The sequence below is a fragment of the Enhydra lutris genome, unplaced genomic scaffold (assembly GCF_002288905.1).
Source record: "Enhydra lutris kenyoni isolate GAN:26980312 unplaced genomic scaffold, ASM228890v2 scaffoldscaffold2, whole genome shotgun sequence".
NCBI lineage: Eukaryota > Metazoa > Chordata > Mammalia > Carnivora > Mustelidae > Enhydra > Enhydra lutris.
This window is the reverse complement of record NW_019154086.1, coordinates 24,291,311-24,435,489: the sequence shown is the minus strand read 5'-3', so window position 1 is coordinate 24,435,489 and position 144,179 is coordinate 24,291,311. Positions and strand designations below refer to the sequence as shown.

The 144,179-nt window shown below is 35.1% G+C and overlaps 1 protein-coding gene across 1 annotated transcript; it reads right to left on the bottom strand.

Moving 5' to 3' along the window:
* Positions 1-29,242: 29,242 nt before the first annotated feature.
* Positions 29,243-91,257, bottom strand: LOC111150537 (butyrylcholinesterase). The gene is made up of 4 exons (XM_022508035.1): positions 91,120-91,257; positions 83,714-85,238; positions 36,417-36,583; positions 29,243-29,867 (listed from the first exon to the last, which is right to left on the bottom strand). The coding sequence occupies exons 1-4, from the start codon at positions 91,232-91,234 to the stop codon at positions 29,743-29,745; spliced, it is 1,932 nt and encodes a 643-aa protein (XP_022363743.1). The 5' UTR covers positions 91,235-91,257; the 3' UTR covers positions 29,243-29,742.
* Positions 91,258-144,179: the final 52,922 nt, after the last annotated feature.

Genomic DNA, 144,179 nt, shown 5'->3' with positions numbered 1-144,179 from the left:
CAGCATATTTTTTGTCAGATACTATGCAATATACCAGGGACAAAAAGATATTAAAATATAGTTTTGTCTTGATTCTAGTAGTTCTGATCTATAGCACATGCTAAGTATACATTTCTTGACTGTCTGTTACTATGCATCAAATGAATACTTTTTGAATGAATTTTAATTTGTTTGCTTTTTAATACTTAAAGTTTAATTTTAAGTAGATATAACTTTTCTCCCAGACAAAAATTTATTAGATATCTTTCCTATCAAAAAATATCACTATCTATAATAGTAGAATTTAGTGCCCATCACCTTCGCCCCTAGTGTCCTACTAACACTATGTTACATTACATGGCTAAAGAGACTTTGCAGATGTAATGAAGGTTACTAATCAGTTGATTTTAAGATAAAAAGATGGTCTTGGATTATCTAGGTAGGCACAGTACAGTCAATCACATGAGACCTTCAAAGCAGAAGAGGAAGTCAGAGGGATGCAGATAAAGGATAAATCAGGGAGATTTGAAGCATAGAAGGCCTCCGTCTGCTGTTGCTGGCTTGAATATGGAGGGGACCATGTGGAAAGCATAAGGAAATGAAGTCTGCCAATAGCTAGTCATCTTGGAAAAGGACCCGAAGCCCTAGGTTGAATTGCAGACCTGCTGACACTCTAATTTCAGCCTCGTGATATACTGAACAGAGAACCCACCTATGGCATGCCCGACTTTTGGCCTACCAACACTGTCAAGTAACAAATGAATTAGTCATAAGCCGCTATATTTCTAATTTGTTGTGTAGTGATAGAACTCTAACACACTGAGTCAATGTTCATTACTATTGTGGTTTTAGTTACTAAAACTACACTTCAATGTTAAGAGATTTACCGACATAGAAAAATGATACATTTAATTAAATAAATTTAACTGTATGCTTAATTTAAAGAATTATAATAATGACACTGTATTTATGATTAGTGGAAACATAATCAATATAAGGGTGGTATGCAATTTGCATCAGTTTCTAAAGAGGTTTTGTGTTAAAATAAGAAAGCATGGGAACAGCAACCAAAGCAGCTGACTTCAAGTCCAATGCTAGCCATGTGACTGTGAGCAAATCTGTTCTGTTGTTTCCTCTGCATGCTATGCTTCTCTTATTTCGAAGGGGTGTCATACTAGCTCTTGTCTCCTCTCAAAGGGCTGTGAAATTCTAATGAGATAACAGGTATAAATGCACTTTATAAACTATAAAACATAATGTAAATGTGATACAATTATTATTAGATTGCTCCTAAATGAAATATTAATGTTTATATTTTCTCAGTTAATTCTGAATAGTTTCCATAATTCCACAGTAATTAGGTTTCATAAGTCATGTAGCTTCCTCAAAAAGGAGAATAATGGATTGATGGATGTGTAGGTGGTTAGGTAGTTAAAGAGCTATGTATTCAGATTTTTTAAAAAAATGGTTGTTCTAAGGAAGATTTAAAATGTATTTAGAAAATCCCTTTTTCCATATAAATGTTTTTTGAGGGTTGATATCATTGCTCAACTCATTAAATACCACTGTGTAATTTATATACATTTTAAAAGCAAAGTTGCTCGAGCAGCAAATTCAAAGTGACAAGACTCCTTATATCATATATGTGGCATTATTAATTTTGCTGCATCTCCAGAAGATGCTAAAAATAGTATGTCATTAAATTACAGATGTACACAGAGTTCTCTAAGGTCTAGGTACTCACAAGTAAAAGATGAAGGTATTAAAAAGCTCATTAATATAAATAATAGTGTGAGCAAAACAGATACTGCCTTAGGCAGTATAATTACTGGTCAATAACTCCTTATCGGTTGTCTGTTATCATCTCTTTATTTTTAGTACTTCAGTTCTTATCCTTTGATCTGGTAATTCTTATTTTACACCTCGGGCCCTTTTGTTATTTTCTGGCAAGCAAACTGACCTAGTAAAGATTCAACATAATCAATCTACATTTAAGAGTTTTCACTAAATCTTTATTAATACTGAATATGGAAGGTTCAAGATGATTTGTTTTTTTCTTTTTCAGTGATTGTCAAGATCTGACTGTGATGTGCATTGGTATGCTTTTCTATATTCTCTTTGGACTTATTGAACTTTTATCTGTGGGTTCAGAGTTTTCATCAAAGTAGGATATTCCTTGGCCATTATGCCTTCAAACATTTTTTCTTCCCCTTTCAAACCATATGCTCTTTGTGCTTCATTCTGTTTCCATGTCTTCAAGCACACTGATCTTTTCTTTTGCAGTATCTAACCGGCTGTTAATACCATCCACTATATGGTTTGTTTGAAATATTGCTTTATACCTCTAAAAGTTCTATGGTCTTAATTTTTTTTTTACAAGTTTTTGTCCCATTGCTATTTTCTAGTCCATTCCTCATTATATTTGTATTATTGTTTATAGTCTTAGGTATTTGGGGTATATATATTGCAGCTATTTTAAGATACTTGTCTGGTAATTCTCTTATTTCTGTCATTTCTGTATCCCTTTCATTTGATTTATTTTTCTGCTGCTAATAGACCATATTCTTGCATACCTAATAATTTTGTACTGGACCTGGACCCTATACCTTTTACATTGTTGTGTGATGCATTTTGTCTTATTTCACTCAAGAGGTTTGGACTTCTATGTGGCATACAGTTACTGGTCGTCAATTTGATCCTTTGAGGGTAATGGTTATGCATGACGAGGGTGGGTTCAAAGAAGAAATCTACAGCTAATACGGCTCAACTTCTAAAGTGATACCCATATGTAAATTATTCCCAAGGCCCCATAAATTTACATGTTCTACTTCTGACATTGATTTGAACTCAAGGATTTGTTTATATTGGTGTTACTCTGCCCGCACGGAATTTCACCCTTTTCACTCACAGATGGATAATAAGATAAATATTTCAGGAGACCTCTCTGAGCTGTTGACCCCTCTCCAGTAGTCTTCCCAGCACAGTTGAGCCTTCTTTGCCTCCTTTAACTCTGACTTCTGGCTCTTGATCTTATTGAGTTTGCTTGGCTTTCTTTGGTTTCTCTTTCCCTGGATGACAGCCTGGAAACTGCTTTCAGAAAATAACCTCCTTTAATCATCATGTTGGTTTATTTGTTTCCTTTCTCTCAGGGATGACAGTCCTTTGTTGGCTGTTGTCTAATACATGAAACCTGTTGTTGTTATATATATATGTATAGATATACCCAGGGTCATTCTCAAGGCAGTGCATTATTGGTAGAAGTGGAAATGCCCTTGAAGCTATGGAAAAAAAAAATTCCTATCTCTTTTCACTGAAAGTGTCCAGAAATAATGATATATCATAGACATAAGGATATCTGGTACCTAGATCTTTATTTAAAAATATGATTAATCATCAAAATGAACCAGAATTTTAATTTTATTTTAAGTATGGGACAAAGTGGGGCACCTGGGTGGCTCAGTGGGTTAAGCCTCTGCCTTTGGCTCAGGTCATGGTCACAATGTCCTGGGATTGAGCCTGCTTTCCCCCCTTTCTCTGCCTGCCTCTCTGCCTTCTTGTGATCTCTCTCTTTCTCTGTCAAATGAATAAATAAAATCTTTTAAAAAATATGGGACAAAGAAAGTAAAAGGATGACCCTGGAAATTCTTGTTACATGAGAAGGAAAAAAATTGCTACAGAACTGGTAAAGGTATGTCAAATTTGTATAGGCGCCTCGACAGCTCATATGGACATTTGGTGAACACTTCAGGAGTTCTGATGAAGCACAGATGGGCCAATGTTTTAGGAGAAAGGGTCTTCCTAAAAATAAAGAGCTACATTATAGGAATAATAGAATAAATACAGATACATTCCAACAAAAACCAAAATAATTCTTTCACAGGATAAAGATGATCTACCAACAATTTAACTGTCATGTAGAAAAATTCAACACTCTTAATGAAGATAACAAAATCAAGATTCCCTACAACTCTTCATTTATAGTGTTTCATATATAATTAAAACTTAATAGACATGTGAAGAAGCAGGAAAATGTGATCCATAATCAAAAGAGAACACAAGTGAAGTAAAAGAATATTCAGATAGTGGATTTGTTGGATTTGGCAGACAAGGACTTCAAGATAACTACTAGACATATGTTAAATAATTTACAGCAAATGATTAATAGAATGGTGAAGAGATAGGGGATTTTAGAGAGATTGGAAATCTCTTTAAAGCATACATAAAAGTTTGGCGATAGAACACTGCAGAGAAAAGAATCATTATATGTGAAGACCAGCAAATAGAAACAAATCTGAAGCACAAATTATCTAATATGAAACACAGACAGAAAAAAGGTTGAAAGAAATAAGCAGAGCCACAATGACCTAGGGTATAATAACAGGCAGTCTAAAATATATGCAACTGGTATCCTAGAAGGAGGAGGGAAAGTGGTTGGGGGACGGATATTAGTGTCGTCCGCAAAAAACTGTTTAAAACATCAACTCACACAGCCAAGAAGAATGAAAACCCCAAGGTGGATAAACACAGTGAACACCATCCCAGATCACAACATAGCCCAACTACTTAATCTAAGATCTAAAGAAATACCTTAAAAACAACCAGCTTAAAAAAAAAAAAAAAAAAAAAAAAAAAAAAGAAGTAAAGAAAAGAGAGAGAGCAACTTGTACAATGGAGACACAATAAACAGGACAATTAATTTATCAGCAGGAATAATGGAGGACAGAAGGCAATAAAATGACATCTTAATAGTGCTTTAAAAAACATATATTTACCTAGAATTTTACAGATAATGAAAGTATCCTTCAAAAAGGAAGGCAAAGTAAAGACATGTTCAGATGAACAAAACTCAAGAGAATAGTTTGCTAACTGAGCATCACTGTAACAGCCACTGTGGGAAGTAAATCAGCCTGAGGAGAATTGAGTGGAAATAATTCTTGGATTATATGTAAAGAAGTATGATATTAATTCAAGGTGGATGAAAAGTTAAGGAAGCATATTGTACTCCTTAAAATAAGCACCATGAAACTAATTAAAAGAATTAATAATAAAATTCCGTATAGGAGATAAAATGGAATACTAAAAACAGCGATTTTAAAGGAAAGCAGCGGGGGATGGAAACTGGAGATTTGGAGGCTCCCAGCTCAGTGTTTTGTTTTTTTAAGGTGAACTGGATTCTTCCAACCCCACAGCAGAAAATAGGTGAATAGGAAGAAATAGGTGGCTTTTTACAAAAATTGAGGAAGAAGATGAAAATTGGAATGCTGGGCAGGTAGGACTTAGAGAAAGTGCAAGAACAACTGTGAAATGATAGGGTTGAAGAATAGGATTGTTATTTTTTTTTTTCATTTTCCAGAAAAAGGCTTTGTAGCATATAAAGATGGGAACCTCTGTGTAAACAGAATATTCAAGATCAGCTAGGTGAGGCAATAAACTACTGTCTTAGCTACATTGCAGAAATTGAACTTCCTAAGAGGGGGTACTTTCATTGCAATTCTAAATGGGATATTAAATGCAATTCTAATTGGGATGTCTCCTTTGGAGACACTAACCTGGGATGCCAAATTTCACTCAAAGATCCTTTTTTGTATTAGATGTGGTTGAGCTTCCCAAAGGCATTATTCACCTCAGTTTCTCAGGGATCAGGTAAGAGCCTGGAAAATTAATAAGAAACAGAGCTGCAATTTATTTCTCTGAAAAACTTTTAATAAAGGTGTCCACCCAGGCCCTCACCCAGAGTTTGACTTAAGGGGATGGGAGCAACTGTCGCATGACCTCCCACATTTGGCAAGTTCTTTGTGAAACTGGAAGGAACCTTGAGGCCCTCATCCAGAATATAGTTAAAGAGAGCTTTTCCACTAAAAGGTTCATGGGTCACTTTTCAGGAGATGGAAATATTGGGACCCACAAACCTTCCACAGATTGGTGCTGGGGCTGGTTCAGTCCACAGGCTGCCTCTCCTGGGGGTTCACCTACCTGAATCCCCAGTCCAGAGGAGCCCCATGTTCTGTATCCGGGACCTCCCATCCCTAACCAGATGCTTTCATCACAGATAAACCTGGTTTATTCCAAACCTTCAATCCACTCAGGCTTCTCTGTCTCAGGATTGTGTTGCAGGTAAGCAAGAAGAAATGCTGGCTTGTGAAGTCTGTCCCCTCACACACTCCCATTTAACGTCCACAGGATGGCTATATCTCAGGGGATTCCCAGGACATGGCATTTAGTGGCCCTTTTCCTTGTCGAATTTTGCAAATGACACTGAGCTGAACTTTCAAAATGAAAAGTAACAAAGTGATTTCCTAAAAAATAAAAAGAAAATTAAAAGAAGTCAGTAGGAATAATGGGACAAACAACACATGACGAAAAATAGAAGACAAATAGCCAGAACACAAATAGATCAATAATTATGTCAAATATATGTGGACCAAATGTTCCAATGAAGAGTCGGAGATTGTCAAACTAGACAAATAAGCAAGACTCATGTATATGCAGTTTCCAAGAGATTAATTTTAAACACAGGAAAATTGAAAGTAAACATAACAGAAAAGATATGCTATGTGAACACAGAGCATAAAACAGCTGGTGTGACTATATTAATATCAGATAAAGAAGACTTCTGGACATGGGATATTATCAGGAATAAGAAATATTCATAATGGTAAAAGGGTCAATTTAACAAAAGGATTTAAAATATTAAACTCGTACGTACCTGCTAACAGATCTCCACAAAATATGAGGTACTAACTGTCCGGAAAAAAGGGAAAGCTAGAGAAATCCATCATTATTGTTGGACATGTTGCATGATCTTATTTACATACAGTTCAAGAACATGAAATACTAAACTAATCAGAGAAAATTATCAATAATGTTTGCTTTTCATGAGGGTTTGACTGTAAAGAGCAAGAGATATTTTCTCAGGATGATAAAAATACTTATTTTCTTGATTGGGATGGTAGTTTTACAGAAGTACACATTTGCTAAACTTCTCTAGCTATATACTTAAATCTGTGTACTTTATTGTTTTTAAATTCTACCTCAACAAGACCTCAAAACAGTGCCTGGTATTTTACCTAATGCCCTTTTGCCACTCACCACATTTAATATTGGATATTCTATATATTTATATGTATTATTTTCCCTCTTAGAATTAGAGTCCTGCCTGAGTTATTTGTTGACTTTTGCAATTTTGCAATACTTTGCCCAATTTAGATAATGAATCAGTATCAATAGAACAAATAAAAATGAACTACAGATATCAAATCCAAGATTTTCCATAGGATTAACTTGATTGTGTGTTGTCAAGAAGGGGTTGACAAAGAACTCCCCATAGGTTACATTTGGGTCACCACTTGTTTTGTATGGTCCACAAGCTGAGAATTGTCAATGATAGGGAAAACATAAAAATAAGAAAATTTGTGTGACGAGCGAAAAATTATATAAAAATCGAACTTCAGAAACCATAAAGTTTTATTATAACACAGCAAAGTAAAAGGATCAGAAAAGATACATCATGCATGGTAAAGCTGATAGGGTTTTCCTATTATCTGAGAAAGTAGGCTTCGCAGTGAGGGTTTTTGCCGGATATGAACAAGGAGAATTCAAAAAGGTAAAAGCTGAAAGTATTGCAGGCACTGGAGTCTGGAGGACAGTGAGCCTGCAGACCCTCCATAACAAAACCTGTTGTAGAGTAATTGCAATAACAAATATTTCTTAATCATGAGCCATACAAATAATGAGCTGTTTCACAAGATACAAAGTGACAGATGGGGTCATGCAACAGATTTAGTAAGAGGAGTATAAATGATTATGTAGGCTATAGGAGTGGATACAATTTGGAGGCTGTGAGATAAGCAGATAACTGGTTTCTGCCTACACAGTTTCAGCAGCTTTGCAAAGATGAGATTTATAAATACTTTATAAATTAAAGAAATTAACTACAGCATCACTAACTGAAAGTACCACCTACACCACTAGCACAGTTTTCTATTAATAGTGAGTGAAGCATTAGCTGCCAAGGCCTTGGAATAAATTATTATGGAATTAGACCTTGCAGATATGAGTTATTGCCTCTCATATGCACATTACTTGTAGCAAGAAAATACCATATTTGGAGTCAATCTCTTGTAGAGTCCAAAAGCTACACAGAGTTACAATGACATAAGAGCTAAGACTTACAACCTTATTAATGTTTTATAGAAATGAGGTGGAGAAGATAAAATGGATAATAATTTAAATGAAGATGAGATGGGGCTTTAAGACTTTTTGGTCCTTTTCTGGTCTCTCAGCTCTTTCTTTCTTTCTTTCTTTCTTTCTAAATTAACATATAATGTATTATTTGCTTCATGGCTGCAGGTCTGTGAATCATTAGGCTTACACATTTCACAGCACTCACCATAGCACATACCCTCCCCAATGTCCATAACCCAGCCACCCTATCCCTACCTCTCCACCCCCCAGTAACTCTTAGTTTGTTTTGTGAGATTAAGAGTCTCTTATGGTTTGTCTCCCTCCATGGTCCCATCTTGTTTCATTTTTTTCTTCCCAATCCCCCATGACCCCCTGCCCTGCCTCTCAAATTTCTCATATCAGAGAGATCATATGATAATTGTCTTTCTCTGATTGACTTATTTCCGATTAGCATAATACCCTCTAGTTCTATCCGTATTATTACAAATGGCAAGATTTCAGTTTTTGGATGGCTGCATAGTATTCCATTTTGCGTGTGTGTGTGTGTGTGTGTGTGTGTGTGTGTGTGTACCATATCTTCTTTATCCATTCATCTAGGATGGACATTTAGATTCTTTCCATGGTTTGGCTACTGTGGACATTGTTGCTATAAACATTTGGGTGCATGTGCCCCTTCAGATCAGTAAATTTGCATCTTTAGGGTAAATACCCAGTAGTGTGATTTCAGCTATTTCTAAGTACAAGCAGGCATTCCTTGTTTTAAGAAAAACTAACAATTCTATGGTACTACTCATTAAGGAGAGAATAAATTCAGTATTCATAACATGGAAGATTACAGTTAGAAAATGCTGAGGCTCACGTTTAATTGTGGTACATCTCTGCAACATGGGTGAAAGGAAGTTTCAGATCAGGATCATCAGCCTATAATTAACATAATGATTATAACTCTTATGACAAATAACAAAACTGATGAGAATTGCTTATCAAAAAGGAGAATGTTTCAGTGGGATGGAATATCAGGGTAATTCACAGTTCATAAGGGCCTCATGTGGCCAAGCCTTATGAAAGAAACTGGAACTACCAGATGATCACTGTTAGGGCTCTCTCTCAGTTTTCATTTTGGGCTGTTTCCTTGTTCAGTTGTGCTACCGACCGACCTTCTCTTGTAGCTGAAAATGGCTGCCATTAGCTCTTAAGTTTAGAATCTTCTTTTGAAGAAGGGTACCATAATAGAGAGTAAATGTCTACATTTCTTGCTAAGGAACTTTTTGGCCCAGTTGGTGTTAGTAAGATACCACTCCTAGTCTGAGTACAGTAGGTCCTGTGGCCCTATGACTGCATTCAGAGAAAGAGGTCTTTGTTCTAGTCTGACCAGTACTCACTAGTCAAACCAGAAAATATAGTAATAAGGCAGAAATAAACAATATATCAGTTGTCTAAAGAATGGTCTCACCCTTAAAACAAAGATGCTTTCCTTGTCCTGGTTAAGATTTTATAGAATTGTTGAGGAGAAAAATGAAATTATGTATGTTAGTAATATTTGCAATTTGGGGGCCATCAATCCTATGAGCTTCTTCACTATATTTAAAGAATTGCTTTCTTTGTGGCTCTTGTTGGAAACTAAGCTCCTACACACACTATAGAAGGTAAATGTGCTGGATTCTCACATCCTGAGTCTCCTTAACATCTCAGGCATGAACATGGGATCCACATGAGCTACACAGGGGCATTCACCAGGGACTGCACATGGTGCGATATATGGTTGCCATGAGTAGGATTTTGTGTTGGGCCATGGCAGAACACCGGCAGGGTTTGATGATCCTACTTGTTACTTTGACTCATGTTTCCTTTAGTTTCAAAGCCTGGCTCTTCCAGCCTGCTAGTACTTTTTTCTCTGCTCTTAATTGAAATATATAAAAGCAATAGATTTTCAATAAATTTCTTTTCTACTTAAACACAAAAGATCTAGATCTACCTGAGTTGCTTTCTCTTGCTTACAACTAAAAACTCTCATCAATCGGGAAAGTACTCATAAAATACATCTCATTAATGCTGAATGTTTGATTTCCATGTTATTGAGAAAATAATAACAAGAAGATGAGCTTACCATGAGTCCATGTCCTTTTAAAATTGACATCTAGATGTACTTTTCAGATTTCATTGAAAAGGCACTAAGGATTATGCATTTAATCATAAATCAGTTTCACCTCAAAAACAAGAACAAAAAAGCACTAAAACCAAATAGTGAACTCTAATTAATGATATACATGTTGAAGTTTTTGTAAGAATATACTGATTCTGTAACTTTGAAATGCATCAAGAAATTAGATGAATCAATGGTCATGAGAGTGTGTATATGAATATGGATGAATAGATATGTGATAAAGCAAATGTAGTACAATGCTAATTTCAACACTGACATCATGTATATATGAATTTTTACTGTGAAATTCTTTCAACTTTTCTGTATTTTTAAAGTTTTCCTAATAAAATGTTTGAAAAAATCAATAGTGAATTGACAGCTCATAATATAAAAAATTCATTCTCAATTAATATTTCTATGCATTTGAGAATCTAGGAGAATCTCTATTCCTACTATTTCCATGATAGTATTTTACATTTCTTTAAACTCACTTACCTTTGAAGTTTCTAAGGTCAATGTTTAGCAGGCTTACTGTTTATAATGGATCATCTTAATTATTCCTTCCAAGTTTTTTACCTCCACAATGAATAATTATGTATTTGAGAAATACATATGAGCAAAATCTGAAAACGTAAATTGTCTGTGTACTCACCACTCAGAGATATTTGGTGTATATTCTTCTAGAATTTGCTTTAATAAACGCCCTTTAAAAAGTTGGAGACACTAAAGCAAATATATGGGAAGCATGTATTATTATCTTTGTCATTTAATAGATCTGGCCAGAAACCTAGCTTCTTAAAATCCAAATTTATCATTTCCCACCTGTACCTTATCATGACAAATATTTGTTTTTATCCTTCAGATTTCTCATTGACCTATTCCATGGGTATTTTATGTTTTATTGATTTTCTCAGCTAGTACAATATTGTACATGTATTTCATAATGCAATATTATTGGATTGTACTATCTCAATAGCTTAGGGACTGAGATGTTTATCAAGTACAGCCTAATAGGTACCACCGTGAATGCCACAAAAATAGCATAAAAGAAATAAAACTCATTTTAAGAAATATTAAACAGATCATTTTGTCGAATGCTCAGGATAGGTAACTTCTCTGAGCCTTACCTCTTGAACCCTAACAGCTGTAAAAGAAGTCATATAACATGCTTGTACACCTCATCTAGTACATGTCAGGAGCTCAGTAAGCATAAGCAATCATTTCTATCAGTATATTACTTTTGATTTGTATACTGTCAGCATATTGATAAGAGTAAAATATACAAAAATCATTTATACTCAAAAGAAGTTTCAACATTTTCCCACAAATATTTTTCACATTATAGACATTATTGTTATGCTTTTTTCATTGATAATGCCATCCTATCATTAACTTAGACAAGTTCTGACACTGCAAAGTCTACATTTTTTGAGCTTTGGTAAGTGAGATTTTCTTATTTAAGAATCTAAGATAATGAACCTCACCTGGTGTTTTATAGTTTTTGGTAAGACATCATTCTTTTACTGCTATTCTGGACTAGTGACTCTGGTACTCCATTTGTGTGTAATGAGTCATTACAGAGAGAAAAGTCTTTGTTCCTAAAATTATGTAATTTTTTTTCTTTTTGAATTAAGTGTCTTTCCCATTTGTCATGTAATAGCCATTACTAATCTGTTCAAATCATTTATAAAACTCTCACTTTCCATCAGTGCTTGCTATATTTTTTCATTCACAAAGAACAAATGGTATATTAATTTTGCTGCCTTCCTTATCTAATGGAATTTCTCTTCCAACCCACCTTATGTGAGTCAACTGACATGTGGCAAGTACTAGTCTCACAGATGGATCAGTAATGATAATCACACAATTGCTGCATTTTATAACACAGGTGCTTGGATTGGCTTTGCCTGCCAGCCAGCAATTCACAAATTTTTGGCAGACCCCCACGGTTGTAAAAAGAAGCAAAGAGAGAGCACATACTCATTCGGCTGGCTCTCATCCTTCTCTGCAATGGGCCCTATAGTTGAGCCAGACTCATGGCTATCATTGCTTCTTCATCTCTGAATCACTGTCAGATTCTTAACCCCTCTCTGCAACTTGCAAAGAAACCATCTTGATTTAATTACAAATGTACAAATTAAGTAGTGAAATAATGTGTTCCTTCAGGCAATCTTTGCTACCAAAAAAAGTAGAAACTATGACACTTGAAGACAGTATATTTTCTTCCCAATCCAAAATGAAACTTTTTTAAATAAAGATTTTATTTATTTATTTGACAGAGATCACAAGTAGGCAGAGACCCAGGCAGAGAGAGAGGAGGAAGCAGGCTCCCTGCTGAGCAGAGAGCCCGATGTGGGGCTCAATCCCAGGACCCTGAGATCATGACCTGAGCTGAAGGCAGAGGCTCAACCAGAGCCACTCAGGTGCCCCAAAATGAAACATTTTTACAACAAACTTAAAAAATACACTTAAAACTGATTTTCTTTAATAAAAGCCATGTATTTGCTATTAATTTTCAAGTTTAACCTTTGAGTTTCCAATCATACCTTTGACCTTTAAACTTGAAGATGTATCTAGAGAGAGTGACTATTTATATGTATGTGGGTGAGTATGAAAATAGTGTTCACTGTAAGCCATTTTTCAGCATGAGTGCATATGAATATTTGTCTTTAGTGAGAATTTATGCACTGGGCTGGTTTCCAGGAATCTTAATATGAGTTGGAGATAGACTCACCCTTGAGGAACTCATGGTGGAGTTGATGAGAACTTCAGTGTGACACCTTTCGTTAAAAGGTATGAATAAAGTGAAGTAATATTGCTGGGGGAGAGGCAGTTGGGCCTGAATGGGTCAAGGAAAGTAATAGAAAGATACTGACATACACTTAGGGCTTATAGGGTATGCAGCACTTCCTTAGGAAAGTTTGCAGATGTAGGTAGTTCGAACAAAGGGAAATGGAGGAGCAGATTTGTTTTGGAAAATGGATTTCTGTATGTTGGAAATAACTTAAGATGTAGTTGGACAGAGAGTCTTAGATCAGGCATGATCTAGTGGTTTATCCTAAGGAGTATGGGGTTTACTTAAACACAGGCCATGCAAATTATAAGCATGTCCAGAATAGAACACTTGAATTACACATTCTGCTAATAAACTTGTTCCATTTCCTGAGCTGCCCCATCTCACTGCACCACGGTACATTGAGTGAATCTAGCCAAAATCTTAGAGTCATTCTGAAGTCTTTCTATTCCTTCACACCCTATGTATCAAAACATTTAAAAGTTTTGATTTCACTTTCAAAGCATGTTCCATCTTCTTATCTGAACCTTCACCCTTATTTTTCACTTTCAAGCCACAGTCATTTCCTGTCGGGACTATTACAATAGCCTCCATATTGGTCTTCCTGCTTCTGTATACTCTACCTTTCCTGGAAATCCATTTGTCACACAACAGAATGATCTTTTAAAATCTGAATCAGATCACATCATTCTTCTTATTACTCCCCTAATAGCTCCCCATGATAGAATTTAGAATAAAATGCAAAGTCCTAATGCTCTTAGGAAACGCTACATGGTTCAATTTGATCTCCTGTGATTCGTGCTCTCTTTTTAAAACTCACTATCTTTTCGTCAAACACAATAAGCTTATTTTTGCCTTGGGTTTTTAGCACTAGCCTAGAATGTTCTTTCTCAGGTATTTCTCAGCTATTTTCATTTCAGATTTAGGTATCACTGACTCTGGAGACCATTTTGACCATGCAACCTAAGTCAACCTCCAGATGTTCCTTATCAGTGCTCTTCTATGTAAAACCTTCTGAGTGTTTAGGAATGAGAATAAAGAAACTGCAACAGGATGTAAAACAATGTACTTCTTTCTTTATCAAGAAAGTTGTGTAACAAAAAAATGTCAACTAGATTTTTTTGACTAATTCCACATTCACACATAAAAGTTACCCCTCTTTTATATTTTTTGTGTAAGAGTATTACTTGCTTTGGTTAAGCAACTACAGCCAGTATGGTAGAAATTCTAAGAAGAAGTAGCTTTATCTTGATCAGAAAACAGACCCCATGGAGGTGTGCCTGGGTGGCTCAGTTGGTTAAGGAATGGACTCTTAATTTAATCGCAGGTCATGATTTCAGGGTTGTAAGATCAGATTCTGTGCTGGATGTGAAGCTGCTTAAGATTCTCTCCTTCTGCTCTCTTTCTTAAAAAAAAAAAAAAAAAAGTAATGGGTTGAAAAAGAACCTGTCTGGGCATGTATTCTGACTTTTTCCCTTTGTTACCCTCTTATTTCTTATCAGCAGAAAACAGGAGGAAGGGAGTGTATATGCATAACGCGAGTATCAAAGAAGTTCTGTCTGGGTGAGCTTATGATACCAAAATGTTGGTGCTACTTTTTCTTTATTTTGTGAGAGAAACAGGAAACTGCTTGGGGCAGACAGGTCTTCCCAACCATTTTATCTATTCTAACAGCATAGGATATAGATACATTCTGATATTGATTGAAGGAAACTGTAAGTGCCCATTTAAACATTCCATTATGGAAATTAAAAACTATAGATTGTATTTTTATTTAAGAAGTTTATTGGCTTTTTTTTTCCCCTGTAAAAGAATCAGTACCCTGGTTGAGATTCTAGTGTCCTGTGCCACAGATCATGGAAGAGCCATTCTGGCATGGAAATGTTAAAGGTAGTTGTTACTGGGTATTCATAGATATTGAGGAACTTTAGTAAATCTCTTGCCAAATGTGGATTTTTTTTTTTTTTTAACGACCCTATTTATCTATTTGACAGAGAGAGACACAGCGAGAGAGGGAATACAAGCAGGGGGAGTAGGAGAGGGAGAAGCAGGCTTTCTGCCAAGCAGGGAGCCCAACTTGGGCCTCAGTCCCAGGACCCTGGGATCATGACTTCAGCCGAAGGCAGCCACTTAACGACTGAGCCACCCAGGTGCCCCCAAATGTAGAATTTTGAATAACACTACTTTCAAGGGTCCTCCAGGATTAGTCTGCAGCAAAACAATGCTCTAAGTAGTTGAAAGTATTAACAGATCGGATGGGATTATTTAACATCTTCTGTTATATTGCTGAACAATGCCTGCCAAAAGCAACAGTTTGGGTATTTAATTGTGGTTGCATTTTCTTCCCTGACAATAATTAAAGACAGGTTAGGCTATCTCTTTAAAAGTACATGTTATTATTTGCTTTGAGTAGATAATATATGCACATGCTGCAAGGTATAAAAGGCATTCAAAGATAGAACATACATATTAATTCTCAGTCCCACATTTTAATCACAGCCAGCTAGTTCTTTCCTCAGAGGCATTAACTGTAACATTGCCTAGATGTGTTTCCAGAGATAACCTAATGTACATACAGGCAGACATCCCATGCATATTGGCCTTAAACAGAAATCATAATTCATCTATAATACTGTGCACCTTGATTTCTTTCAATTAAAAAAATCTTGGAGGGGCACGATGTGGCTCAGTCATTTGGATGTCTGCCTTTGGTTTGGGTAGTGATTCAGAAATCCTGGGATTGAGTCCTGCCTTGGGCTCCCTGCTCAACAGGGAGTCTGCTTCTCTCTCTCCCTCTGCCCCTCACCCCTACTTGTGCTCTCTCTCTCAAAAAAAAAAAAAAAAATCCAAAAAAAAAAAAAAAAAAAAACGGAGATTTTTCCATATTCACAAATAAAAAGTTACACCTCTGACTGCTTCATGGTATTCCACCTTATGGATAAACCAAATTAGCTTTGATACTTTCTTGTTATTGGGTATTTAAGTTGTGTTCTTATCCATCTAATAAGAAATAATTTTTTTAAACCTTGTAGAATTCCTAGCATATGTGAACTACTCTTCTTCTTCTCCTGAGAAATAGTGTCGTTTCTCAGTTTACACACAAAGGTTGTATTTAGCAAACTTCTTCTTGAATTACATTAATTTTCTTTTTTCTTCTACTTCAGCTCTCAAGCTTAGCAAGATGATTGTGTTAGATCTCCTTTATAAATTTTTCCTACCAACCTTTGTCCTTTTTTTTAAACTCTTATTTACTTTTATTTCACTTACTTTTCAATCCTATCATGTTTTCTTTGTGTTTTCAGCTGGGATAATTCTTTTCTGCGTTGCTTCTAATATGGGCTTTATACCTGAGATTTCATTTTTTCCTCTTCTTTCCTGCGCTTTGCTATCTTTCTCTATTATCTACACATCTGTCCTGGATTCTTATATTGCTGCTTTGAACTATAGATCATGTCATTTTTTGCTTCACTATTAAGATTTTTTTTTAATTTAACAGCAATATATTTGATCACAATTTTTATCTGCTCCATGAAATCTTTTTATTCCCTAGTGGGTTTTTTGTTGTTGTTGTTCATTTTCCCACTTTCTTCCCTCTTATTCTAACATTTTTCTGTAAATGCTGTGCTGGTTTCTTCAGTGAGTTCAATTCTGGGACCAACAATTTACAGAAATTTTATCTGAGGCAGGAGTTCTTCTTAGGACATTATATTAGAGCAACATTTCCTTAATCACTGAAATAAATTACTATATTCCAAATAAATTTTGATATTTAATGATGACATTTAAAATCTCTTGGCTTAATGGGCCTCCCATGTCCATCTTGGCTTTTATTAACAAATATTTTCATAAAATATTGAAAAGCAGAAGCACTGGATGAATTTAATATGTTTGGCCAACAAGAGTTGGCCAAATTTATTCTAACTCTAGGTTAGCAGCATCAAGCTTCTTGACTCTTAACTGAAAAAGACACCTCAATGAAAAATACTGGGGAGTCTTTAAATGCTACTGAACACATAAGCATATTATGTATTATATTCTGAGAGCTATGGAGCCTATCACAAAGAAATAAAATCATTAGTAGAAGTGCTACTCAAACTGAAAATTACAGTGTTGTGATTCAGTAAAAATAATTTTATATTCTTATCTGATGGTGTTGATATTCATTTTTTAGTAGAACAATTAATAAATCTTTTGATCACCAGCTGATAATCACTATATGCACATTACTTAACTTTTCTCGAGCTAAATGTCTCCTTGAGATTGTGATGAAAGGTTTTGACACACTCATCTCCCTATAGTTTTTGAAGATATATCTTTTCTCTTCTTTTTCTAGCACAGGAAATTCTGCACTGGTGTCACAGAGAATTCCAACATAAACCTTTACACTTTCAGGATTTTAAAAATCTTTACCACTCTAGGTCAGCACTATTTGGATTCTATCATTTAAACTAATCATGTTTCAAATACTGAAAACTGAACCAGGCAAAGAATTAACAGACCTCTGAAGGAAAATCTTGGCAGATCCCAAGCCATGGAAGGCTAAAATAATGCAAACAAAACAAACAAGTAAAATGAAAAATAAATTGGAATGGGAGATTACTAAAGCAATTTTCTGTCTATCACACCTGTTTTGGAGAATAAACTCTCTGGAATCCAGATAAATATCCCTTTTGCAGTAGGGCTCTCCACTGGAATTTCTTGGGACCTATCAGATGTCAGATTTCCATACTGGTAAGTTAAAGTTATATTAAGTATAATATGACTCTTCTTCCTTTGTCTGTGTCTGAAGGGTTAAACCAGGAATACCTACCTATTTCTGCCAAAATTTATCTCAGCATTTATATTACATAATACTGTGTTGGCATAAACTTACGGAAAAATAATTCATCTAAAGATGTCAACATCTAAAAATAACCTGCTTTTGAAATCCTGTTAGTAAGGAAATAAGAAATTTTAGAATATTTATGAATATAAAAAAACCTGTTTTTAAAAGACTAAAGGGATTTTTTGCATTTATTAAATTATAACAATAAATCATGAAGAAATAAAAACTATATGGGATGCAAAACAAAAGTTATAAAATTTAATGAAAATAATGGTGGTAATAAAAATAATGGATAGCTACAGAACCAAATCTGGGAGAAGGAACAAACACTGGATGAAAATGTCTTGAATCAGAGTTTATTTCTGAGGAGAGGAATCAAGAAAATGAACGTGAGTCCACAGTGGGACAGATCAGATAATCAGATTCATGTATAACATACTATGGAGGAGAGGCCAGAGTGCACAGAGTGCAAATCACAAGGACATGTATCTGGTACCCGATAAAGATAGATTTCAACTAGCAGATTGAAATGCCTTTGAAAACCTAGGGGAAATTACATTAGATAAATAGTATTTAGATATACCATGGTGAAATTTTATGTGTATATATTTGTTTCCTATGGCTGCTGTAACCTGTTAACACTGATCTGATGGTTTAAACGATGGAAATGTATTCTCTTGTAGTTCAAGAAATAGAAAATTTGAGATCAGTTTGATTGTGTTGAAACCAAGGTGACAGCAGGGCCACGTTCCCTCCATAAGCTCCAGGGAAGAACTCATTCTTTGTCTCTTCTAGCTTCTGGTGAGTGTTGGCATTTTTTGGTTTGTGGCTGAATCACTCCAGTCTCTGCCTCTGTGGCCACACTGCCTTCTCCTCTTTTTCTTTCTTTCTTTTCCTTTCTTTTCTTTTCTTTTTTTTTTTCTTAAGATTTTATTTATTAGAGGGAGAGAGAGAGCATGCAGGGAGAGAGTGAGAGTGAAAAGCAGACTCCCTACTGAGTAGAGAGCCTGAGATCATGACCTGAGCTGAAGGCAGAGGCTTAACTTACTGAACCATCCAGGTGCCCCCCTTCTCCTTCTTTGTGTCAACTTTCCCTCTACCTCTCTCTTACAAGGATACATGTGATTGCATTTAGTGCCTTCCTGGATTGCCCATTCTCTCCCCCTCCAGATCTTCAACTTGATTATTTTTGCAAAATTCCTTCATGCAATATAAGGCAACATTTATAAATTCCAGGGGTCAGGAAGGGGATGTATTTTGGGGGGATATTACTCAGCCTGTGATTTATATGCATGTATGCATGTATATATAAATCTTGCAAGCATCCAAGCACAAGATACAGATTACATGCATGGAAACAAAATTCTAATTTTCCTTAGACTATTATTCTGTAAAGAATGCTATGGAGTTGAGAAAAAAATTATTTGAATGGTCCTATTACAAATTCAACCAAATATTTATTTATTTGCAAAGGCAACCAAAAGATTTTCTGTTATAGAAAGTCTCAGTTTAGTTTTCTTGAAGAACATTTTTGTTGAATTACAGATGGATGGGAGATGACTCAAGGTTAGAAAGTTAAAAAGAGGGAAGTTTTTTATAAAAGTCTGGCAGTAAGCACTATAACTCAACAGAGACATAAATATCAAATTATAGTCTCCATGCTGGAGTGCTGCTTGCTCGGGCCAGATTTACACGCTGTCTCTGGGTAGCCTCCTTCAGCCCTGTGACTTTGCATACCATCTGCATGGTGGAGACCACCTGATTTATATTTCTAATCTAGGCACCTCCCCTCAAGTCTCCTCTCACTTAACAATGTTTTCTCTCTTTCTTAGATACCTGATAGGCAGCTGAAAGTTAACACACCCTGAACCAAACTCTTCTTTCTCTGTTTAGATCTGCTGAGCCTATAGCTTTCCTTATCTCAGAGTATGAAATCCATTTAACCAATTATTTAGCCAGAAAATCTTGTATTTCTTGCTTATTCCTCCCTGTCTTCCGGCAAATCCTTTTGGCTATTGCCTAGAGCTCTAAGAACTGCGACACCTCTCATTCCTCTACAGTTCGGACAAAGCCAGAGCTATTCTCCTCTAGTGCCTCGAGTATATCAACAGTCTGTTCTGCACCCACTCTTGCCTTCTCATAGTCTAGCCTCCAAAGAACCAGAGTGATCTTCTAAATGAAAGTACGATCATGACTATGTTATTTATCTGCTCAGAGCTCTGCAATGGCTTCCAATCTGCCCCTCTCATTACCTGACTTATCTCCTACCACCCTCTCATTTCCTCCAGCAGCTTAGGCTTCCTGGCTGCTGTCTCAACACAGAATTTAGGAGGAAGTCCACCCAGAGCCTTGTCATTATCCCCTCTGAATTGTTCTTCCCCCCATATTTGCGTGGCTGTGTGTCTCACCTCCTTCAGGGTTGCCTCACATATCCCCTGTTGTCCTGGCCCCACCATCAATCTCTATTTCTTTACCCAGCCGTATTTTATTCCTGGTTCTGAAATTACACAGTTGCTATTTATTTATTGCTTCACCGTGTATTTCACACCACTTAATGTGGGCTTCATGAAAGCAGAGGGTTTTTCTGTTTTGATCATTGCTTTATCCCCCAGGCCTGAAAGTATACCTGACAGGTAATAATAATAGCTGTTAATAGTGTTGAATAAACAAATTAAATGAATAAATAGTGAGTAAAAATTTATCCCGGTATATCCTGAGACACCTTTAAAAAATATGTGTGTCATGTAATCATATATATGTTTTTTATATATGTAATATATAAATATTCATGAATATGTGCATATGAAGTTATACCAAAAGAAAAAAAGATTATCTTTGGTCAGTATGATTATAGCTTTTCTTTTTTACTCTTTCATATGTTCTAAGATTTTTTTCAATAACATATATTTTTAAAATTAGGACTTATACGATTAACATTTTTTTTAAAGATGAGTAAGATAGAAAAAGAGAGGATAATTGAGGTATGGATATGCAATCATTAAACTGTTCTGAAGATGAAAATACCTGCCTTTTTATATGGCAAAGAGTCCTCCTCTGAAGCTACCTTTAAAAGTTGTTCAGTAGGAGTACCTTAAAGGGGAAAATGTCCCAAAACATTCCTCCATGGAATTTCTTTACTTGAATCCAAGCCAGACTCACTTAAATTGGGGATGATGATGGTAATGTGATAAATTAAATACTTTGCATGAGGACATTAATATATAATAATTAAAACTTTGTTCTTTCAAGAGATAGTGTAAAAGGGTTAAAGATGATTAAAAGACATCAGAGAAAAAGAATATTTTTCAAGTAATTAAAAATGTATATAGAATAGTGGAATTTCATATAGCAGTACCAACCAATGATTGAGAAGCTTTGGTGTTCTGGAATTTGATGCATTCCTTGGTAGCCTTCAATCTACTCTAACGTAAATAAATTTTTGCCTCTGCAACTGACTGCAATACCAGGTAAACACAGAGAAGACATGGTATCCATTCTCTGCCTTTGAAAGCTTCAGAAATCTTGAAGAGGGAATGGTGTCCTATTTGAATTCTAACTTAATATTTTGCACATGAATTCAAAGGGACAAGTCCAAGAGAGATTATTAAAATTTTATTTTTCATGGTTATGTGAAAATGTTAATTCACTTAACCAAAGAGAATATTATACACACATTTGGTTTAAAATTGAAATGCCACAGCAGATGTTAGCATTTGAGTTTTTCACTCACTTATTACCTTGCACAAAGATAGTAACTTCAAAATTAGCATATTACAATGTTGTAAAACAAAGATAACACATTTCAGCTAAAGAAAACCAAGGAAATATCTTTAAGAACAGTGGGAGAAGAAGACTCCTTTTGGACTAAAAATGTTTTGTGCCTGGGACTATAGACTGAAGGCTCATTTCTGTTGATGGTGAAAAACAAAAGCTAAACTAAATTTTGTTCCTCTCAAAACTCGTATCTTTCTGGCAACACTTAAAAAAAAAATATGAGATTACAATACAAAATTACATGTAGTGCCTTTAAAGGAGTCCTTGCAAGGGAAGATTCCTGAAGTTTATGTTATATTAGCTTCATGATATGTCTTTCTTATGAAAATGTTGTTTGTTATCTGTTTCCAAAAGCCTATGAGTGTAATGGAAATTTGCATTACAGATGTGAATGTAATCTTTATATCACTAGTGACTTCTAGACCACAGCACAAAGATCTTTAGTTATTCTTTTACTTTCATGAAGGAAAAGAAAAGAGGAAAGGAGAGAAGAAGAAAAAAGGAAAAGAAAAGAAATCCTATATGCAAAATAGGAGAATCCATTTGTTCATGGCCATCCTAAGAGAAAAACAGTATGACCATGAAAACTTAAATTTGATGTAAAAGGAAAGAAAAATAACAGAAAATTAAGAAATATGCCAAAAACTTGACATTAACACAGGAATGCAAATTATTATCTGCCTAAGGTCTAGAGGAGAAAATCACTGAAAAGTAGGTGTTCAACACCTCATGAAATCAAGTTTTGCTACCCTCTTCATTAGGTTGTCAGGGGTATCAGTCTTTCTGAAGGATATCAGCTATAAGAAAATATTTGCGTTTTCCTGATGTGGTCATAGAAAATTGGTAGAAATGTGAGTGTGCCCCTGGCACTTAAAAAAAAAAAAAAGTGTTGGATTTTGGTTTAGACTATTAAAGAAAAAAAGGTACTGGACAAAATATAACAGGCAAGCAAGACCTTATTCAAGACTACTGCAATAGTGGAGAGAGATTGAACTCTGTTGAAACAAACAGAAAAGGATTGTTAAGTGCTGAGGTGAGCTGGCAGAAAAGTACCGGGGGACATTTGGGGAGGGTGGACCCATGGGAGGCATTGAGCACACTGACTTATTCTTGAGTTTGCAAATGTTTTTATCTGTGGTTGGGGCATCTGTGTTTGGCACTTGGCTCTCACTGAAGTTGGAGAGACTGGGAAATGGAGGCACTGTGTCTTTTACTGCTGAATTTTAAAGTACTAATTTCCCGGTCCTTCAAAAAGGCATTTCCTAAGAAGCAAAACTGGCAAGAGGCAGGGCAATTTGCATTATTTCAAAAGGGAAGAGAATGAATTTACAACTGTAAGATTTTTCATGTAAATGCTCTAAGAAACAGGAGGTCAGAGGCCTGCAGTCAGGAAGAAATCTGTCTAGAGTTTAGTCAAGGAGAGGGGAACATTAAGTACATCTTGCTCCAAATAGTGACTTTGAATTTATATTTCAAGTTAGATGAGATATAGGAGTCACATTCCTCTGGTCACCACTACCCACATTTGCTAAAATTGGGAGTGGTGATTTTAGATGGGGATGATATACCGATGATGATAGATAGATAGATAGATAGATGATAGAGATCATTTTCTTGGCATATTTATTTTCAAGGATTTTAGAATGCTTAACATTATTAAATACATTTTCATAGTTTATTCTCCAGAGATATTGTTAATAAGTTTTTTTTTTCTTCTTCTTCTCCCTAACCCGTTAAAGGAAATCAAAACAATTAGAATGGGAGGTCTCATTTCAGAAAAACAAGGTAATACAGTAATTGCCTCCAGCAAAAAGCTTCTGCTGATTCTTCTGAGATGAAAAACAACTCTTAGTACTCACCTGCTTAGTTTAATAATCATTAAGTAATTAATCCTGACAACATTTCTTTTTGAGTCTGGCAAAAACAAAAACTTACTTGCATTTTTGAGAGTTCAGAAGACCATCAAAACACTTCTTACATGAGAAGTACACTAGAAAATGAGAATCAAAGTTTTGATTCCTCCATCTAAATTACTGTCATTAGTTATTGTTAAATGAGCCAATTTGGGTTACCTCAGTGCAAACAATTATCTTCTATAATAACCACTATTATACATACCACTATAAAATATTATAAGTATTTCATTTACTCATGTTATTTTTCAAACATAGCTCTCCCCACATCCTACATTTTTTTGGTAAAAGTGATGTCTGGTACAGGGGAAGAAAATATGCACCCCAAATGTTTTTCATACATTCAGCAATCTCTGTTACAGTTCCTCGTTTAGAGAAAAACTATTCGTTTCTCAGATATCAGTAAGAGGTACATTTCTTTGTCACATAAAATTGCAAGTTTTATAGTTATCTGTTTCTCAGTACTAAAAGAATATGAATATCTTCCCTGTTCTTTAAATTAACCATCTGGAATGGGCCATTGGTTCCCAGCTATTGCTGTGTATTGCGACTGGTCAGGAATCATTACCAGGGACACATGGCTGGTATAGTCCATTGGAAGTCCAACTCCTGGTTTTAGCTCAGGTCTTGATCTCAGGGTCATGAGATTGAGCCCCACATGGGGCTCTATACTCAGCTCAGTCTGCTTGGGTTTCTCTCTCCCTCTCCTTCTTACCCTTGCCATGTGTGCTCTCTCTCCTTCTCTAAAATAAATGAGTAAATCTTGAAAGAAGGAAGGAAGGAAGGAAGGAAGGAAGGAAGGAAAGGAGGAAGGAAGGAAAGAAAGAAAGAAAGAGAAAGAAAGAAGAAAGGAAGAAAGGAAGAAAGAAAGAAAGAAAGAAAGAAAGAAAGAAAGGAAGAAAGAGAAAGGGAACGAATCTGTTGGGGGGGGGGAAAGAGAGAGAAAAGAAAAGAAAAAGAAATACTGGTGCCTAGCTCCCACCCTCATATTGTGATTTGATTGGTATTGGGTGGGACATGGATATCATGGATGTTGGGATTTTTTTTTAATAACTTCTGAGGTGAATCTAATACATAATGGAATTTGGGAATTACTGACCTAGGACCTATGATTGTTCTTTTTCTCTAGAGAAAGCATTGTCTTTAAATCTGTCAAGACAAACAGTGCTACCATAGAAAAATAAATCAGTGTATTTCAACCCAATAAAATCAGGATCACCTGAGAAACTAAAAAATATTGATGCTAGACTCTACTCTCACATTCTAGTCCACCTGGTCTGGTGTGTTCAGGCCATAGTTTTTGCCAGGGATTCTAATGTATAGTTGAGGATGAAGGTTGAAAATCACTGAATTAAGTACGCTATTTATCAGTATAAAATTATTTAATAAATTCTATCTATCTATCTATCCATCTATCTATCTGCAATTTCTTTTCTCATGATTTCTTCTGTCTTAAAACTCTCAAGTACCCAGATAGATCATTTGGATAAATTCAGTTCTAGGTGGAGGCTTTCTCCTTCTCCTGCTGCTCCTTCTTGTCATCCATTTTTCTTTTTTCATGCTTCCTCAGGGCTCCCTCGAGATTCTCACTTCAATTTTGCTCCTATGTAATGGAACTCAACCGTGCTGTATCTTCTCATTTATCCACTCAGTCAACAAGCACCAGATAGAATATGGCGGCATTGTGCATACAGTTCCTAGCTGGGAATCCACACACAGATGAATCTCATAATTATCAAGACATTGGCAGTTAATTGCCTTGGAAATTCATATTTTTTTCACCTTTCAGGATAATCATAAAGGATTAAACTAAGCTATAAAAATGAGCTATGCCTAGAGAAAAACCAGACTTTTTTTGTGAGATGAATGAATTTTGTGTTGTGTGTGTATGGCTACCTGTGTTATAATTCACCTCTAAAATCACTATGCCACTTCTTAGTGCCTTATTGTCTCATCAACTGGTAGCTCTAATAGTGAGATTTTAGACCAAGGATAACACAGAACAAGGTAAGCTGAACTCATGGAAGCTAGGGCCTAAGGAAAGAATTTATATCTTTCTTTCCCTTTCTTTCTTTCTCACTCTCTTTCTTTCTTTCCCTCTCTTTCTTTCTTTCCTTCCTTCCTTCCTCCCTCCCTCCCTCCCTTCCTTCCTTCATTTTCTTTTCTTTTTTTCAGAAAAATTGAAATTTTAGATGTTCTTCACATTTGGATATAGTATTAGACTTCCAGCTTGATTATATAAAGCGTTTATCTTTTCTGTCCCCTATAACCTGTAATGCCTTTCCTGCATTTTGACTGACAACATACCTCACTCAATAGTTGGTCTGTTATGTGCCTTTTCAATCAATTTATAAGTAAAACATTTTGTAGTTACAGCAGCTTTTGTCAATGACATGGCAAAGTGACTGTTGTATTTTATCAAAATTGGGCTTAATACAATCTATATTATGTTATATGATTTAGTAATATTTTAATAATTATATATTAATACCTAATAATATATATTTATAAAATATAGATTATATTTCACTTCAGTGTCTCATGCATGATTAGATGACCATCATATGACCATCATGCACTTTCTTTTTCTAATACTGATCTTCCATGACTTGCCATGAGTGGGGTTATACCCCAGTAAACCCATTGTAAGTTGAAAATATTATAGGTCAAAAATGCATTTAATTAAAGCACTTAATTTACTGAACTTCATTGTCTAGCCTAGCCTATCTGAAATGTGCTCAGAACAATTACATTAGCTTACAGTTGGGTATAATTGTCGAACAGAAAGTCCACTTTATAATAAAGTATTGAATGTCTCATGTAATTTATTGAATTCGGTACTGAAAGTGAAAGAATGGCTGTAAGGGTACACAATGGCTATAAATGGGTAGGTTGTTTATCCTCATGATTGCAGAGCTGATTGGGAGCTGTGGGTTACTGTCACTGCCCAGCATCATGAGAGCATCATACCACATAGCACTATCCTGGGAAAAGATCAAAATTTAAAACCTGAGGTATGGTTTCTACTAAATTCCTATTGCTTTCACACTATTATAAAGTCAAAAAAATCCTAAATCAAACCATTGTAAGTCAGGGATTGTCTATACTCCAATTCCCTATTATTCCCCTGTCTTGGGCCTATTTAATGAATTCTTCAATGTGAACATCTGCTGGACATGAATAGAGTAGTCCTGTATGTATAAGTGTATGTATTTATGCATGTACCTGAGTGTGTATATTTTCAAATCTGGTGTTTACTTTATTCTTCAATAATCTGAAGTTTCCACCAAGATTGAATTGATAAATCGCACTGCGGGTTTACAATGACATTAAGTACATTTAGTTAAAAAATATATATGTCTTATTTTCCTTACCATCCTAATTTTAAAACAAACTACTTGTAAAGAAAACACCTTTGTTGCAATCAGTAAGGTTACAGACACAACAGGAAATTTTACTAGCTGTTGAGTTTGTCATCCTTCTTCAGCAATGTCAGAGAGGCTCCATTTATTTGAATATTCTGCTAAAAATGACACAGCTGTAATTATGTTAAGATTTATCCATGAAAATTAAATTCCGATTGGCCAGAAATTACTTACCTTGCCTTCATGCTGATAATATTTAGCAGCTAATTTATTTGAAAAATAAAACAAGTTATAATGGTATTTTTTTTTTTGAAGGTATGTGACTTGTTACCTTAACCCTTCTGCATAATACATGGATACCAAACCGCAAATGATAATCAATTTTCAATAAACCCTATAATGCAGAGTTTTATGAAGAGTGCCACATTGAAAGAAATAATGCTTTCGCTTAAATTATTGATCAAGCTAAGTGTTGTGATACTGGTTGGACTAATTCCATTTGTTCTATTGCAACCTTAGACATAATTTTCCCTCATACTTTCAAGAGACGTCCCTTAAATTTTTACCAGAATTAGGTGATGGCCTCCGTGGCTTTGTGTATGTATGCTAATATCTCCCTATACTCTGCTTTCTGGGAAGGGTTTTATGCCATTTTAGGTTTTAATGCTTCTGTACTGCTAGTATCTCAGACAACCAAAAGTTCTTTCATCTATGAGCCTGCTGAAAGGCAAATCTCCAAGTGTTTCGAGATACTTATTTCCATCACTTTATGCACAGATTTCTCCCCTGGCTTGGGGTCCCTGAATTAAAATCCTGCACTGAAACTGCCTTTTAAATGGAAATCATAGTAAGAGAATCTGTATAGACTCTGTTATACAGTGTTTCCTTGAAAAAACTTAACCTATCTTCATGCAATGGTGCTGGACACAGTGGATTCATAATAATTTACTTACAGAACAAACGCAGAGGGGTTTATGTGCTGGCTGACAGTTCTTGTTGCATTTGGATATGAGCTTCAGAGGAAGTCAAGTGTTGTCACAGTAAAATTCAAGTACAAACCAACTGGTTGTCCAAGGTGGGACAAAGTGATCCATGGGATCTTTTCCAAGGACCAGAACCTGTCATTTAAGTCAGGTTACAGGTGTTCTATAAAAATAATTATGTTTTCCTAATTGTTGGTCTCATCAAGAGTGTCTTTAAAGGGTCTTTAATGCTGTTGAAGAGGCATCATCCTGTTGTTTTATATTTCAGAGGGTTCTACATCAAACAGAAGCTCAAATGATTCGGGAAAACACAATGGATCCTGGAAGAATGGCACTGAAACAAAGGTGGTGGTATAGAATGGAATGTCTGCTCATTTGCCTATCATTTGTTTTTTTTGTTTGTTTTTGTTTTTGTTTTTGTTTGTTTTTCCATTCATCATAGGCTGGAGGGAAGAACTCTAAAGCAAAGATTTCCATTTACACAGCACTGAAGTGACTTGGTTTGTATAATAAATTCTCTCTCTAATCAGCCGAAGCTGATAAAATGGCCTGAAACTTTGAGTGAGCACGACAGACCATCCTGGATCTAACTATGAACATCCTTATGACCAATGAACAATGGGACATGCTTTAACCAATGGTGTACAGACCTATATATTAAATACTTTGTCCTATCTTTAGTGCTGGATTTCAGTACTTAATTAACATAATCAACATTCACTGCCCTTTTCTGAAATTTAAAATCTCTGACTTCTTCCTGTTAATGAACTACCTGTTTAATTTATTCAACGGATGTGTTTGGTTGTCATGCTTATTAGTAAATGCAGCCTTGTAATTTTTTTTAAATTATAAAAATAATATCATTTATCTGAAGAAAGTATAAAATTTCTTCCCTGGAATTAAATAATTTCTCTATTAAAATCCTAATATTTCTGTGTCTAAGGCAAGAATTCCCCACCCCAGATCGTATATGACTTCTGACTTTAGACTTCTGCTCATCTGCATGTTTTATTTTTCAGTTACAGGAAGAATAGTTTACAGATGTACACCTTTGGGAGAGACTTTGGGAGTGGGGAGGTGAGGAAGGGCCAGAGTTGAAAGAATGAAGAATAGAATAGAATTTGAGGACTCAGAACATACATATTTTAAAAAATAAAAACAGAAATAATTATATTCATTTATGTTTTGTCTCTTGGGAGCAACATTTTGTTTTAGTCATTAGGTGTTTCAAAGTGACCAAGCCTTTTACTTTAAGGTTCTCTCTTGCCTTCAAATAAAAAAAAAAAAAAAAAAAGGGGAACCAATTATTTCCTATGCTTCTTTTAATATCCCATGTTGACATTAAATTCATAAATTCTTAAGGGAAATAATATTGTAAATTAGTCTCCAATGTTTCAAGACCTACTGCCTTTTAAAAAGATACCTTTTTATGAGTGGTAATGAAAATACACAACTAAAAGTAGAATACAGGTATTTTCAAGGAAAAAAAAAATCTATAAAGTTACTCAGGAAAGAGAGTTTGAAGCTGCAAATCATTTTAATATGCATATAATTAATCGTCAAACTTTATATTGTAAAATTTAATTAAACGTGTTCTAGCCATTTGGGTTTTGAAACGCTAGGTACAATACTAAGTGGAAGATGAGAAGAATCGATGTTATCCTTCTGGCATTTTTGTTTCAGCTGTATAATAGCTTTCTTACTAGGTATGTAAGAGAGCTACTGATATTTTTACCTTGATCTACAGGAAAACGAACATTCTATAAAGGGTAAATCTATTAATTAGAGACCTGCACAGCTTTCTTTCTTGCTAGTATAATCGTTAAATTGATTTTTCCAGTCCACCATGTAATTGTTCCAGCGATAGAATCCTGCTCTCCATTCTCGTTCTGCTTCATCAATGTTTCCTGTAAAACATGGAATAAGTTGTATTAATCTAAATTTTAATCTGTTTACATTAATTGAAAATAATTTTGATTATAGATGCCATTTTCTCCAAGTACACTGCACAATAATTTTTAATATTTCATTATTTATTATCAGCTTCTTTTGCTACCTAGAAAGCTTTTAATAAAACCTTATACATTATATAAAAATGCAAATTATATGTATGTATAAATTGCATATAGCATAAAAATATGAAAATGAATTGATATATCACATCTAATTATATTATATAACATATATTTACTTTCATTTCTAAGAAGATATATAGATATTATTATCTTGAACTCCAAAGCATAACAGAAATCCCATTAAATGCATCTCATTTACATATATAATTATATAGCAGACTTATTTCTGATGAAAATATTTTTATATATTTATTAATGCCTAAGGAGTAACTCTGTAACTGACAGTGCATGTAGATTTTACTCTCACTCTGTATCATATATTTTAATTCCAAACAATGCATAGTCATTGAAAGCAGTTTATGGAAGCTAGTACATGAAAGCAGTTTATTAATTGCTTTGCAAATTAGAAAGATGACTAAGACAATCTCTGCTTTCCAGTAGTTTGCAAAGTGTATGCATGTGTCAGAGTAGGGGAGTGTTTATGCCAGAAATATGTGAAGCAGTTAACCAAAAATGGTCTATGTACTAAATCTATTAGTATTTTACACATTTGTACTTCTCTTACTTCTTAAACTTTTAGGATGCTGTGCTCTAGTCACTGAATTAAAGAACAAGATCTTACAGGATTTCAGCTATTCTGAAAATAAAGACTTGACAATTTTTAAATATATTCTTTACAGTTAGGCATTTTTAAAATTAATTACAACTCTGAAGATATTAATTTGGAGAAGACAGTTCATGTGATCTCACTACATTATACATGAAAATGTATCTTTATTTATACTAGTAACAATGGAGCACATTAGTGATTTATTTTTGTATATATGAAAATCAAAATATTTAAAACATTTATACAGCTATTAAAATATCCCCTGTAATTTAGGATATATGTAAGTTTGAAGTGTTCATACTACTTGGACTTTGTATAAATATTTGAGAATATATACAAAAATGTCCCATTTACAAAATGGCTTTTAGAAGGTCAATGACTGTAATTATTTTGTAAATAATAGAACTTTTCTAAAAAACATTAGATGTGAAAGACATTAAATATCACACCAAATGATCTACTCGTTTGGTATTTTTTATAATTAAATGCTTTTTTAAATGTTATGCCAAATAAGGCTCTAAAGTTCAGAAAGAACAAACTTTTTGGTATAACAAATAAGTGATAGTAATCTACCACTTACTCCATGAATTTTAATACTCAGAGAAAAGGTCTTAGATTCGATTTTCTTTTCTTGTGCATAGAATACCAAATTCATTGACTCATATAAATGTAAATATATTTCCTTGTGTATCATAATCTAACACTATACAATTTAGTGAATTGAAATACTTTGCTTTTTAGTGTACAAATGCTTTGTAGACCTGACCACTTTATTTAATAATACTGAGCATTGATTGAAACAATAAAACATGAAACATTTGATTATTTTCTAATACAATTCACAACTGAATACAACACAGTGAAAAGATAATAAAAATTTTGAGTCCCATGACATAAATCAAAACCAAACTTAGGTTTTTTCCTTCCCCCTACTTCTCTTCCTCCAAACTGGAATACTACTTAAGTGACTATAGATTTATTATCTGTGAGACGTACATCTATTTGTTTTGTAGTTAACAAGGTACTACACTGTGAAAGAAGGGACATTATATAGTCTATGGTGGGACATGGGTTAAATTCCAGCCTGATCACTTACTATATTAGTGACATAGAAAAAAATTCATAACTTTTGAAACTAGGTTTCCAATGGTAAATGAGGTGGGTGATCACTATTTTGCAGTGATACTATGAAGGATAAATTGGCTGGTATGTACATTATGAAATTGAGCTCTATACACCTATTGGGAGCTCCACTAATGAATTTATTGCCCTTTTGCAAAAATTTATTCTTAACTTTGCTCCTTATTGAATCCATCTACAGCTAGATCAATACCAGTAGTTCATAAACATACTGACACAACTTTTTCAGGACTTTCGTGATCCTTGATTTGTCCATATTGTTGGCTTATTTTGAAAAAAGAAAAAGTCAAACTTTCTCCCCAACAGAAAGAATAATACTAATTAGGCTACTTTTTGTCTTGTCAATGAAAAAAGAGTGAGAGCAGTATTTCACCAGAACAGAGTCTATGTAATCAAGTCTGAGACATTGAGAAAGAATACAGGACAGGTGAATCAACTCAAAATTATTCACGGAGGTAAAGTTAGAAGAAAAAATTAATTGGATTTTGAATTGTGCTAATCATTATAATAAAAAATAATTCAAGTACTCTGAGATTTCACTAAAAATCTCTTTTGCTCCCATTACTTGCTTATTTTCCCATTTGTTACCCAATTAATAAAGTTACCGAGGAATATATAATTCTTGATGTTGCAGATCAGAAACGCATTAGTTGTCCTGTTATGATCCTGAGTGTGGGATGAGAGTGAACCACGACTGCTACTGCAGAATGAACTGCTCTAAACTCAGGCGAGGTTTGGTGAACACTTTGCATACAGGCATACCCATTCCATGGGACTTCACTGTATTGTGCTTTGCAAATACTGCATTTTTTTTTTCAAAGATTTTATTTATTTACTTGACAGACAGAGATCACAAGCAGGCAGAGAGGCAGGCAGAGAGAGAGGAAGGGAAGCAGGCTCCCTGCTGAGCAGAAAGCCCAATGAGGGGTGGGGCTCGATCCCAGGACCCTGGGGTCATGACCTGAGCCGAAGGCAGAGAGGCTTAACCCACTGAGCCACCCAGGTATCCCAAATACTGCATTTTTAATAAATTGAAAGTTGGTGGCCACCCTGCATCGCGTAGGTCCTATCCACACAATTTTTCTGACAGCATTTGCTTACGTTATGTCTCTGTGTCACATTTTGGTAATTCTTGCAATATTTCAATCTTTTCATTGTTATCATATTTGAATTGCTGCAACCTCATGATAAAACTTTAAAGGATGAAGAGTTGCTTCCTTTGGATGAACAAAGAAAGTGGATTCTTGAGGTGGAATCTACTCCTTGTGAAGATGCTGTGAAGACTGTTGATATGACCACAGAGAATTTAGAATATTATATAAATTCTGTTGATAACACAGCAGTGGGCTTTAAAAGGATTGACCCCAGTTTTGAAGAAGTTCTACTGTGGGTCAAATGCTATGAAACAGTATCGCAGGCTATAGCAAAATCATTCATGAAAGGAAGAGTCACTGGATGTGCGAACTTCGTTATTGTCTTATTTGAAGAAATTGCCACAGCCACCTCAGCCTTCAGCAACCATTAGCCCTGATCAGTAGGAGCCATGAACATCCAGGCAAGACCCTCCACCAATAAAAATATTATGATTCACTGAAAGCTCAGATGATGGTTAGCGTTTTAGCAATAAAATATCTTTAAATTAAGTGTGTTCCTTATTTTTTTAGGCATAATACTGCTACATACATAATGGACTACAACATCATGTAAATATAACTTTTTTTTACTTTTTTTTTTTTTTTTTAGTGAAACGTAGTAAATAAAACTTTTGTATAGATTGGGCAAGTAAAAAATTAATTGACTCACTATATTGTAATATTTGCTTTATTGTGGTGGTCTGGAACCAAGCTGCAATATCTTTGATGTATGCTTGTTTTTAAAATGAAACAAATGAAAAACCACTGGATCTAATATTTTTATGTATTGGGAGGAGTTGAAGGTCAAAGTGGTTTTTTCCTTTAAGTTAATTTATTCTTTCACTATTAGTGAGAAATACTGATACCTTATTGACATTGAATGGGTCATTTCACTATTTCTTTTTCTTTCTTTTTCAAACAATTGTGAAATATTGTGCAGTTACATTTTCTAGTGAAAATTTTGAATTTGATAACATTTAAAACAAATACTGCACATTTTATTTCTTGCTGGTGCACACCCTAATAGCACAGGCATATGCTGAAGTATAGTCTGAACTTTAAGTGCTAGAATTCCTGTGTTTAAACAAGTCTTAAGGATCATTTTATTTGAGAACATTTATTGCTTAAATGTAAACTACTTCTCAAGTGGTACTTATAAATCTCATTGGGTTTCCATCTTGAGTGAGGTAAACATTCCCACCTTTAAGAAACCCAGTCAATAGTTTTCCTCTGAAATTTTCCTTTACATATAGAACTGCTTTTTTAAAAATGTAATATTTCCATAGGAACTTCAGCCCAGGTCATGTGAATAACCCCAATTCTCAAAATATCCAATACTGAAATGTGTGACGTTTTACGCCTTGAAATACACAAAATATGCTAAGAACATGTGTTCTTAATCTTTTTAATCACCCTACATTATTCATTTGTAAAATCTAAAAAAAAAAATATAACTTCAAACTGGTTCTGTTTATTTATTATTATTATTATTTGTAATAAAGATTTTATTTATTTATTTGTGAGAGATAGAGAGAGAGAGACAGAGGCAGAAGGTAAGGCAGACTCCCCACTGAGCTGGGATCCTGATGCGGGACTTGATCCCAGGACCTAGGGTCATGACCTGAGCCTAAGATAGGCACTTAAACCAGCTGAGCCACTCAAGTGCCCAAACTGGTTCTGTTTAAATGTAAAACATTTTTTATTATTAATGAGGATGTGTTGATGTTACAACAATTCTATCATGCATTTACTTTACAGTTTATAAAATATATTTAATATAAACTTTTTGGGGTGAGTTATCTAAAAAAATGCTGAAGGCTAAAATTATGTTTTTAAGGTACTTTGGAACAATTCCAGAGCACGGTATTAATCCAGAGCAAGGCCTACTATTTCCGTACAGCTCAGCGTTGCTCAAACTAGAAAGGAGTTCGGCACTGCCTAGAAGGAGTGGCAGCTAGCCAAAAACTTGGGAGCTTGTTTGTTCAGCCCGCTTTAAGGCAGCTGAGTATTGAGAGATAGGGATTTTGAAGTACATCTTCAAAAATTGCTGATACTTAAATTTTAATCTACCCGCAAATAAATAGCAACAGACCACAGCAGCTCAAACCAGAACGAGTAGTTTGGCTTGTAATAAATTGGTCATTTAAAATCCTCCCCACCCCTTTTCGTTACCCCTCAGTTATGACCTTCTCATTTAAAGATATTTTAAGTAAAGATTAAAAACATGTATTCTGGGTTATGTTAAATGGTACCTCTTTTGGTCTCTTGGAAGATTAAGCAGGTTACCTCATTATTATTCACACCCAGAGAACACAAGGACAACACTGTAGCTTTGCCAAGGGATGCAGAAGCCCATCTCTGGATATATATTATGTCACAGAACATTTGGTAATACACAGAGCACTGGTATATCAGAAACATCTCCCAAACAGATGGAGTACATAATTATAATTTTGGTGAGTAATGTCTGATAATTAAAAAGCATATTAAACAATCAAATACAGCTCTGAGATGCCCATGTTTGCCTGAAACTAACCCCCAACCTCTCTAAACAGGAAACTACAGCATCTACTCTATTGTAATATCTAACATGGCCCCCAAATTACAGAGTATTATGATGAACAGAGTGGTAAAGTCTAAGGAAACTGGGCAGCAATATGTCTGATGGCTGAAAGTCAATTACTTTTACTTGAAAAGTCAAGGCCTGAGGAGTCACATGGGTTAGAAACAGCTGGGCATTTTAAAACTGGCAAGTGAATGAGATATGTATGTCATTTTCCTCACAGAAGAGGTGATCACTCAAGCTGATCCTTCAAGTTAATTTAAATATTTTCTTACTAATGAATTTTGAAATAACACTATAATCAGAACCAATTTTCCTAGATTTCCTTATATAAGCTTACGGAATCCCTTCCTTAAGATTAGTTAACTAAATTACTGTTTATTGTATTGTGTAACATATGTGTGTGTTCTGATAAATGTCTCAAAGCTTAGAATATTTAGAAATATTCGGATTGTGTTTTTAAATATTTAAATTCTGGAGGGTTGCCCTCCCCTTAGAAATCAAGAGTTCTATTTATCAATAAATTTGTTTTTACTTCTCTTTGAGTATAAATTATATTCGTTCTATATTTTTTAAAATTATATTTTTAGTTCTATACATTGCTTATTTTTTGTTTATTTATTCGTTTTTCATTAATTAATTCCACAAAGATGAGCTGAATAGAAAGTAGTGCCCTATTTTAGTTCTACTATTAGGTTTTATGTTCCTCTAGGGGAAAATCTCTACCTCAGTTTTCTTTATTTTACTACTAAAGTGCTGGTCATATAGTAAGCCCTTAAATATATCTAAACTTGCTAGAAGAAAGTTGTGAAAAAATCAAGTAGTTGTAAATTCACATATTAACACCATCACTGTGCCTAGAATACTCTACCTTTTCTCCCTTTTACATAATTAACAACCAATTATTTGACGAAATACTAAAAAAAACCACACACCTGTCATTTCCAAGACTTTGGGAAAATATAGTGTCCAGAATCGGCATTGTTGAGCACGTAGTTTAGTGTATACCCTTGGTGACTCTCCATTCAAGGTTAAATATTTCTGGTCAGTGTTTTTGAAGGCAGGCCATCTTGTGCTATTGTGCTGGGTTCCATCGGGATTTCTAAAAAATTAAAGAGAGATATTATAGTTCTACTGAAATCATTGTTAGAGAGAAAGAATATTATTCTCAAAAACCAACAACAGCTTTAAAAAAGTCAGAAAAAAATGTGGATTTGTTTTGATGATGTCAAGTAAAAATGAACTGGGTGGAATGTTTTCAGCAACTTGAAGCACTAAATTAAAAGTGTAAGACTTAAAATTTAAAGAATAACTTTCCCCTTCACTAAAAAAAATAAATAAATAAATAAATAAATAAAGAATAACTTTTACATGCATTTCTGCTTAACAAACAGGGAGAAAAAAATATTTTCTATTTCAAGAATGCTAATGTTTTCTTCACACTTAAACATGCTTGAAGGGGCAGTGTTCCTTTTGTCTCCTTTTCTTCCTTTACCTCAGACCCAATCTTCTCTACTAATATCTTGCATCCATGTCATTCTATTTGCCCTTGTCATTACTGCCTGAGTTTGTGACTGATTACATGTCCTATTATGTAAGTAACTTCATTACTATAGGAAACTCCTTTCCGTCTCACTTTTAAGTTGATCTTACATTCTTATAGATCTGCTCACTGATGAAAAATGCTTCAATAATTCCCCAATGGGTTCAGATAAACTTAACATACATGGTGACATTCATATTCTCAAGCTTACTCTCAGATAGTCTTTGCAAGAGTCAACCAACAGGAATTAGGGACAGTTACTTAGAAATTCCCTTCTCTATTTCACTCCCTTGACTTTGCCCCAGCTATCAAGCTTGGGATTCCTTCATTTCCCAGGGGCATGGACTAGGTCAATTCAGATTCTCTTTCTCATATTCTCTTTTTGTGCTGATATTCCCCATATCTTTTATTGTGATTTTTACATCAAAAACACTTGATTCTATTTTTTTAGAAATGTGTAGTTTGGGGTTTGTTTATACCTCTGTAGCACTCAATAATATGGTGTTACCTAGGTCACACAAACACAAACTCAAAGAGTAAACATTTGCTAGTGGCTCCAAGTAGTTAGTCATTGCCAATTCTACTGATTTACCTTTAATTTATTTTTATGATTATGAGCTAAACACCGCTCTAGGATCTGGAAATACAAATAAACATGGGAAACATAGTTTTCCCCCTGAAAATTTACAAGGAAGAACATTCATGAAAACAAAGAACCAATATATGGTAGCCTAAAGCAAACATAAACAAAGGGACACAAATTGTCAGAAGAGGGAATAATTACTAAGTTTGAAAAGAAATTATCTGAAGGAAAGAGCTTTAAGCTGAAGTAAGAAGAGTAAATAAGGAACTGAACGAGAAAGAGACTTTGGGAAAGCTAGAGAAAGGGAAGAGAATTACATCGTTCCAATTAATGAGTGTTCATCTTAGGTCAAAACACAATGAAAAAACAAGTTTTCTTGGAATATAGGATAGAGGAGATCCTCTTAGAGTTACAGCTTTAGGATATTAGTGTTATCACATTAAGATCTGACAGCCTAGGAAAATGGTTTAGACTGTAACTGTAGGCTTTTACTATACTTGAGGGATTTTTGACTAAATGGCTTATTTTGAACATAACATTTTAGAAATATTGACCTGGAGGTTATCCAGAATAACCAAGAAACTTAAAAAGTAGTTACATGTACTTCTATCATAAACAGAAGACTGAAGTGATAAGGATAAGTAATTCATTCCTCTCTCTCCTAGATTCATTCTACCTTAAGTAAAATCATGTAAGAAAAACTCCAGTTGAACTTTTCTAAAAGTCCAGCATACAAATTCCTTCTTTATTCAAATATCTTTGTAGATTGGTAACAGATAGAAAGTTGGTAGTAGTGATAGCAGATATAAGATTTCTTTTGGCCACAAGCCTGTAAACCCAGTAGATTTGGAAGGAGAAATAGGCATTCATTGAGCATGGTGATCTAGAACAAATTTTGCCATCAAGAACTTGTATCATATAAGAACCACAAATTCATATTTCATCATAGAAGCAGACGTGAATTCAGGAGCTTTGGAGATAAGTAGCTTTTTGATGGACTAGTTGATTTTATGTAGGAATGAGATGATTAAAAAAATTATTAATAACCAAGTTATTCAAGCTAAACCAATATCATAAGAGGATTGAAACCTCCTGCTTTAGGGTATTATTTGAGAGAGGTCATGAAGAAAATTTCTCCAGATCATAGATGGCACGCTTGTCTAGGTGAATTATGTAGTCTTTTCCCTTTCTTTTAAAAGCTTTAGAAACTAACAAGTACAGCTGCTGGAGGCTGGATATTAAACCAGGAGAACCATTGGTCTGATTCGGTACAGCAATTCTTATGTTCCTAAATTGCCCACTTCCCTTCTAATTCCACTCTAACTTATGGCACCATTTTAACTGCTCATTCTTTTCTGGCTTCTGCAAATGGTGACTTGAACAAAGCTGACTCGTACTCGAGTTCAAGAGCAAACCACTACTGGCACTGCCCCTGTTCATTTGACAAACTTTGTTCTATGAAATATCTCATGACATTCCAAAATGCAATTCAGAGATAATAAAATTCCTTTGCCTATGGATGCAGATATCATTTTCAAAAAGTGATTGAAATAGCTATTGAAGTGATGGAACATTTTACTGTGTAATTTGAAGAAATCTTCAAAGACTTTAAAACTTAACAAGAGATATAATTCTCTTTCTATCTGTATCAATTAAAGACTTTGAAATGCAACACATTTTCCAGATACACAATTCTGAAACACTATATAATTTTAATCTCAAAATTATAAGGTATATTTAAACATCTTGGCTCTGTTATTTATCAAAAGTATTTCCTGTTCTTGTCACAAAATAAAGAGTTTGAAGCTGTAATACCTAAAATTTTCCATGAGATAGAAAACTCTCTGTTCTATTTTTACTATGAGATTTTTGTTCTACATTGTGGTATACAAAAGTGGTCTAAAGATCATCCATTATACTTTTCTTCTTATGTAAGTTTGAAAAGTTTTGACATAGTTTATTTAACCAAAAGGCAGAGTATTTTCCTCACATCTTTATTTCAGGAAATTACCTGCTTGTCATTGATATTTGAGCATAGATTTGATATCTTATTTTATGAATAGATTTATAAAAAAGACATTAATTGACTCAGGATGCCTTATATGAAGTAGTATACATTCAGTTCCATGTGTCAAGTTTTCTTGGGATTAAAAACCCCAGGATTCCCATCAATCCTAACATAGGAATAAGATTTTTTTGATAGGAATTCAGAGACAGTGATGTCTAAGAAGGTATACAATGATTTTAAACTGAATATATTTCAGTGTACCTTACAATCTAATAAAATAAAGCCATAATTTGTAGTTGAAAATTGAAAGGTCCGATGAAATATTCTATCATCCTGAGAGGGCTAAGGGAATACAGATTATATCGGATAATTTCTTAAATATACAAATATTCATAGATTCCTATTCTATGTCAGGTCACACTTAAATAAAATTATATTTTAATTTAATGAATAGAGGGGCTGTAAGGGAATCTGAATTTGTCAAAACAAAATTCGTCTATTCATTCAACAATTATTAATTGAGTGCATACTATGTCAGGCTTATTTAAGTCACAGAAAATCAACAAAGATTAAAAAATAGGAATTCTTGACCATTGCAGTTTTCTTTCTTTGAAGAAGATAGACAATAAATAAGACAAATAAGGAAAATATATAATATGTTAGTAAGAGTTGCTAGAGATGGGACAGTGGTTAAGGAGTGTGTAATCATGAATTTCATTGGCCTTTGCCCATAAATCTTTGGAATTTTGCACTGTACCTAATTGTTTATGCTAACAAGATGACTCATGGTGGGCACCTGATGGCTTTCACTAAAGGTAGGATTCAGGGTGAGCCTGCTCACACTGATAATCTCAGGGAAGGAACGGCCATACCAGAAAGACCAACGATGGGATTAGAAGGGTGGGACTTTGAGTCAGGTGATATCAACATGACCTCCTGGAAGGGGAGGAGGCTGAAGATTGAGTTCGAACACAATGGCTAATAAATTAATTGATTATGCCTATGTAATAAAACTACAATAACACTCTGGACCTCAAGCTCAGGTGAGCTTCCCTAGGCTAGCAATACTCCATGTGCACATTGCCACAATTAATGCCCTGAAGGTAATGCATCTCTGAGGTTACAGAAGCTTTACCTTTGGAATCCTGTGAGTACCAGATCTTGTTTATGTATCTCTTCTTTGGATTTTTTTTTTAAGATTTTATTTATTTATTTTTGTGAGAGAGACTGAGAGAAAGAGAGAGAGAGAGAGAGAGCACAAGTGTGGGGAGGGCATTAGGGAGAAGCAGTTTCCCTGATGAGGAAGGAGCCTGATGTGGGACTCGATCCCAGGACCCTGGGATCACAACTTGAGCCAAAGGCAGATGTTTAACCAACTGAGCCACCCAGGTGCCCAGACAGGTTCCTTTTTTTTTCTTTTTAAATTTTATTTTTCCAGTGTTCCAAGATTCATTGTTTATGCACCACACCAGGTGCTTCCTCATTAATACCCACCACCAGGCTCACCCATCCCCCCATTCCCTCCCCTCCAAAACCCTCAGTTTGTTTCTCAGAGTCCACAGTCTCTCATGGTTCTAATATATCCTTCTATTATACAAGAATTCCAATTGTATTTATAGAACCCTCCTGAGTTCTGTGAATCATTCTAGGGCATGATTAAATCTGAGAAAGTCCTTAGGGATCTCAAATTTGTAGCCAGCTAGTCTGAAGTGAGGTAGCCCTGGTAACCTTGAATCTACAACTAGTATCAGAAATCTTGAGCCAACTTCAGGGCACCTGGGTGGCTCAGTCAGTTCAGCATCCAACTCTTGGTTTTGGCTGAGGTCATGATCTCAGGGTTCTGAGATCAAGCTCTATATCGGGCTCCACACTCAGTGTGGAGTCTGCTTGTCTCTCTTCCTCTGCTCCTCCTCCTGCTCTCTCTCTTTCCCACTTTCTCTCTCTCTCATGAATAAATAAAATCTTTAAAAAAAAAAAAAGGAATCTTGAGCCAACTTTGAAGTCTGAAAGCCTGAGTGCTTAACTTTGATTTTGGTTACCTCTGGGTAGAGAAACTCTGCAATATTTGAATGGAAAAAACAAACAAACAAACACACAAAAAACTTTTAAGTGGAGACTTGAAGGAGGAGAGCAATGAGCTAAACAGTGTTTTGGAGGAAGAGCATTTCAACAGAAGGAATAGACAGCAAAGGCTACAAGAGAGATGTGCATCTGGAGTTTTCCTTGAAAAGTGAGTGAGAGAGTGTGGCTAGAGTGGAGCTAGCCAGGGAGGGGATAGTCTGAGGCAAGGCTGGAGTGGTGAGATATGCCACATTATTTAGTGACCTGTAGGTCACTGTATGATTTTTATGTCTACTCTCGGTAAGAGAAGAAATAATTGGAGGGTTTGCACAAAGAAAGGATAAGACTTCACTTAATATTTTTCAAAAGATCCTCTGGCTGGAATTCTGGGAAGAGTCTACAGATACTATGGGAATAATTTAGGTGAGAGATGATGGTTGTTTGAACCAGGGACGTAGTGGTAGAAATTGAAAGAAATGGTCAGATCTTGAATGTATTTTGAAGGTAGGCAGTGCCCTAGAAATTAGCCAATGGAATAGAAATAGAGAGAAGGCAAGGATGACACTAAGGATTCTGGCCTGAGAAATTGGAAGGATGAATGGAGTTGCCATTACTGAGATAGAAACTGCTGCAAGAGCATGTTTGAAGCAAAATATTGAGAATTCAGTTCTTCACATATGAAATTTGAGATCCAAATACAGATTGGAAGTAGACAGTTAGAATTTAGTAGTTAACCATTATTTTCCTGAGGGAATCTCTGCCTTCCAAATGGATTCATAAGCTTTCTAATGCAGTATTCCACAGGAATACCAACATTGTGACTCAATTTCCAAATTTCAATACAGAAATGACATTTAAAAATACACACATTGCAATAAATTAATTCATAGGATACACAGTACCTGTATCTTCCCAGATTGTAGCTCTTTGTTCTATGCTCATCCTACCATCTCTTCAGACAGGTCTGCCTTGATGATTCCATTAAAATAGCCAGTCTTGATTTCCTCATATATACATTTTTTTAAGTCTTCATTTAAATTCCAATTAGTTAAAATACAGGGTAATATTAATTTCAAGGATACAATACAGTGATTCAACACTTGCATTCATCACCTGGTGCTCATCATAGCAAGTGCACTCCTTATTCCCCATGATCTATTTCACCCATCCCCCCACCCATCCTACCTCTGGTAGCCAGCAGTTTGTTCTCTAGAGTTAAGAGTCTATTTCTTGGTTTGCCACCCTCTCTCTCTTTTCCCCCCTTTGTTTATAAGTTTGTTTCTTAAATCCCACATATGAATGAAATCATATGGTATTTGTCTTGCTCTGTCTGACTTATTTTACTTAGCATAATAATTTCTAGCTCCATCCATGTTGCTGTCAATGGCGAGATTTAATTATTTTTTATGGCTGAGTAATATTAAAAATTGACTTTAACTGTAAATTTTTCTCTTTCCTCATTACTGAGTGCTCTGACTTGAAGGATTGTGTGCTCCCCAATAAGGTGATGGTATTAGGAGCCGGAAACTTTGGGAGACACTTCAGCCATAAGGGCAGGCCATCATGAATGAGATTGGTGCCTTTATCAAAGAGACTTTAAAGGGATCCTTTGTCCCTTCTAGCATGTGAAGACACAGTGAGAAGGAGCTATCAGTTAGGAAGAGGGTCCTCACCAGAAGCTGATCATGCTATAGTCCGCAGAATTGTGAGCAATGAATTTCTGTTGTTTATAAAGTACCACATCTGTAGTATTTTGTTATATCAGCCAGAACAAACTAAGACAGAGCATAAGCTCCATGCAAACCATCATCTGGTTGCTTTGTTTACAACCTGAAATTGTGCCCGACTTATAGTATTTAGGCAAGAAATATGAATAGAAAAATAAAAAACATTACAAATGATAGTTCAAGTTATCTAATTTTCCTTTAACTATAGTAAATATTCACATTTAAAAACTACCACCGCATGGAGAATTATATTTCAAAGATGACCTTTTCTCCAATTTTGGTAAAATTAGTATTTGGAGCCAAATAATATGAAATTCTTCTTCAAATAAATTTTTAATAAAGCTGTAAGAGACTGTGGGATAGTTTTAACCTGTGCCTTACATGTAAATTATTTTTTACCGTAATAGTTTAACATTTAAGTAAAATGATAGATAAGATAGCATAAACTTATGCTTAGGAGATTGACATATAAAAAGGAAGATGTGCAGATTTACTATTCTTAGAAGAAAATTAGTAACCAATTGAGCAAAATTGAGCAAAAAATAAAATAAAAAGGAGATACTTATTTAGTATCATGATTAGTAGGGATAACAGCAGTGAAAATTTCACAAGTTTCTTCTATTATTTTGACGTATTTATATAAAGAAGAGACAAAGCAATTTTCATATAGTAAACAAATTTTCTCTATATTTAAATATGATGATGAACATGAATTCATAATACAATCTGTCTCAGAAAAATATGAAGACACAGGTAAAGTAGTGATGCTAGTAAATAGCAAAGAATAAATAAAATACTGTTTTTTTGAAGATCATGGTCACTGCTTCATTTCATATACAGGAAACTCCTTAGGATAAACATAGACATCAAATACATTTTGAAGTAGTTTTGGATTCCCTCTAGAGGAATTTTCTGTGACTAATATATTTATAAATTTGACAAAGTACCATCGCTGGTTTCATTTAATTAAGTGCGTAAAATCTGTTCAGTCTTTAAAACCTACCCAAAGATAGCTTTCTTAAATTAAATTAATTAATTGTACATTTATTCTTAATTATATGACCAATGAAATGGCCACTGAATTCTATTCAAGCAACTTAGTTATTAATTCATGAATGCATTCCCAATAATGCAATCATACTGGCTCTATTTTAACCTATAAGACTATATCCTAGGTTGATTGATTCGTTTTATAAAATGGGAAGAAATCAGAGAGGGAGACAAACTATGAGAGATTCTGGATTCCGGGAAACAAACTGAAGGTTACGGGGCAGGGGGGTAGGGGGGAGTGAGGTAACTGGGTGATGGGTATTATGGAGGGCACATGTTGTGGTGAGCACTGGGTGTTAAAAGCAACTAATGAACTGTTGAAAATACATCAAAAACTAATGATATACAATATGCTGGTTAACTGAACATAATAAAAAAATAAACAAAAGAAAAATATCTATAGTAAAATGCCATAAATACTACAGTAGAAAACAAAACTTATACTGAAGTTTATGGTTTCCTAGAAGCTTCTAAGATTAATCTTTAAAGACAAATGGAATCATTTAAATAATTTTCCTTTGCAGACATAGACGCATAAACACACAATCATGCTTATTTCTATGTATCTGAATCCCAACATAGTGTGTGTGTGTGTGTGTGTGTTTGTGTGTGTGTGTGTGTGTGTGTGTGTGTGTTCTGCAACTTGAATATTAGGGGGTACCAAAACAATTGAACAAATATAACTCACATACAAATTAATTTGTATCGTCCTATTGAAACTCACTATAAAAGTGCCAAATTGTGTATGTAATAACTATATTTTGAGCTTTAGATCAAATCACATATTACTCACTTTTGCATATTCAGCATCTATAATAAGCCTGCACAGAAAGTATATGCTCAATAAATGCTTGCTAAAATAACTAAATGAACAGCCTTCAGAATTTTGGAAACACTTTGGATTAATTCAGTATCAGTTATAGAATACTAATTTTCACAGTGTTAGAAGAATTAACTTTATTCTCCTGTGTTAAGATGACAAAAAATTCTTGTAAATAATACTCTTCTCAGATTGAAAACTTAAAAACTTATTGATTCTTCAAGTGCCTAATGTAATAATGCATTTGATGTCGAAGTCCTACATCAGCTGAGGGGGAGTTACAATATGCCTGAGTTTCTCCTAAGCCTTGTTCACAGACTGAAATTCAGCTCTTTTCCAAGGGCCATTCAGCCCCTCATCTAGTCTCACTGTAGTTTTTTTAAAAGGTTTTTATGATTGTATTGTTTTCCCTTTGTAGACAATAAGGGCAAAAATATTAGTTACTAAAGCAATATGCAGCGTATAATAATGTAGTTGTGCATAGAGAGTTTTTTAAAGAGGATTATTTGCAATTTCAATTATATTTAATGCAAATATCTAAATCTAGTTCAATTTTGTTATTTGCTTCCTTCCATCTCCTGACATTTCCATTGTAAATCATCGAGATGAGAGAAGTAATTATTGAAGAACAATTCCCTAGATTCATTGCTTTGTTAAGTTTCTTCCTTACTTCAACAGGTTTGTTTTTCTAGGCAGGAATCTGGGTACCCAGAGGGGTACTGTATTAGTACACCACAGAAGTTGTTAGTAATTTAGAAATGCTCTAACAATGACTTTTTGCATCTCAATCTGTTGTGTGGGTAGAGTCCATGGTCAAGTTGGTTGTTAAGTTTTTATTATTTCATGATTCCTAAGTAGTGGATTGGGATATATTCTCAACCTCACAAAGATATAGGAATACAGACATTTATGAGAGAAAGAGAGACCAGAAGAAAAGGAAGAGACAGGAAGGGAAGGGAAGAAAAGAGAAGAATCTTAAAGGAAATATGTAAACTGTAGGATCCTGCAACCCAATCTACTCAAAAGGCAAAACATATCAATGGGCTCAACCTCCAATGGAAGAAAAAAGGGAGAAAGATTTATTTTCACTCAGCATTAATAAAAAGGAACAGATTATATTTCAGTTAAATAAATACTATTAGGGAAATGAGGTATGCTTAGTTGTAGGTCATCTTCTAACTTTGAGAATAATTAGCAACTGTTGTAACTGAAGGTATGCAGAAGATGGGCTGAGGTTTCAGCACTGGCAATAAGCAAAGACCAGTTATGACCTAATACAGCTAGATATGTGCTATGAAAGTGGATGCCCAGCCAGTAGGAAAGAAACATCCAGTCTAAAACATGATACTAAAAAGTCAAGCTGCTGAATATTGCATGTAAAGGGAGACTTCTTCTGTGCTCCCTGGTGTCAGGGACCTTGTCTAAACTTTTTTTTAAAATAGCCCCTAACAAAGAACCTGGCACTGGTTATCAATGCTGTTGAAATCAATCATATTTAAGAAGAAAGAGCGGGAGTACATAAAAAATGCCTCAAACATGTCTCAAACTCAAACATGTTTCTCCTTTTAATCCAAAATCCTCCACATTTTCACCTTTGCTGACGTGTAGTATTCTTTTCCTAAATTTATAAGTAGGAAGAAGATGCCCACTTTAAAATACATCTTCTGCTTTGTAAGAACTTTTACATTTCAATTAGTATTTCAAAGTGGCTATTAGACTTAACCCACTCTCTTAAATACTTCACCGAAATAGTTGGATAGAGTCATGCAAATGAATTGGTTCCCGATGCCCAGTTGCCATTTATTGGGTTGCGCTGCTCATCTTCAGTTTTCATCAGCTGAAAGGGCAAAAGGTTGCTAAACAGAAGATCTCTAAGATCTTCACTATCCGGTCAAAGTATGGTGTGATGGATGAACAAAGATTTCATGGGCTGGAAGGTTATTCTTTCTTCCATCCTCTGCATTGTTTGGACAGAAGGAATTGCTTAATTACCTGGAGAGTTAAAGAGGAATACCAGGCAATGTTTAGCTTCCTCCAGCTCTCCAGCTGAAGGAACTGGGCTGAATCTTAGACTGAATTATTTGTTTACTTAGCATTTTTTTAAAGTTTTTATTTAAATTCCAGTTCGTTAAGGTACAGGTAATATTCATTTCAGATGTACAATACAGTGATTCAACACTTGCCTACATTACCTGATGCTCATTGCAACAAGTGTCCTCCTTAATCTGCATCATCTGTTTACCCATCCTCCAGCCCTCTTCCCCTCTAATAGCCATCAGTTTGTTTTCTATGATTAGGAGTCTGTTTCTTGGTTTACCTCCCTCTCTCTCTCTCTTTTTCCTCTTTGTTTCTTAAATTCCATATATGAGTTAATCATATGTTATTTGTCTTTCTCAGTCTGCCTTATTCCTTAGCATAACAATTTCTAGCTCCACTCATGTTGTTGCAAATGACAGGAGGTCATTTTTTTCCTTGTGGCTGAGTAATATTCCATTATATGGATACACTGCCTCTTCTTTATCCATTCATTGGTCGGTGGACATTTGAGCTCTTTCTATAATTTGGCTGTTGTTGATCATGCTGCTATAAACATCAGGGTGCACGTGCCCCTCTGAATCACTATTTTTATAACCTTTGGGTAAATACCTACTAGTGGAATTGCTGGGTCATAGGGTAGTTTTCTTTTTAATTTTTTGAGGAATCTCTATACTGTTTTGTAGAGTAGCTGCACCAGTTTGCATTCCCACCAACAGCGTATGATGGTTCCCTTTTCTCTGCATCCTCACCAACAACTGTTGTTTAGTGTGTTGTTGATTTTTGCCATTCCGACAGGAGTGAGGTGATATCTCATGGTAGTTTTGATCTGTATTTCCCTGATAATCAGTGATATTGAATATCTTTTCACATGTCTGTTAGCCATCTGTTCATGTCTTCTGCCCATTTTTAATTGGATTATTCATGTTTGAGTGTTGAGTTTTATAAGTTCCTTGTATATTTTGGATAGTAACCCTTTATCAGATATGTCATTTGCAAATATCTTCTCCCATTCCTGCCTTTTAGTTTTGTTGTTTCCTCCACTGTGCAGAAGTTTAGAGAGAAGAAATGTTTTCTTCCTCCCTTCCTCCCCTTTTTCCTTCTTTTCATTCTTCTTTTCTCTTTTATTAGCTTGGCAAGTGCACCCAGATATCTTGCCTAATTTCTAAGTGTCAAAATGCACTATATTTGTACCTATTTTTGTTTTCTAGTGACACTAGGGTAACCACTATCATTTGGATAACTCACATGATTTCCCAGAGAGGCTATAGTCCAAGGGTCTGTAGAAAGTTCAAAGGCACTTTCACATAATGGCACTAGAGCACATATTTTAATAAAGGATGAACTTAGCATTAATTATGGATAGAAAATAATCTCAAATTTGAAGCAAATTGGCTTCTCTTTTGAGTGTTCCAAGTTCTACCAGTTTGCTCTTCTTCGTGTTGGTTTGCTCTAGTCTCTGCCATAAAGTTAATGGCAGCAATCCCATAGTTTCAGGAATAAGCCTAGGAAATGCCAAGAAAAAGTCCTGAAAACTTTGTTTTGTAGTAGCATATATAAGTCTTAAAATAGCTTGATTTTAAGAGAACACTTAAACATTAGAAGGGACTTGGGAAATCAAATGCTCTAAGAAAATTATACAAAATCGTAATTATTACAATTTTTTTTCCTTAATGGGTAGTTTGAGCATATAAAATAATTCTTCTTGAATTCAAAGTTATTTTCTTTATATCACTATTCACTGGAGGTCCCTATATTTGAGTAATCACCTCCATTAGAGTGAAAAGCTCCATGAGAGCAGAGAACATGACTGTTCATTCCCATAGCCTAATATAGTCAGTGCTCAGTAAAGCTACTTGGTAAAGATTTTATTTACCAGAACTTGCTTAAGTAAGTAAACCATTACATTGATTGTATTGGAACTTAGTGTAATTTTTGTAACAGATATATAAATATAATTTTTTTGATGTGCAATGAAAGAAGTTAGCTAATATGATGAATACATTGCAAAATAAAATTAAAAATTATATATATGTGTGATTTTTGTTACATATTTATGGAGCATTGTTTCTAGGGAAAATTAAAAGAAACAAATGTGCTACATTAAGGTACATAGACAGCAATTAATATTATTTTTGGAGAAAACTGTCAGTACAAAAAATAATTTAACTGTGTTTTATTGCAATATGCCTATATACAGAGCTTCAAATGATGCTTAATGAATTTTCCAAAGCACCCAAGCATATTGAATTTCTAATCATTAAAATTGTTATGTATACAAAATAATATTCTTTCATTTTAATTAAAGGTGAAAATCTTTGATCTAAATGATAGTAAATCTATCAGATATAACTGATAACTTATCAGAGATAACAGTAAATACCTATTTGTCACCTACTATATAAAATATGATGTTATTTTTTAATAGTTTTCTATTAACTATTTGATTAATAATTAGTAAATTCAAAATTATCCTATCCATATTTTGCCATTATTTAAAACTTTCATGATGCCCCATTCAGCCTTCAACTATTTCTCATTAACATATTATATTTTATTATTTTTTAGTGTAGAGTTGGACTGTGTTATAATCAATGATTCTCTATTTTTAAATTAACTGTTTTTGGGGTATTTTTTCTAACTTTTCTATTACTTAAATGATTTTTAATTTTTTACTCAAAGATAAATAAAGTTAAAGGTCTCTTGACATCCTGTTGTCTAATCTACTATGCAGTGTTTCATTTTCTCTAAAATGAATAGAGCACTTTCTATAATGGGATGTGCCTCACATTCTGGAGAAGGTCATTTTAACCCCTGACAACTCTATTACTACTAACTCTACTTGATAGAACAGACCTATATTTAGCCTCTACTAGAATTCCAGGCACTGAGGTTGTTTTTTATTCTTTCTCAAAGATAAATATGTTTTTTTCTTTTTTTAATACTAAGTTAAAAATGGTCTCTGAATGAATTTTACCCAAAGGTTCTCTGCTTTGTGCCCACATAGAATATATCTAAACTCTCTTTTATGACACATTTTTGTTTTACTTGAAGCCACATACACTGACCCCCTCAACGAACACCTTTTTTATATGTCCTCCAGACTAAACGTAACCTCTTCACTTGTGAGACAATAAGGTTATTCTTAATTGTAGATGTATCCCATGATAGTGTTTTACTGAATTTTTTTAATCCACAATAAAATATCAACCTAATTTTATTTTCAAGAAGCTGATTATTATTTATTTTGAATTTGTTTGCCAGTTTTTGCCAGGAACTCCTTTCTGGATAGTGGATATAGCATTGAGTAGGACTGAGAAGTCTGTGATCACAAAGATCAGTGAATAGGACTGAGAAGTTCTGTGATCACAGAGATCCATTTTAATCTGTGGAGATAGACAATACATGAACAAAGTAATAGATATTAAAAATTCAGATAGTAATATTGTCTATGAAGAAAGACAACATCTTTGAAAAAAACATGTACTAATTTAGAAATGGCTATTTATTGAGTCATAGAAAAGAGTCTGAGGTGAGCTGAAGGATATTGAAAGCAAACCTTGCTTTATGTATTGCTTCTTGGCTATAGTTTCCTGGTTTTTCCTTACAAAAGGAAATGTGAGAAGGATGAACAGAGTGGACTGTGCAGTTCTCATAGATGCTAAATACAGCTCAGGCAATTCCTTCCAGACTTTTCCTTAGTGATGATGATGAATGTAATTTCTGAATGACTTGCAATTTGCAGCCAAGTCAGTCACAGGATTTTACTTCTTATATTCAAAGCAGATGTACCATAATAAAAGCTAAAAAGATAATTATTTTCTACTGGCTAGTATGATTTAATAACTTGTGAATATAAAGGAAGTGTTCCTTGGACACTTTTTCATGAATTTTATGCAAAAATATTTGAGGTAATGCTGAAGAATTAAAAATATTTTTTCTATTAAATTGTATGCTGTTTTTTTGATAAGAGCTACAGAAATAATTATCTTGCTATAATCAAATATATTTTTAACATTTTATGTCCATACATAAATATGAAATAGATATGTTGTGAAACATATAAAATTAATAAATATACATTTGAAATTAGAAATCCTAAAATGGGGGCGCCTGGGTGGCTCAGTGGGTTAAGCCGCTGCCTTCGGCTCAGGTCGTGATCTCAGGGTCCTGGGATCGAGCCCCGCATCGGGCTCTCTGCTCAGCGGGGAGCCCGCTTCCTCCTCTCTCTCTGCCTGCCTCTCTGCCTGCTTATGCTCTCTCTCTGTCAAATAAATAAATAAAATCTTTAAAAAAAAAAAAAAAAAAGAAATCCTAAAATGTCCTTAATCTGAGAGGTGGGTTAAAAGTTTATTTTCTACATAGAAATTGTAGCTATATAAGGAAGATAAGGAGTATTCCTGCCAACAATACATTTATCTCACAGTTTAAAGTTTTCTTAATTGCTATTTCAGGTACCATAATTTAGAAACAATTTTGGTATCAAAAAATGAGGCAGAAAAAGTGTTTATGAAAAATGTTATTGGCTATGTGACCTTGGGCAATTTGCCTAAACTCTCCAATCATCAATTTATTTGTAAAATAAGGCTATTAAAGCATTTTATATAGATTAGCTGTAAAGAATGCATGATATATCTATGCAGAATGCTTAGAGTCATACCAGGGTCTTGATAAAATATTTAATAAATTCAAGGGTGATGATGAAGTGGATACAAATAGCAACAGTGAAGATAACAGCACTGTTCTACAACACCAAAACCATTTTGGCTGCTTCTTTTAGGCTTTCCGCAGTAGAATACCTATGACTGTATGACTCACTGGACAAGTTTTTCCAATAAAGATGTGAGGTAGGTTGATTAGGGAAATAGAGACCCAGAGGAATGAATCACCATGGAAACTATATGGTAAACATGAACTTCAGAATCAACTGTATCTTCCTCTAATGGCCATGTTCATGTTCTTTCTGGTCCATTATAGTTAGCTGGAAGTTCAACAACAAAACAAGGTTATTTTTTTGTTGGAGGGGAGCGAAAAACCAAGAAATCCATAGTTCAGTGTGTGTTTAGATTTTCAACTTTTAATATGATTTATTTTTAATATTTTTAAAATTAAAAAGTAATGAAAATGAAATAATGTTTCATCTTTCAAATATACATGTAATTAAAAAAAACCTTCATCCCAACTTTTTATTAAAGAACACAGTCCTTCATATGTGCATTTACCAGTAATTTATCTTATTTGCACATTGAGGAGAATGTTATCCATGACAGCACTTTTTTTTTTAAAGATTTATTTATTTATTTGAGAGAGACAGACAGTGAGAGCAAGCTTGGAGGTGGGGAGCGGAATGGACAAAGACTCTTCAGCAGACTCTTCTAAGCGTGGAGCCTGGCACGGGCTCAGTCTCAGGACCCTGATGATTTAGGGTGATGACCTCACCCTAAATCAGGAGTTGGATGCTTAATTGACTGAGCCAGCTAGGCACCCCCCATGACATTGTTTTTAATTTAAATACATATTTTTTTTTGCTATCTATCTTTTGCTACTATCATCATTTTCTATTATATTAACCTGCATTTTGTCTGTGTAACTTGAAAAAAAATATTTTAGGTGTGTTTGTTTCCTATGCTATAAAGCAGTGATTCTTAATGAGAAGAGAAATAAGAGAGGAGAAAACGGTAGTGATAAGGAGACACATCTATTTAGGGGTTGTTCAGACTTATTTGCAAAGGTTTTTAAAATTGCACATGCTCACTTAGAGATTTTGATCAAAGTGTATGTCCTCTTCCCTATCTTTACAGTCACAGTCATTGTGATCCAATATTCCAGAGGCCAGTAAGACCTCATTATTCAATTGTTTGCAATAAATTAAAAATCAAATTGCTATTTGGTTCTGGGCTTGCAAGGGATAACTTTGACTCAAATTTTCTTTCTGCTTCTATCCACTCCCTTGACAAACATATCCATTCTCAGTTTTAACTATGCTGGTACATGATGAACTCACAAGTCTCCACATTCTTTCATCCACAACACCTTGCTGGGCTCTAACCAGGAAATCCCTGCCACTGCATATACACCTACATTTATCATTCTGCTTTTCTTTCAGCATTATGAAACCACACCACATTTAACCTCCCCAATGGCACCCTCTGTGTTCTCAGATTCAGTTAATGTCTCCAACAAGCGCCTATTGTCACATTAACACCCCAAGGGGCCGCAAAATGTGTGGTTTGAAATCACAAACTTCGAAACTAGAGTCTGCTTCTAAAAATGGCTTGAATTTGCATGATGTTATTCAACTTCTCAGAGCCTGTTTATCCATACATTTTTAATAAGTGATCTCAAGAGGAGCACAAGGTTGGCTGGAGCATAGTAAGCAGAAAGAGAATCTTAATAGAGATGGCCATAGAACATGTCTCATAGGCCCTTTTAGATAATGATAAGAAATTTAGATTTTATTCTAGATAAAAGAAGAAATCACTAGAGAGCTATTATCTAGGCAGTGACGCGATCTGGCTAACATTTTGAAAAGATAACTGCAACTATAAAGAAGGAGAATAAACTATAAAGAGACAACAGAGGAACCAGAGAGACTGGCTATTGTAGTAAACCAGAATAGGTACGTCGGTGGTAGAGAACAGGCTTGTATCTGAAACAGTGAGACCTAAATTATATTAGGATCTATTTTGAAGATTGAACCGATAGAATTCACTGATGTAGAATGAAGAAAATAAAAAATTAAAGATAGGAAAGATTGACGTTTTTGAACAACTTATATACATTTATATAGACATTTATAGACCTGCAAATGGAATTAATGAACAAATATATAGTGTTTAAAATCATCAAAATAGAAGAGCTTACTTAGAGGAGGGTATAGAAAAGGAAAAGGAAGAGATCTGGAGAGCTTTAGTGCTAGGGAAGTTGAGAAGAATCCATTCAATTACTTCTTATTGAACAATTGCTCATTGACTATGGCATCTATTATGTGCCCAACAATGTTACAGGTACTGGATATACAGTTTTGAACAAAATAACAAAAACCCCTATTTTTCTGGATCTTATATATTGGTGGGAGAGCGAGATGATGAATAAAATCAATCTGCTAGATAATACACATGAAGAGGACAAAAGTATAGAGAAGGAAAACGTTAAATGCATAGCAAATTGAGAACGTGTTAAGACAATCAGAAAAGGCTCCCATAACTTTTGTACAACCTAAGAAAATGAAGGACATATTTATGAAAATATCTGGAGAAGGAGGCAAAAAGAGATCAGTGGGGAAGAACTCTGCGGATGTTCAGAGGATAAATATATCGAAGGAGACCCATCCGTTCAAGAAACAGCAAGGAAACAGCAAGGTATGGAATGGAGATGCCATGCTGAGAAGAGATGAAGGTGGAGCGAACATAAGAAAACAAACACCAGGCAGAAAGTTAGAGGAAAAAATACATGTGAGAGATGATGGTGGTCTGAGCCAAAGGCATAGCAGTAAAACAGTCAAGAGTCCTAAACTTCCATTTATTTGTTCTATGCTGTAGTACAGACATTACATTCTTCAACTAAGCAGTTTAGTATGCCTCTCCCTCTCCCTGAAATGGACATATTCTTACTTAGCTAAAACAACACTGCCATACCTGATAAATTTAACAATAATTTCTTAGTATCACTGAATGCCCAGGCTGTATTTATGACTATTTTAGGTTTAAAGATATGCAATGAGCATTAATCATTGTAAGCAACATATACTCTTCAAGAGAAGTCTGGCTTGGTTCTATTCCTAAAGGTCAAGTTGACAGAATTTACCAACAAACAGGATGCAGGGAAGGATAAAAAGGGAGACAGCAACACTGATCCTGAAAGTTGGGGCTTAAGCAAAGGAAAGAATGGAGTTGTTCTTAACTGAGATGAGAAAGTCTGTGAGGAGAATATTACAAGGAAATTATGGCTATTTAGTTTATGATATTACTAAATATCCAAACAGATACAGATATAAGGTCCAGGGGTTCAAGGGAGAGGTCTGGGCTGCAGATACAACTTTGGAAGAAGTCATTGGTATATTGGTGGTAGTTAAAGTGATGAAATTGAATAAGATCACCTATGGGATGAAAATATACAGAAAAGAGAACATCTCCAAAGACTAAGTTTGGGAATGCTACAACATGCATTGGTGAGAGGAGAAGAAACAACAAAGGGGATGAAAGTAGGTTTGGAAAGGTTAGACAAAACCTGGCCGTGGCTGGGTTCATAGAACTTGACTAGAGAAGATGCTTCCAGGAGGTGAGAATGTAGGAAGGTCAAACAATAGTGACATGTTAAGCAAGAAGATTGAGAAATGATTAAATAATTTGCTGACTATTATGAGACCATCAATTTGAGGTGACTGGGGTAATGGAATAATTTAAATTTACAATGAGAGAAGAAAAGTAGGCAATTGGTAGAGAAAACTCATTTAGATAGTTTTGTTGTCAAAGAGAATAGGAAAATGAGAAAGTAGCTATTGAACAATGTGAAGTCTTTTTTTTTTTTTAAGATGAGAGATATATATTAATAAAATAATGGGAATGATATATAGAGAAATAAATGATGAAAGAGAGAGGGAAAATAATCTTAAGAGCTAGTTCTTGCATTGTCATGAGTGGATGGGCGCTACAGAATCCTACTCACATAGGGATAGGAGACAGAATGTTAACTACAGAAGGAAGAAGGTAAGGTACATAGGCATGAATTCTGATAGGTTGATTGATTTGGTGAGCTGACCAAGTCTGTGTGTGTGTGTGTGTGTGTGTGTGTAAAATGCAAGTTTATAACTGAAATTATGATGGGAAGCAGAATTTTTAAGCTTTGAAGAATGAGAAAATATAAATATTCTCTAGAAAAGCTGGAGAAATAAATTGGCTAGTGACATTTAATACCAGGCAATATTAAAGATCTTGAGTTTCAATTCCTGAATTTATTAGCACAGTGTGTGTGTGTGTGTGTGTGTGTGTTGACATTAAACTGTTTGGTTGCAATTGTATATTTAGACATAAATAATACTGTGATTCCTGCAGGTGAGAAATATTGAAAAGACTCTAAGCATTGGATGGATTATTGTTATGAACACCGAAATATTTAAAGATGGTTATGTGATTTATAGTAGAGAGAGGACAAGTGTGCTAGATGCTGGAAATCTCTAGTGAATGAGTAGGATTCACTAGGATTTAAGCAGATAATACAGCAAGAATGGGGAGTGGGTAGCAGAGTCTGACAGTGTTTCACAGAATTTGCTTCAGAGTTGAATTATTCTGAGGGAAGTGGGAGGAATGATGCTTTGGAAATGGTGATGAACACTCAGGTAGATATTTCTACAACACTGTGGTACATGAATACTGGAATAAAGACAGAAATCACCTGAATGGACTGAAGGTAAAATGGAATCTTCAGGATCAGTTAGATATCAGTTAATACCAAAGAATGAAGGAAATGTTTAAAAACTGAAACTGCAATGAATTTTGTTGCCAGACTGGGAATCCCAGAAGGGACAGTAGGAGGGCTTTGGAACTTAGAAAAAGTAGAAATTTGATTAGCTCATATTTCAGTATAGCTTCTTAAAGACACACAAATACATTTCCAAAGGCATTTTAAACACAAGATTATTTCATAGTGGTATAAGATGTTTTATTACATATTTTCAATAATCAACTTAATGGTTGCACACTCATATATATATACATATATATATGAGTATATATATATATACTCATATATATATACATATATATATGTGTGTATATATATATATATATATATATATATATATATATATATATGTATATGGGCAGAAGAAGAGACATTTTTCTCTTCATGTGATTCCAGAAAATCTAAGATACAGCACAGATGAATGACACCAATGACCTAGATCATTAAATATAAAGGTCATTTTTTGGTGCTTATTTTGCTAATTTTTACCTTTCTTTTTAAGAAATTTACTTCCACTGCCTTTAGAAACACCACAAATTTCTTATTTTTCTTTTTTTCCTTCTAATTTTCTAGCCACTCCCTCCTACTCTGAATTTTAGGTTCCTTTTCCTTTTCGTCCTTCTTAACATCGGTCATTGTTAAGCATTATAGGCCTGTTAGATTCTCATTGTACATAAAATATCTTAGTAATCACACCCAATTTCTTTAATTACATTACCATTTATAACCAAGTACCTACCAACTTATTCCCTTGAGTGTTTCATAGGCACTAACCCAATGTATGAAGGAGTGAAAAAAATTTAACCCTGTCATCCCCATGTACCAAAGTCAGGAAGTGAACCTGGCTAGTCAAGTCAAAAAACTGGGTAACATTCACTGATTTTCCCCTTCTTCTCTAATATCCTTTATATCTATCTAAGACTTACATCCACTGAAGCTCTCAAGTCCAGCATCTGGCTGATCTTTTCATTCTCAAAAGAACCCTTCTATTCTAGGCTTATTATTGGTGCCCTGAACAATTAAAACCCATCTCCAAATCATATTCCCCGTCACCTTTCTTGCTCACCTCTAGGCCATCCTTTTCCCTGTAGACAGGATGATCTTACTAAAATGTTAATTTAATAGTATTCTATCCAGACTTAAACAAAGAAGCAACAAAACAAAATGTTTCTACATGGCACCCTTCTGATATAATCCCAAACTAGTAGAATTGACACATTTATGAACTGGTTTTTGCATGTCTCTCCAGACCCATGTCTTCCCACACCTGCTTGCCTTCTTTATTTTTTCTTGTCCTCTCTATCACCTTTGGGTCTTTGCAAATACTATTTCATCTTCCCAAAGGACTATTTCCTTGAGAAAGGTTTCCATAATACTCTAGGACTGACTCAAGGTTCTTCTAAGTTGTATTCCACAGAGGTCTATTTTTCATTCATGGTGTAGTCTTTTTCACTGTGCATGGTAAATTGCTATTTGCTGCTCTCTTTCAGCAGTAAGTGGTACCTCCTGGATGGTAGGACTGCATTTTTTTCTACCATGTATTTCTACTGATTCCACTGCATTTAGCATGGTGCCTGGCTCATAATTAGTGCTCAATAGTTTTTTCCAATGAATAAAATTATAAAATATTATAGAGATGTGGGGTAAAATTTAATATAAAATATTTGATTTTTTAAAAAATATTTTATTTATTTATTTATTTATTTATTTGTCAGAGAGAGAGAGAGAGAAGGCACAAGCAGGCAGAGTGGCAGGCAGAGGGAGAAGCAGGCTCCCTACTGAGCAAGGAGCCGGATGCAAGACTCGATCCCAGGATTCTGGGATCATGACATACGCTGAAGGTAGCGGCTTAACCAACTGAGTCACCCAGGCATCCCTAAAATATTTGATATTTTATAATCATAACTTTTTGTTCATAATATTGCATGAAGCAGAAAGGGACTAGAACCAGATGTCCAAATAATGATATAATCATATCATAAAAATAATGATTATGTAGTTTATTTTAATCTGCCTGAATAATAGTCAAAATGGATGAAATATTGTTCTGATTGTTTTAATGACCAAACCGGGTTCTTTCCATGGCTATGTTGATTGAATATGCAAAACAAAAAATTAGAGAAGAGCGTAACTAGAACACTGTAACCTTATAGAAACAACTATCATTTTATGTGGGCTATTAGGGGAGGTGGATGGATAACATTAAGCCCATATAAGTGAAAATAGGTACAAAAAGTAACTAAACCAATTTCTGTGTGATTTCAAGTAAAAAAACTTTGAATTTTTTTTTCAACTTTTAGGTTAAGACCACACTGTTGCCAAATTTGAATATCCATGGCCCTCTTGTGCTGCACACTAACTACAACTTAAATGCAGGGCATTTTTCAAGTTTGTTGCTGTTGTTGCTGTTATTGTTATAAAATAAAAGCATAGGACAAATTAGTAGATTTTAAAGATTTTTTTTGACATTCAAAATGCTTTAAAATATTGCTCCCCTATATCTGAAACTAATAATACACTATATGTTAATTAATTGAATTTAAATAAAATAAAATAATATAAATAAATATCTTACTTTCCATTATTTATGTATCTATATAATCATACATGCATAACTTTTTAGACCCAATGCTCATATTTGGCATAAGTTTAACAAGGATACATAAGGCCAATATTTGTTGGGTATATTATAATCCAAGCACAGCATAATTTCATATTTCAGTATCTTCCAAAGTAAAGCACATAATATGTTAATATTAATACAAGTTCTCTAAGAAAAGTGACATCATTTTTATGATGATCAAACATAATAGTAAAAGTTGACTTTAAGCATGTCTAGTAGAGCATGGCCCTTAGTTAAATTTCTCCAACTGCTAAGATTTAAAAACAAAAAGTGGGGGTGTCTGGGTGGCTCAGTTGCTTAAGCATCTGCCTTTGGCTCAGGTCATGATCCCAGGGTCCTGAGATCAAGCCTCACATCAGGCTCCCTGCTCAGTGGGGAGTTTGCTTCTCCTTCCCCCTGCTCTTGCTCTCTTTCTTTCTCTCTCTCTCCCTTCCTCTCAAATAAATAAAATCTTTAAAGTAAAAAGTAGCTTTTAGTTACTAAGCTAAGTATTCCTTTATTATCATAATTTATTGAAAAATGCCCATATCTGGTATTTTAAAGAAGTCGGTAGAGATTTTTACATTCCTCAGATGGTACCTATATTTATGATTATCGATATTATTAAAAATTATTGTTCTTATTCATCCTTACAGTAAGATAGCCATTGTATTAGGTGATTATGAAGGGGCTCCTGGATGGCTCAGTTGGTTAAGCAACTGCCTTCAGCTTAGGTCATGATCCCAGGGTCCTGGGATCGAGCCCCATGTCAGGCTCCTTGCTCTGCAGGAAGCATGCTTCTACCTCTCCCTTTGCCTGCTACTCTGCCTGCTTGTGCTCTCTCTCTCTCCCTGTCAAATAAATAAATAAAACTTTAAAAAAATCTCTATATTCACATCAATTATAGAAATTGATATTTATTTTGGAGACAAAAATAGTAAGTTTCAGGCAGGCTACATTCTCGCATACTGAATTTTTAAAAATAAATCCTTGATAAGAACAGTTTAATTATCTATAATTACACTCAATATAAGTTAAGGGTAATATTTTTCTGTTCAAGTTGTGATTTTCTAGCAGCTGATTCCAATTCACAGAGCCAATGTTTACGGAAGTTTTCCATATTGTCCCTCCTGAGAAGACTATGCCCCCACTCAAAAATCTTAATATATTTAGTGCAGATTCCTAGTACTTACACTTCCTTCATTTGTGTGCTAATGTTGTATTTTGAAGGATTCCCCCTATACTTTATATAACTTTCTTGCTTTATAACATTTGTTTCCATTTTCTCCTTGGGTGTGTTATTTTGTTGGCAATTTTTCAGTCTTGAGGCTAGGCTGTGCCAGTGGGACAAAGACCACTAGCCACTGGGAGTAGAGGTGCATGGCGTCATCAGCTCTGCCTGGGTGGCCGTTCAAAGAATCAAGTTCCTTTACTTGAAATTAACAGTAGGTTGTTAGGTATTGGTTTCTTTAACAGTATTTGAAGTGAGCTGTTTTTCTTTTTATCTCTTTTTAAAAGTTTTGTTCTTTAGTATACCATTAAAAGAACTGGTGTGGAGCTCTTATCTCAAAGGACAGACTGTGGCAAGATCAGAAGATAAAAGTAAGGGGAAACTTTTGGAAGAATAGAAACATCTAACTCAGGGTTAATGCATTAAAACATGCAGTGAGTGAGTACCCTTTTTTTTGAAAAACAAAAATTTTACTTAAGAGTCGTAAGTTAAATTGACATTTATTTCATAGAGATGATAAAATAAAGCTACACAACTGATAACTAAAATAGACACCATAAATCATTATTTAAAAAAAAAAATTTTGTTTTTGCAGCAATGTTAAATGTTAATTAATAGAATATAGCAACTCAGGAAGTGAAACGATCTTGCTCAAAAGTGGAAGATCCAAACTGCAAATAATCTAAAGTTGAGAAATTTAGATCTCCATTTAATATGCAGCTACAATCTTCACAGAAAAGGTGAAATGAGAAATGACTCTGCATATGCAAATGGAGGTCTAATTCTTTTAACTAAATTTTTATCTGATACCGAAGGACAACAATCTGAAACAAAAGTGAAGACATATCTATCTATATATTCATGAACAGATGCCCCACTTTGTGCAAACATGCCTAACAGAGTGTAAGTGTGTGGGGTGCAGAGAGCAAAATGGAGTCTCTCCTGTCAGGCAGGAGCCTGTGTCAAGCAATGACACAAGAAGTTAAAGGTACAGCAGTTAAAAGATATCACCAGGACCAACATTAGCTAACACCCCAAAACTGATGAGGAACAGAACCAGAGGAGGTCTGCAGGGGCCCACGATTGATTAAATCCCTTTAAAAATGGGAGGATTTTGGTAACAAACTGTCTGACTCTTCAGACCTACCTCCCTATGTCTGACTACTTAAAAAAGGCAACTCCCACAAAAGGCTCTGCTCCATTGATCCCCGAACATAGCTGTGGTCCTTCACGGCTTGAACAAGAAGCAGTAGGTGTCCAGAGCTGACTCTGACAGAGACCGATTCCTTATCTCAACTGCAAGCCCACAGACTGAATTTGTCTTTGGTTTGTTAACTTCCTGCACCTTTCCGTTACCTTGCTGGTTGTGTGGTTTGTCTTGCGTCCTGCTCTGTGTGCTGTGTAAAAAGCCAAGTTTTATCACATGGTCACATGTCGTTGATTTGCAACCCTGAACCTGCCTTATAATTGTGATTAACATGGCTTTATGATTGAACAAAGCTGGCACCTCAACACTGATGAGGAGCAGAACCAGAGGAGGTCTGCAGGGGCCCAAGATGGATTAATTTCCTTTAAAAATGGGAGGAAAAACCCAACTTGTGTGTGAACCTTAGCATGCTCGTGACACAGGGTGATTCAAGAATGTGGCATAAGTGAAAAAATAATAAAATAATTTAACTGACATGAGAGAAGTTTTTGCATAAACAGACAGTGGTAATGTTTTATGAATAACTGAATTCCCTGCACCTACCAAAAACAAAACAAAAACCTTCAACTAGCTAAAGAAATTAATTTGATCTGCTCTTCAAAAATTCCCTTTTTGGATTTCTGTTTTAAGCATTAAGATTTTAATTTGTAAATTTGAAATAAAGACAATTGAATCTGATAAATTGGACATTATTTCCTCAGCAAGATGGGAGGGTACATGGATGGCCATTGTTTTACCTTACTTTTCCTTTTTTTTTTTTAAGATTTTATCTATTTATTTATTTATTTAAAGATTTTATTCATTTATTTGACAGAGATCACAAGTAGGCAGAGAGGCAGGCAGAGAGAGAGAGAGGGGAAACTGGCTCCCCATCAAGCAGAGAGCCTGATGAGGGACCTGATCCCAGGACCCTGAGACCACGACCCGAGCTGAAGGCAGTTGCCCAATCTACTGAGCCACCCAGGTGCCCCTAAAGATTTTATTTATTTATTTGTGAGAGAGTGAGAGTGAGCGAGAGAGAAAGAGCGAACACACAGAGGGAGAGGGAGAAGCCTGCTGAGTAGAGCCTGACTTGGGACTTGATCCCAGGACCTAAAAGGCTTATACTTAACTGACTGAGCCACCCAGGTGCCCTTGTTTTACCTTCCTAGTGCATGGAGTTCCAGTTTCAGCCTGGAATTATGAGTAAGTACTGACCAAAATGGGGATTAGAAAATAATAGTTAAAATAGTAAAATCTATAATGACAAGATGGTTAAGTGATCTAGTGGAAAGAAATGGGCTTTGGTGTCAGAATATCTTCTGTAAGTTTCTCATTTCAAATCATGTCCAGCCATTTGACGTTGCCCAACTTAACTCACCTTACCTCTTCATTTAATTAGTAGAGATAATAACATCTTGGCAAATTTGTTATAGAAAGTAAGTGTGTTAATATGTGAAAGCACTGAGTCAGGAGCTAGAAACCTGATAAAATTTTCTCTTTTCTTTTCATTTATTTCCTTTCTTCTTCTCATTCATTCTCTATTGATGTTTTTTAATGTAGATTGGTTCAAGAGTTCAGAGTATTTTCAGGCTGCCTCCTGAAGTCTCTGTGAATACTGACTTTCAAGTACAGGTAAGTGACCATCTCAATTTATCAGGAACAAACAGAAATTTATATAAATAAATAATTTTGGTCTTTATCCATTTTTTACACTTTGGTACCACATCTGAAATATACAATTTTAGAATAGTTAAACAGTTTGAGAAGAAAAAAAAAATACTATTATATCTTCACCCAAAGATTTCTTAGATATGAATCTGTAAGTGGATAAAATTTGGATCTCATAAGTCCTTTACTTTTTTGTTGTTGTATTACAAATCTTGAAATACAAACATATTTATCACCATTTATATTTTATGTTTAAGTTTTAGTTATTAATTTGCTCTTGTTGACAGGATAATCTAGTTTTACTTATTTCATATGCTAGATATAGGAAAACCATAAAACTACTATAGTTCCAAATAAACAACATGTTCAAATTTTAAACTGGTTTGGATAGGCATTTCTAATTTTGTGGATTATAATATCTTTATTTCCTTATAATTTATTCCTTGCATTATGTTCATAACTCAACTAACCTAGAGGACCAGAGAAATAAAAAGAAAATTAAACATTTTACGTAAATGTTTCCATATGTATTTGTTTACTAGTTATTTGCACTGTCTTTAATGTGGTATCTTCCCATGATGAAAAATGTTTAACTGATATTTCATAGAAAGAAACATAGTACTGTGAATAGGCATGCACTCTAAGTGTGAGATGGTATGTCTTCTTAAACAAGGATGTGTACTCTAGTCATGAACAGACTATGCTGCAAAGCATTGAACATTTGCATTAGTTCCTCCAGATTTTGTTTAAACACCCTTTCTCTGTTATCTATCATTTCAAGTTATTGAACATGTTCAGATGCCCTTCATAATGTCATGAGATTGTCACAATTCTCTAATTGCTAGAAAATCTTTACTTTCATGCTCAGCTTCAGTGAGGGTCCTCTGCATATATTTTTGTAAGGGTTTTGGTTCAAAACTTTTTATTTTTAATCAGGACAAAAAATGATAGAAGCTACTGTGAATTAAACAATACAAACTGAAAAATTATGATCAATCAGTGCTCTATAGCATGATGATAAATAAGAGAAAAATACTTTGTAGGTAGACTCTTTTTAATGTTGAAATAATTTTTATATTCTTTTAGGTATTGAATTATCAAATATTTGTGTGATTATTTTACTACAATCATCTTTTATCTCTTCTGGTTTTCTTCCTTATTAAGTAAATAATTTTCACTTCCTGATCACTAAAGATCAAAGATCAATTCTGATTTTTCCATCTTATTTTCCATTTGTAGATATCTGATTATATCAAGAATAGGTTCACAATAAGAGAATTTAAATATGTATACCAATATTTGGTAAAGTCAACACTGCTTTACAAAATAAAGATAATTGATCTTTAACTTAATCACATTGAAAAGCTGGTTGAGAGCATATTCTATTTAAACCATAATTGATCTGCCATTTAGATTCACTTATTTACACAAAATCTTTCCCTAGTCCAGAAAATTAAGAAGAAAAGAAAGTTAAAACACAGTGTTGAAATAAATTTCCAAGCCCCAAATAGGAGTTGTTTCTGCTTGGGGTACTAGGTCAGCAAAACAAACTCGGATAATTTTTGTGCCCGTGTAAGTACTCCACTTGACCGTTTGAAACATCCAGTCAGCTGATCCCCAAATTCCAAGCTAACTCTTTGCTCTATACTTATTTCTTTCATTTCTTGATCTTTCTAAATAAAGTCGGATATGCAAACCCAACCAGGAAAGTCCCATCTCCTTGTCATTGCTTCTAAAGTTATAGAAAACTTGTTCTTGCTCAAACATCCCTGGGGAAGAATGCTCCACTGTTTGATAGCACTATATACTCCCCAACCCATGGATTGTTTTCCCTTCAATAAAGGACATCAAACTTGTTACTAAATTGTTTCATTTTTGTCATTTGACAATAAATATACATTTGTAAGTTTTAAGCTAATTTTCTGTAAATGTCTTAACGTAAGGAAGACCAATTGTAAAGATGATGTTCAATTTAATGTTTAAAAGTAATAATTTTTCTCACTGTTACATTATTTATTCATTATATATAAATGATCTCTATTATCCTAATAGTAGAAAAGAAACATAATTCAATAGAGAAGGTATAAAACAATCAACATGGCTCCATGTAATAATTTCAGTAGAGATCAAAACCCCAATCTTAATTTGTATATAGTCTATTATAAGCCTAAGTAATAGAATATCTGAACCCAAATTTGATGGAGATGACAAGATTAGGACTTGTACTTCCTTGAATTTTAATCATTTTTATAAGTGTTAGGTTTCTTTGACTTCTATAATGTTTACTTTGTAATAAAACCCTTTATATAATTACAAGGTCTGAATAATTTATTTCTAATAACTGAAATTTATAAGTAAGCAGAGCATTGTAAATTGTTATTTTTAGTAACAAATAATTTGAAAATGAAATCTGCTCCATACTAAATGACAAAACCATTAAAACCTTCCAATATGGGGAGAGAAGAAGCTTTCAGAGGCCTGGGTATTGCAATACATGCAGTAGTAAGTCATTTTAGCAGCTCTAAAAATTTAAAAAAAAAAAAAAAGGAAAAAAATTACATTTTTTATCTTATACCTCAGATATTTTGTTCTGTGTATTTTAATATTGTGGGTCTTTAATTTCTGAAGATTCCGTAGTTTGGTTGCTGGCTGTAGGAGTTTTTGTGGTTGAACTAGAGAGACGCTAGCTAGGAATAAAAACCGGTTTAGGGCCATATCCAGAGTGCTATATCATGTAAATGAATTCTGTACGGTGAATCTTAAGCTACTGGGGTTATCAGCTGTCTGGGAAGAGTGTAAGTGACTACAATAGTCATTTTTTTCTGCATCTGCTTTATTTTCTTTTACGAGCGGGGAAGGGTGGGGGGGGGGGGGGGGTCTTAGGGGACGGGGACCGGGATTTGGGCTAAAAGGAAACCCAGAATAGTAACTGACGAATCCAAACGACCCACTGCACCAACAATCATATGTCAGCGGTTCTAAGTTACTCATTGAGTTCAAGCCAAAGGTTATGTTGTTTAAGGGAGTGCTTCTCCAAGCACTTTGTGCATCCAAGTTGAAGTTGAACGAAGCTGTGCAAACCCACCCTTTAAACCATTCCACTTGGCCGTATTCAGCTTTTCAACCAGCCGCTAGTTATTTAGGCAAAAACTGCTAGTTAGGCCATCAACAAGCATTCTTTTTATATTTCTTCCAGTATAGTAAATTATTGATATCATTGCTGACTTTTATATTACGGGAAGGGAAAAAAAATAACATTAATAAAAAGGTGATAAAAAAGCACTGTTTCTATTTTTTTCTTTTTTTTCCAAAAAAAGAAAGTAATAAAAACTTAAATTCTTTGTACCAGTTAAAAAAAAATGTATAAAATTTACATCTGTGCAGTGGCGTTGTTAAGTTCTAGAAACAGTCTATGAAGCTTTAGTTTTAGCCTAGTAGAGCAACTGTTAGAGACAGATGTATAATTTTTATGGAATTACATGATAATCATATTTGGATTTATAGAAGCATTTTACAAGTGTTGCAATCATTGAGTAGAGATAATCACGGTATTTTCATCAGCTTGGTACTTTTTGAAACATGACTGTGTTGTGTGAGCAATCTGCAATTTTTCCGTCCGTGAGAGCCTGCCCTCCTCCTCCTCCTCCTCCTGGTCCCCGAGGAGTCTTTCAAACCAGTATCTTTAGTTCTGTCTCCAAGGCCCAGGACACTCGTCAGAAGGAAGCAAAAAAAGTGGGTTTCACCCTCCTCTCCCCATACCCCGCCCCCGCAAGAACAAAAGCTCCGTCCCCCCTACTTCCCCCAAGCAGGGCCAGAGTGACAGCCGAAAAATTGCAGTTTGTACTACTTCTGTTTGAACTCTTTCCATGTTGTCCTGTTTACAAGTTAACCTAAGTTGGGGTATCTGTCACGGGTCTTCCTGTTTTTGTATTTAAATGAAAAACAAACAGCGGCCAGCCGCCTCCAGTAGTCCCGCCGCCATAGGTCAGTCTCCTTGTGTACAGCGTAGGCCCTATGGCGCGCGCCTCAGCCGATTATCAACTCACCGCTGTGGACCTGCCAATCCGCTTTAACAACTCCGCTTTCAAACAAAACCAAACAAAACTTAAAAAAAAAAAAAAAAAAAAAAGTGTGTGTGATCCAGCTTTTCTCTTGTCATCCTATGTGCATGCAGTAAGATCGGTTGGATATTAAACCATCAATAAAGTTTCACAGGATTTGAAAACAAAAAAACAAACAAACAAAAAAAAGTCCAGTGTCATAAATAGAATAGAATTAGTTTGAAAATCCTACAAATAATGTGGGGTTTTTTTGTTTGTTTGTTTATGTTATTTCCCCCTCATTCTTTATTTCAGGGTTCATTAATATGATTCAAAAGTCTTCAAAAAAAAGTTTTCATAAATAAAATGAATTATTTTATGAAACATTCATTTCCCAGAGGTTATCTTTTCTTAGGTGGAAAAGGAGAGTAAAAGATTAAAAAATAAACAATAAAACAAACTCAAGATGCATATTCAGAGCTTTGGAGATTTAGACTGAGGGAAAAGAAAACCTTATTTCTGTTGTAATGTTACTATTTTGATCAACTTTTGCCCTTTTGATGTTAATCTTTGCTCACCTCAGCTCAGGACACTTAAATCCTAAACTTGGCAAACTGAGCCCTGTCTAGCCCTAGAGCTAATCTTGAGGAATACAGCCAGGACTTAAGAAATGGAAGGTGTTCCTTAAGAGCCCTATTCTCCAGGCCCTGCTGGCCTGATACAATTGTGAGGGCCAGTTCTCAAACCTACAATGTTCTGTATTTCCTTCTGTTTTTCCTGCTGACTTAATGGTACCTTTACGGAACTTTTCTCAGCTTTTGCCAAATCCTGCTCAAACTCAGAACACTTTCTGTAGGCCCTCTGACTTGCAGTTAGAGTTACCAGATTTAGCAAGAACGAAACAGACAACAACAACAAACAGAACTCCCAATTAAATATGAATTTGTTGCTTAGCTCAACAACACGCAATTTAATTCTTTTAATATAGTATGCCCTGTGCAAATTTATGGGGGATACTTAACACTAAGAAAAATCATTTGTTGTTTAGCTGAAATTCATATTTAACTAAGTATCTTGTACTTTATCTGGCAATGCTACCTGTAGTATGTGTCTGGAAATATGTCAGCTACTTTGCATAAAATTTTTTTTTGAATTTACATGCCAACCCAGAAGATAAGTATTAGCACCCCCTTATTAAAGATGAGGAAACTAAGGACAAAAAGGATTCAATTATTTGCTCTTTCCCTTTCCCAATGGCACACACAAATTCTAATAGAGAGGGAGCGAAGTATAGGGAAGAGAGAAGTATCTGTGTTCTCCCATCAGACCACAGGATTCAAATTGGGGATCTTGGGTTTTCATTAATACCCGTAGGAATCTGGGGCAGCTTGAGCTCTGTAGGCTTCAGTGCCCTATCACACCATCTGTTGATGACCACCATACTTCCTTAGAGAGTTGCATAATGGAAGTGAAGTCCTGAGCAGACCACCAGCACATGTTAACAGGTAATGTATTTTCATTGATGCTATTAATACAAACAATAGTCTAGGCTTAAAATTGTTAATCCAAAGGCTTCTCAGTACTTTCTTAAGTAGATTCTGACCACATAGTAAGGCCAAATTATTATTACTTACAGGTCCCTTGCAAAGAGTGTTGCTTAAGGCCTCATTTATTTTAATTATAACCACATTCATCTTATGTTAACAAATTAATTTTCCTGACAAGCATTGCACAATATTTCCTTGAGTGTGAAAGGATACCTAGAAGGCACTCCACAGCATGTTATTTGATCTCTGGATCAATATTGCATTATCATTGGCACTAGATGAATAGGAAAAGGATGGGACTTCAAGTTGGGAAGAAATAGGGACCCCATCTAGGCTCTGAGGTTTTTTCAGGGGTACAGACACTGAGACAGAACAAAAATAAAGACAAGGAAGCAAAACCAGATGCCCTGTCTCAACTGCGAGGGCTCAAATATATTTCTAATAATTACAATGTAACTACAGAAAATAGAAAACAACCACAAAAAAATAACCAGGCCTTAAAGAAGTTAACTATAAAGATTAACCAGACCTAGCAAAACCTATCTATAGATCATAGATGTCACAGAAAACAGACTCTCACACAATGATAAGCATCATGTCTAATTCCAGATCCCTGACCCATCAGTAAGTTTCTGATAAAATTCTAATGAAAGTTCAGAGATAAAAACCTTAGGTGGCACCCTAGTCAACCCCTCTCACTCCTGAGAGCTTTTCCTTTATCCTTGCTTAATAAAACTCTCTGCTCTGCTCACTCTCCTTTGTCCTTGAGATTCACGCTTGGACTCTGTGAGACAAGAACCTTTCTTCCCTGCTTCATAGCTAGGGTATCAGAGGTTACGTTCCCCCTAGTTGCTTGTCTTGCTGTTCCTGTGACCTCTCAGACTGTTGCAAAGTTGTTTATTTTCTGCCTCAGCTCTCAAAAAACTGCTTCTGATTTGTCTCTCGTTTTAAAAAACAAATGAATAATTCTTTTAGAATTTGGGGCACATTACAAAGCCAAAAGATTCCAAATGATGAAATACCACCTTCTCAGTGGAATAAATATCAAAGAAATATCTCAGGATAGCTTTTTTTTTTTTTTTTTGATGTTCTGATTATTTGGGTGGTGGTTTTATTTTCCCTTTGATTCCCTACTCTTGATTCCCTTAATTTGTGCTCTGTAACATCCAAGTTACCGACAGCCGGACTTCTAACTAAGTAGTGTGCATTATATGGAGATGCATTGTTTTCTAAAACAGAAAATAAGTAAATAAATACAATTAAGTAGATGGTTATGATGTTGACACAAAACCAAAAGAGTCACATTAATCACTCACTGTATTAGTCCCATCAGCACATAGACATGTTGCAATATCTCCCATCAAAAAAGCAAAAACAAGGGTGTCTGTGTGGCTCAGTCAGTTAAGCATCTGCCTTTGGCTCAGGACATGATCCCAAGGTCCTGGGATCGAGCCCCACCCACGTTGGGCTCTCTGCTCCTCGGGGAACCTGCTACTCCCTTTTGCTCCACTGCTCCCCCTGCTTGTCCATGCACACTTTCTCTCTCTCTCTCTCTCTCTCTCTCTCTGTCAAATAAATAAATAAATAAATAAATAAATAAATAAATAAATAAAATCTTAAGGGGTGGGGGGGAAGAAAAGCAAGAACAATTGTGAAAAAATTGGCATCACTAGAGCCACTTTAAAATAAAGCCTGAGCAGCCACTGCAGAGAAACTGCCTCATGTGCTTTCGTTTGCTCTGAGCCAAACCTTTGTATTTGCTAAAAAAGCAAGTGCTTTAAGCAATTGTTTCAGAAATCGGTGGGAAAACAGATATCCTGGTCACAAGACTGAGACTTGTGGACGTTCTGAAGATAAAATCTGCAGTCCACTAATGTATAACCTGGAGTAATCTGCAACTTAACACCTGCAGAAACAGTGCTAACAACCACAGAAAAACTTTCTTTCCTTCAACTGATGTAATTACCCCTTTCTCTTTCCTCATAAAACTTCCCTGGTTTCACCTGTAAGTGAAACACTATTTGGGTCTCTCCCTGATTCTGTGCTCCCCGAATTGCAATTCTTTGATCCCAAATAAATACTCATTTGCCTCTCATCCTGGCTCTTTAATTTTAAGTTGACACAATCAAAAAGGCTCCTGCCCTCTTTTCCCTGCCTCCTAGATTTGATCTCCCTACTTAGCTTCAAAGTAAGCCTCTTCAAAAACTTGATTCAAAGTGAAATTTCTTGTTCCTCTTCTCCTTTTCTCTTTGGAATCTCCATTAAAGTTTTAGTCCCCAACCATTCCATCAAAAATCCTATGTCTTTGCCGCCAATAATCTCCACATTTCCAAACCCAAAGACCTTTGTGTACAGTTTCATGTAGTTTTCATTATATCCATTCATTATATTTAATACTTTCATTACCCCTTCCTTGATATGTTTTGAAATGAAATTACCCCATCCTTGAAAGGTTTTCTTCATTTGCTCTTGGGGAGATAACTTGTTCTCCTAGTTGTCTTTCTAACTCATTGGTTACTCATTCTCTCTGCTGGTTGCTCTTTTTCCTCCTGACCTCTAGGCTAGGAGTGCTCAGGCATTTGCTGGGTCCACAACCTCTATCAATCTCGTGGCTTTAAATACCATCCTCATGCCCTTAGATACCAAATTTATATCTCTAACCCCAACCTTTCCCCTGAGTTCTAGACAACAGTGTCAGAATTGTTATTTTATTGCTCCAAGTATCTATAAAATAGATACCTTAAACCTACAACGTTTGAAATAGCCCTTTGGGTTACAAAATTCCAACCATCTCCTCCCACAGGCATCCCTATCTCAGAAAATGGCACTTCTTATGGCTCAGACCAAAAATTTTGGGACATCTTTGCCATCACTTACTCTTTCACATCCCACACCCAGTCTGTTAGCAAATCCTATGAGATCTTTCTTCAAAGTACAGGTATGCCCTGTTTTATGACACTTCTCTTTGTTGCCCTTTATAAATACTGCATTTTTTACAATTGAAGGTTTGCAGCAACCCTGCCTCCAGCGAGGCTATTTGCATATATATATATATATATATATATATTTTTTTTTTTTTTTTTTTTTTTTTCCCAACAGCATTTGCTCATTCTGTGTCTTTGTGTCACATTTTGGTAATTCTCACTACATGGCAATTTTTTTTTCATTATTTTTATTATATTTGTTATGGCTATCCATGGTCAGTGACCTTTGATGTTACTATTGTAACTGTTTTTGGTCACCACAAAGATTGCCCATTTAAGACCGAGAACTTAATCAACAGATGTATGTATTCTGTCTACCAAACATTGCTTACCCTCTCTTCAGCCCTGCATATGACCCAACCATACAAAAAGTTTTAACTTGTGATTAACAAGTACTCTATAAAAAATGTAGATTTTCATATCAAGGACTTTTACAAAATATCTAATTTTCATACCTCCAGAAACATTATGAAACCAGTACAAGCATGATTGGAATTATGGCTTTTAAACAAGCAAGGAATTCTAACACTCGTAACGCCATTGGGTTATTTTGTTGGTTTGTAATGGTTTACCAGATAAAATATATTTTGGTAGCTAATATTTTAACTCTAGTCATAAAAGCAAATTTTATTTTGGTAGCAATCCTTAGAGACTGATACACCAAAAATAATGTCATTTGTATAAGATAAAGACACAACTGCTTTTATATAACAGAGGTCTGTAGACAAGTTAATACAAACATTTCATTTACAATAAATCTACAGATTATCCTACCAGGTTAATAGTATCTATCATGCTAATAGGAAGGAGTCTAGGTAAAATATTAACATATAAATAAAAATCAGGTGGAGTTATGCTTTTTAGCGCTTGGATCTTGAGTGTTATTGATTAGGAGGAAAACTGAAGCAAGAATAATTTCTTAGAACTCATAAATCTAAAAAAAAAAAAACCCTCATAAATCTGACCAAACATATTTTAGTTATATCTAATTGTGAAACAGTCAGAGAAATCATATTTTATACAGTAAAATATTTAAATTCACATTTTGGCTACTGCATTTTGTTACTTAGTGAAATATGACTTATTACTTCATACCTTACAGGTCTTCTGAAGTATTGCATTTATATGTCACTGAAATAATGACTTTGATTTTTAAAATAATAATTCATTAATTCTAATGACAGACTGAACTTTAGATTTACAAGTGCACTTAATGCTATATTTTTTCCCAAATACAGAAAACATTTCGAAAACCATATAGAACAAATCACATTGTTATTTCCAAGTAAATAACTCCTGTCAATGTGATTTTTCATGTTTTAATGAGCCCCCTTATACTATAAAATCATTAGTTCTCCCCTACTTCACTGTGATAAAGTATTTCAAAACACTTAGTCAAATGTATTTTAGTTTTATAGCTATCTTCATAGATGCAACCCTTGGCAGGGATCTGGTATTTTCTTCTCAGACCACTGTCACTGATAGTAAAATTTGCAGCCCTCTGAAACGGTTTTGCAAGTGATCCTATGTACACATTAAACTGTCCCATAATGTAATTCCTCCTTTTCAAATAAGTTACACTAATGCATGTATATATATTTTTTAAAATTTTTATTTATTTATTTGACAGAGAGAGACATGGCAAGAGAAGGAACACAGGCAGGGGAAGTGGGAGAGGGAAAAGCAGGCTTCTTGCCTCACAGGGAGCCTGATATGGGGCTTGATCCCAGGACCCTGGGATCATGACCTGAGCTAAAGGCAGAGGCTTAACGACTGAGCCACCCAGGCTCCCTGCATGCATATTTTTCTAACCTACAAAAAAATCTGTTAAATTTAAGGTACTTTACACTGCAGCTACTATTCATTTTTTATTCCTTACAGAGTAATTTCCGATCTAATTCCTCGGGAGGGGGGCAGAATTTGAAGTGATAGAACACTGATGCTCTCATGATAGCAATAAAATAAATCCAAGGGGATTGGAACTCTGACCCTTTTGCAAAGTCATCAAAATATTTCAGTTAGGTTAATTATGATAATGTACCAGAAATAATTATAGAATCAGAGGGTAAGGATTTTTTTTCTTCACTCTGGAAACCACATGAACTATTATCTGTCAGAAAATCTAATTATAAGCCTGATAATAATTGCACTAGATGGCCAGATGACAGCCTTTCACAAACTTAAACTTGTCTCTACATCTCATGATGTCTAATTTTAGTCTGTTCTCTGCCCTTACCCTTGTAACATTAACCAGGCAGGTATCAGCATGCTAACATGTTAAAATTATTAGTTTGCAACCAAATGCATTTCCTAAGACTGTTTAATGACTACTTTCAATAAATCATGGTGAAGGCAGCCTGGTGAATGGATAATACAAGGAAATGAAAGTTAATAGTCTAGAGTCATAGTTAATCTTTGTTCTGTCACCTATTAGCTCCAATTCACTTTTCTTCTATGGACCACACACTTCTCATCTGAAATGTTAGATAATGTCATCATTCCGGCATTTTCTCATTCTAATAATAGAACCCATACACTTCATCCTTGCCAGTGTAATGGTATCATTCACGTTAACACAATCTTTACCTGCTATCCTTTTGCTATATTTAAGGCAACTCTTATTGAGAAATGTGTTGTAATGAAGTCCCAGAATATTTATTTTGTTAGGTTAAAACATACAACAAAAATAATTTCAAGTGTAATTTGAAAATTAATTTCTTGGTGAAGAGATTTGTGCAAACTTTACATAATGAATAGGGACAGATACTAATTCCTACAGAGATTTAGAATGAAAAAGCACTGGTTTTCTACTTATACTTTCTTTGACTTTCCTCAGTTTTTCTATTATCTTTTCAAAATATAAAATGATTGCAGGAGGGGGGAAAATAAGAACACACAAAGAAAATACACTCACTTAAAAAATAAGTGGGGTTGGGGTACCTGGGTGGCTCTTTGGGTTAAAGCCTTTGCCTTCGGCTTGGGTCATGATCTCTGGGTCCTGGGATTGAGTCCCACATTGGGCTCTCTGCTCAGTGGGAAGCCTGCTTCCTCCTCTCTCTCTCTCTGCCTACCTCTCTGCCTACTTGTGATCTCTGTCTGCCAAATAAATAAATTAAATATTAAATAAATAAATAAGTGGGGTTGAAATAATTGTTCTTTCAATGACTTTATTTCATGTGTCATATGTAAGTAAAGAAGATAGAATCACACCTATTAAACACTAATATTATGAAATCTACTTTGTATTATAAATATTACAAAATACATTATTATTGCATGTGTTACTACTAGTATAGTGAAGTTACAACAATGTCTTTGAAGCACCCAATCCTTAATGCATGTGTGTATATGAAGATATATATATCCCAAATATTTTAAATCGGAAACAAAGTTCACTGCATTAGAAGTCTGACAAATCTCTAAATTGTAATCGTTATAATTACAATTTAGTATATTGAAGCATGCCTATTTTTAAATTGCCTCAATTATTTAAAAAAAAATCTCGTGCACTAAGAAATTATGGCTTAGCATTTAATTTAATCACACCTACTTCCCAGTACAGTAATCAGGAACTGTTCTTATTTTTTTTAATGGATCAGTGAATCATGGGACTGAAAGTTTAGTAATATATTTTTGTTTCCTTTTATTAAATTGTTCCATCTGTGATAAGGTTTTTTCCAGTGTAAATAAGAAATAAATAAAATACATAAGAGTAGCAGCAGATACACTATAATCAAGTTACAAATACTTTGTTAAGGAAATTTTTTGGTGTCATGATATCAAAATAGGACAAAAGTATGCCATAACATTTATGTCTGGCAAAAAAAAAATATGTCAGAAAACATTAACCACTTCAGAGAGATTCTGAATAAATGGATTATTACCAAAAGACAGAAACCAGTTAGCTGCTTCAACTTTTAGTTTATCTTTATTTATTTGAAAACTTCATTAATTAATTCTCGTGGAGCTGGGAAGTAAACAACTGTACATTTGGGGGGAGAAGGCAAGTTTGATCTTAGATAAGAATAGATAAAAGTAGTTTGTGCCTGGTAGGGGGAAAATACGTTTTTGTTTGTTTGTTTGTTTGTTTTGTTTGTTTGTTTGTTTTTAATTGGAAGGGTGAATGCAATTCTCTGTAAATGATAAGGTAACATTTACATATGTCAGTAAGGGAGGTCTATTTATATCCCCATTTTATAGATAAGGAAAAATAGTAGGGAGTTTGAAGTAAGTTGCCTAAGGTGATATAAACATAAGATCTGTAGAAAGATGAACACTGGATACATAAGGGCTGTCACATACAATTGGGATGACTGTGTAACTTAGCGGTGAATGGCTCCCCTTGAAGTTGTACACTGGAGGAGCTCTGAATATAGCACCTGGAGAGGATACAGTAAACAAAAGATTATCTGACACAGTGGGAAGCAACAGGAGGGGTCCTGGAATAATGATCCTCCACTATCTTACATTATGCTACTAATTATATTTTGGCTATTTACTTTCTTTAGCTGCTGTGTTCTCTCTGATAAATCAAGTTTGATTTCACCAATTTCCTGTATAATTGGGATAGTGCTGAATGGATGTCATTAAATTCTGCTTAATTTAATTTCTTGCCCATCAGGTTATTGCTTAGGGGCGCCTGGGTGGCTCAGTCGGTTAAACATCTTCATTTGCTTTCGGCCCAGGTTGTGATCCCAGGGTCCTGGGATCTAGCCCCACATCAGGCTCCCTGCTGAGCAGAGAGTCTGCTTCTCCCTCTCCCTCTGACCCTCTTCCCCCCTTGTTAGTTTTCTTCCTCTTTCTCTCTCTTTCTCTCAAAAATAGTTATTGCTTGGATGAATGATTGATGGATATATATGTGAATTGATATTTCAACATATAATAGTATAGAGTATTGGGTGTAATGCACAATGGACCTGTGTACTATTTGGGTAAGGTTTTAAATTCATTTTCAAAGATGTGATTGAGGGAAAAGTAGGAGCGACCAAAGTACATATAGGTGGTAATTACAATTAGCAAAGGTTTACATGATATTGTGACTTCTGTTTTGTAAGGAATTTAAAGCACTACAATAGAGATACCACATCTGAATACACTTTAGTGCTATCACAGAATAATGTTTTCTCATTTTTGCCAAGTCCAACTAAAAAGGCTTTTATATGTCTTGAAAATTGATAAGATATTTTAAAGTAACTGCAAAAAAAGAGTTTCATGTAACCGAATGAGAAATACAAAGGTTAAGATTCCTTTAAAATACAAATGGGGGAAATTTGGACTTTTGTGTTCAACCACGATGGAGTGATTTAAACTGAATTAACCTTCTCACCATAAACAATTATAACACTGGACAAAAACAACAAAAATGAAAACAAAAACAAGGCAGTGAGTTTCAGGAACCTGGTAACAGGCAGCACAAGTCTGTGTTCTTTGAAAGCAGGGAACTCCAATGTGAACCCGTGTTTACTGCAGTTACTCACATGAGAATTTCTTGTCCAAGATGCAGGGAGCGTGAGCCTAAGCAGTTGAGTAGCTTCACTGAGGTCAAGGGACAGAAATAAGAGTTCCTGGATACAGAATCTGCAATCTGTGGAGCCTGACTCCAAAAAGGAAGGAGTGAGGCTAAAATTCTCTGCAGGGATTTCCTGCAGATTTTTGGCTGAGGCCTGGGCTGATTATGTACAGGGTGAGAGTTTAAGAGGCAGAAGAGAGAGAAGAGGCTGCGGGGCTGAGAGCAGAAGAGAGATGGGAAAAGTTGGAGAGCGAATAACTATCAAAATGTTGTCAACACCTCATTTACATCACATTAGTACCTCTTTAATACTCAGCTGGAGGCAAAGTTAAACCTTACAAGTAAGGAATACAGGGAGACCTAGTCTACCCCATCCTAACAGATCCTGAAACCAAGTACCTCCAACACCCTAAGTAAAGACAGACTTTTGAGTTTAAGTCTGACTTTTAAGTTTAATTTCGACCAAGTTGGAGGATCTATAAAATATCTTGGACCTCCCCTGGATCCACTCCAACATAATATAAAATCATGTCTATTACACATTTGATACAAACTTCAGTGTTTACACAACTTTTAATCGAATCACCTGGTAAAAAAGGAAAACATTCTTCAGTGCAAGCATACTTCTTCTGAGAGGGATAAAATAATATAGTTTTTGCTGCATATAATCCATGAAGTCCACTATAAATTTGAAAATTATTAAGCATGCAAAGAAATAGAAAAATAGAAACTGAACCCATGAACCAGATATTGGCTGAGCAAACAAAACCTTAAAACTGTTTTAGATAAGTTCAAGAACTTAAAAAATAATATATTTTTAAACAGGAGACAGGGAGGGACTCTTCACAAAGAAATGAAATTGTTTTAAAAAAAGGAAATTTTTACCTGAAAACTAAAACAAAATAAAAAACTCATGGGATGGATTCAGCTACAAACTGGAGAAGGTTGGAATGGTCAGTGAGCTTGTGGAGAAATCAATAAAAAATACTTAATTTGAATAACAGAAGCAAAACCGAAGAAAAGAGAATAGAAATTTAGAGACCTGTGAAATATTAAACCACCTAGTACATGTATAGTTGGAGTTTTAAAGGAGATGAGAATGAGAAGGAGGCAGAAAGAATATTTGATGAAATGCTGACCCAAAATACTACAAATGTGACATTAAAATCAACAAGAAGAGTCTTGGTGAAATCCAGACCAAAAAAAAAAAAAAAAAAAAAAGTTATACTTGGAAACATCATGGACAAACTATTGAAAACCCAAGATAAAGAGAAAATTTTAAAATCAACCCAGATGCATGGAAAAAAAAAAAGACATTGCATAAAGGGGGAAAATCATATGAATAAAATCTCACTTCACATCAGAACTAGAGATACAAGAAGATAATGGAAAAGAAAAAAATATCAGCTCAATACTCTATATTCTTTTTTTTTTTAAAAGATTTTATTTATTTATTTGACAGACAGAGATCACAAGTAGGCAGAGAGGCAGGCAGAGAGAGAGGAGGAACCAGGCTCCCCTCTGATCAGAGAGCCGATGTGGGGCTCGATCCCAGGACTCTGAGCCAAAGGCAGAGGCTTTAACCCACTGAGCCACCCACGTGCCCCAGTACTTCATATTCTTAAAAAATATCCTTCAATGGAGGTAAAATAAAGTCATTTTCAGATAAAAGAAAGCTAATGAATTTGTAGCTAGTCATCCTACACAATGAAAAATCCTTAAGAATGTTCCTCAGCGTGAAGGGAATGATACCAGATGAAAACTAGAATCCACAGGTAAGAATAAAGAACATTAGAAATGGCAATTCTGTGGGTAAATATAAAAGACCATTTTTCTTTTCTTTTATAAATATACCTAAATATAACTGATGGTTTGAAGCAAATAAATTTTTTTTAAATTTTTTTATTTATTTGACAGAGAGAGAGAGAGAGAGAGAGAGATCACAAGTAGGCATAGAGGCAGGCAGAGAGAGAGGGGAGGAAGCAGGCTCCCTGCGGAGCAGAGAGCCCAATGCGGGGCTCGATCCCAGGACCCTGAGATCATGACCTGAGCCGAAGGCAGAGGCTTTAACCCACTGAGCCACCCAGGCACCCCTGAAGCAAATAATTTTTAAGAGAGATTTTATATTATGCATTGCCTAAACATATAACAGCAAGGTGAGGAACACTGAGAATACATGAAATAGTGTTAGTTTTTTGCATTTGTGAAGTAGTTAGGATGATGTAGAAAATGGGAAATGTGAATTGTGAAGGAAGTGGGAAATGTCAGTTACAAAATGCAGAATGTTTCAGTTTAACTGTAAGTTGACTTTCACAAGTTAAAGAAATAATTGCTAGCCCTAAAGCAAGCATGAGAAAAAATATTAAAGGCAAATTAAAATGTCTATATAAAAATAAAATGGAATAAAAACTGTTTTCAATTAATGCAAAAAAAAGCTGCAAAGGAGCAACAGGAAGAATGAACTTAAGAAAAGGAAGATGATATACTTAAAATCATATTGATAAACACATTAAATGTCAAATGGATTAATCATACCACCTCAATTGTAAGGAAGATTTCTTTAGAAATATAAGTGGGATAAAAGGATAGAAAAAAATGTGAAACATAGTATGGAAAACTTGACATGTTTATCTTGATATTAGACAAAGCCAACTTCGGGATGAAAAGAAACACTTTGTGATGATAGAATGGTCAATTAGTCAGGACTACATAATCCTAAATATGCACAGAAATTAATAACACAGATTTAAAATACTAAAAGAAATTAGCAGAGCTAAATGGGGAAATGAGTAACACCAAAATGACAGCTGAAGATGTGAATACCTCTTAGTATTTGAAACAAGTAGGCAAAAATATTAGGGAGAATATAAGAAGACCTGAGCAACCGTGAACTAACTGATTTACAGAACACACCATACCAAGTAATGGAAGAGCACATAAACTAATCACCCATCCCATCCAGATTGTAAGGGTCATAAAGCATTTTTTTAAAAAATATATTTCAAAGGGGAAGATCTTACAGAGTATTGTCTATTACTAGAATGGAACTAACCTAGAAATCAGTAACAAAATATCTAGAAATTATCCAAATACTTGGGAGTTAAATAACAAGTCTACTAAATGACCCATTGGCAAAATAAAAAAATCACCAAAATTATTTTGAATTTAATTTTTTTAAAGTTAGGCTCCACGCTGGCCCAGCATGGAGCCCAACAAGGGACTTGAATTAATGACACCGAGGTCAAGACCTGAGCTAAGACCAGACCAAGAGTCAGACACTCAACCAACTGAGCCACCCAGACACCCCTTATTTTTAATTTGATTATAACAAAAATATAATTTATACTAGACATTATTTAAGAAGGAGAATTTTTTAAAGCACTTTATGAACCATGAACTTGAAAACTCGTTTTTCTGAATAATTATTACTGCTCCTAGTTCTACTTTTTTACTTTCTTAATGTGTTATTTTTGGGATATGAAGAAATAGGAATGTGCAGTTTCTCCATCTTGGGATAACTAACATTTGCAATGAATAATTCTTTGTTGTGGGGGCTATTCTGTGCTTTGCAGGAAGTGTAGCAACATCCTTGGGCTCCTAAGTAGCAACTCCCCTTCCCAGATGTGGCACTCAAACACAGATCCGGACATTACTGAATGTTTCTAGAAGTGGGAAGGTGAGCAGGGGCCAGGAGATTAATCTCCCTGCATTGAAAACCACAGAACTAGAACTTTTGTGGTCACTTTTGTAAGATAGCTGGGGATGGATTTATAAACTGCACATTTACCAACTTTTTTTCTATTGGAGTTTTCTTAACCATTCTAAGCTTCTGTATTTATTCCTAGGTATACTTTAAAGGAAGATAATGTATACCAGGAGATTAACATTGTGTTTGCCAATAAGTGAACCCTTAACACATATGAAGTATTATTATTTCTGTTTCACTGTGCAAATATGGACTGTAAAGAAACTCCTCAACGAAAATGACATTTTGTGATAGCCAAACTACTTTAAAAAGTTTTCTTTAATCTTTATGGTTTATAATCTCATTTAAATGAATTTATCATTATAACTAAAATGTGTCAACCTTCACATACTCCCATGAAATTATGCTAATCATTGAAGTAGATTAGGATTCAACAATCTATTCCATTAAGCATCGAAGATTCTCTCTTTGAACTGTTGCTGTGTGTCAAGATATTCACCACATCTGATTCTCCGTATTCTCCATTGTGACATAAGAAAGTATAAATTCCTTGATGATTTCAACATGCAAAATAAAGTTCTTTAAAAATTACAGGCATCAATAATTTTAAGAAATATATCTCTTTAAATACTCTCTAGAATTGTAAGAAAGAATTTAAAACATAATAAAATGATTTAATATGGATATAGCCTTTAGGGCGAGAACAGAATGAGACAGAAATAACTCTAATGCTTCTCTAGAAATGATGATCCCTCTTCAGCAGAAAATGACGTGGAGAAGTCATAAGATATTGCAAAACTACAAGTAATAGCCCACATGTCTTGAATATATGTATGTTTTTTACTCATTCTAGCCTTAACCTATTTTGTTCAATGATTTGACAACCAAATATTTGATAAATATGTCACATACCCACACCAGTACTTGAATGAGTTTCAAGTAAAACCAGTTTCTCTTTTCAGAAGCAAGTTCAGCCTAGTTTGGGAGGCTCAGCATACAATGAAAAAGCTCACCAAGACAAGTTATGGTCAGTGACTTCTGTTGAGAGTGAAAAACAGGTCTGAAGCAATTACAACTCTAAGAATTAAAGATACGCTAGGTGAAACTTGTGGGTGCTCAGGACCTTAAAAAAAGAGTAGGACTCATGTCATTAAAAAGGAGAGGGGTAGCTGTTCTAAAAAGGGTGCAGAACAAGAACAAGGCTGGAAGGTATATTAAGCTTGAAATCTTTGGCATTCATGAGATAACTGGCCCACCAAGAAACCAGGTATTGTTGGAGATTATGGGTTACAGTAAGATTATAGATGTCTTTTAATGACAGAGAGAAGAATTTTTGCTTTAGACACAGTGGATAGCATTAGAAATTTTTGAGAAGAATTATACCATACAAGAACTTTGTAGAAGATATATTTAGTGACATGAAATAATGAATTTCAGATGGAGGTTGGAAGAGAAAACTAGAACGCAATAGCATCACTATCAACATTCTTCCCAATTATAAAAGATAATACGACAGATTGGATTAATGCATCTATTAATTTGTGAGTTTCTGCAAGTACTCACAGTATTTTAAAAATAGATGCTCAAATTTCTACTTCTTTTGTTTTTCTCTCTGATACGAATTATCCCAATGTATAAAATTCTTTTGGGGGTTACAAAAAACCCCTTATTTTCTATACACATACATTTGTATATTTAAGAGATACAAATAAGAAAATATATTTGAACAGATTATTTTCTTCTGACTCTTGGGGACATAATATCAGAATATTTATAACATATAAGGAAAAAATATGTGCTTCTATCATACTTCTCACTAGCTAATGTCAGCTATATGGTTGCTCAAGCCAAAAGCAATTTACCTAAACCTGAAGACGCTTGTAGCTGCTCCTGTCCAACACAGGTCACCTGAAAGCTCTGAATAAACCTATTAGGGGAAAAATTGATAAAATGCCAAATTCTGCGTTTGCATTTGAAGTAATCTGAGGGCCAACCCCAACACTGTTTTGCCCTTTGATTTTCCTGAATGGCAATCTGTTTTGCCACCTAGCAGTTACCACTACCTATGCTTATGAGCATGAGGAGAAGATACATTCCTACACTTCCCTAAACCTCGAAACACTATAAACTTTGAGGTTAAAAAGTATGGTCACGATAACTTTAGCTTTCAAGGTAAACATCTATTTGCATATAAACTTTGGCTAATATTACTACAGTCCTTTGCAGTATTTTAGAAATGAAATCAGAAAATATTTTTCATAAAAGTTCTTCGTGATTTCTTTTAAGCACCCTGATATAAGAAATTGAAATTCATTATATAATAAAAACTAAAAGTAGCTTATGGTCCAAAAAGAGTAAATAATTAAAACATTTATGTGCCTTTAATGACACCTATACCAGACAACAAGCAAAGCGAAGCAAAAACCAAATAAAATCAAACAAGAACAATCACAAAAATCAGCACTTACCCATATTTTGCAAAATTTGCCCAGTATTTCATTATGGATCTACTCAAAATTTCCTCAGCTTTTGTGTAATTAGCTCTTCTTTCCAGAGGTAAACCAAAGACAAATTCGATTTCGTACCCATGCATCACTCCCATCCATTCTGGCCAAGGAAGTTGGGAGGATCGGTGTTCAAAATAGTAGAAAAAGGCATTATTTCCCAATTCTGAGAACTTTTTGGTGAACTCCAAGGCAGGGCATATGATATTATAATCCCCAAGAACATCATCCAACGCGTCACGGTATTTTTCAGCTCTCTGATCATCTAACAAGTCCACATAATAAAAAAGGATTGATTCCCTTCCAAATTCACTCACTCCTGGAAAATACATCTTTAAACCTTCTTGAAAGTCTTTTCTAGTTATGATACTGTCATTATCTTTGCTGAAACCCGGAGCACCGTATACTAAAAATGCTGTCCCTTCATTTTTATTAACACCCACCAAGATCTGGGCTTTTTTGAACTGTCCAAGTTGGAGTAGTGTGTCTGGCATGTCAGTGAGAAAATCACCATCCACAATTGGACCAAAGTTTACAGACAAAATTGGATCAGAGGGGACAACCAAGACTTCATTCAGTAGAACTTCCTGGGGATCTTTGTTTCTAAGGCATTTAATTATCTCTGTCTCATTTTCTCTAGAGCAACCAATATATTTAGCTAAGGTCAACGTTCTGTTCCTGGCTTCATCAGGAGACATTACTGCCCAAGGGGCATTAGAGGATCCACTTTGCAGAATGGCTCTGGTAAACAATGGCTGACTTCTAGGAGAAAGTAAATGAAGGCTAACTGAACCTGCTCCTGCACTTTCTCCAAAGAGAGTTACACTCTTAGGATTTCCACCAAAGGCTGCTATATTTTTTTGGACCCACTGAAGTGCCAACTGTTGATCAAATAAGCCCATGTTCCCTGGTACCTCGGGATTTCCTGGTAAAGCTAAGAATCCTAGGGCACCCACCCTATAGTTCATTGAAACTACAATAACTCTTTCAACCCGAGCTAGAAATTTGCCATCATAAACAGGCAAAGATGATGTTCCGGTTTGAAAACCACCACCATAGATCCAGATCATTACAGTCGCATTTTTTGGTTTAGGTGTTGGAACCCACACATTCAGATATAAACAGTCTTCACTAAGATACGTGTTTGGGTTCCACATCTCTGATCCAGGGAAACCTGGGAAACTCTGATCTGTGTTCTGATAGCAAGAATTTGCATACTTTGTGGCATTCCAAGTATCGGACCACTTGGTCAAGAACTGTGGCTTTTTGAATCGAAGTCTACCAAGAGGCGGCTGTGCATAGGGAATTCCAAGAAAGGCTGTTACCGTGCCACCGAGAACCGACAAGTTGATTCCTCTGACTTTCCCATTCTTGGTGGTAATTATGATGTCTTCTTCTGTGTGTGACTTCCCAATAAACACCCAGAACAGAAGAAACCGCAAGAGAAATCGGATGCTTATGATTGTATGCTTGCTCTGCATATTGATTTCTGAAAGAGAGGTAATTAGGAAGTTTTAAAAGCTTCATTCATTGAGTATTATATTTTATTTATGATAATTAACTGAAATACAGTAGTTCTTATTAATCCTGCCAATTATGAAAACTAATAAATCTGCTACTACTATAAAGATTTTGTTAAACAGACACACACACACACACACACACACACACACACAGAAAATGCTTGGAGATATTTCAGTTTTCAGTTTAGAACAGGAAAAAGTGGAATGGAAAATTACAAATTATTTCACTTTGGAAAGATTCATTATCAAGTTTCTGTAAGGAAGACTTAGTATTTTAAAGAGGAAATTTGTCCTGGGTATATATACTTTTTTAATCATACACAGACCCACCAAAAGTGGCATTAAGTGGTAGTCAACTCATCTTCAAATGAAGATATCATTTCTACCTCAGTAAGAGGAGAAAATATAAGGTCATGTGTTCTCTGAAATGTGTACAGTTCTATTCATGGTCAGCTGACTCTTGACAGACTGTGAAGTAGATTGAGAACATTTAAGGGTCCTTAGACTTCTGTTACTAGCTTTTTCTTTTTCCATGGTCCCTCCTGTGGTTCTTTTTGCCTCCTGGTTTCTTCCTCTACACAATCCAGAAGAGAATTTGGACAATCTATTCATTGAATATGAAGTAACAAAAATACAACTGTTGTCATCAATTCTAAAAATTGTGAATACTAACAAATCTGCTGCCACTGTAAAGAACTACGGGAAGAACTGGGAGAGAGAACTGTGGATATATACCAGACAATTTCCCTGAAAGTGAGTAATGAAGAAAGCCTTCTCTAGCTGAATTACAATGTTAATGGAGAGAACCAGCAGCTGATTATATAATGTTTGAGCAGATACTTCGAAAGAATTTTACGTGCAGGGATTACTCAATGCACATCTGTTATTTGTTAATTGATCAAAGTATATGCAACTGGTGAGGTTACATGTGTTAACATGGTCAGATTACTTGCATTTTGATAGTGGACAAAATAAGTGAGATTAAGAGGACTAATGCTGAGGAATTACTGGAAAGAGGAGAAGAAGAAAAAGGAATCTTTGAGACTTACAAAATCAAAACTATTTGACATTTTATTAAATAATATTTATTGATGACGTGAAAAGATTGCCTATGGAAAGCAAAGTTTTGTTAAAAATTCATAATGTGGAGCACCTGGGTGCTCAGTGAATTGGTTTCAGTTCAGGTCATGATCTCATGGGTCATGAGATCTAGCTGCATAGGGCTCTAAGCTCAGTAGGGAGTCTGCTTCTCTCCCTCCCCCTTCTTTTGCTCCTGCCCCCCACTCGTGCTCTGCATGCTCTCTCTTCCTCAAATAAATAAATCTATCTTTAAAAAAATTCATATTGCACACCAGAATTTCTTTAAAATTAATAAAACCTAAAAATCAGATTCTGAAACTTCACATGACAAAGAGGAACATAAAAATGTAATGCCCATATCATTTAAAAGAAATAACATCTTTGTATAACTGAAAGAAAACCTGATTAAAACAGTCAAATACAAACACTGATTCTCATCCACACAATAATAACAAACGTCCATAAATGTACAAAAGTTTTTTCTGTATTATTTTTTGATACTGTAATTTTAAATACAGTCTATGTGTCTAAGGTGCCTAAGAAGCTAGTGCTGTGAGCATTGAAAATCTGTATTAGTGTTGTTGTTTTTTTTAATTTAGATTGTCTCAGAAGGTAGAGAGAATAAAGTATTATTCTGAAAATTCTTTCAGGGTTAGGATTCTCACATTTTAAATCAACCTCATTCACCACTGCTAATAGTACAGTTATTGATCAACAAGTATTTTTTGAGTCCCCCCAAAAGATCTGGATAACGTGATCAATTGTACAGTATTTTGTTTAGTGTATTTATGGGTATTTCTATCTCTATCTATATATCTATATATCTACATCTATCAATGTCCATATATGTATTTATATATATATGTGTGTGTGTGTGTGTGTGTGTATACACAAGCATATATGTCTATATATAATAAGTATAAAAATAATAAGACTTTAAGAAATCAAATTGTGACATTATTTTATGTTATCAGTTTTGATACAATTGAATCTGTGTTAAGACTATTAAATATATTATTGAACTATATAATATTTTAATACTATTTCTATACTATTATGATATTTATGATTTCTATACTATTGTGATATGATATAATATTTATATTATAATATTTATTATACTATTCTGATTATGATATAATATATAATCATATCATATCATAATTCCATGATAATGTAACAATAATGTAACGGTTCTTATAGACTTAACACTTATTAATGAAATTTTGTATTTCTGACAATTTAGGAGTTTTAGAGGCATGACTATCACAGTCTTATTTTTTTTTCCTTCTGATAATTTCCAAGCCCTTTCAAATAGATGGAGGTGACATTTGGAGAACAAAGTACTGCAACGGATTTTTTTGTTTCTTTTTAAAAACCTGCTTTGGAAAGAAAATAGGAATTAAAACACAAAGCGGGTTTATTCTAAGCTGCATTTCAACAGACTAATTGCAGCATCTCTGGTTGTATTCATTTCTCCTTGTGGCCTAGCTCAAGCAATGTTCTTCTGAATCTAAAGTAAAGATCATCTGTTTTTGTGTGTGTGTGTTTGTGGTTTTATATAAATATCATTTTACCTTTATAAAACAAACACCTAATGTTAATAACTTCTGGTCTCTGTTAATTTTCAAATGTTTGTTGTACGGTTTAATAATTTTATTGTGCAGTAAGTATAATACTACCAAAACATTTTGTTTTTGTACGTATTTAATAAATGTAATAATTTTCTTTGAACATTTTAAAACATATCTACTATAAGACATAAATGGCTATAATTTCATTCATATGTTACCTAGCTTGATTTTCTTGTATGTTTTTATTTATATTTGCGCTGAATAGATGATGTTGTATAGTATGATTTATGTGAATAATAATCTTGCTTTCTCAACTATGATCTATGAGTCCTCATCTCACAAATAATGTAATTAATAACATTAAAAAATCATGGTAATCATGTGTTCACTGAAAGGATGGTAATATAATTCCAGCTCACTATCATGTTACCTGTTGGAGCATTAACATACCATACTATAAAGTCTAGACTTTAATATGAAAGTACGCATGTGCTCACATACACATTATTAGTGTAGGGTAATATTTTTATAGTTAGCTGCAGTACTGATTTAAATAAGCATTATGTTGTTCTTTTCATAATCTGGTATTCTCTATTCTAACAGGTTGCTCTGTATTTTTTGTATATGTTACCACAGTATTAAATAATCAAAAGATGAATCACTAAGAAAATGTGATTAGTCAATATATCTAAATCTTTACTAATAATTAAAACATTAAATAAAACTTTTTTTTCAATAAATTTTGGTGCAAGTTGGTTGATGTCACATTAGATAAACAATTTAAACTCTGAGAATACATAGTACATGATAAAGAATGGGAAATTTTTCATACAAACTACCACTGAGTATCTGAAATAGATCACTTAACTTACTGCTACAGTTTCTGAAAGAAAGGCAAAGAGTCTTTGTTTGGAATTGCAAGAGAAAGTGAATGATGGACATGGGAAGAAGGAAATACCTGAAAGATAATGAAGACTATAGTATTCCAAAGTTGTCAAGTGGTCTGGGATATCAAAATGTCCTGGTGATTTTTGGGAAATATTTCAACTTTTAACAATATAACATTGAAAATAAAAAAGGCAAAAAATTACTTTTTTTCATTTTTGATTTAATTTTGAAAGTAGTATCAATTTTAAGAAATATATGTTATGCCATAAGATATGGCTGTAATGAAATGATTGGAAGAAAGAGCTATTTAACTTGCCATATATTAGTCATAGTTGATTATCAGCCACATTTTCAAAATGACTGGCCACCCAAGGACTTCTTAAAAGATGGTAAATTTTCTCTGAGTGTAATTTTCCTGTTTTTTAAAAAAGTTATAACATGTATTTCTATATAAAAACAAACCTTTATAAAATAGTGGGACAAAGCCATCTAGATAATGTGATCTAGAACAAGCGCCTCTGAAATGTATTTGGTCAAATTAAACAACTAAGCCTTTATAACAAACCTAAAAAGCTTGTTTTGTTGCAGGCTATCTGAAGTGGGGAATTAAGGAAGTCTGTTTATAAATAGACTATACCACAGGGATCCCTCAGATACCCACTAGTCACTAAAATGTGTACAGATAGAAGACACTATATTAGGTATGAGAAACGTAAGATCTCTATCTGTCCTTAATCAGGAAGAACATTCACAAACTTTTCATCAGGCGAATATTTCAAACGTTTAGTATTAGAGAGATATCTTGGATCTTCTTTGAAAGTTGAATCTGGTGTTAGGTTGACATCTATTCAATTATAATTCTCTAACGTCCTTCAGTTTTTATAAGAATGAGCAGATTTTTGTCATAAAGCATTAATATGAATACAACATAAAATTTAAATATGTTATTAATAATTGTCAAAAAATGACTCAAAGCAGAAACTAAATTGATAAACAAGATGTGACTTGTTAAGATACTATTATTAACTCATATTTTAAAAACTGGAATAGATGTGGAATAGATCTCAAATATCTTCTTACAGTTAAAGAGGCAGGACATTAAAAGCAAACAACAATAAAACAACAACAAATCAGGAAAACAAAACAACTTAGCAAATCCAATGAGCAATTTTATTTGTCATTCAAAGGTGATGTTATTTCAAATTCATAGAGAAGTCTAAAGATTTTCATTTAAAGTATAAAGCAACTCTTTAAAAACACATGCTCATCCTCAAACAAGTAACTATTTACATAAATGAAATATAATCATACTTATCATAATTATGAGATAGTTTAGGTTATGCAAGCCATTATACAGACTAGTAACTCCTAGTTGAGTCTATTATTTTGTAATATGTTCATAAAAATTTGGCAGGTCTACTTTTGAAATAAAAAATAAATTATAAATAGAAATCATAAACAATGAAATAATTCTGCATTTCAGTTTACATTTAATCATTATGCATTTTATACTCAATGCTTAATTCTCTGATTAAACAAGAACTGATACCATCAAAGTAAAGGTAGATTTACAAGACTAAAAAATCTGTATTTGCTCATTGTTTCTATAATAGTAGAAATAATAGCAAATTTACAATATTTTGCTACAATTTAAATGCACTATTTTTTTTAAAAAAAGAGGACAATTAGAACCAACGGGGAAAAGTTTGTAAATCAAGTTAGGAAACAGAATTTTCCTTTAGATATTAAAAAAAAACTTGACTTTATTCTTTGCCAATTGACAGTTTCAGATGACAAAATGTTGATTAAGAAAAGTACCCTGTCAAACCAGACAATAAGAAAACTATTCATTTCATTTCACTAAAAAAAAAAAAAGAAAGAAAAAAGAAAATAAAGTAAGAATAGTCAAAGACCACTTTTGTTACTCTTTTCAGGAGAGAGAGAGATTCACTGAATTGTGCATTTAAGGGTAAAATACAGCATAAAAATGTTTTCCCTTAGGGAGCGCACTAAGAACATATACCACAGTGATTCCACAAGTGCTAATGGTCCTTTACACAAAGTTGAATAAATTCATTATTTCCTCAGCAGTTAAAATGGACCCAGTTTGCGTTCCCAGAATAGTCCGCAGATCTTATGCATGTATCTGCTTGCTTGCTTCTCTGTCCCATTTGCAATAACTGTTTTCCACAGAGCACCAAAGGGGCACAGCAAACAAGTGAAGGGATAACAATCCTCCTACAGAATGAGCTTCACAGTAAGTTGTTGCATCTCTACAGGAACATGTAAATTCAGAACAGCTTACCTGACTCACTGCAACAAAGATGATAAAGTTTGCAAGGAGTGGAAATCATGTAATACTTCAGGGAAAAGCAGTATGCAGCTGCTGCTCCAGCCTGTAAATTGGACTGCACTGACATTACAATCAACTGTTACTGACAAAGCTCGCGAGAGTTGGCAGCCGCAACTTGATCTAGAGGCAGCCAATCTTTACTTTCTGACATCTGTTCAGAGGCTAATGGTATGAATGCAACAGTGATTCATTTACGAAAGTATTACCAGATTCATGCTTTACGATTGCAGCCGTTCATTTCAGAGTGAAGAAAAAAAAAAAGATACAGAAGCTTCTTTAACTAACAGAAGCTGAAACTGAACAGAAAATGCATGTGTTTTCCTTTTTAAATACCACCAGAACTTTTAAGGTCTTTTCCCTTTTTTATAGAATATACGTTGGGGGGGGTGTGTGTGCTCATTTTAAGATTTAAAGACATACACATGGTTCTAAAGAAATTTAGTACTGAAATTCTTTGTACCTTCAACCTGTACCTTTCATGTATTTATAAAAGAGTGCAAAAGAGAAAACTGGAAACAAAATAATTACTCTGTAGATAAAGCTATGCAAATCAAAAGATTAGTTACATTAATTGAATGAATGTCTCTGTTATATATATCCTTCCAAGCCCTGTATCCCAATACTTATTTAAGTTTTATAAATCTCAGCATTGGTAATTTTCTGTCAGGGGTCCTGCAGGCAGTCAAGTGTGATGAGAAGCAACAATTTTCTGGTCAAGAAAAAAATACAATGAACAATTTTCAAACTCTTAAGAAGATACATCTGTCATCAGGAAGAATGTGAATTCTCAGGGATGTAGTTTTAAATTTCAGGCTTACCTTCCTTGAAATATATATTTGGGAAAATGAAAAAGAAAAACTTTTAATGCTTGATTTCTCAACACAGTTACATTATTTATCTCTTGCAAATGATAGCTTTCACTTTTAAATCTCTCAGTTTTTGGCTCACTGTGGACTAATTAGTAGGCATGTAATTCTAGGCAAACCTGTTTTTGTTTTTAATACTGTGCTAAAATTTCAAACATGCAAGTATAAGAACTGTCATTTGTTATTGATACTATCTTGTGCCAATCATTATAGTTGACAGTTACATAAATTATTTTACTTTATTCCAAAAATATATGTTAAATATCATTAACTATGCTTTTCAGATGAAGGAGCTAAGGCTTATAAAGAGAAGATACTTGTATATTTCACCACTAGTAGTTGTTGGAGTCAGAATCTTAATTTAGATCTGTCTGATGTCATTTCATGTCAATCGTTTACAAGTTAATAGCCACTTTGGTCTTAAAAAATATCTTTTCTGCAAAAATTGCTGCTCAGAGGTATTTATGAGATTAAAAAACCTCCCAATCACAATGATTTGTAATGCCTTTAGAATATAGTTCATATAGACAACCTAGTCACATGAAAGTTATAAAATATATGGTTTACCTAAAGAAGGAAGGGCTTTTTAAAAGGTATAATGACAATTAAGCAATGCTTTATAAATTGATGGGATTTCTGTTAAAATGTAGTCATTCTGGCCTACAGCCATACCACCCTGAATACACCTGATCTCGTCTAAAATGTAGTCATTCTGGGGCACCTGGATGGCGCAGTTGGTTGAGCATCTGACTTGGTTTTCAGCTCGGGTCTTGGTCTCAGGGTCGTGAGATGGAACCCCACCTGGGGTTGCACACTCATTGGTGTGGAGTCTGCTTGAGATTCTCTCTCCCTCTGTCTCTGCCCCTCCTGCTTGTGCTCTCTCTCTAAAATAAGCAAATCTTAAAAAAAAAAAAAAATGGTGAGAGTTAATTGGTTTATTAAGTGTAATTTTGTATGCAATTGTCAAAATTCTCTCCAACACAGCTCTGCTGCACTGTTTTCCGTGCTGGAGTGGCTTATTCTCACATCTGGCAGTTGTCAAGGGATGTTTTTGGTTGTGAATTTCGGCAGAACATTTTCCATTTTCCTCATACCGACTCCCCACCGTGTAAAATATATCACGTATATACACATATTTCCTTTTCATCATTAAATAGGAAGCTAAACAATAAAATAATCTGTTATAAGCAGATTTTTTTTTTTAAGATTTTATTTATTTGACAGAGAAGGAGGGAGAGAGAGAGAGACTATGCACATGAGCAGGGGAAGAGGGAGAGGGAGAAGTAGGCTCTCCACTGAGCAAGGAGTCCAATGTCCAACTCCATTCCAGGACCCAACCCTGGGATCAGGACCTGAGCCAAAGGCAGCCACTTAACCGACTGAGCCACCCAGGCACCCCAGCAGATTTTTATTTTTAACACGTTTGAATTGGCCGACTAGCAGTATCAACTGACTACAAAACCTGGCTGTTTTTCCACAACTCAGCATTTTTGCTTCAGTGGGCCTCCTTTACCTATGACTGCCCCTTCAGTTGGATTTCTGATTTCTCAACTATGCCACATTACCTGATGCATTATTTCAGTGCATTTTTTTCCTCCTGTTTTATTTGAGGGTCTCTTTCTTTGTGGCTCAACATACAACAGCTGTTTTACTTCTGTGACATCAACATTTTTTTTTTTTTTTTTTTTTCACATATATCCAGCGGATCATGTGGGTCGAATGCCGTGAGAGTCTTGTTTCAAGGTTAGGGAATTGTTATTCTGCTACTTGACACCGTGGATGATGAAGATCATGTTGCTGTCAGGTATGCCTCGAAAGTGACATTGCTAAAATACCATAAGACTCTTGACAAGCATTAACATTGCTCAGATTTTGCAAGCATATATGCTGAAGCTCCAGCAAGACAGCCATTATGGTCTTGACTCCGCTCATTTGCAGTTAGCCTATCAGGCTGGCTTTTTGCTTCTAAGCTTTTATTGTAACTTAGTTACCATGGGCTGTTTCTTTCTAGATAGCAGCATTCAAGGAGATTTGAAAGAGTGGGAAATACTAATCCCATATTATACATTAGTCTTCCTTAGACATATATTGATGTCATAAGATACCCTAATCTTTTATTAATCCTCTGTATGTTGTTGTCATTTATTTTTTGACAAGAATAATACCTTCTCTAAAGAAAATATGGATTACAAAAAGTGTATTTCTACATTTTACGTATCACAGAGATGAAAAAGATCATTTGCTGTATTTCATTCTAGCCTTCTAAAAATGTATGCATACAACTATAGAGTTATATATAGCAATAGTCAAATAGGTATCATAAATTTGTTTCCTGCTTTTTATTTTATTTCATCATATTAATTTTTATTAAGTACTTTAAAGACTGAGTGATGTATTATAGTGAGCATACCATAATTTATTGCACCATTTATTATTTTAATGATAATAGTTTTAAATAAAAACTGTTATTTGCAAACACTGTGCTAAGCAGCTTAAATATATTAACTCATTTAAAACTAAAAACAACATTTTTTTTTAAGATTTTATTTATTTATTTGACAGAGAGAGATCACAAGTAGCCAGAGAGGCAGGCAGAAAGAGAGAGAGGAGGAAGCAGACTCCCTGCTGAGCAGAGAGCCAGATGCGGGAGTTGATCCCAGGACCCTGAGATCATGACCTGAGCTGAAGACAGAGGCTTAACCCACTGAGCCACCCAGGCACCTTTTAAATAAGTATAATTATTATCCTTATCTTACAGTGGAGGAAATTTAGCCTCAGAGGGTTTAAGTAACTTGCCAAAAATCATACAGGTAATAAAAGTATTTTCTAATATATTTTTTTGTAAACACTATTACAATTGGCATTTTTGTGCATGTATACTGAGGAATAACTTTTGCTTATTTTCTTAATTTATTTTCCTAGATGTGGAATAACTGAATATGACTCATACAAAGTAGTTGTTTTTGTTTGTTTTTTTTCTTGTTTTTTGTTTTTCTTTTTTTTTTTTTCCAATCTTCTGAGATCCTCCATGGACTGTTTCCAACAGTTTGGGCAAAAAGGGGAACTCTGAATCAGAATAAATCTGATAAAGTCTCTGGAACTAAGAGACTATATATTCATACCTGGATGTGATGGGTGTTTAAATGTGGATTTCTGGACAGATTTTAGAAGTAGGCTTAGCACTGCAAACAATAAAATTATTTAAGAGTCGGTGGCAACAATTGGGGTACCTGGGTGGCTCAGTCATTAAGCGTCTGCCTTCAGCTCAAGTCATGATCCCAGGGTCCTGGGATGGAGCCCCACATCTGGCTCCCTGCTTGGCGGGAACCCTGCTTCTCCTCCTCCCATTACCCTCCTCGCCTCCCCCCCTTGTGTTCCCTCTCTCGCTGTCTCTCTCTCTCTGTGTCAAATAAATAAATAAATCTTAAAAAAAAAAAAAAAAAGAGTTGATGGCAACTCATATGGAAGTGCCCACAGGTGATTAGAGATGCAACAAAGGTCTTTGGGAGTTAAGGAAGACTGAAAGGTGGGGAGTCTGAAGTAGCCCTGTGCTATTTAAGGGACATACAGGGATGTGTAAAGGAGTTCTGGAGAGAGGTTTATATGCAACCAACAGTCTGGTTAGGATCTTGAACCCTAGACTCGAAGAAGATAATTAAAATCAAGAAAAATTCATGGTTTCTAAGGTTATGTGATACCAAACTGATTTTTATGGAAATTGCAAGGGCAGGAGATTCAAAATAAGGAAATACACTTTGAAACTAAATCACAGAGTGCCTGAGCAAGGAAAGAAAGGAAAACTCATTGTTTTAAGCACGAAGAAAGAGAGAAAAGGAACAGCAACCTTCTTTGTTTAGAATCTGATTTATTGAATTGGCTTAAATTTACTCTTGCCCAACATTTGGTTAATCCTAGAGTTCTACTTTCAGAAAAACTGTACAGTAACATGCCACAGAATGAACCAAGGGCTCTTTAAACATCCTGATTCCTAAAAAATGCTGGACTTTGGCTTTAGTAGATCTCCGATGGGATCTTCTAAACTAGCCTCCTACAAACCATAAAAGATGCTGAACTCTAGGACACAAACCGAGGGTTGCTGGAGGGGAGATGCCTGGGTTGGGGTGGGTAACTGGGTGATGGGCAGGCATTAAGGAGTGTACTCGAAGTGATGAGCACTGGGTGTTGTATGCAACTGATGAATCACTAAATTCTACTTCTGAAACTAGTAATACAGTATATGTTAACTACATTGAATTTAAATAAAGAATTTTTTAAAAATAATTAAATAAACTAGCTTCCTATATGGGGCTGATTGAGCAAGTTCACAGATCCCACTCTAGGAGGCAGAGTCTCAGGCTTGGGCTCCTCAAGAAATTGTTACCCTCTATCATATGTATCCTTATCTTTTCCCTCTTAGCTACTCATGTGCCATTACACCTCTAAATTTAAGCTAATTTGGAAACAATGTTAAATATAGTATTTTGTAGTAGGCTTTCATTTAACTGATGCTATCAAATATTTCTCTTCAACTTAATTTCACTGCCTGTATTTTAATCGTTTCTAAGGTTGTACTATTATTTTATTAATTCATTTTTGTTGTAAAAGTGGATTGCTTTAAATTTATCAGGGAAATAGTAATATAAAAATGAACATAACAATTGTAAATATTTTTATACATTTCTTATTTTTCATGGGATAATTACTTAAATCAGAATTGTTCAAAAGTAATGTACACTTTATGACTAAGTTTGTATGACCAGCTACCTCCACAAAATATTATCAATTTATATTTCCACGGCAATTTAAGAACATGTTTCTTTTCTAATGCTCAGAAGAAAATTGATTATTATTTTCCCATTTCACATGATAAATAGTATTAGTATGTTTAATTCAGTTGTTTACTGATATGATTGACTATGTATTTTCTTTTCTTAAAAATTTATTTATTTTAGATTGAGAGAGAGAGATTGGGGAGAACGGTAGAGGGAGAGGGAGACAGAACTTTGAGCCAAGTCCCTGCTCAGTGTGGAGCCTGACACGGGGCTCAGTCCCAGGACTCTGAAATCATGACCTGAGCTGAAACCAAGAGATGGATGCTCAACTGACTGAGACACTCAGGTGCCACACAACTATATATTGTCATGTGTTTATTGGTTTTCTGAAATGTAATTGTTACTTAGATATAATTTCATATATATGGAAAAGTTTCAAAACTGTGTAAAGAACTCTCAGAGACCTTTACCCAGATTCCCATGTTACTATTTTAACCCATTTTCAATGTCATTCTCTTTCTTCATATGTATGTATAGAATAATATATGTATATAGACACATATGTGTCTATAATTTTTTTCTGAATTATTTCAGTATTATTTGCAGTCTTCATAATCCTTTATTCCTAAATACTCCTGTAAGATCTATGGAAATCAACCTGCCCTCTGGCAGTAGATGTGAGTCTGATCAGCAGTCTGACAAATAGAATACCAACTAAATAACTCTGCTATTGAGGGACAATTTTAAATTTAAAAAGGGCCACCAGTAAATGGAGAATGAGTAATATGCTAGAAACAAAAATTTGACAAATCCTGATGAACATACTGAGTCAGGCAAAAATTTACAATTGATGTCAAAATCGTCAGATATATGACTGATGAAGAACTGGGGATATTTGATATTCCTAAGAACCCACACAGAATACATTCAGAAAATTCATAATTTAAGCAGGGGGGTCAAATTTAGCCTCATGGATGGTGGGATCAGTTGAATACTGGGCATAGCACAATACCTAGTCTACCTAAAAAATTTTAAGTTGCATGTTTTATCATCAAGCTTTAAGATATGACTTATACTTAACATGAAATGAAGAAAATAAATTAAAAAATAAAATACATCACAATAAAGTAACCAGCAACTCCCAAAAGTGGGACGCTTGGACCTGGCCATTTCTTTTTCTTTTTTCTTTTCTTTCTTTTTTTTTTTTTTTAATTTAAATTTTTTTTTTTTTTTCAGTGTTCCAAGACTCATTGTTTATGTACCACACCCAGTGCTCCATGTAGGGCCTGGTCATTTCAACAAAACTGAAGAAAGATTCACTTACAAAGACTGGGTAGCACGTAAGGGACGTAATCAGATGCAGTGCATGGTGAAGACTAGCAATGGATTCTCGAATATTAGAAAAGATATTTTGGGGGTCAGTTTTGAAAATCTGAATAGTTATTGGTGTTACATTAGATGAGCATAATTGTGGTGAAAATTCTTGATTAAAAGAAGTGGGTCACAGAACACTATGAAAATATGATGCCACTGTGGTTTGTGCACATAACACACACACACACACACAAAGATTTGAAAGGATAAGCATTAAGATATTAACAGTGGTTGTTGCTGTACAGTGAGTATATATAGTACTTATTTCTAATGTTTGCAGCGCTCTGTTTTCTAGTTTTCTGTAATGCAAAACTATTTTTCCTATAATCCTATGATCATTATTTATATATAACTAGACAGAAAGTCAAATCTAAATAACAGTTAAAAAATTCCACCTTGGGACACCTGGGTGGCTCTGTCGGTTAAGCCATTGCCGCGGCTCAGGTCATGATCCCAGGGTCCTGGGATTGAGTCCTGCATCGGGCTCCTTGCTCAGCAGGGAGCCTGCTTCTCTCTCTGCCTCTACCTGCCACTCTGCCTGCTTGTGCTCTCTCTCTCTCTGACAAATAAATAAATAAAATCTTTAAAAAAAAAAAATCCCACCCTGAACCTTTCTAATGAGATTTTAGCTTGTGTTAACGGTTCAGAGAATTGGAAAAAGGAAAAACTACCCATTTGATAGTATTAAAATAATACAAACTTCATGGCAAAATAAGTTAAAGACAACAAAAAGAAAAAAAAAGTTGCAGTTTGAAGAAGCGGATCTAGTAGATTTTAGGATCGGTAAGGTGAAAGAGCTAACAGGATGGGGGTGGTTGGGGGAGCTGTCTTAAAGAGTACACATGTTGTGGAGTTGTGTGTCTAAGAAAGACTTTTGGAAGGGATGATGTTTGCGGTGAGGTATAAATCTCTCCTGAGAATCCTTGAGTTTTTTAGTACAGACTAATACTGTTTTTCAATGATTCTGCAACAAATGTGTGTGTGAGTGTTGTTACACAATGATTCTGGAGCAAATGTGTACATGAGTGTGCATGTGTGTGTGTGTGTGTGTGTGTATAAGTAGTAGAGAAACACTGGCCACAAAATATGCAGAGTGAGGCCTGAGATGGAAAAGACAGAGATTTATGGTCTACAAAACAAAACAGTTATGTTACTATATTTCTGAGGTGGGAAATTGTAACCTTTTGTTTTCTTCATTTCCATAATTTGAAAATGTTTCCAATTTGCATGTAACATGTTTAAATAAAAAATAAGCTTCATAGAAATTAATTGTAATCATTATAAGAGCATATTTTGGAATCATTCAGTGACTTCTGAATCAAGAGTAAAAAAAGAGCTACTGCTGACACCTTCCCTGGCAGAATCTTGCCTTCATTCCCAGGATCATCCCTCCTCAACTCTCCCCCCGCCGCAACTTAGAAGTCTGTTGTGTCTTCTTTTTTTTTTTCCCTTCATCCTCTTTGCAGTATTTCCAGATACTTCTGTCTACTTTTTAGAAACAAAAACAAAAACAAAACAAAACTTTATTTTTATCACCTCAGGATGACTTTTCAAATACCAGCACTTAAATCTCATTTTTGGAGAGAGTAGGGAGAAAGAGAGGCAAAAGCCACAATGCAGACGACTGAGATTCACGTTTGTTGTGTAACCGGAGTACGGATGGGATGCCAAGATAGCCTGACATTTAGCAAAGTGCTGGATCGCTGGGACATTATTGCAGTTATTAAATATAATCAGACAAATAATAATTAATCTTACCATGTCCTAGTACCATCTGGATCTTAATATTGTTTTTCAGTCTGTTCATATCTGGTGATCACATTCACAGAATAACTTGACCATATAAAGAAAATTTATTCAGAGTATATTCTTAAATATGGAGAAGCTTATTTTGGCCATGAAAGACTTAAAATAATTTGCTGCTTCCAAGCAATGGTTCTACCTTTGATTTCTTCTCTAAACCCATCAGGTGGCACTTTAGTTCTTCTCTGTGCAATCATTTCTCTGATGTCAAATGTCTGGCTCTGTTTAAATAATCAACATGACATAAAACATAAATTAGTGCTGCTAACCCCAAGAAACACAATATGAAAGGCAACCTATTTCTAACCTTACAAAGTATTCTACCATAAATAGATTAGAGATACCTAACTTATTTTTATTCAGTAATTATTAAACTTAAGGACGTAAAAGTTTATGTAAATCTGTATCACTAGGCATAGAAAAGGCTCAAAGAGCCCTCAGTGGAGACTATGTGCTTCTGTTTTATCTATTTTGTTCGATTTTGGGGAAAATCACATGAAATGATGCATGGAGAACGTGTAATAAATTATCATATTGTTACATAGCTATATTTTATAGTTTATAAATGTACATAACCAGAAAATATTTTTATTTTTATTGCTAATCATACTCCGTTTCCCAAAGCACAATAAAATTGTACTGCCAAAAATGATTAGAGCCACTCTTCACACTTGGTCTTACAAAAGTGAGAAATGCCCTGCTTCTGTTATAATACCTGTCGGTGAAGGATTTCCGGAAGTAGCAATGTCCACATACAGGAGCAAACACAACCACAATTAAGGGCAGTTACCACGATCTTGAGGAGGGGTGGCCATATCACAAGAATATATTACTTTTGGAGCAAGGATGTGAAAATTGAAGGATGGGTACTTAGTCTCTTTCTTTTTCTCTTCCCTTTGATATCACTCAAATAAACAGTCATTTTTTTTTTTTTTTTTTTTTTTTTTTAAAGATTTCATTTATTTATTTGACAGAGAGATAGAGAGCACAAGTCGGCAGAGAGACAGGCAGAGGGAGAGGGAGAAGCAGGCTCCTTGCTGAGCAGGGAGCCCCATATGGGACTCGATCCCAGGACCTGGGGATGATGACCTGAGCTGAAGGCAGCCGCTTAACCGACTGAGCCACCCAGGCACCCCTAAACAGTCATTTTGAAGTGAATATTGTAGTCATTGATTACTTCAGTTAAAACATCTGAACAGGACAACGTAAGTGGTTAGAGAATAAAAGAGAGGGCATGCTTTTAGAGTAAATACCTTACCATAGTTTCCTTCCTTCCTTCCTTCCTTCCTTCCTTCCTTCCTTCCTTCCTTCCTTTCTTTCTGTTGTTATTTGTTTGCTTGTTTATTTTGGCAGTTTGCAAGTCATTTTTTTCAGAATTTTGTGTTTTGGCTCCTGAATCAATAAATACTATACAAAACAATGTAAAAATGGCTACCATTTTCCCTCCCCTGATCCCCCCACCTGGGGACAATCCCCTGGGCCATTTAACTCAGGGATTCTCCAGATTTGGTCCAGCAAATGAGGTTGAGTGACACTATGGCCCCTTGAATCCTCAGAAGTGTTCAGCTGGGGTCGGGGAGAGCCTCGGGAATCTGGAGGTTGACTGGGTTATGAAGATGGATTAACGTTTTTAGGAGAAGAGAGGGACATAATTTTATCTTTGTATTCTGAGCACCAGGCAAATTCCTTGGCATACAGTAAATAGCATATAAAAATTTGGTAGTTGTTTGAATGTACAAATGAATGTATAAAACAATTTACTCAAAACTGTTTAAATCTACAGTGTGCCTATTTCTCTAAAAGTTTCATTGTTAGAAAGAGAAACTACATTTTTTTTTTTTTAAATAACAAATGTTTCCTAGCACGGAGGATACCTTTAAAACCTTCAACTGTTCCTGGTGGTTATCTACTACAGGAATTTGTCAGTATCTTTCCTGAGGTGTTTTATGAACACCTTCTATTCCAGCTGGATACACTCAATGCAGCAATTTATTGGAAGGTCAGTTGGGTGTCTTTTGTCTAAGGAATGCAATAGGAGATTTGGAAGATCAAATTCAACATGTTCAGGAACTAGTCAGGTATATTCCTGAGGTGGTAGAAATGCCGATTATGGTATTATGAAACATAATTGCAAAGAGAAACTTCGTGGAATATATAGGTACAATGAAATTATCACTGAAATCCACACCTTACTATTATTGCTTTGTGGAAAATTTGTGTAAAATTTCACCACCCCGAACTTAACAACAGTTGATTATTTATGATGTTCTGAAAACAAGCCATGAGTAGTATTTTGAAAACATTTTGATAAGAACTGATGTTTTTACTTGAATGTTACAATATTTAATGGAACCCCATTTCCACGAATTGCAGACTTCTGTTACATTACAGGAGTGTCTGGTACACTTCTGGTATATGCCTGTTTTCCCTGCTGGCTGCCTTTTACTTTCAGATGTTTAAAAACAAATAATATAGGTCCCTACTGATAGATAAAAAAGAGTCAATGAGAAATATTAAACATAACTAAGGGGTAAGAACGTAGAATTAAGTAATAAGAACTTAGAACTAAGTAATAAGAACTTTGAGTTTTCAGTACCATCTTTTTAGGTAGTGATCTAGATGTTAATAAGTTTTAAATATTCAGTCCCAAGTAAAGAACAGTATCCTTTCTTAGAGATCACTCTATATACAAAGCAAGATCTTCAAAATCTTATTGGAATGATTACTTTTCATCATATTTTCTGCAATGCATTGCCAAGTCATTTCTTCATTTGGTAGGATAAGGCTGGCATACCAAGGATTTATTGACTGCATAGTCTGGACAGTGACATTGTGATGAACACAAACCTTGTTTCTTGCCACTCACACTTCACCTTACTGTGTTGCAGCTGTGCTTAGCAACAAAATGCCAGATGGCACGGAGACATCAATTGATTAGTACTCAAGAACAATGTCACCTACCAGAACGGACTACAGACAAATCAACAAAGACAATGCTATGTTTGCAGGCCTGAATGGAGAAGCTCTTTAAGTAGATTTATGGCTGCATTTTTTCAATGTGTGATGTCTGGAAATTTTTGTAGGCTAAAGCTACAGTCTAAATTATATAACCATGCATGTTTTCCTGGAACTTTTTTTTTTTTTTTTTTTAGTGCTTAATCCTCTTGTCTACACATCTAGAAGGATAATATAACCTAGTAAAGTTCTTCATTGTCACGACTGCAAGTCCCAAATTATTCAAAGTCTTCTTCAAAGGCATTCTTAGTCACCTTTTTGTGATGATCAGTTAACAGTGTAAACTGAGAAGAGGCAATAGAAGTATTGCCTGAAAAATTCTGGAGTTCACAAGCTTTTCAGCATGAGTTATTTGTCCACAAATATTGTCTTTTATAAGTAAGCCTTATTTTTATGGAGGCATTTATTATCATATTTGGCATCATTTTATAAAACATATCTTGAATTGTTTCCACTCAAACTTTGGCTATTAGCTATATCTGATGACCTTAGAGTGGAGGCCAATATTTGAAAAACACGTCAGTTTTCTCACCTTAGCTTTAATAAAAAAGCCATATTGACTTTTCAAAAAAATATTCCTGGGAAACTTCTTGATTATTGCAGCTTCTTAAACTTATTTTAAGAGATATTAGTATGATAGTGAAAATTCTACTTCAACAAATACAATTAATTGCTGTTTTTTTAAAATGCATGGATGGCCTGTAACTTTTTTTTTTTTTTTTTTAAGATAAAGAGTGTGCATTTACTTAAGTGCAAATATAATACCACTTTGGGCATAGAATTGATCTATTTATCTGAGATGTTACCAAAATGCCTCACTTGTAGCCAGGGAAAGATTTACTTGGAAGATCTAAGAAGATTATTGGGAAAAAGCCATGAATCCTGACTCTTTCTGTGTTTTAACTCTGAAGATAAGATTTTATTATCTGTAACTGAGCTCTGCTCTCTTAGATATATATTCCTGCTGATGGTGTTGACAGAGGAGTAGACCTTACATTGGCTTATTAAGTATAATTTGATCTCTTCTGGTTTAAAGAAGTTGCTTTCCTTTAAATATTCTGTCTATAAATAGTTTAAGCATACTATCAGGGCTATTTCCCCATTCAAAAGGTCTCTTCAGACCCTGACTTTCTGTTTTGATAACTAGTTCAAAGCGAAGCTTCCTATTCTCAGCAGAAAGCATTGTCTGTACACACCTCCTTGCCTGACCTGGCCCTGACAGTCACTCTTGAACTGATGGCTGCTCAGGTCCACCTGGTTTAGCCTGGCTTTTGGCCATCAAGCTGATGATTCTCACTGACGATGACTGTTCAGCTCTCCACAGCCTCCCATCTCAAAGATTCGAATTCTGCTGCTCCCTATTCCGACTTTGGGCACCTTGATGGTCAGGAGTTCTCAGAGTTACCTCATGTGCACATGCCCAGAGAGTGACTAAAGAGTTCTGTAGCTCTTGCCTGCTTCAAGAAAGCTCCGAGTTGGATCCCTGGGGCACCATCTCCAGCTTTCCTTCTTCCTACGAATTGTGGAGCTGGTGCTTTTATTTTTCTGTGGCTAAAATATGCCCCAGGTTCCAGGTCTTCGCTTTCAGCTTGCTCTGTGTCTTATCTTGTGTCTATTTTATCTTTTCCTCACCCCCTCTCCCCAAGTGGGGACTTTGGTCCCTTATCCGAGACCTACTCAATATCTTAGCAAGCCTTCTCTTCTATATACTTGTATTCCTGTTACTGTTACACACATTTATTTTTCTTTCTGAGTCACAGTAAAGCTGTCCTGGTATCATTTATATACTATGTTCTCTCTACACTTTGGTTTTGGCAAAAAGCTATGCTCAGACCTCTAAATTTTATATTGATATTTGGAAAGGAGGTCTTAAAATGTAGACAAAAATTAACACCAAAGTCAATTATCTTCTGGTAGATTAAAAAAAAATCTAATTTGAAACTCAAAATTAACCAATAAATACTTTATTTAGGCTGAATTTAAATTTCCTCTGATACAATGCATTATCAGTGGATATGGAAGATTATTTGGAATAGAATTCTACTGCTTTATCTGCAAAAATATTACCTCAATTGCATCCTATCCCAGTAAAACACTATTTCCTTGAAAAAGACAATCTTATGCCATTTTGTACTAGAAGTTGAACGCTAAGTATTGCCCAACTTAACTTTTCTATCACTTGCCATTTCTCCATCTGAACACTAGAGGACATTAGTCTTACCCTAGAACAGTGCTTATCAGTGATTTTGAATTTGCATCAGAATCGCCTGCAGGGCTTGGTGAAGAAAATTCCTGGGACCTAGTCTCAAAGTTTCTGATTCAGGAGGTCTGCAGTGGGCCCAAGATTATTCATTTCCTTCACTAGTATCCATGCCAGCAGCATAGGGAAATCTTTCCTTAAGCAGTTATGCATCATTTTACTGCATCTGATTCAAGAGGAATGCAGGTGTCCTCACATCCTAAATAACGACAAGACTCTTCTCTGACTTCCCAAGACATCTCGAGAGTGACTTAGTGTCCACCTTACCAGCAGCACATTTTCATTTTGGCCTGGTTATAGAGGCAAATCTTTTCCTACAAAATCCAACTTCTTTGGTCCAGAGAATAAATTTTCTGTAGATCAAAACACCTAGGGATTGAGCTGTGAAAATTTGTATTCTGTAACTGAAAAGAGGTACTGTATTTTGAAAGTTCAAATTCCAAGAATAAAGTTTAAAGGGTGTTTTCTATGTCTTTCCTTTTCCTTTCTTTTTCCCCCTTTTTTTCTTTTTAAGATTTTCTTTATTTATTTGACAGAGAGAGAGAGAGAAAAGACAAGGAGGGGGAGTAGCAAGCAGAGGGAGAAAGAGAAGCAGATTCTAGCTGAGTGGAGAGCCCACACAGGGCTTGATCCCAGGGCCCTGGGAGAATCAGATGCTTAACCAGTTGACCCACCCAGTCTCCCCTTCTCCCTTCTTTTCCCTTCCTTTCCTTTCCCTTCCATTCCTTCCCCTCCCCTTCCTTCCCTTCCCCTCCCCTTCCCTCCTCTCCCCTTCTCTCCCCTCTCCTTCCCTCCCTTCCTTTCTCCTCACATCCCTTTCCTTTTTTTTCCCTTTTTTCCCTTTGTCATTTCTTCCTCTGCTTCCCCACCCCATAACCTGATTCTTCCTTAGCATGATATCTTATTTCCCCCCAAGGGTCATGACCTTGGGTTCAAATGACTAGGCTTCTATTTTCCCCCCCAGGAACTAGTAATGCCTCTGTAGTGCCAGTATAAATCCCCGTAAGTAACAGAATGTCTTCATCTCTATTGTCCAGTGGTAGCTAAGGTCTTTCCCTTTATATCATTCTAATTTCATAAACCCGCTAGTGTTATTCAAAAGGCTTTCAAGAAGTCTGGAAGTAAATATTGAAACATGGTGTTGGTCAGTTGGATGGAGCTCTGAAAAATAGCGTAGCATAAGTGAGAATCACTCCCCTGAGATGATTCATGAGCAACCTGCGGGAAGGTGAGAAGTATAACCTACATGACTCTTCAGTCCAGCATACATAAAGCATGTGCTCCAGTGGGAAATGATACGCTTCAAGCATTGGTGTGAATCCCATGTAGCTCTATCATGGTGGTGTGACCCATGCTGGCCAGCTTAGGATGCTATATTTGCTTCTCCATACATGGCCTCCATTAAGTCTCATTTTATAACAGTGTTACCTAAACCCCATTCTGTGCCAGATAAGTTACATTTTCCTGGGGCCAAGTCATATATCTTCTTCTCTTGGCTCTTCAATTCTTGTTGTGACAGAAGCTTATATTCTGCTACGTTAAGTGTCTTCACTTTTGCTTCTCAAGAATATTCTATTCTCTTAACAAAGGCCAGCCTTTATAAATCAAAATCTTTGACTTTAAAATGAACTCTCGAAAGCCTACAATGGGAGGATATTTCTCTTTCTTCTATTCCTGCCATAATAAAGCTTCTCAAGGCAGTGTGCATGGCTCAGATATGGTCTGGACCTTCTTTAACTAAGGCAACATGACCTTAGGTGTAGGAAGCAGTAACCTTGATTCATTGCTATAATTCAAGATAAGGAATAGCTAAGGCATAAAAATTAACATAAATGCAAGGAGCAGTAGTCAGTAAATAATGCTTCAAAACAGATGTGTGCTGCAATTTCACAAGAGGATACCTCTTAGTTGTAAGAACATGATAATCTAAGACACAGTTTCCTTCTGTGATAGACATAGGGTCTTATCTATCATTCTAGGCTCAGTGCTTAGCACAACGATTTTAATATTATAAATTTCAATTTTTCAAAAATTGAATAAAATAATGGAAGAGGTAGATGTATATGCTAGGGCATCCTGGGATCTCTAATTTTTTTACATTTGTGGAAAATGATAATAATCTCAGGTATTGGGGATTCATTTATGGTAGAGTTTCTCAAAGTTCTGGAATTTCAGATTCTTCTATATATCTAAAAATAATTGAAGAGATCAAGTAGCTTTTTATGTGAGTTATATCTATTAATACTTACAGCATTAGAATTTAAAATAGAGAAATGTTTAAAATATATATTATTCAAAATAGTAATAAACCCATTGCATGTTCTTTGAATACATTTTTTATTTTTTAAAGATTTATTTATTTGACAGAGATCACAAGTAGGCAGAGAGGCAGGCAGAGAGAGGAGGAAGCAGGCTCCAGAGAGGCTGAAGTGGGGCTCAATCCCAGGACCCTGGGATCATGACCCGAGCTGAAGGCTGAGGCTTTAACCCACTGAACCACCCAGGTACCCCTTGAATACACTTTTAAACAAAATAACTATACTTTGTAGATTGCAAAACAATTTGGTCAGAAGAGTAGTAATAACTTTCTTGAAAAATCTTTCTAAGGTCTGTTTTAATAGAAGACAGTAGGATTCTCACATCTGCTTCCACATTCAACCTGTTAGGACATCACATGCCATGTAGCTCTGGAAAACTCCACTGTACATTCATGAGACAGTGTGAAAAAGGCAAATGAAGTCTCAGTGTTATGAAAGAAGTTCGATATTATGGAACACCTGAAAAACTCTCCCAGAAACCTGGGGATCCCCAGACCACATTTTGAAAATGTTGACCAGGTTATTACTTGATAGTTTTCTTGTTTCGTTGTAACCCCTAAACACAATACCTTGACAAAAGAAAAATAAGCGAAAGTAATGAGTGAAAGAGAGGAAAATGTAGAAAAATACAGTAAACTCGAGGAATTAAAAAGTAGCTCCTACATTTTTCTATTGATTCAGTAAAAGATTATTATAGTCTTCTTATTTGGAAAATGACAATTTATCATCCACATGAAAGAGATCAAAATATTGTGGAATTTGTAAGTTCCAGTTTTAACACTGATTATAGCCATTTGTCTCAAGGAAAGTCCCCGATAAGATTTAAATATATTTTTTTAAAGGGACGTAGATGTTTTTGTACATCAATCAAATTTGTACATTGTTCAAGCAACTCTCAAGTGTACCTAGGTTAAAAGTGTCATGAATTCAGTCTAGAAATATACAACTGAAAGACAGGTGGCACCTAATTTAGCTTGTGACTCATCACCATTGGTTTCCAGATGTAAAACTCAATAATGATTCCCAATGTGATAAATATGTAGACATATGAGGATTTCTCATGTATGATTTAGAAATATCAAGTTGAAAATGAAGTTAAAATAATTAGTAATATTTGTTCATGTTCCTTATGGTTCCATATCTGCTCTACTGAATTTTTAGAAAGCGTTTTTGTATGTACATGTGGTATGTATACGAGAGACACACACAGAAAGAAAGGTACGAGACAGTAAATATAAGTAAATTAGGGCCTAGAATATGCTAGGATCCTGTGTTTTTTCTTGGTGTATAACTCAGAGGAAGTCAGAATTTGTGTTTGGAGTTGACTCAGGTACTAGAATATTAGAGACTTAAATATTTCAGTAGTAAAGGGCCAAGAAATTGATTGTTATGATCCATGTTTCTGCCAGTTATTTGTATTCATATTATGTCAAGTGATTTATCTACCTTCCTTGGGAATCATCACTCAACATTCCAAGTCACTAGTTCCCTATTAATATCATCTTAAAGTCCTTTACAACTCAAGTTGAGTGCCTCTGTGCCTTTGGAATAAAAGAATTTTTTCCAGAGTGGTCCAGTTAAGCTGCTATTCTGTGACCTGTATTTCAAAGAGAATTAACATAGCATCATAATTCATATATCTTCATGTCAACGTTTTATTCTTCACTCGAAACAATATTTTCTCCCTATAACAAATTGAAGTTTTTCTCCTGACAGCCTGGAGAGCACTACGGTAGAAAATTAAAACCGTGTCGAGATCTGGAAAGCTAACTTTGCAAACTCCTTTAAACCGGAGTATTTTCAACTCTTTTTATTAGAATGGATAAATTTGAAATCGATCTTTGTTATCAAAAATTTCTGCTAGAAATGTTGTGCCTGAAAGGTTGGGACCACTAAACATATTTACTTTCTAAAGAGCACCGCACCCTTAAAGAAAAGCAGCATCACTAAACATTACTAAAAGAAACCTCACCATATAAGTGTCTTTCACAACAGAAGGTTCTGTCATTCTCTGAATGTGCAAGTGGCATGTGATCATGAACATCTCATTAAAAGCATCTGTGCTAAGTTTCCAGATTCATGCCATAATTTCTACATATTGGATAATTTATCATAGTGCCATCTGTTTAAAAAACATAGTTGCCAACATGGATGGATTATCAAGAAAATAAATTATTTTGTGTCTTTATGTAAATGCTCTTGATGATATATGCATGTGAAGTCTGTATAGATCATTAGCTTTTAAAGGCCAAATAACATTGCAAAGATGGAATAACCATTAAAAATAAACATAATTTCAATCAAAGCAATAACTCTTAACTAAAATGATAACCAAGTGTTATTTGTTCTGGTCAGTTCATGAAAAAAAAAAAAAACACAGTATAAAAAGTTTAAAAAATTGGTAATATTTTGGGAAAAATCTCTGTGTATCTAGAAGCTTTTTCTCTCTCTTGCCATTTGTACTGGTAATATACGGACAAAACTTATTTCCTTAGAAACAGGGTATACACACATGATTATTTAATTTGTATGTAATTATAACTTTTACTCCCAAGCACACTGTGAAAATAGAATGCGGCTCATCTGAGATCTCATATCTCACAATTCTTTGAGACTATGACCTTAAACTGTGGTTCATAGGAAGTCTGGCCGTAAGAAATTTTGAAGTCACGTAGACTGGTTCTTTTATTTTATGGATGGGGAACTTATTATTCAGAGTGATTAGTATTCATTATGACAGAGACAGTTGTATTAGTCTGGGTTTTCCAGAGAAACAGAAACACAGAGAAAATTTCTATTAAGATTTTAAGAAATTGACTCACATAATTGTAAAGGTGCAAATCTAAAACCTCCAGGGTAGGCCAGCATGTTGGAGATCCAGGGCAGAACTGCAACCTGAATCCCAAGGCAATGCACTGACAGAATTCCTTCTTGCTTAGGAATGCTCAGTCTTTGTTCCTTTAAGTCCTTCAACTGATTGGATGAGGCTCACCCATATTATAAAGTAGTCTGCTGTACTCAAAATTTAATTATTTAAATGTAATCTATTCAAAAATAGTCCTTTACAAAATCTTCAGAATAATGTTTGACCAAATATCTAGGCATCATCACTGAACCCACTTGACACATAAAAATTGAATTTTTATGGTTAATGTGTACACTAATGTGTTAATGTGTACATTAACCATGACATTAATGTACATGCTCCACCTTCAATACTTTATTAATAATGATTGGAGAACTCTTTGGGCTTTTATATATTTTCTTCCACAAGTATTTGTTTGTTACACAATACCCTCCCTTTAAGGAACTCAGTATGAAATTGCCATTACAAAGTATATTTTTGAAAAATGTCTTAACTACATGACTTCTCCATTAACTGGACTAAGATGCCTCCTTAAGTTAAATAACCAGTTTTAGGGTGTTATGTAAGTACTAGATAACAATTTTGTCTAGAAGTTTTTACACTGTTTATAAAATCTGTATGTGATCTTTACTCTAGATCTATTGTGAAAGGAAAGAGACATTAGTTTGTTAGAGTAAGAATAATAGTAAAACATTTGCACCATAATTCACAAATGTTAAGAGGAACCTTCTCAAATAGACTAGGTGACAACATATTTAATTAAAGGTACATTTCAGCCCTTAATAGACCATTCTTTTATATTTCTGTGTTTATTTCTGGCATTCTTTCTCTGTTTTTCAACTGGGGACTATCCTTCAAACCAAAATTTAACCATTTCCTGCTCTTCTTTTCTGTTGGTTCCCTTTCTCTATGTTCCCAGGTTGCAATCCTGCCAATCTCCTGTGACATCATTTACTAGTTTAAGCAGATCATTATTTCCTCAACAAATATATTTTTTAAAGATCCTATTTATTTATTTGACAGAGAGAGAAAGAGAGAGAGAGAGAGGCTGAGCCCAAGCAGGGGGAGTGGCAGACAGAAAGAGAAGCAGTCTCCCCAGTTAATAGGGAGCCAGGTGAGGGACTTGATCCCAGGACCCTGAGATCATGACCTGAGGCGAGGCAGACACTTAAATGACAGCCACCCAGGCATCCCTCCTCAACAGATATTTTAACATACTTAGGTCTCTACGAAAAGTATTTATATTGTCAAAGTACTGAGTAAAAAAATGTATGGAACTATGAAAGACAACTTTTCAATCATTTAGGACTGGCCTTGGGGAATTTATTAACTTAAATAGATAGAATTCAACCTCCTAATGAGAGTAAGTGTAGATTTCACTGTGACAGCTATATTTGTTAATGTCTCTTCCTTCTTTATTAAGAAAGTAATGTTTATCCAATGTTATGTTTTAAAACACAATATCAAAGTATCCTTCAAATATCTCTCAGAATAGTTGAGCATGTGATGTTTGATTACAACAATTGTATTAAGAGCTGAATGAAATATATTTGGGATATATAATGTCTATTATTCTAGGTATAAAATACTTGATGAAAAGTATTATGTCTCATTCACCTTTTTCTAAGTGACACCTGTCATCTACTATAATTGACAGTACTGAACAATTGTTATTTTAAAAACACTAAATAAAGCAGATATACTATAATGACTGCTATTAAGAAGACTGGATTTTGAATTTCTATCAAGGCTAACCATAATAGAATTACAAATTTATTTTTCTATATCCTCAGTGCTTTTTAAACTCTCATTTTGCCACTAACAAATATTTATACATCACCAAATTTAGAGGCCCCATGCTATCTTTGTTTCCTCCCTTTAAAAAGATCCTGATTTAAATATCACTCATTAGCAAGTGTTTAATAATATAAGTGTATTCATCACCAAAGATTTTTAAAGAATATATCTAACATAGAAATAACAACTCAAGGGGCGCCTGGGTGGCTCAGTGGGTTAAGCCGCTGCCTTCGGCTCAGGTCATGATCTCAGGGTCCTGGGATCGAGTCCCGCATCGGGCTCTCTGCTCAGCAGGGAGCCTGCTTCCCTCTCTCTCTCTCTCTCTCTCTCTGCCTGCCTCTCTGTCTACTTGTGATCTCTCTCTCTGTCAAATAAATAAATAAAATCTTAAAAAAAAAAAAGAAATAACAACTCAAGCAACACAATGTAAATTTGTATAAATTGTGAAGGCTATATTTGACATGTAGGTACCTCTTATTGTGAAAATTATGAGAATAGAGTATTAATACCTTATATGTGGACAGAATTGCATATTTTAGTAAACATATTCACTTATGCTCTCAAATGTCATCCCCCTCCAAAAATCTGTGAGACATTTAGGGCTCTTAGTGTTAACTGTATAAAGAAAATCTAATTGCCAAAGTTTTCAAGAAGGATTACCAAAGTCATATCTTCTAGTTTAGGAATTAGCAGCTGCCCAATCCTAGTATGGCAAAATGTGGCTGGGAAAGTAGGGAAAATGACTTTCTTTGGTAAAAACTACAGAGGACTGTTGACATGATGACATCCTTTAGTGTTTTACTATGGGCAAACCACCAGGGTTTGAAAATTCAGTGTATTCAGTATTACTATGTAGCAAATTACCACAAACATAGAGGCTTAGAACAAAACAAATTTGTCATCTTAAAATTTCTGTGGGTCGGGAGTCTGGGTCCAGCTTAGCTAACTTATTTGCTTAAAAGTTATAAACTATTTGCTTATAATGGTATAATAACTAAATATCACGGTCTCATAAGGCAGCAGCGAAGGTCAGCTGGAGACGCACTCTTATCTGGAGGCTTGACTGGGGAAGAATCTGTTTTCAAACAAACTTAGGTTTTTGGCTAAATGTTGGAGGTCTTCCTGCTAGAGGCTGTTGTAGTTCCTAGAGTTTGCCACAATTCCTAGTCATGCTGACTTTTCCAATATGCTGTTTAACTACCTCAAGCCAACAAGGATAGTCTAGAGCAAGTGTCCTCACAAGATAGAGTTTTATTTAATGTAACATACCCACAGGAGTGACATCCATCATCTATCTTTGCCAGCTTCTGTTGTTTAAAAGCAAGTCACTGGTCCCATCCACACTCAGAAGGAGAGTTTTCTGCAAAAGCATGGACAACAGTTGGCTGGGATCATAGTGTGGGAGTGAGGGACCTCGGAGGATGTCAGCTGGATTCAGTTGTGGTAGGTTTTCTCAGTCCCAGATGAAAACAGCTGAAGTAAAATCTTCTCTCAAGTCATACCACTAGCAAATGATGACGCTAAGACTTAAAAATAAATCTTTCTTATTCCCGGAATGAAAGCCTTAGTATGGTGGAAAGTTTATATCTGGCTCTTTTTCTTGGCTCTGGGACTTCTATTCCACATTTCAGCGTCATAAGCCAGTTTCGCCCTGGCTCCAACCTCACCCCAGCTTCATCCTTGGCCTCCACTCAGTATTCACTGCACCTTGCTGGTGGATGATGTGTTTCAGATGCCTGCATTCCACACCTGCTTCTGAGATTTAACATACAGAGAGGCAAGCCATGGGAAATAGGCCCCTAGGATACTGTCTGGGAAGAGAGACCTCAAGACAAGCAGAAAATTAAATAACTCAATAGAGAGCAGAGGAAAATTGAAGAACAGAAAAAATATGATTAAAATGAAAAAAGAAAAAAAGCATTTCCTCCTTATGTTCTGCATGTTATATCTGGGATTTTTAAAATTGCAGACATGGCTATAAGTACAAAATTGTAGGTGGCAAATGAGTACCCTGAGCGCTGCATATTTTAAAAATGTAAAAATGAAACAGGCTGCTCTTTATTTCTCCCCCTTTGTGCCGAGGAGAGGTGACCCTGGATGTGATGTAAGGATCCGGATTCAGTGCAAGAAGTCCGACTAAAGTCCAAACCAGTCGTTGACGTGAAGGGGCAAGAAGCTGAGGTACAGGCCTGAAGTAATGGGAAGACTTATCACACAGGATCCCGCAGGCTGTGTTTGGGTTTTTACCCCGAGTGAAATGAGAAGCCATTGGAAAATCTCGACAAGCCGCAAGAAGCCTAGAGACTTCATCAGCCATGTTGTAACTACAAGCAGGCTTCCGTGTCCTCCTGCACCGCAGATACCCGTATCCACTCCTTTCCACCTCCAAGTAATAATAATCCTATCAGATATACAGAAGTCTTCTGACCTTGTCTTTGCCCAGCAGCAGATAGTCATGTGTGTCCTTGAAAATGGTTTGGAAAATAATATACGGAGATTGACAAAGACCTTTTAAACCAAACATTATTGGATGAATTGCTTTATAATTTCATTAATTTTTCATGTTGGCATTTGGCATTATAATAACATTTTAAAGTTTAAGACTGCAAAGAACACTTTTGATGGATTTGCACATCACCAAAATCTAATGATAGTGATCTGTGTTGCATAAGGTCCAAGACTGAACCCAGCGATGCCTACAATTCATATCTGGATTTCACATGTTTTCTGCTTATGTATTTTATCTCCTTCTGAAACTGGGAAGGACCCTCTTCTGCACTCCTGGTTTCAATGTTTCCTAAACATCTATTTCTTCTTCTTCTACCACTTACTTTTCTCACACACATAGAGACAATTGTCTGGTTGCTGGGTAAAAGGTAGGATTATGAATTTTTTGGTTTGACCTCTCTATCAAAAGATATCGGCAATGAGAATTTTATCTCCTCTGCCATCTCCATTTCAAACCAGTGTAAGACAGACAGACAACCTAATCAGGGTGTTTGCTCTACAGACTTCACCCTTTTCCAGCCTGAACTGAGGTCGGTCCTTTTGACTCTCATTTAAACTGTATACACAAAGGTAGCCTTGAAAAGCTAACATTTTGGCCTTTTTTCAGTCTTTTTCTCAGTGTTAGGAATGTTGGGGGTGGTCAGGGGTGTTTATTAGGTCTCTTCAAACCCCAGATACTCTTCACAGAGTAAAATCTGACATCGGTCTCAAGATACAAAATATTTGGAAACATGATAACTAAAAGAGGATATCCTTGAGAAGCCATGATTTTCCATTGTTTGCAGCTATGTGCTGCAATTTTCCTTGTAAATCTCATTTTGCAATGGTAATATGCTGCTAATAGGTGAGAATATTGCCACAGAGTCTAGGCTTCAATTGTTCATCTCTTTTGATTGAGCTAGAAGAAGTAGGCATATAATTTATGTCACACACAAAAAATGACCAGTGTAAAACTCTATCTTAAAATGCAAATAGAAGACATGAACATAGATCACTCTCTTTTTAACCAATGAAAATTTATATATGGGGAATACATGCAAAGATCCTACTTGTGTAGTTCAGTGAATTTTTACCAACGCACAAACCCATAAAGCCAGCACCTCAAATGAGATACAGAACATTTCCATTACTTCAGGAACTTTGAGGTAACTTTTACACTATACAATTTTTTTTACATTATCTTTTTTTTTTTTTTTTAAGGGGGATAGGGTATACACAAAAGTGGGAAAAGCTTATTTAGAAAATACGAGACCATTCAGGGTTAAATACAGTTCAAAAAGCATTTTTCCTCACAAATCACATGGGGGGACACTATATGTCCTACCTCTGCCTGTAGAATGTCACTTATGAGACTGTGTTGTGCAAAAGGATGATTTGAATGGAAAAAAAATGGGTGAAAAATGTAGAACATTTATTGAAATAATAAGCCTCCCAAAACAATATGGCACTTACTTTGGTATTTCTAAAGTGATATCTCTTGTTGAAACATTACTCTTGGACACAAATAAACTCTCTGTCTGTTGTTCTGAAGGCACAAGTTCTCCTGTGGGATCTTTAGCCTTGTTGCTAGACCAAACTGCAGGATAGCTAAGTCACAGAGTGTTTCTCCATCTTATCAGCTGTGTGTGGCACAACAAGTGAGTACAGAGCTATCTGTGTGGGTGGTTCCTCTCTGTAGAACTTCTATTACTCTTGGGATATTTCTCCCCTCTCCCTGCTTTACTGAAAAATAATTGACATTAAGATTGTATAAATAAGAGGTATACAAGGTAATGATTTGATACCAGTATATATTGTAAAATGTTTACCACAGAATTAGTTAAGACATTCATCTCACATAACTACCATTTGTGAGTGTGTGTGTGTGTATATGTGTATGATCAGGACATTTAAGATGTATTCTTTTAGCAACTTTCATGTATATGATATAGTATTGTTAACCACAACCAGCATACTATACTTGAGATCCCTAGAACTTACTCATCTTATAATTGGAAGTTTGTACCCTCTGACTAACCTCTCCTCATTCTCACAACCTCCAGTCTCTGGCAACCATTCTGTTTTCTGTTTCTGTGAGTTTGTCTTTTTAGATTCCACATATAAGTGATATTATACAGTATTTGACTTTCTCTGTCTGAGTTATTTCACTCAACATAATGTGTGTTTTCGTCAAAAGGAAGGAAATATAAATTCACTCTTGAAGATTAACAAATTACTCTTTCTAGACATTTCAGCTGAATTTTTCCAGCTAGACATATTTTGATATTTTTGCTCCCCTAAAATGGCTTAGCAAGCTGCAATGTTTACAAAAATGCAAATTGCTTTCATAAAATAGCTCTAAAGATTTTATGTGTTAAGAAAATGATCAACCAAGAAACAAAACAAAACTCAGCTCAAACAAAATTTAAATGAAAAAAATACTATCAAAAGAAATAGTAAGCATTAAGGGAAGCTGCTTCTAAGTATCTTTAATATAAAGTGCTATTCTATGCCTGTTAGGTGATGATGATGATGACGATAGCAGAACTTAGTGGTTCCTTCCCAGTGCCAGACTCTGAGCTAAATGTTTCGCATGAATCACCTCATTGCATCCTCACCTAGAAATAGGCACCATTATTATTACTGGTTTGTGGTTAAATAAACTGAGACTTAACTGTATTAAATTAAGTAATGCCTGAGGTGGCTTAACTGAAAAGTGGCAGATCCAGTAATCAGAACTAAACAATTCCAAAGACCTTGAACTCAACTCTCATAACAATGTTTCTCCAGATATAAGCCACGAACCATTTGCATCAGTGTAAATGAAAAATGCAAGGTCTTTGACCTCACACAAACTCTTTTATGTATATGCTCAAAGCGAATAATTGAAATTGGCCAAGTTCACAGTAATTCTTAAAACATAATTTCAGTGTATATGCCTTCATAGTAGCCAACATAGCTGCAAAGACAAAGAATGAATAATAATAACCATTTTATCTATTACATCAGTTTTTAGAATGGGATAGAAACAATCTGTGTCTACTTTCATTATCTATGAAAATTGCCTAAATATGATAGCATTAGGAGATGTAACTTGTTTTTACTAAATATGGAATTCTTAATGTATTATAATCCAATGGTTATCAAATATTTGCCTGACCTTCCACACACCTAAGTAATAAAATGTGCTGTTAGTAAGAGTGGCCTACTGAAGCAGGGAGATGAAATAGCGTGTCTATATAAAAAAGAACACTGTTGGTGGGGGGCCTAGTTAATTAAAATGATCTCCCTAGATCATTCTGATACAACCCCTAGTTTAGCTGAGAGTCCTTAATGTCATTTTTGTCAACCACTACTACTGCTCATTTCAATAATGTGCTATTTTGAATCTTCGTTAAAAAAATGATGGAATGTATGACTGACAATATTCATACAAGTATTTATTTGTAAATCAAAAGTCATATATGTAGTAACTGAATATATGAGATATTCAGAAATGAGCCAAGAAGAGAGTCCATTTTATCTTGCTTCATTAAAGGAGGATCAAAACTTATTTGCTATTCAATGATGGGGCAAGTGTGTTGTTTCAACACAAACTTATGGTTAATAAATTTTACTGTGTGAATTAAAATATTTACACAAAAAAGAGACTTATCAAATATTACCCATGCTGACATAGCATATTCTATTTGATATGAACATATAATTTACAGAAAAGTTCAATTATTCCAGAAATCATATTGCACTCCATCACTACAAGTTCTAAATATTTTCACGTTGAAAAATTAATGACCAATTCTGGTTTGGTCTGACAGATATTCCCAAATTACACTATTTGAGTTATTTATTCTGAATAAAACCATAATGCCAAATGTTGTTACAAAGTATAGAGGAAAGTGTCATATCAATTAAGACGAAGTCAGTAATGAACCATATGTTAAAAAGCTGTAATTGTCAAGACTGAATCATTACTTAGGAACTTGAATTTTATATGTTCATGAATATATCAGTGGCATATTAATTCTTCACCTCCTTTTGGATCTATAGAGAAGAGTGATATAAAAGAAAAAAAAATACTACTACTTTTTTGTCACCAAATTTCAAGCATTTTTTTGAATTAAGAAAAAAAAAAACCCTTAATACAAATGGATGTCCCTTATACCTGTCTCTATAATCATAGTTCTACATTTCCACAGAGATATAGGTTTCATCACAAGAGAGTGTTGGAAATCATCATTTTCTTTGTATCTTTTACACAGAGCATTATCTCTTGAAATCTTGTCTGTATTGCAGCTGGCTGTGAGCATCTTTTATCAGCCCTACTGAACTATAAGCTCTTTGAAGGTAGAGTCATAGTGTTATCTTTGTTTCCACATTTGTTGCATAGAGATTTGACAGTGGTAGATTCTGAGTAAAAAATGTACTTTCCTGTATTTGTTCTTCACAGGAATGACCTGAGCGGAGAGGTTATGAAAACAAGTATTCCATTTCTGTGCGGTAAACCATGGGAGAGCCAGGACCTGTGGTTTCTACAAGCCGTTATCACAGAATGCGTCTATTTATAGTTGTCCTAAACACTCGTCTCAACAACACAAACACTTAGAAAAAAGTTTCTCATGTGGATATGACTGCATTAAGGTTTTCCATGTTTTTCTCTCTGATACGTTGTGAGAATTACTTAATAAGTTATTCACCACCTGCTCTATGCCTGGCACAGAAGGGAGAAGAAAATATAAGCCTGTTCCCTGCAGCTCTCAAGAACTTCCTGAGTGTCTCAGAACTGTAGCAATCAGAATTCAGCCTTAGGTTACCCAGGGAGGAGCACTGCAGTGTAGAGTAGGGTGAGAGAGAGGTATAGTCTAGACGTCATCTGAGTGCCCCTTTAGAGCAGTGCTTAGATACTGCTGAAACGTAGTACGTTGTTTCAAAATATGTTTCCAGCAGAAGACTGTGGGTTATGCATTTACTGTGAAGTCAGCTCTCTTCTTCTTGAACATTTCAAACAGAGTCTGAATGGGTTTTTATTTTTATGAAGGATCTTACAGTAGAGATTTTATGATAGAGCATTAGAGATGATGTTCTGGGTTATGTGGTATGGGAAGGGAGAAGAAGCTGAAGTGGTAAATCTTCCAGTGTCTCACCTGACCATGTTTCTATGTGTCTGGAACATGTTGCTGAACCAAAGTCAGAAGATCTGAGCAGGATTCATATCTCTAAACTGAGGTCAGAGACAAAGGTTATGGAAGTACAAAGATGGATTCAGTAAAATCCTAAGTTAAACACATATTCTCAAATAGTATTAATTTATCTCTATTACTGCACTTTTCAAGCCCAAATTAGACTAACGTTTTATATATTAGTGATCTCAAATTATACTTCCATTCTTTGGAAATAATTGATAACACATAAATAATATCTTCCCATATTCATTGAAAATTGTGAATCAAAGTATACATTATATTTCTGTTAGCATTAATACGTTGACTATTATACCCCAACACCTAGACCTTTCAGCAAAATAAAATTTTCTTTCTTTTACTAAAAGAGAGCTGTGAAGAAAAATATAATAAAACAAACTGATTTTTAATTCCAAACTATAGACTCTTTTTGCATTTAGCTAATCTACTTAACAATACAGAGTGTGATCTTAAATAGCTGTTCAAGAATGTGAACCTAAGAGCCTTATATAATATGTTACAAATAAATTTTATTAACTTTTATCTGCAGAGATGGGAATGTGGTTTGATATAATTGAACAAATGTGTTCAATGAGTGCTGGAACAATAAAGAAGGAGTCTGTCTTATCATACGATGTTTCCAGAGGAAAAAAGAACAGGAATTATTTTCTTTCATTAAGAGAAAATGAAGTGAGAGAATTTTCTAGTGCTGGTCCTTAAGCAGGAGCTCACCTCATTTGTACCAGTAATTTTCTGTATTAGTTATCACATATATTCTCTCTGAATACAGGAAAAGATGAACATACTATGGAAACTTGAAATAAAATTATCAGTGCTAAAAAAGAAGTTTTCCATATACCTTAATTATAATTCGTCCTTTCTGCTCCCATGTCCTATTTAATTTATTCAGCACTTTATTCTTTTTTATTCAACACTTTAATACTTTTTGCTTTTTATTGAAATAAATCATCTTAATATTAGTATCTAAATATAATAATTGATATAGTTTTAAAAGTCAGACTAAGAGTCTATCTTATCTTCCCTTATCTTTCCTTCATAACCTATTTTGGGCTCACAAAAGACCTCATAATTATTAACAGTAATTCAGTGATTTCCCAATAGTTGGCTAGTATAGGAAGAAGTGCAGGAGGTAGAGAAAATAATGCTCTCGTGCATTGAATATTGTCATTATCTGAAACGATCCTCAATTTTCAAAGAATTAAGAATTAAATAGTTACTAATAAAAAGAAATTGGATGTAATCTTCTCCTTATTCAGAGGCAGAACCTGAGAATCAACTAAACAGAACTTCCTGATTCTGTTAATCTTGCATTAATCAGTAAGATTGCCTTAGAGAGAAATTACTATGACTCTAGTGGTGGGTCAGACAATTTTACCAATAAAGATTCAGTCGCTCTTTGAACTATTTTAAAGTATTTGCATTGTGGATGTACTTATGCATTCCAGTGTTTCACCAATGTATACCCAGTTTGCTAAAGTGAAGAAAATGTGTTCAAGCTTTTAGTCACATCAAAAAAGGGAGATTTAAAATTTAGGTGATAGAATTAACTAATAACTAGCATGGACATTTCACTAAATCTAAATTTTGAAAAAAAAAAAATTATCTCCTTCGGGTGACTGGGTGGCTCAGTGGGTTAAAGCCTCTGCCTTCAGCTCAGGTCATGATCCCAGAGTTCTGGGATCAAGCCCCACATTGGGCTCTCTGCTCACTGGGGAGCCCGCTTCCCTTCCTCTCTCTCTGCCTGCCTCTCTGCCTACTTGTGATCTCTCTCTCTCTGTCAAAAAATAAATAATTTATTTAAAAAAATTATCTCCTGTAGTAAAATGGTAGACTATAAATATACTAAATCAAAGCAGAGTTCTGTTGAGTCATCTTAAAAAGGATGGTGGCACTATGGTATGGCTGACCAGATTAAGCTTTAATAAAGAATCTTTAATAGAGAATGAAGTGGAAGGTGGTTACTGAAGGAAAAACAAGATATCACCAAAACTGAATTAATTAATTGATACACATACTCTATGGTCAAAGGGCTGTGCTAAATTTTAAGAATAGAGAAGTAAATCCTATGCTCAGGGTCATAAAATTGAATGAATACACCAAAATCAAATAAATAAACATATAATAAACAAATGTGTTTATAAAATAATCACATACATATAATACGTGTATATAATATATGTTCATATATTCAAATACTTTTCCATATGTGTGTATGTACGTATGTCTGTATATACAGGGATATCTTGGGGATATTGCAGTTCAGTTCCACACCACTGTTATAAAGCAAATATTGTAATAAAATGAATCAAATGAAATTTTCTGGTTTCCCAGTGCATATAAAAGTGATGTTTACAGTATACTGTAGTCCGCTAAGGGTGCAATAGCGTTACGTTAAAAGAACAATGTACACATCCTAATTTAAAAATGTTTTATTGCTTAAAAATATTAGCTATCCTCTGAATTTTTAATGAGTTGAATTATAATCTTTTGCTGATAAAAGATCTTGCCTTAATGCTGATGGCTACTGGCTGATCAGGTAGTTGCTAAAGGCTGGGGTGGCTGTGAGAATTTCTTAAAATAACAATAAAGTTTGCCACATCCATTAACTCTTCCTTTCATGAATGATCTTTCTGTAGCACGGAAAGCTATTTGATAGCATTGTACCCACAGTAGAACTGCTTTCAAAATTGGAGTAAATCCTGTCAAGCCCTGTCACTGCTCTAGCAACTAAATTTATTTAATATTCTTAATAGTTATTATTTTCACAATTTTCATAGCATCTTTACCAACAGTAAATCCATCTCAAAAAACCACATTCTTTTTTTTTTTTAAGATTTTATTTATTTGACAGAGAGAGATCACAAGTACGCAGAGAGGCAGGCATAGAGAGAGAGAGAGAGAGAGAGAGAGAGAAGCAGGCTCCCTGCTGAGCAGAAAGCCCAATGTGGGGCTTGATCCCAGGACCCTGAGATCACGACCTGAGCCGAAGGCAGCAGCTTAACCCACTGAGCCACTCAGGTGCCCCTCAAAAAACCACATTGTATACTCATTCATAAGAAGTAACTTTTCATCCATTAAAATTTTTCATGTGATTGTGGTATTCAGTCACATCTTCAGGCTTCACTTCTAATTCTAGCTCTCTTGCTATCTTCACCAGAACTACAGTCACTTCCTCCACTGAAGTCTTGAACCCCTCAGGTTTCCCATGAAGGTTGGAATCAACTTCTCTCAAACTCTTGTTCATGTTGATATTTTGATGTCTTCTCATGAATCATGAATGTTCTCAATCACATCTAGAATGGCAAGTACTTTCCAGAAGGTTTGTAATTGACTTTGTACAGATTATCAGATTCCATCAGAGGAATCTTTATCTATGGTAGGGCTATGGCGGCCATAACCCTACAAAATGTATTTTTTAAAAATATTTTATTTATATATTATTTGAGAGAGAGAGAGAGAAAATGAGAGAGAGAGAGAGAGAGAGCATGAGAGGAGAGAGGTCAGCAGGAGAAGCACACTCCCTGTCAAGCAGGGAGCCTGATGTGGAACTTGATCCCAGGACCCCAGGATCATGACCTGACCCGAAGCCAGTTGCTTAATCAACTGAGCCACCCTGGCTCCCACAAAATGTATGTCTCAATAAGACTTGAAAATCAAAGTTATTCCTTGGTCCACAGGATATTGTGTTAGCAGGTGTGAAAACTACATTAATCTTATTAGACATCTCCAACAGAGCTCTTGGGAGACCAGGTCCATTGTCAACAAGCAGTCATATTTTGAAAGAAATCTTTATTTTGAGCAGTTGTTTTTCCATTTATAAAGCACAGGCAGAGTAGATTTAGCATAATTCTTAAGGACCATAGGATTTTCAAAATGGTCAATGATCATTAGCTTCAACTTACAATCAACTCCACTAGCTTCTAATAAGAGGGTCAGTCTGTCCTTTGAAGCCTTGAAGTCAGGCATTGACTTCATAGATGAAAGTCCTAGATGGCATTGTCTTCCAATATAAGGTTGTTTGGTCTACACTGAAAATCTGTGGTTGAGTGTAGCCACTCTCATTAATTATCTGATCTTCTTGATAAGTTGTTATAGCTTCTATATCAGCACCGGGGTCTTCACTTTGAAGTTTTTTGTTATGGAGATGGCTTCTTTCCTTCCACCTCATCAGCCAACCTCTGCCAGTTTCTACCTTCTCTTCTGCAGCTTCCTCACCTGCTTCAGCCTTCACAGGTTGAAAAAAGTTAGGGCCTTGCTCTGTGTCAGTCTTTGGCTTAAGGGAATGTCGTGGCTGGTTGGATCCTCTATCCAGACCGCTCAGACTTTCTCCATCCTAGCAATAAGGCTGTTTCACTTTCTTATCATTTGTATGTTCACTGGAATAATATTTAATTTCCTTCAAGAACTTTTCCTTTGCACTCACAGCTTGACTAACTGCTTGGTGCAAGGGCCTAGCTTTCAGCCTATTTCAGCTTTCAACATGATTTCTTCGCTAAGCTTAGCCATTCCTAGCTTTTGATTTAAAGTGGAAGACACTGAGACTCTTCCTTTTATTTGAATACTTAGAGGCCATTGTAGGGTTCTTAATTACCCTAATTTCACTCATGTTATGCGTCAGGGAATAGGGAGGTTTGAGCAGAGGGAGAGACATAGGGAAATAGAACACATGACAACATTCCTTGATTTAGTTCGCTGTCTAATATCAGCCTGTTTTGTGGTGCCCCTAAGCAATTCCAATAGTAACATCTAAGATCACTGATGACAGTTCTCCACAACAAATATAATAATAAGAAGAAATTTTGATGTATTGTGAGAATTACCAAAATGGGACATAGAGACATGAAGTGGACAAATTCTTTTGGAAAAATGGTGCTGAATGCAGGGTTGCCACAAACCTTCACATTGTAAAAAACACAGTATCTGTGAAGTTCAATAAAGCAAAACACAATGAAGTGTTGTATGCCTGTACTATAAGGCAAAGTAGTCAAGTTAACAGATAACAGAATGTTCTACTTTAGATCAGGCGGTCAGGGAACATAGCTCTTGGGAGTTAATATTCATGGTAACACCTGAGGGGCATGCAAAAACTAGCTAAAGGAAAAGGGGGAGTGCTTCAGGCAAAGGAACAGCAGGTTCAAAAGCCTCGAAGTGAGATAGAGATTTATCTGTTGGATAAAAGGAAAGCAGGTCAGTGTGACTGGAACCTAACAAGGGAGCAACCCTTGAAAGATAATTTTGTGCTTTTTGTGAAAGCGATTTTATCCTTCCAATTATTTGGGAGCACAAATAGTGTTGACTTTTCTTTCATATTCCATATAAGCTACAAGTAATTCTTGGTAGGAGACGCCTCTAAATATTTCCCATTTCTGCATGCTTTTACCCCACATGTTCCAGCTCTCATTATCTTTCACGTGGATTCTTGCAAGAGCTTCTCAGTTATCCCCTCATTTCACACTTGCTCTGCTTCCATCTATTTTCAATGCGGCAGCCATTTCTCTGACTGTATCTCTACCTCTACTGTCCCTTGTCTTTGCTCACACAGCTAGCTCCAATCACACTGAAAAGTCATAAATGTACACAAAGTTTTCCCAGCTTTAGTTTCTCAGGTCTCTTTTATGAAATTACTTAAAGTTTTTGACAACATACATGTAAATGTTTACTATCATGGTTCCTAAGTTCTAATTAAATATTAGCAGCTATAAACATTATTATTGCTGATTGAAAATTGGCTAGTCAAGAGAAACAAAACATGCCATTCACAAAGACTTATTTTTCTTGTTCTATTTCCAGTAGTTGCCATAAGTTAACACAATACCATTTAAATTTAAACAGCGCATTTTCTTTTGTAAGGCACCTAGTCCAAGAAGTTATTACTTTTGTATTAATTTTTGTAGTAAATCTGGAATGAGTAGACAAACAATACTTGTTTTAAAAAGGTTTTTTTTTTTTTTAACTTTTTTTTGTTTATTTGAGGCAGGGTAAGTACAGAGAGACAGTGACAGGGAGAAGCTGACTCCCCACTGAGTAGAGAGCCCAGTGTAGGGCTAGATTCCAGGACCCTGAGATCATGACCTGAGCCAAAGGCAGAGGCTTAACTAACTGAGCCACCCAGGCACCTCAAGTAATACTTTTTTTTTTTTTTTTTAATTGAAATATAGCTGACACACAATGTCTCATTAGTTTCCGGTATACAACACTGTGATTCAGTAACTCCAAAGGTTATTCTATGCTGACCACAAGTGTGGCTACCATCTTTCACCAAACACCATTCCAATACCATTTACTATATTCTCTAGGCTCTACCTTTTAGCCCATGACTTATTCATTCCGTAACCGGAAGTCTACTCCTCTTCTCCCCTTTCGCCCATCCCCTCAGCCCCTACCCTCTGGTAACCATCAGGTAGATGAATATCACTGAGACTCACTTTTGAGATGTTAGTGACTGAAAAGTTACAAAAATAGCATCCCTTAAGGAAAGCTGCACTATAACTCATGGGCACACGGACTTCACATGGTGTGTGGCTCCTGTATATTATAGAATGAGTGAAAATAACATGAGTTAGCCTCCACAAACACTGAAGCTGAAGGGTGTAATCAAGAGGATATTGCAACAAATGTATGGCCTTCCTTTATTACTCATTTGCAGTTTTTCACTTTCCATTTCTCAGCCTTGCATCAAGTATGTGAAAGGAAGTAAAAAGGGGACTTGAAGAAGACAACTAACTCCAGAGTGACTCTCCATATGTTATTTTCAGACTATTTGTTACTCTTTAGATTTTTTAATAGTATTTTTATTTTTACTACTAAAGTGGATAGAAGATACTTCATGATAAGGACCAATCATGCTTAAAAAAATAATGCTCTGTGTGCAGTAGTGAGAAGGCTATCGATTTCATTCTCTGCAGTACTTATTACTTACTTGAAAGAAGCATTATGGGGCTTTATTGCCCCATCTGGTTCATTTTAAAGCTGGAGAACTATTTCCAGTCTCTACGCATTTAAAAAAATGGGGCATCTCATATGCTCTATATTCTAATTAATCAATTATTTATGAAATGATAGCACAAAGGGAAATATGCATAACAAGGTTCTTAAACCCCTTTCAGGAAAAATTTCCTGCCAACAAAGAATTTAACTGTGTGCATAATATTATGAAATATGCTTTTCTGTACTGGTATTTGAGCTCTACAAGAGGAAAGGTACATTCCTGATAAATAATAATAGAAACACATTATCATTTAAAACTCTTCATAATAAATTCTTAATGGGTGCTTCATGTGAATTCATGCTCCTTTTCTGGCAAAAAATGTAATTTGCTAGACAAAATCTAAGCTTCATTATATATGAATGTAAAATATGTCTATTGTAAAGCAGATTATTTTTCTCCAATGTCTTTCACAAAATTTACCACAGCAAAAGTACAATTCTTAGTTTATCCTAGAGTTTGTTTCTCCTTTTTAAATAAGACATATTTAAGCATTAAATTAAACTAGCTATCTTCACTGTTCAGGAAACTGATCATTTATTTTCTAGTGACATGGAAGGCAACATATAATGGGACCTTATAGAACATTAGTAGAATGTAAAAATACAGAGCAAGAATAATCAATGGCCATATTATATCATCATGTTACATGACTTTCTATCAAGTTACACATACTGTCACTAATTTAAAAGAAATATGACCATCAAACAATGTGCAATTAGGGATAGATTTCTTGTATACTATAGGAAAATGCATACAATTCATATCTTCTAATAACATAGATAATTTTAAGTTAAATTCCTTTTTAAAAATTTTTTAAAGATTTTATTTATTTGAGAGAGAAAGAAAGAGAGCATGAGTGGGGGTGGGGAGCAGAGGGAGAGGGAGAAGCAGGCTCCTACTTGAGCAGGGAGCCTGACACAGGGCTTGATCCCAGGACCCCAGAATCATGATCTGAGCCGAAGGCAGATGCTTAACTGACTGAGCCACCCAAGCTCCCCTTAAGTTAAAATTCTTAATGAAGCACTAACTGATTAGATATTTTAGCTGGGAAGTCAGTGAGAATATACATATTTGTTCAATTTGAAGCATTATAAATAAACCATAGAACCTGTTTTCATTTATATATATATATATAAATGCATATTTCAATTATTTACCAATAAACATGTATATATTTAACATGTACACACATGCATGTGTTTATTATATATGTTATATATATATATATATATATGAAAAATGGTGACAAAATATTCAAGAATGAAGTTTGTGATACTCATCATCTACCTTACGTTGAAGAAAAAGCAGAATTGGCAGAAATGAATTTTGTCATTTTCTCACTCATTAATGGGATTGACGGCAATACTTTCAATCTTACTCAATTGACAAAATAATTAAAACCTCGGTATCTGGGCCCCAAGCTATATGGTAGTGGGTTGAATACAGTGTAATATCTGGTCCTAGACATCAAAGCTCTCGTAACCAGGTTCTAGAAACAAAGCATGAATGTACATATAGTGTATCTAGAACCAGGTTCTAGAAACAAAGCATAAATGTACATATAGTGAACTGAAAGTCACATACGTGCCAGCCAAGCCAGTAACTGTTGACCAGCCATGACTCATAAAGAGACTTGCTATGAAAGCAGAATTCAAATGGAAGCTCCAAGTACAATCTGGGCCACTTCTATTCTCTTCTTCCATATATTGACCTGGAGATGTGGAGATGAGGACAGGCTTTGAGAAGCAGAACTGAAAGATAAACAGAAATGCCAGGAGATACACATGTAGGTCAAAGGCACAAGGAGGTGAGGCAAGTGATTTGTAAACAGAAGCTAAGATCAAGCAAAAGCCATCAAATGCAGTATAGGTTTGCAGACTAAAAGGTGAAGAGTTAATAGTAGCTCCAGGAAGGGTGTAAGCTGAGACAAAAAGAACTGACTTAATTTTAATGATAAAGCATAACACTTTCCCACTATTGTGGAGAGGCTTGAAATACATTCAGGAGTCCTTGAGACAGTTTAAGTTCAAGCTGCGGGGGCTGGTCATGTTCCTGGATCCCAAGGCATGAGCTACAGTTGGGTGGCTGACATACCTGTTCTCTCTCTTTTTTTTTTTTTAATTTTTAATTAATTTATTTATTTTTAATTTTTTATAAACATATAATATATTTTTATCCCCAGAGGTACAGGTCTGTGAATCGCCAGGTTTACACATTTCACAGCACTCACCAGAGCACATACCCTCCCCAATGTCCATAACCCCAGCCCCCTCTCCCAACCCCCCTCCCCACAGCAACCCTCAGATTGTTTTGTGAAATTAAGAGTCACTTAAGGTTCGTCTCCCTCCCACTCCCATCTTGTTTCATTTGTTCTTCTCCTACCCCCTTAACCCCCCATGTTGCATCTCCACATGATAGTTGTCTTTCTCCGATTGACTTATTTCGCTAAGCATGATAACCTCTAGTTCCATCCACGTCGTCGCAAATGGCAAGATTTCATTTCTTTTGATGGCTGCATAGTATTCCATTGTGTATATATACCACCTCTTCTTTATCCTTTCATCTGTTGATGGACATCTAGGTTCTTTCCATAATTTGGCTATTGTAGACATTGCTGCTATAAACATTCGGGTGCACGTGCCCCTTTGGATCACTACGTTTGTATCTTTAGGGTAAATACCCAGTAGTGCAATTGCTGGGTCATAGGGTAGTTCTATTTTCAACATTTTGAGGAACCTCCATGCTGTTTTCCGGAGTGGTTGCACCAGCTTGCATTCCCACCAACAGTCTGGGAGGGTTCCCCTTTCTCCACATCCTCACCAGCATCTGTCATTTCCTGACTTGTTAATTTTAGCCATTCTGACTGGTGTGAGGTGATATCTCATTGTGGTTTTGATTTGTATTTCTCTGATGCCGAGTGATATGGAGCACTTTTTCATGTGTCTGTTGGCCATCTGGATGTCTTCTTTGCAGAAATGTCTGTTCATGTCCTCTGCCCATTTCTTGATTGGATTATTTGTTCTTTGGGTGTTGAGTTTGCTAAGTTCTTTATAGATTTTGGACACTAGCCCTTTATCTGATATGTCCTTTGCAAATATCTTCTCCCATTCTATCAGTTGTCTTTTGGTTTTGTTAACTGTTTCCTTTGCTATGCAAAAGCTTTTGATCTTGATGAAATCCCAGTAGTTCATTTCTGCCCTTGCTTCCCTTGCCTTTGGTGACATACCTGTTCTTTTTATTCTGTGTGTGTCTTTACAGTGATTGGGGTTACCTCAGGTATTATTTTCCTATTGCTATTGCAACAAATTACCACAAACAGAGCAGCTTAAAACAATACAAATTTATGTCTTATAGTCTAGAGGACAAAAGTCCTAAGTGGATCTTGCTGTTTGAAAATCCAGGTGTGAAGGGCACGTGGGTGGCTTAGTTAGTTGGGTGTCTGCCTTTGAGTTGGGCCATGATCCCAGGGTCCTTGGATCAAGCCCCATGTTGGGCTCCCTGCTCTGCGGGAAGCCTGCCTCTGCCTCTCCCACTCCCTCTGCTTGTGTTCCCTCTCTTGCTGTGTCTCTCTCTGTCAAACAAACAAATAAATAAATCTTAAAAAAAAAAGAAAAGAAAAGAAAGAAAAATAAAAAGAAAAAAGAAAACCCAGATTAGAAGAGCAGCATTCCTTCAGAAAGAAAGACTCTAGGGGAGTCTACATTCCCTTGCCTTTTCTAGCTTCTTGTCTTTTCATCTCTTTCTTCTTTCTCTTCTTTTTTTTAATTGAAGGATAAGTGACATATAACATCCTCTTAGTTTTAGATATGCATTGCAGTGTTTTAATATTTTTACATATTACAAGATGATCCCTATGATGTCTAGTTATCATCTAGCCCCATACAAAGTTATTACAATATTATTATCTATATTTCTTGTGCTGTACATTACATCCCCATGACTTATTTATTCTATAATTGGAAATTTGACCTCTTCATACACTTCCCCAATTTTGCCTGCCCCCCAGCCTCTCCTTCCTCTAGTCACCAACAGTTTCCCATACTTATGAGTCTGTCTCTGTTTTGTTTTGTTTGTTCATTTGTTCTGTTTCTTTAGATTCCACATATATATGATATCAAACAGTATTTGTATTTCTCTGTAAGGCTTAGAGTAAAACTTTCTGGATCCATCCATACTTTCACAAAAGGCAAGATTTCATTCCCTTTTATGGTTAAATGATGTTCCAGTATATGTGTGTGTGTATGTATATGTATATATATATACATATATATATATATAACTTATGCATGTGAGATATATATATAGATATATATATCACATCTATATCTATCTATCTATATATATAAATTAAAGATTTTATTATTATCTATATCTATATATTATTTATATATAATATATATAATATATATATATTATTATCTATATCTATAATATATAATATCTATAATATCATATATTATCTATATATAGACAGATATTTATATTATTATTATTTATAATTTAAATAATTTATATTATTTATATAAATAATTTATATTATTATTTATAATATTATTATTTATATATATTATATATATTATTATCTATATCTATAATATATAATATCTATAATATTATATATTATCTATATATATAGATAGATAGATATAGATGTGATATATATATCTATATATATATATCACATCTTTTTTAGCCATTTGTTTATCAAAGGACACTTAGGTTGCTTCCATATCTTGGATATTGTAAATAATGCTGCAATAAAATAAGTGTACATATATCTCTTCAAATTGGTGTTTTTATTCTCTTCATAAAAATACCTGAAGTGGAATTGCTGGATCCTATACATCTCTCTTATAATTTATACTTTGGCATAAATATGCATTTATATCTGTCATTCTTACATATGAAAATGAGTAATATTGCTAATATTCAAGGTAAAAACTAAAGTTTCAAAAAAGAAGAGAACTGTGGCACTTCTATTCAGAAGGCTTTATGTTTTTTCTTTGCTTGGTACTGACAGTTTCATCTTTACATATAGCTTAAATCAGAGTTTGCTCTACTGCTACTAGATTTGTGAACCATATTCTCACAGAAAAGAGAGAGTGATAGAGGAAGGAAGGAAGGGATGGAGGGAGGGAGAGAGAGAGAGAAAGGGAGGAAGGGAGGGAGGGATGAAGAGAGGGAGGGAGGGAAGCAGGGAGGGAGAGTTCAGTTTCATTTATGAAGCCCTGTTTTGGAAACGTTCTTGTTCTACTAATGCATAAGTGATATATGTTCACGCCACCCATAGCCACCTAACCTCTGATATAAGAAAATAATAAGTGGGGCACCTGCGTGGGTCAGTCAGTTAAGTGTCCGCCTTCAGCTCATGTCATGATCCCAGGGTCCTGGGATCTAGCCCCACATGGGGCTCTCTGGCCAGCGGGGAGCCTGCTTTTCTCCCTCTCTCTCTGCTGCTCTCCCTGTTTGTGCTCTCTTGCTCTCTCTCTCTCTCTATCGAATAAATAAAACCTTTTAAAAAGAGAGAAAATAACAGTAACTATCTGAAAACAAGATCTATCTTGAATACTATTGTCTTTGAAACTAGACAGTAGACGATAAGGCACTCACTGTAAAAAATGGTGGGGAGCAATTCAAAGAATGATTTTCCATGTGCCAGATACTTGACATAATTTAATTTCATAACAATAGTACATTCTCATGTGAGGATACCGAGATTCAGAGAGGTTAAATGTTTGTGGTCATATAGCTAGAAATTGGTGGTTGGTGCGTGGCGGATAAGCCATGGTATTTTCATTCTTGCTACCCCATCTCTGAAACTATATTACATAGCATTGCTGCTCTGAAACTTAGAAGTTGAAATCTCATGTTCTCCAATGTCCAGCCACCCCAGTGCCAATATTTTATAAATATTAGTGCAGTTGGGATAGGAAATTGACTCTTATTTTTCTTGTGATAATATAAAGGTTCTTTTATAACACTGTTTTTTTATTTGACTTAATTTGATTTAGTCTGATCTGATTCAAGGACAGGCAAGCACATCTATGAGGTAAAGCACACTTCTTAGTAGTTAAATACTTTAAGTAGTTGCCTTGATGCACGCCATTTAGTCATTTTGATCGAACTGGTTATGATGTTACATTTAAAATATATATGTAAACACCCAATAAGGCCTCATGGTATCGAAAAAAGGTAAGAGTCTAAAAGGCAACAATAGTTCTCTGCACCCCAATCAGAAACAATAACAAAGAAAACAAAAACAAACAAAAATGAAACCATATCAGTCAGATTGTTGGTGTGTGTAAATGGTTCTCAAACCTGTCTGCACATTTGAATGAGCTAGGGTATTTTTTTTTTTTTTTTGAAGACTGATATCTGGACCCTTCTATCATGAAATTCTGATTTAATTGGTCTGTTGTGAAGATGGAAGATTTACATTTTTTAAATGTCACTTTGTATTTTTATCTATTATGGATGCTGCTTTAAGAACCTTATTATAAACAGTAATGTTTCTCTCTGCTTGGCAGCAATACCATACTTATTGCTGTTACAGTAAATTATTAAGTTAAGAAAATATCCTTCAAAGGATAATAGACATGCTAGACATTTCAGAACATGAGAGGTTCTTACTGTATGCCAAAATAAAGCTCTGGGAACACATGATAAAAACACAAACTTGGTTATTTTCTATGACAGCTATAGAAACCAATGCCATTTAAATCATGTTATCTTTTCATTCCATGAATATCTATTTTTAAATTTTGCTTTGTTTTTCGGTGGTGGCAGTGGATGAAAATACTTTCAGATTACCAATTTCCAAATGGGCAACAGTGGAAACATTATTTCTATTTGGCCATTTGATAAAAGGTGAGATGCCAGAGGGAAGAAACAGAACAAGGAACTTTTGCCTTTGTTATGAGGATTTACAATTATAGCAGGGTCATGTCTGGGTTGTGTTTTCTAAGATGGCTTTATATTTTTATGTGCTCCTTCCAGGCTTTCAGAACATTGTTACTCATCCTGTTAAACAGACAAAGGGAAAGCCAGAAAGTATATAATTGTTCTTGGACTGGTTTCTTCTAAAGAGGGTTCACTTGGGTTTTTGTTTTATAATTTAAATGTTAGCATTACTATTGTAACAATATTTGTATAGGCCTGTAGAGAAATACTTAAAATACTGTAGCATGTGTAGGTTCCCCCTACGCTGGAAAAGCCAGCGTTTCCAAATCTGTGGCTTTATTTAGGAATTGACTAGTTCTTGTGGTTAATACCCTTAGATGAGTGATGTATGTCTGAACAAATTGTTGTTCCAAGTTCAAAACTACCACCCACCGCCTCAGAAAATAAAGTAAGAAAACGGTTTCTTTAAATTGAAGCTGGAGAGCAAATGTTTTTACTGGTAATGCTGGGTAAATAAGGGTGGAGAGTTTTGAGCCCTCTCTAGATGAACTAAATCAGGAAAAAATAAAAGGAGTAAATCTTATGAGTCATATGTGAAGTTAATAGAGATCCATCTGTACTTTTTTTGGTTTTGACCTTTTTCACATAAAATAGGAACTAGAAAGCTACTATTTAAAAAAAAAAAAGAATTTGCTGTTCTACAGAATGGAAACAGTATTTTAAAGCACACTTGAGTTGAAATATCTCAAGACTGTCCTCTTCTGAGGACTGGGCTGTTAGGAATAAAAATGGTCAAATCAGTAGGTGAGTTCCCTGACCCCCTTGTCCTTTAATCGCATCATTATGGGAAAACATCAGTCTTCAGATGGAATTCAACCAACTATACTATGTCCTGGCTTTGAAACAATCTCACAGGAGGGCAGACTGGAGCTCGCTGTTCTCAATGTTTTTGGCAATTTTATGTTGATAACTCACTATAAGCTCACATGCCCATCCTTAATAATTATTTCAATTTTCCCCCATCATTTTTTTTTAAAGATTTTATTTATTTATTTGACAGACAGAGATCACAAGTAGGCAGAGGCAGGCAGAGAGAGAGGAAGGGAAGCAGGCTCCCTGCTGAGCAGAGAGCCCAATGCAGGGCTCGATCCCAGGACCCTGAGATCATGACCTGAGCCGAAGAAAGAGGCTTTAACCCACTGAGCCACCCAGGAGCCCCTCCCCTATCATTCTTTTCTTTCTTTCTTTCTTTTTTTTTTTTTTTATTTATTTGACAGACAGATCACAAGTAGGCAGATAGGCAGGCAGAGAGAGAGACAGGAGGAGGAGGCAGGCTCCCTGCTGAGCAGAGAGCCCGATGTGGGACTCGATCCCAGGACCCTGAGATCATGACCTGAGCCGAAGGCAGAGGCTTTAACCACTGAGCCACCCAGGCGCCCCTCCCCTATCATTCTTAAATTGAGATTAACTTCATCTCATTCAACTATTTCCAAAACTGACTTCGCTATGGATCCATCCTCATTTTCCCCACCTATTATAATAGAAAAGTATGGTTTACACTCAGAGCCACCCTTATATCTGTGTTCTAACTTCCATCTTCACTGCTATCACATAAAAGACCTGGTATAATAAATGCTGATGTGTGTGTTGACTGACCCAAAGTCCTCTTCGACAGAGAATGCTGGTTCTTTACAGTTAATACAAAGAATCAAACTATATTAGGGTATTGGTAAGAAGTGATGATTTTATCAACAATTTTTTTTAACCAACAATTTTTATGGGAATTTAAGGAGAGCTTTATGTCAAACACTGAGTAGAACTTCATTCGAAGGTCTAATTTAAAACACTTATTATCTAGGGACGCCTGGGTGGCTCAGTTGGTTGGACGACTGCCTTCGGCTCAGGTCGTGATCCCGGAGTCCCAGGATCGAGTCCCAGGATCGAGTCCCAGGATCGAGTCCCGCATCGGGCTCCCGGCTCCGCGGGGAGTCTGCTTCTCTCTCTGACCTTCTCCTCGCTCATGATCTCTCTCACTGTCTCTCTCTCAAATAAATAAATAGAATCTTTAAAAAAAAAACAAAAAAAAACCCCACTTATTATCTATTCCTCGGCCTCTTTAGATTTTTGCCAGCATCATGTCCCTATTCTCTCCTTTGTACAAAAAGAGCCCAGCCGTTCTGGTCCTACTTTTCCCACTCCCAGGTGTTCCCTATTAAATCTCAATCTTTCTCTTTTATTTCATGCAAGTAAAATGAGCTAAGTCAGATTTCTTTTAAATACATACTTGCTTCATCCCTTCACAGCTATGCAGAAAACAACCATATCGACCATAACAATCTGTAGTCAATAGATTAAGAATTCTCTACTATGAATATTCTATGTACCAGAAACCACTGTCCTTAGGATGAATGGGATATTACAAATAACCCCAAGATTGTTCAGCTACAAAATTATTCATTTTCAATTCTACACTGAAGTCTTTTTTTCACTTGTTTTTTTTCATCCCAACCACACTTAAACATGCTTTGACAGCTTCTACACGAAGGGCTAAAACAAAGTCACACATTTGAACCCATACCCACATGCATGTATCCAGTCCACAGGCTCAATTACTGTCCGTCAACAGATGGTTCCCTAATTCCATTCTCTATGTGCTTAAAGGACATCTCGTATAACCTCGAACTCAGAATCTCCAAAATCAGGTTTATCAATTTTTCTCAAAAATGTGCCCCTTCTCCAGGTTTCTCTCAAAAAATAACTTGTAATTACTCAATCTTGGAAATAGTTTTGATTCTTTTTTCTGTGCCCCATTGCGTTTAACAATCACCAAATCCACTCGAACAATTCCACCTCTTCAAGGTCTCTTAAACCATATCCTGTTTTAGCATACTGCTGCAAGCATGAGTTACCACATCTTTGCTCCTACCCCTGCAATAATCTTCTATCGGTTTCCCCGCACCCACTCTCCCTGACCCAAAACATTATTTTCAAATTAAAATTCAGTTGTGTTAGTTTTGCTTTAAAATTTCCAATGAATTCCCACTGCTCTTCTTAAAGAATCTGAAACACTTAATGGGGCTTATAAGGGTCTCCACACAAAGCCTTAACTTCCTTCTCAGAGGCATGTCACCAGACTCTACACTGAGATATTCTAGACTCGTTTACAGTGCCTCAAAGAAGACACATTCTCAGGTGAGTCCGGTGCTTTGCCTATGCCATATTCTCTGTTGAGCTTGAGCTAATCCACCCAATTCTGTAGTTTCCCTTTAATACTACCTATTTTTCCTTATGATCACAGCATAATGCCATTTTACCAGAAAGTTTTCCCTAACCTCACAGACTAGGTTAAAAACCCCTAATATATCACAGTGCTTCTGTTGGCACATTACCCATGCAGTTATTCCGTCTAGATTATCTACTCCATGAGGATAGCTACTCTCTCTGTCTTATTCTTGACTGTATTCCAGTGCCTAAGATGATATGTGATTTACAGAATTAATTTTATAGTTGGCCATAGGGTGTAAACACATAGATTATTAATTATATATATAGACATATGTCTATATATGTATACTTTTTACAGATTGGATCCCTTCAGTGGTATATTAAGGCATGCACCTATTTAGTGAAAATTGGAGACACAAATCATCTGAGGCAACTCAGGAATTGAGGGGAATGCAGTGTTGATGCACTGAGTTTACTGCAACTTTGTGCCGTGCATTGTATTATGCATCGAAAATAGGAAACAACACATCAAACATATCATATATAGTCATTGGCCACATTATGTATTATAATGTGGTGGTGATTGGTATTTTGCTATCTTCACTTATGTTTTCAAACTATGGCCATACTGTAGAATGAACATTTTGAACTGAAAATGGTAGACTTGTTTATAGTCTTCACCTGAACAAACACTGGTTCACTGCTTTTTTTCACCCTAATAAACTTTCAGGACTAAGTGCTGGGAAGACTGGCCTCCTTGGACAAATAGATCAGTGAGTAATAAAGACAGAAAGGTAAGGATTTGACAAGTTGCTTTTGGAATAAAAGAGGAGTATATGAGGTATTTTGGCTTCCAGATATGATCTTAGAAAGAAGTATTAAAAAGTATATGGAGAGGAAAGCCTTTTTAGAGGTCACATTTATTGTTCCTTTTTGTTTCAGCCAGGGATTCATTTGCAGTGTTCATTAAATGCAACATATACATATATATATATATATTTATATATATATATATATTTGTAACTTGCTCCTCATCCTGAACTTTGTAACAAAGGAAGAAGAGGAAAGAATATACAGTCATTTCAGAGACTGAAGAAGCCGTAATAATTGCTCTTCCCAAGATAGTGATAGTCACTACAGGGGAAAAAAACAAACAAACATACATATATATATATGTATATGTGTGTGTGTGTGTGTGTGTGTGTGTGTGTGTGTGTGTGTGTATGATTACAATTGAAAGCTTAGTTTAAGTAGAAAGGAGGGAAATATTGGCGCTGTTTTATTCGCCGTTGAGTTAAGTTCCAGTATAAATACTCCTTACATCCTTTAATGGCACTGCTGGTCATTGTCATCTGGCACAAATGCAAATATCTATGATATGAGAGATATTTCGGTGTTGAAGAGCTTCTCCAGGGCAAGTCACAAATGTCAGAGAGGCCCCAGACATACACTGTTAACTGGGTCCCACCTGAGTACGCACCTGCCAAATTTGCTTCAGAGATCCTAATCCTTTGGAGTTGGGGAGGTCAAAACAGAGAAGTGCTTCACATAGAAGCACTAGGCTATGTAGCCGTAATGAGGAGTGGGTTTCAGGTACCATATGTAAAAGTTATTTTCTGAAAAGCATTTCCTATGGCAGTTATTGATTGGATCATTTCCTTGAAGCCCAAATACTGAATCCTATCATAACCTTAGAGATACAGTGGCTCTAAGAAGAGTCAGCTTCTGCTATGTCCAAACAAAGGGTTCATGTAGAGAATGCTAGACATAGGGGCACCTGGGTGGCTCAGTGGGTTAAAGCCTCTGCCTTTGGCTCAGGCCATGATCCCAGGTTCCTGGGATCGAGCCCCGCATCTGGCTCTCTGTTTCCGCAGGGAGCTTGCTTACTCCTCCCTCTCTCTGCCTACCTGCAATCTCTCTCTGTCAAATAAATAAATAAAATCCTAAAATAAATTATAAAAAAAGAATGCTAAACATAGTTAGGACGTGCTCCATCTTTTATGAAGTACCGTCCAAGGACTTCAGGCAGTTCGTAGGTACTGAATCACTAGAGGTCATTCCCATCTACATTTTATGGATAGAAGATGTCAGAAAGTGAAAGCGTAACAAAGAAAAATGACACTATTCCTGCTCCTCTCCTAGGTTTCCACCAAATGACCACCCCCAAAGTCCCCAATCCAGACAATTTTTTTTTCCAGGATACTCTGAGAAGGAGAGGTCACAGAAGGCTTTTTCATATCTTGAATGTGCTCAGAGAAAGTGACATAAAATAGCGCTGCAAGATGTTTGACTCTGTAGGGAAACATTATGCTCTTTGAAATCAATAATTTGTGTGCACACAGAAAACATACTGATGTACTGCGTATTCTCTGAGCTCCATGGCCCTGTGCCTTCTCATCATGGAAGTGCATTAAAAAAAAAAAAAAGGCAAAATAGTTCTATGGCTGTGAGTAGATTATGGTAGTCTGAATAGGCCCATTATTAATAAATTTGTCACAGTATATCCTGAATTCAGAGTACCCTAGGGTGTTTATGAGGGAGCAGCTGATTTTCAGCACAGGATTTGAAGAACAGATAGAATTTAATACTTACTGCTAATGAGAATAAAGAAAAATGCCTTTGTTGTCTCAAAGGGTTTTATTATTTTGACAGGATGCTCAAAGGCAGTGCTTCCCAGTCTTCTTCCTAGCATGATATGCCTAGAGATAACACTGCTACAGGGACACAAGAATCATTGAGAGGAATGTTGCCAGTAAGAAGATTGCCAGGACAGGTAACCCCAGAAGCCACAAGCCCAACACTCAATAGTGATGAGAAGAAATGTATCAGCACTTAAAAAGAAAATAAAACGTAACCCTCTTTATTGGGGCAAGGTTGACAAACAAAAAGCTGAACATACTTAATGCATATGATTCGATGAGTTTGATAATAAGTATACATTGCGAAACCATCACTACAATCAAGGCCATAAGTTTATCCATCACCTTCAAACACTGCCTCCTGCCATCTTTATTTTATTTTTTTTAATTAATTTTCTCCTCTTTTGTGGAAAGAGCACTTAACAGAAGACCGACTCTCTTAGCAAATTTGTAAGTATGGGATAAGGCATTGTCAGCTATAGGCTATGTTATAGAATAGGTTGCCAGAAGGTATTCATCTGGCACCTTGAAAGTTTGTACTCTTTGACCAACACCTCCCTACCTTCCCTTCCTCACATCCCCTAGTAACCACTATTCTACTTTCTGGTTCTATGAGTCTATTTTAGATTTCTCATAAAAGTGGGATCATGAGGTATTTGTCCTTGTAAATCTGGCTTATTTCCCTCAGTTGATGTCCTCTAGCATGTAACCCTTCCCTTGCACCAACCTGCTCTAACCTAGACTGGGGACCTCCTGCCCCAGCTATTTCAAGGCACTTGTAACTTTATCTTAACAGACAAGTTTGTCAGGATCATGATCTCGCTGGAAGGCGAGCTCAAGTATGTTTTCAAGTTTATCATGACATATTGGCTTGTAATATTTCCTGTTGTGATAATTTTCTTGAATCAGTCATTTTTCCAGCTTCGCTCAATAGATTATCTACAACTCTCTTGTGTTTGTCTTGGTTCAACTTGCAAGGATGTGATTCTAACTTAATCGCTCTTTTTAAGGATTCAGCTTTTGGTTTATTTAATTTTCTTTAGTTTGTTTCTTGTTCATTGGTACATTGATTTCTACAGTTACCTTTATTGTTTAATTTCTTGTTTCTTTTGGTAGACTCTGGCCTCTTTATTTTATTGATGTATTGATTGCTCTTGGCTTCTTTAAAATGAATTTTTTTTCAGTTGAGAGTCTTGCTCATTTAAGAAAATTTATTGTGATTGTGGAATAACCTACATATAGTAAATTGCCTTCTTTATGTAAAATTCTGTAAGTTTTGATAAACACATATACTTGAGTTAACCACAATCTTCACAATATAGAAAGTTCCATCACTCCTCAATTTCTCATGTGCCTCTTTGTAGTTGACCATTGCCCTATTCCCTATTTTTAATCACTGATGTGCTTTCTGTCTCTATTGTTTTGTCTTTTCCACAATGTAATATAAATGGAATCATACAGTGTATAAGCTTTGGATATAGCTTCTTTCAACTTGGCACGATGAAATTATAGCATATATATGTTACTTCATGTATCAGTATTTATTTCTCTTTATTGCAGAATATTCTATTGCATGGATATGCCACAATCTGTTTATACAAGTAAGGGATTTTGTATGTCTCCCCAAGTGAGATACTGGTGTTTTATCGGTTTTTGCTTAACAAGCCATCAAAATCATTTAGTACAGGTTTTTGTACCAGTATGAGCTTTCATTTCACGTGAATAAACCCTTGTAGTGAGATTGCTGAGTTTATATTAAGCATATGTTTACTTTCATTTTATTTTTTAAAAGATTTATTTATTTATTTATTTTAGAGAGAGGCAGACAGAAAGAGAGCAGTAGGGAAGGGCAGAAGGAGAGGGAGAAAGAATTCCAAACAGACTCCACACTAGTGTGGAGCACTTGGAGAGTCTGGATCCCACGATTCTGAGATCACAGCCTGAACCAAAACCAAGAGTCAGATTGGGCCACCTAGCTATCCCATATATGTTTACTTTTAAAAGAAACTGTCAAGCTGCCATTCAAAGCCTAGAATATTTTGCTACTAGCAATGCATGAGAGTTCCAGGTGTACCCTTGTCAGCACTCCATATTGTCAGATATTTTGTTTCTATTTTTACAACTATTCCAATAGGTGAGCAGCGGTATCTTATTACAGTGGTAGTTAGTATCACTGAAGTTAAATAGTTTTTTTTTTTTATTTTTTTAAGATTGAGAGACATAATAGCATATCATTTGTTGGACCAGAGGAAAGTCCACAGTTGGTTCTATAGACAAAAATGGGGCACACACAGTTGTAATGTCTTTAAATAGAAGAATAAATTTTAGTTCATGAGTAAAACTTTTGGCTTTTAGTTAATAGCTTTAGACCTTCTTGGAGAAAAGTTTGTAAATGTGATAAAGGACATAGAAGATTATCTACAGAGACATAATTCATGTTCTTAGAAGTAATGACAGGATAACATAAATAAGTTCAATTCTTTTCAAATTCGTCTATAAATTCAACACAATTATAATCAGAATTCAACATTTTCCCCCCAGAAACCTGATAAATTCATTCTAAAATTTATGGAGGAAGAAATGTACAAGAATTTTTAGCTCAACATTAAGATATAGAATAAAAAATGTTATTTAACCTAGCATAAGACAGGCTACAAAAATGCAGTAATAGAATAGTAGCAGAAAGAGAAAAGAGAACTTGGAAACATTTTATTTACAAGGTATTAGTAAATAATGAAGGCAGCACAAATCAATGGAGGAAGAGGTAAATTCTTAGGCATACAGTGTATAAAGTTAAGTTAATGCATCTAGATGGCCAACAGACACATGAAAAGATGCTCAACATCACTCATCATCAGAGAAATGCAAATCAAACCATAATGAGATACCACTACACCTGTCAGAATGGCTAAAATCAAAAACGCAAGAAACAACCAGTGTTGGTGAGGATATGGAGAAAAAGGTACACTTCATGTACTATTGGTGGGAATGCAAACTGGTCAGCCACTGTGGAAAATAGTATAAAGTTTCCTCAAAAAGTTAAAAATAGATCTATCCAGTAATTGCACTACTAAGTATTTATCCCAAATGTGTAAAAACGCTAATTCAAAGGGATATATACATCTCTATGTTTATAGCAGCATTATTTATAATAGCCAAGTTATGGAAGCAACTCAAGTGTCCATCAGTAGATGAATGGATACAGAAGATGTAATATATAAGTATATATATATATATATATATATATATATATATATATGAGAATATTATTCAGACATAAAAATAATGAAATCTTGACATTTGCAATGATATGGATGGAACTAGAAAGTATAATGTTAAGTAAAATAAGTCAGAAAAAGACAAATACCATAAGATCTCACTTCTTTGTGGAAATATAAGAAACAAACCAAATATGCAAAGGAAATAAAAGAGAAAGAAACCAAGAAGGAGTCTCTTAACTATAGAGAAAAAACTGATGGTTACCAGAAAGGAAGTGAGTGGGGGTTGGGTGAAATAGGTAATGGGGATTAAAGAGGTCACTTGTGATGAGAGTCCAGTAATGTATGGAATTGTTGAATCACTATATTGTACACCTGAAACTAATATCACACTGTATGTTAACCATGCTGGAATTTAAAAAAATAAATTCTCAAAAAAAAAAAACAAAAAAACAAAACCAAAACCAAACAGAACAAATAGATCCTAAAGCCATGTACAAAGGTGAACTCTACCTGGATTATAAACCTAAATTTGAAAGATTAAGCAAACACATAGTGGAAACTATAGGAAAATATCTTGAATCTAGAGGCAAGAAAAAACTGTAATTTTTTAAAAGCACAAAACCGAAAGAAAGTATTATGAATCTGATTATGTTATCTCCATTCAGTGGGGGGTCACATAGAAAAAGTAAATGTACCACTGAAAGAATGTAAAAACTTAGTATAATAGCACAAACAAAAAGGGAATATTTAGCAGATAGAAAGAGTTTCTCTGAATTAACAAGGAAATGCATGATCCCAAGCCAAAAAATGGGTTATGAATAGGTCATTCCCAAACCAGGAAACCTCAAATCTAGGAAGCCTATAAAGAGAGATTAAAAATAATTAATACTTGGGGGCACCTGGGTGGCTCAGTTGGTTAAGCAACTGCCTTTGGATCAAGTCATGATCCTGGAGTCCTGGGATCGAGTCCCACATTGGGCTCTCTGCTCAGTAGGGAGTCTGCTTCTCCCTCTGACTTGTTCCCTCTCATGCTCTCTCCCTCTCACTCTCTCTCTCTCAAATAAATAAATAAGATCTTTAAAAAATAATTAATATTTGGGAAAATGCATACTAATGCAATAATAATAAAAACGTAAGGCTATATTACTGGCAAAAAATGTAGTTAGGTAATGCCAAAATTGTCAATGTGAGAATATATGGAAACGTCTAGAGAAGCCATGTGAGAAAGCAAACTGGTACCATTTGGTCAAATTAAATAATTCATATAACTCAGCAAATCTCCT

What these genes read in the sequence shown, in the direction of transcription:
- LOC111150537 (XM_022508035.1), bottom strand. Translation starts at nt 91,234, where the DNA reads ATGTCAGTGCAGTCCAATTTACAGGCTGGAGCAGCAGCTGCATACTGC. An exon ending in TCTTTGTTGCAGTGAGTCAG is followed by an intron (nt 85,239 to 91,119) that starts GTAAGCTGTTCT and finishes CCTCTCTTTCAG; the next exon opens with AAATCAATATGCAGAGCAAG. An exon ending in GCAAATTTTGCAAAATATGG is followed by an intron (nt 36,584 to 83,713) that starts GTAAGTGCTGAT and finishes TTAATTTTTTAG; the next exon opens with AAATCCCGATGGAACCCAGC.